Consider the following 142,934-nt stretch of genomic DNA (forward strand, 5'->3'; position numbering starts at 1 on the left):
TTACCTTAACAGTCCTGTGAAATATCACATGTAAAGTGGTTTAACATAAATATTCATGCTAAGATAAATAATCTCCTCATCTGTGATCTGAGCTACAGATATAATGTGAGCCGTCTCCTCCTCTTCCTCCTCCTCCTCCTCCTCCTCGCTGGTTCACGTTTTCCGAGCCGCCGTCGTCCGCATGACAAATAATATAAAGTTTATTGTAAAAACATCCTAATGGCTGTATCCAGTGCGTGAAATCGCAGCGTTGCCAGTGGCCAGTCACACAGTGAGATGGATGTTGGTGAGTTATTATTCATGGCTGCGGTCTGAGGACAGTGCACTAATCCAGGGGCGGGGAGATGCACATAGTTCTTATCATGATGAGGCTGCAGCATTAGATAAGGAAAAGGATAAATATAGTGCTCGTGCTTTGTTTTCCTAATCCACCCACAGGGCTAAGAAACTAACCTTTTAAATAGGTCACCTTCTCTGCTTTTAGAAACCAACGAACGCACTCAGGCTCTCTGTGTCCACTGGCTCCCAGTGAGTGTGTGTGTGTGTGTGTGTGTGTGTGTGTGTGTGTGTTTTGTCCTTTGCATGAGCCAGTTTGAGTTTTGGATGTTCACAGCGGCTGCATGCTGGATGCTCCTCAGATAAAAGGGTCAGATCACTCAAATCACACCAAAAAGAGACAGAATTAAATCAAATCAAATCAAATATTTGATATAGAAAATATTAGTTCAACCTGATTATATATTTATATCATTTTGTTTTTGTATGACTGTTTGCCCAGAGAAAATGAAACAGGACCCAGGAATGAGCCTTGAGGAACTCCAAACATGACTGTCAACAGCAACCGGGGCAGTTTTCTAGTTGTCACAGTTAGAATTATTTATTATTTATTTATGGATAGTATGTATTATTTTTCACAATTCAGTGTATTAACCCCTTTAAGCTCTGCCGACATGCCCACTTTATGTTGATAACGTGCCCACTTTATGCTGATAACGTGCCCACTTTATGTTGATAACGTGCCCACTTTATGCAGATAACATGCCCACTTTATGCAGATAACATGCCCACTTTATGTTGATAAACATGCCCACTTTATGCAGATAACATGCCCACTTTATGCAGATAACATGCCCACTTTATGTTGATAAACATGCCCACTTTATGCAGATAACATGCCCACTTTATGCAGATAACATGCCCACTTTATGTTGATAAACATGCCCACTTTATGCAGATAACATGCCCACTTTATGCAGATAACATGCCCACTTTATGTTGATAAACATGCCCACTTTATGCTGATAACAGTCAGTGTTTCTCCTGCAGTAAAATGTGTTATTGTGTCCTCTTGTGTGTGAGTCTTTGTGCATCCTGGGGTCCCTAAACAGTCTGAGAGCTGCATAAATGGGGTCTGAGTGTAAAGCTGAGACTCTTGTGGATTCAATGAGCCCAAAGTTCTTCATGTTGATGATGTTAGTGAGTGAAACTTGAGCTCACAGTATAAAATGAGCTGCTGGGACCTCCAACCAGAGACCTGGAGCATCCAGACTAGAGACCTGGAGCATCCAGACTAGAGACCTGGAGCATCCAGACTAGAGACCTGGAGCATTCAGACTAGAGACCTGGAGCATTCAGAGACTAGAGACCTGGAGCATCCAGAGACTAGAGACCTGTAGCATCCAGACTAGAGACCTGGAGCATTCAGACTAGGGACCTGGAGCATTCAGACTAGAGACCTGGAGCATCCAGAGACTAGAGACCTGGAGCATTCAGACTAGAGACCTGGAGCATTCAGACTAGAGACCTGGAGCATCCAGACTAGAAACCTGGAGCATATCCAGGCTGGACAAACTAATAAGGCGAGCCAGCTCTGTGGTTGGCGTGAAGCTGGACTCTCTGGTGACAGTGGCAGAGAAGAGAACTCTGGACAAACTGCTGGGCATTATGGATGATGCCAGTCACCCTCTGCACACCGTCATCAGCAACCAGAGGAGCCTGTTCAGCCAAAGACTGCTCCTTCCCAAATGCAGGACCAATAGACTAAAAAACTCCTTTGTCCCTCAGGCCATCAGACTCTACAACTCCTCAAGTTGGGGGAGGAGGAGTAACAGGAAGACAGAGGACTGAGGACAGGAAGGAGCAGTAACAGCAACAGTAACAGTAACAATAACAATAACAATATTTATATCATATTTATTTATTTAGTGTATATAATTTGTTCTTTTTCTTTTTTCTCTTATGTGTGCTTTTTAACTCTCTTATGTTTGCTGCTGGAAACTCAATTTCCCTGAGGGAGCAATCCCAAGGGATCAATAAAGTTTTATCTTATCTTATCTTATCTTAGCATTCAGACTAGAGACCTGGAGCATCCAGACTAGAGACCTGGAGCATTTAGACTAGAGACCTGGAGCATCCAGAGACTAGAGACCTGGAGCATCCAGACTAGAGACTGTGAAGGAAATTTGGTGTTTCCTGCATGGTGGGACATGAAGTAGGCGGCGACCTACTTGATATTCAAGACACAAGGCATTGTGGGAACTGACTCTGTGGATTTAGCTCTGATAACACCATGAGAGAGGGGAACATGTAGACCAGTGGGCTCTGTCCTGATGTGATGGAAGATAGGACCACGTTGAGACTTGCTGAAGAATCAATGCTGGGAAATACAACAGATATAAGTCGAGCGGTGTATGGGGCTTTGTTGTACTGTAAAAGAGCTATTCGGGATTGTGCGGTGTATGGAACACGAATGTGCTAATAAAACTTGCTGAACAGAGTATTGAGTGCTTTGTGTTTGGCCAGCTCACCCATTAACTTAGTGCAGTTGTCAAAATTGCCACGACAAGACCTGGAGCATTCAGACTAGAGACCTGGAGCATTCAGACTAGAGACCTGGAGCATTCAGACTAGAGACCTGGAGCATCCAGACTAGAGACCTGGAGCATCCAGACTAGAGACCTGGAGCATTCAGACTAGAGACCTGGAGCATCCAGACTAGAGACCTGGAGCATCCAGACTAGAGACCTGGAAGATCCAGACTAGAGACCTGGAAGATCCAGACCAGAGACCTGGAGCATCCAGACTAGAGACCTGGAGCATCCAGACTAGAGACCTGGAGCATCCAGACTAGAGACCTGGAGCATCCAGACTAGAGACCTGGAGCATCCAGACTAGAGACCTGGAGCATCCAGACTAGAGACCTGGAGCATTCAGACTAGAGACCTGGAGCATTCAGACTAGAGACCTGGAGCATCCAGACTAGAGACCTGGAGCATCCAGACTAGAGACCTGGAAGATCCAGACTAGAGACCTGGAGCATTCAGACTAGAGACCTGGAGCATCCAGAGGATGGATGGCTGACACACTAGATTCACTATAAGCAGCAACACAACACAAGTGCTCTAAAAAATGTGTCTCAGAGGGTTAAAAAGGTCTTTGTTTACTCTGTAAATTCAAATTTTCACTGTGGTTATGACTTTTTAGGGAGAGAATTGTCAATTTGTGCAGCTTCACTTCTGATCGATCAAAATGCAAACTGATTATTATCTTCTTCTAATAAGAAATCCTGCAAAACATAGAGTTTTCATGCAAAACAACAACAGCAGCTCCACTCAACTCAGACGATTCAACGTGACTTCAGTCAAAAAATCAATAATTTCTTTGTGTTTTACGTTGTAAGAAAAAACACCAAGACAACCTTCACTTTCCAGAGGTTTAATGTGTTGAGAACAGGGAACACACACTCCTGTTCCTGTGTGTGTGTAAAGAAAGGATCCGTCCATCATCTCCTTGAAAGGCGGCAGGACGAGGAGACATCCGGAGAGCAGAGTGCGGCCCCGGGGCCCGGACGGCCCTCCACACAGGAGAAGAAGAGGAACGGTGGGACACAAAGACAACAAAAAGAGGAGCGATGAAAGAGGAGCGTCCATGGACGTCGTCATGTGGAAGCAGCTCTTTGTGGACATGGATTTATGTGCATTAAGGACGCAGAGACGCTCGGACGTTATATAAGAATATGAAACATAAAAACACCATCAAACTGTGGAAGAGGAGTTAAAGTACAGTTAAAGAATATGGGGCCGCCTCAGTGTTACAGCTGCAGGAAGTATAGAAATATAACAAATATGGAGACAAACTGCTTCAGTTTTAATACAGTGGGCATTTCTATATGTTGCACTATTTAACTTTGGTCTTCAATAACATCTAAAATGCACATTTAGATCTTTTTTTTTTGGTGCATTTTGTCAATTTGTGTGCGTAGATTTATCATAAATCTACAATTTGGGAAATGCCTCTTTTGCAGATTTATACATAGAATTTAAGAAAACTTTTAATAAATATAATCTGTCTTTATGCACTGTAAAAAAAACAAAAATAAAAGAATGTAAAAAAAAACCCTTGTCTGACAGTAAATGTAAACATATATTAACTTTTATAAATAACAATAAAAAAAACAGATAATTGCTTAAAATGTTTTTACAGTTATTTTTTTAACTTTTGATTTCATGTACAAAGAATTCGTAAAAAAAACAAACATTAAAAAAATGCCAGCAAAAGTTGCTTCTCTTCATTTTAAAGTAAACAAACTCTTTATTCTACAGATATAGTATATATTCTTGAATACAGATATTTACTGAATATTATACAGTTTTAAAAAAAATATATTATCTTTAAAATAACTCACAGTTGTTTACGGTTATTTTATGGTAGGTGAAAAAGTTGTCAGTAATGTTCAATTTTTTTTTTTTACATTTTGTTTTACATTAAATTTAAAGTTTTACTTTGAGAAAACAGAAAGGTTCCTTAATCTTACATTCAGTAATAGATTTATATAATATATTATTTATATAATAGATTATTTATTGTATTTTTACATAGAATTTAGTGTAATTTAACATTCAAGACCATGAAACAATTAAACAATACTGTAAAATCTATTAAATCGATTATGTCCCATTATATTCATTTACAAATTTCAACTTTTATTTTGTGGATTTCCTTTTTATGCCATTTGCGCTTAATGTAAAAAAAAAAAAAAAAAACTGAAAGAATTTTACTGTAAATGATGCTTTGTACAAAGTAAAAATAATCCACCTCCAAACACTAAAAATCTATAATGTTTCGTTATATTAATTTACAGATATCAGCTTTTATTGCATGGTTAATATTCGTTATAATAATAATAATTTAAATGTAGAAAAAACAAAAAACCTGTAAAATAACACAGTAAATTTCTAGAAATTCACAATCACTGTTGTTATAAGGACAAACGTTTGACCAATAAAATGTTTATATTTGTAATTAATTTTTTTTTTTTTAAATACATTAAATTTCTTGAAAATATTTTTTATTCTGTGTACAAAAAATACAATAAAAACCCACAAAAAGTGTAGAATGTCTCATTATATTAATTTACAGATATCAGCTTTTATTGCATGGTTAATATTCGTAATAAAAATAATTTATTTTAAGTGCACATTCCATTTAGATGTTTAAAAATATGTAACAATATGAATTTCTTGAATTCACTTAGTCATTGAGAGCTTGGTACTTAGTTCTTGAGTGTTATTATAAGGATAAAGTTGCACCAATTAAATATTTATTTTGGCTTTTTTTCTGTTCTTATAATAAAATAACCAGAATTAGGAAGATCTCTCGCTGAAGCACTTTGTTTCCATAAACCCAGAAAACGAACAGAGCGTCCCGCCCCCAGAGAGAGAGAGAGAGAGAGAGAGAGAGAGAGAGAGAGAGAGAGAGAGAGAGAGGGAGAGACACAGAGAGAGAGAGAGAGAGAGACAGAGAGATAGAGAGAGTTAGAGAGTTAGAGAGGTAGAGAGAGAGAGAGAGAGAGAGAGAGAGAGAGAGAGAGAGTTAGAGAGGTAGAGAGAGAGAGAGAGAGAGAGAGAGGGAGAAAGAGAGAGAGAGAGAGAGTTAGAGAGAGAGAGAGAGCGAGAGAGAGTGAGAGAGAGAGAGAGAGGTTGACAGACATGTTCAGAGGCAGCTAAACGGTCTGAGCAGCACTTTTGACGTCAGGAATAATCATTCCAGCCTACTCTCTCATCCGGGTCTTCTCGCTCTCCTCCTCTTGTGCTTTTAATATTTACTTCATCCACACAGTGTACAGCAGCAGCAGGAGCAGGAGCAGCAGGAGGAGCAGCAGCAGGAGGAGCAGCGACACATATGCACAGATGTGAGGAGGAGCAGCGGCTGCAGGAGCCGTGATCCAAACATCTCCATCTCCACACAGCTTGGTGGTTTTTTTCTGACTTGTTTCTCGCTGAGCTCAGCGGAGAGGATGCTCGCGTTCCGGCTCAACAAGTCCCCTTCCTCATTTCTCACACAGTAACTGTGGATGGCTGCGGAATGGAGATAGCCTTGGTGAGTTTTGAGAACGGCGGCGCCAAAGGGAGCGGTGGAGGTGGTGGAGGAGGTGGAGGAGGAGGCAACAATGCCGAGGAGAGCTGCCGGAACGCGCTGGATGTCCCTCAGCCGGGCTTCGTCCAAACTGGACTCGGGGAGGACTTCGGTAAGGAGCTGAACACCCGGGGGAGCCCCCAGCCGCTCCACCACCTCCCCCCCCCACCACCACCACCACCACCACCCCCTGCCCCCCCAGCAGCAGCAGAGCTCCTGGAAGATCAACGACATGAACAACACTTTCAGCTGCAGCGAGAACGCCATGGATGCGCTTTTACGCGCGGACCACAGTCCCCATCTGTTCGACGAGGACATGCTGGACATGGACATGGACACGGAGAGCAACGAGAGGGTCCTCATCAACATCGCCGGGCTCAGGTACGAGACCCAGCTGGGCACCCTGAACCAGTTCCCGGACACGCTGCTCGGGGACCCCGCCAAGAGGATTAAATACTTCGACCCGCTCCGGAACGAGTACTTCTTCGATCGCAACAGACCGAGTTTCGACGGGATTTTGTACTTCTACCAGTCCGGCGGGAAGATCCGGAGACCCGTCAACGTGTCCATCGACGTGTTCGCGGACGAGATCCGGTTCTACCAGCTGGGGGAGGAGGCCATGGAGCGGTTCCGGGAGGACGAGGGCTTCATCAAGGAGGAGGAGAAGCCGCTGCCCCAGAACGAGTTCCAGAAGCAGGTCTGGCTCATCTTCGAGTACCCGGAGAGCTCCAGTCCGGCTCGGGGCATCGCCATCGTGTCCGTGATCGTCATCACCATATCCATCATCACCTTCTGCCTGGAGACGCTGCCGGAGTTCAGGGACGAGAGGGAGCTTCCGGTGACCAGCCGGCTGGACAACAGCACGGCGCCGAGACCCTCCCTCACCTTCACAGACCCCTTCTTCATCATCGAGACCACGTGCGTCATCTGGTTCACCTTCGAGCTCTTCGTGCGCTTCTTCGCGTGTCCCAGTAAGTCCGAGTTCTCCAAGACGGTGATGAACATCATCGACATCATGTCCATCATGCCTTACTTCATCACAGTGGGCACGGAGCTGGCGGAGCAGCAGGGCCAGGAGCACCAGAACGGCCAGCAGGCCATGAGCCTGGCCATCCTGCGGGTCATCCGCCTGGTGCGGGTCTTCCGCATCTTCAAGCTCTCCAGACACTCCAAGGGGCTCCAGATCCTCGGACAGACGCTCAAGGCGAGCATGCGCGAGCTGGGGCTGCTGATCTTCTTCCTCTTCATCGGAGTCATCCTCTTCTCCAGCGCCGTCTACTTCGCCGAGGCGGACGAGCCGGAGTCGCACTTCACCAGCATCCCGGACGCCTTCTGGTGGGCCGTGGTGACCATGACCACGGTGGGCTACGGGGACATGAGGCCGGTGACGGTCGGGGGGAAGATCGTGGGTTCTCTGTGCGCCATCGCCGGCGTGTTGACCATCGCGCTGCCGGTTCCCGTCATCGTGTCCAACTTCAACTACTTCTACCACCGGGAGACGGACCAGGACCAGTCCTCGCTGAAGGACGAGCCCAACAGCGGCCGGGCCAGCCCCGAGCTGAAGCGGAAGGGCAGCAAGTCGTCCAACAAGTCGCAGGACGCGGAGAAGGAGGACGCGGGCGCCTCGGTGGAGAAGGCGAACATCAAGGCGAACAGCAGCATGGACTTCAAGAGATCCCTTTACGCGTTCTGCCTGGACACCCGGGAGACGGACCTGTAGTCCTGCAGCCTGCTGCACACTTCTCTCAAAAACATTCATAGTTGTTTAGAATAAACCCCCATTAATGGGCTCTTAAGTCTTTGCACATAGAGGATCAACACATCGCAATCCTGAAAAGTTTTAAGAGCGACGGGGTTGATTTATAAAAAGCACATTTTAATCCCCCTCATCTGCTCCGTCAGCGGGACGGAGCGGCGAGATGCAACTCAGAGGCCCTTTAACGCACCGAAACAGCCAAGAGGAAACATTAAACCTGCACAAACACACACAGAAACACACACAGAGCGGGAAAACTACTTGAGTTGAGAGGATTAAACAGGAGACAGACTCTTGTACATAAAGAGAAGTGTTCAGTCGTGCAACAGCGTTAAAAAACAACATAAAAAAAGCCAAATTTTATTTATTTTTCGTACCTTCCTGTCATTTAGTCATTATGTTTACGCTGAAAAGCTGCAGCACGTGTGTACAGAGCTGCTGCTGCTGTCTGCTGGTCTAAAGACTCCTGGTTTCTGTGTCCACTCAGGGTCTGTCAGCAGGAGAAACCTTCTCACAGGACCTAGAGATGTTTCAGCCTTGTTTCATCATTTCACCTTGAACTAAAGAAGAACTTTTTAGAGTTTTTTGCTTGTGTTTTTTTTAAGAAAAAGGACATCATTTGGAAGTAACGTGAGGGAATGACAGCCAAGAAACGAGGACAGAGCAGAGACCGTCTGGAGAGATCAGCACCACGGACACCAGGTGAGAGTTCAGGTTTAACATGTGGTTCTGTCTCTGAGGTTCCTCTGTAGAGAAGAGCTGGTGCTGAAAGAACAGCTCCTCTTGTACGGAGGAACTTTACTGTCAAACTAGATTATTGTGCTGCAAAATTTCATAGTTTTTACAACACATAAGGCCTCTAACTTTATTTCTTTTCACAAACACATGAAGCAATCCACTATCTTTTTGATACTGGAGGATTTCTTTGATGATATGTTGCGTTTTTCATGAAATAATGAACTTTTTTGTTAAGTTTTGAAGATTTCTTTCATTGCTTTTTTCATGAGAATTGCAACTAAAAGCGTCCAGAGTTGCTCTTTGACACAGATGTGTGTCAGATATGTTCAAACTCATTGGAAATACTCCGGCTGGTTTCGTTGAGGAGGTGGAGCCTGAGCCTGTGTAGGTGGTGCTGAAAGAACAGCTCCTCATGTATGGAGGAACTTTACTGTCAAATTATACTCTTGTGCTGCAAAATGTCAGAGTTTTAACAACACAAAAGTCTATATAACTTTATTTCTTTGCACAAACACATGAAATAATTCTAATTTTTTCAGTTTTTTGTTTTTTGTTGTTGTTGTTTTTTTTTTTTGAAGGAATTGAAACTAAAACCATGCAGAGTTGCCCTTTGACACGAACATGTCATGGCATATTTTTTGGTTTAGTTGAGGAGGTGGAGCCTGATCAGAGCGTGCATGCAGCAGGATGTGATGCAAAGAAAGAACGCTGCAGAAATCAGTGTTTTTATGATGTAGGTGGTGCTGAAAGAACAGCTCCTCACGTACGGAGGAACTTTACTGTCAAATTATATTCTTGTGCTGCAAAATTTACAGCACAAACAGCCTCTAACTTTATTTCTTTGCCCATGAAACACATAAAATAATCCACATTTTTCTATTTTGAAATGTATTGTTTTTTTGAAGGAATCGTGACGAAAACTGTCCAGAGTCACTCTTTGACACGGTGGATCCTTTAGCAGAGCCTGCAGGAGATGGGATGTGATGCAAAAAAGGCAAGAATGCAAAAATGCAATGCCTCTTACTTTATTTCTCTGCACAAACACATGCAATTATCAACTTTTTGGAAGGATTTATTTGATTGATTTTTGAAAGAATTGCAACTAAAACTATCCAGAGTTGCTGTTCTCAGATACTGGAAATGTTTTTTGGTTTAGTTGAGGAGGTGGAGCCTGAACAGAACGTGCACGCTGCAGGACGTGATGCAGAAGTTGTGGTGTTTTGTTGACTTGGGTGGTGCTGAAAGAACAGCTCCTCATGTACAGAGGAACATCAGTGTCAAATTACACTTTTTTTTCCAGCACAAAAGGCTTCCAACTTTGTTTCTTTACACAAACACATGAAATAATGTATGTTTTTTATTTTTTATTTTTTTACATTTTTTGAAGATTTCTTTCACCTTCGTTCTCAGTTACTGGAAATGTTTTTTGGTTTAGTTGAGGAGGTGGAGCCTGAGCAGAGCCTGCACGCAGCAGAAAGAACGCTGCAGAAATCATAGTTTTCTTGTCGTAGGTGGTGCTGAAAGAACAGCTCCTCATGTACGGAGGAACTTTAGTGTCAAATTCAATTCTTGTCTATTCTGATGTTTATTTTTGAAGGTTTCTTTGATTGTTTTTATGAAGGAATGGTGACTAAAAACACCCAGAGTTGCCCTTTGACGCGTGAAGGAGATTGTGCATGTCATGTTGTGCACTAACTGGAAGTACTGGAGGCGAGGAGGCGGAGCCTGAGCAGAGCGAGCATGAGGCGGGATGTGATGCAAAGAAAAAACGCTGCAGAAATCACAGTGTTTTGTTGACGTAGTTGGTGCTGAAAGAACAGCTCCTCATGTACGGAGGAACATCAGGGACAAAATTCTATCTTCATGTGTTTAGAGTACATAAGTTGATCATTATATTTATTTACACAAACACATGAAATACTGCAACATTTGAAGATTTCTTCGATTGTTTTCTTTTGAAAGAATTGCAACTGAAACCGTCCAGAGTTGCCGTTTGACACAGACACAGGAGCCTGAGTAGAGCATGCAAAACATGCAAATATGCAATGCCAAAAGATCAGTGTTTCTTAACGTAGCTGGTGCTGAAAGAACAGCTCCACGATTATGGAGGAACATTAGTGTCAAAATTCAGTCTTTGTGTGCACAAACACAGGAAATACTGATATGAGCGTTTTACAAGATATTTATTTACACAAACACACAAAGTAATCCACTATTTCTTTATTTTGGAAGATTTTTTTTATTGTTTTTTTCTTCTAAGAATTGCAATTAAAACTGTCCAGAGTTGCCCTTTGACACAGATGTGTTCTCAGTTACTGGAGATATTTTTTGGTTCGGTTGAGCAGGTGGAGCCTGAGCAGAGTTGATACCTAAGATTTTCATAAATAATTTTTTGAAGTTTTGAAGATTTCTTTCAATGTTTATTTAAGAAGAATTGCAACTAAAACCGTCCAGAGGTGCTCTTCGACTTGGACACATGTGAGACGTGTTCTCACTCACTGGAAATACTGTTTGGTTTAGTTGAGGAGGTGGAATCTGAGTAGAGCCTGCAGGAGGAGGGATTTGATGCAACGAAAGAACGCTGCAGAAATTGTGCAGTTTTGTTGACGTAGGTGGTGCTGAAAGAACAGCTCCTCATGTACGGAGGAACTATAGTGTCAGATCTCAATCTTTATGCTGCAATCAAATCCTGATATTTGAGAGTTTTTACAACACAAGTTGATACCTATGTTTTTCATAAATAATTTTTTGAAGTTTTGAAGATTTCTTTCCATTTTTATTTAATGAAAATTGCAACTAAAACCGTCCAGAGTTGCTCTTTGACACAGATGTGTGTCAGATATCTTTTCACTCACTGGAAATACTGTTTGGTTTAGTTGAGGAGGTGGAATCTGAGCAGAGCGTGCAGCAGCAGGATATGATGCAAAGAAAGAACGCTGCAGAAATCGTGGTGTTTTGTTGATTTCATAATTTGCTCATAAATAACAGAAATCTTGTAGATGGTTGAATTTTTCTGACAACTTCAGCAAGTTTCTGAATCTTGTCTTCATTGACATTGACATTTATGTTGGTGTCTTAGTATAAGTGACCCTTCTTCTTCTTCACTTTGTATTTTAATATTCTTGTGTGTGTGTGTGTGTGTGTGTGCGTGTGTTAACTTGGCTTCATACATGTTCAGAGACATTTTACAGTGTTAGAACACAGTGAGTGCTCTCTGGTGGACAGTATGTGTCATTTTACTGGAAATCACAATTAAAAGCATCAAATTTAACTTCATTTTAAGAAGTTCTGCAGACTGAAATAATAATTTTTCAACATAAAGACTAAATGTTTCCTACAACATCAGCTTGTAGCAACTGCAGCTATAAAAATTAAGTATTTTATGATTTTATTTAACGCACAAGATGTACATTTCTGCAGCTCGATCAAAACAATAACAAATCGTTTGTGCTGTTGTGAAGCAGTGAGGCATCATGGGAGTTGTAGTCAGTTTGTCCTGTCAGGATTCATTCAGTGTTGATGGTTCAGCAGCAGAATTCTCCTCAGAGACGGGCCAATATTTCACTAAATATTGTTTTATAATCTTATATTCTAACTGAAACAACACAAACGTCATAATTTTCGTCAGGGAATTTTATAATTTAGTGAAATTGATTTTTTGTTTTATTTTGTTTAAATAGAAGTTCCTGACAAAGTCAAAAAGCCTTGATGAAATAAACAAAAGTTGAGTGGTATTTTTATGCATTTAAAACCTAAAACAGGTCGGACAAGAGCACAAGAGGAAGGTTAAAGCAGAAATGTGACATATTAAACCTTTCCAGGCTTGTTGTTAAGGGTTTTTTTGGTTGAAAATAGAAGCACAGAACAACAATCTGTCTTTGACCTGAACAAACAACCATTTCTCCTTGTAATAATGTTCATATATGGAACTGATTTGCAGGATTTAGTGTGTTTTTTGAGCCGGATGCTGCAGGACATCTTGCTGATCATCTGTCCTGAAAGACTTCTGACTTGTTGTCTTGCAGCTGAAACACTCTGATGGATTCATTTACAGTCATCAGGCTGAATATTAATCTTCCACATGGTGGGTTTCTGTTGGTAACAAACAGTTTTGTGCAGCCGGAGCGAGCAGCCGGCCGCCGAGTTTGTGTTTGACCCGTTTGACTGGATGACAAGTTGGAAATCTTTCAAAAGCAGATTATATTGGGCTTTCCTGCATGCCATTACAGACGCATGTGTGTGTTTATTTGTGTGTGTGTGTGTGTGTGTGTGTGTGTGTGTGTGTGTGTGTGTAGAACAGGAGTCTTTTTTTCCTCTGCTGCACAAACAATCATGTTCTAAATTCACCTGGCCGAGCAGGACTCGTTTAGTAAACAAATCCACCAAGTAAAAGGAAAAATACACTGAAATCAGGCAGAATAAAACAAATAAAACTGCACTTAAACATTCAGTGACTGACTTTGCACCATTCACTGTATAATAATAGTGGACATAGTCACGTTTGAAGCCTTGAATTTGGTATTTTCACTGTTGACATATTTTTTTTTTTTTTTACAACTGGTACCTTAGTGAGAGACAAATGTTCTTCCAAAATTACTTACTGACTCCTCAGAGTGTCTTTTAGTCAAACTGAACACTAAACAAGATGTTTTAAGGCCAAAATGTTCCAGTTAAAGTGAAAATGCACTTTAGTAGCAACCTGTCAATCATGCTGTAGCCCCGCCCTGATTCCTCCCCTGCATCCCGCTCTATTTGACTCCAATTTGGACCAAAATTTACCAAAACAACATCTTGTTGTGTTGAAGAAGTTAAACTAAATATTGAGATCATAAACTCATTATGAGAATGTTTACTGAGCTCACAAATCAAGTCAGAAGTAGAGTCATATTTCTGTTGATTTACATGCAAACTGAGTTCTTTCTGCAGCTGGTAGAGTCGCCCCCTGGTGGACATTAGAGAGAATGCAGGTTAAAGACTCTTCTACTGGTTTCACTTGGCACCAGTTTGGCCGATTATAGCTTGTTCATCACTTGTATTTATTACAAGCTGTAACAAGTCTTCAAAGTATAAAATATATTCTTATGAACAGGTAGAATAAAACTAAAATAGCTATAATTTTGATACGTAAGACTGTTTAAGTTACAATAATACTGCACCTAAACAAAAATATGAACATTCAGTCAGAATCTTGACTCACTCCTCACCATTTACTGTATAATAATAGTGGATATAGTCACGTTTAAAGCCTTGAATTTGGTATTTTCACTGTTGACATATTGTTTTTTTTGCAACCGGTATATTAGTGAGACAAACGTTCTTCTAAATTAACTTATTGACTATTTAAAGATCAAAATGTTCCAGTTAAAGTGAAAATGCACTTTAGTAGCAGCCTGTCATCATGCTGCAGCCCTGGCCCGAATCCCCTCCTGCTTCCCGCTCTATTTGACTCAAATCCACTGGTGGATCTGAAAATTTATATTCTGCAGATGTTTGATCTTGTGTTTTATGGAAAAAAATATTTTGCATGTTTGAGGAAATTGTTAAAAAGAAATTTCAAGTCTTAATGGGTTAAAAATGTTGGGTTTTATAAGTTTTTTTTAGTTGGAAAAAAACAAACTGAGCAACAAACTGAACAAAAAGACCTGATGTATCAAATATGACACAAGTTAGAATTCATATATGCCTATTGAGATTGGATTTTTTTTTAATTGTCAGCAAGTTCAATCAACACTCCATTTTAAAAGAAAAATATAATTTTCTGGCAATTATTTCATGGTTCAGGCTTTATAGGGTTTACCATATGGGTAACACTTTCTATGAAGACTACATCTATAGTGCATTATGAACGCATTCATAGTGAATTATAATGCTCATTATAATCAATCATAATGCATTATGACTGCACTCATAAACACATATAAAGCTTCATGATGCACTATATCAACAGTTATAAATATAGCTTATAATGACTTATAAATCCAAGTGTCTTATGAGTGCTCTTGACTGGTTATAAACTACAGGCTGACTGATGAGGCTTATAATACATTACAACTACTCATACCCCTCTATACACACACCTCAACAATCAATTGTTATAAGGACTCATAGGATGCCATAAGTATAAATAAATGATCAATGTATGCTTTAAGTAAAGTGAGGTTCATATAGACGCATCTATAATGCAGTATAGCTAAACATGATGTTTCATTGTTGGCGTTAAGTAATCGCTCATAATGCACTATAGATGTAGTCTTCATAGAAAGTGTTACCAAAATATGTTTTCCAGGCTGCTCCCCCTCTTGTCTACAGTGTTTGTGCTAAGCTAGCTAGGCTAACCGTCTATTGGCCTGAATGTGAATTGTCTATAATCTGTATTTTCTGCACATTTGAGCCTTTTAGCAGCAGTGGATCAGTGTGAGTTAGTAACTGACTGAGTTCAGCCAGAGTCAAAGGCTGCAGAGACGTTTCCAACAGGAGATCAGTTCTGACTTTCTGGATTAACACTATGGAGTCTTATAGGGCTATTTTATCCATTTTTTAATCCTTTTCATGTCTTTGTGTTTTTTTTTTTCGGTCATTTTTGTGTCTTTTTTTGTAATTTTGCATCTGTTGTGTCTTTTTTACTTATTTTGTGTCTTTATTTTTGGTAGTTTTGTCTCTTTTTTAGTTATTTTGTGTCTTTTTTGGTCTGCCTTGTTTTTACATCTGGATGATGGTGAAGAAGCCATGCTTTGGCCCTTTTTGGAGACCCAGAGGGTTAAAATCAGATAAAGATAATAACACTAGAGGACCAACAGTCTGTGGACTGAAGGAGACCAACCAGTCTTCTGTCCTCCTGAACCTTTTATACTCCGTCACCTGCAGCCAATCAGAGAGCAGCTCAGGACTCAGGTGGTCAGTTTCTCCTCATTAGGAGCCAAATGATCCTCAGCTGTGATCTGACTGACATGTTGCTCAAGAGTTAAATAAAACCCACATGTTAAAAGATGATGGTCAGACTGTCAGTGCATTAAAACAATTGAACTGTGGTGACTGTTGTGTCTTTGTTATGTAATCAAACATAGATTTGTTAGTAAAACCAACACTGACTCCACTGACTGATACTCAATCTGAATGAGATATGTGCAGGTTAGGATCATAAATCCTGCTGCTGAGGTGACAGAAGACTGATTTCTAGAAGATTTTAATGAGAAAAGTTTGATGGAAAAACCAAAATTTGAAAAACTTATCAAAAATCAAAAATATGCACAAAAGATTTTACGCTCTCTTGAGGTGTTTTTGTCTTTTTATGAAAATAGTTCATGAAAAGAAAAAAGTAGAAACGACCAAAAAAAGTCTAAATTACAACAGAAAAAGTCAAAATGACCAGAAAGACAGCTGCCAGAGCATCAAAAAAGGGAACTGTGGTGACTTTTGTGTCTTTTGTGAGTAAAACCAACACTGACTCCCTGATCCTGATCCAGAATTTTAAAAAATTATCAAAAATGTTTTTCCACTCTCTTGAGGTGTTTTTGTCTTTTTATAAATGTAGTAAATGCTCTAAACAGGAGATGGAAACACTTTTTCTGAATAAGTTCTGACGTGGCGAACATTTAAGTCTGATTAGCTGTTTCCTCTGACATGAAACAACAATTAGAAGTTGAATCTGATTCCTGATGACACATTTTCTCTCATGAGGCCAAAGTTGTCCAATCAGCATTTTTTTCTCATGCTCCATCTCTTCTCCTGTTTACTGACGGAGTTTCCTGCAGCAACACATCACACTGCCCCCTGCTGGACGAAGAACGTTACTGCAGCTTACTTTATTCACTAATTTACATTTTCTTTAAAGCCACATTTCAAAAGTTCACTTCAACTTCGATTAGACTTTAATGGAAACACAGTTAGTGTTGCTTCAACAGGAATATTCACGTTAATTATCCATGTCAACAGTTAGCAGGAACACCGGGTGTGACCACATGTTCTGACAAATGAACGCCGGTCGCCATTAATCAACCTGATTTCACAAAATGACATGAAATGACCACAACTTCTTCACACCAAGTGAAAGTTACGGACCACCAGCACTCGCAGCTCAGAGCGGTTCTAGAAACAGAACACTCGTTATTAAACATCACGTACGGTCCTCTGCTGTAAAAAAGACGCAGTTTCTGTGGATTTAGGCTAGAAAAACCACTCAAAAAGTTTAAACAGTTACCATTTGGGATCCTATTATTTGAGAATTGGTGGTTGTGGGCAGTGGATGTTTAGGGGGAGATAGCAGGTCAACAATAAATGTCATAGAAGAGGTTGACATCTTCTGAAAGCTGTGAACCTGAAGATTAATCTGAGATGAAGCTCAGCACTGTGTGTCAAGTTGTGTTGGTCAAAAATATCAAATTAAAATGACTTATTTATTTATTTATTTACTTTTAAACAGGAAATAAATGCTGGAAGTAAAGTAGTTACAAGGACGACGTGACAAGAAGTTACATTTTTTAAATAAATTCATGCTGACCATGAAGGTGTTCTCCTGGTGGAAGTCTGTTGAGCTGCTAAGAATCAAAATGTTTGAACCTTCGTCAGCATGGACAGCTCTGATTTTGTCTGTGGGTTCGGGTTAAAATGGCAATAATATCGTTTCGTGACTCAAGAATCAGGATAAAAAAATCATCTTCTATTACTTTATACTCTGAGTTGTTTTCTTTTGTTTGGAGCTGACTTTGGGCTGTCACAATTTATTTTTTCAAGGACTTAAATTATTAAATCTGGAAGCTTTTTATTATATTTGTATAGTGCCAATGTTGTTTTGGCATGAACATGTGCAATTTCAATCTTAAAAAAGAGAACTAGGGACATTTACCTGAGTTATATATATATATATATATATGTATTGGGGCCATGTGTGAGTGTTTGTTTCAGCTCTGTGACCCAGTTGATCCTCGTTGAGATAATTTTTGTTTTTGAAGGACGGCAGAGAACCGTGAACACAAACAGAAACATTATCTGACTTTCATGTTCAGATTCGAGGCCTCGAAAAGGAGAAATAGCTTTTTTTTGTGCTAAATCATGTCTGCTCGACTTGTGCCGACCTCATCATCCCCCGGCTCTCCTCCTCCTCCTCCTCCTGCTGCTCTTTTGTCTCCCCCTCCTCCTCTTCCTCCCTTGTCTCCTTGTTACCTTTCCTTGTTTCTTCTCCTCTCCTCCTTTGTCTCCTTGTTTCCTCTCCTCTTGTTTCTTCTCCTCTCATCCTTTGTCTCCTTGTTTCCTCTCCTCTCCTCCTTTGTCTCCTTGTTTCCTCTCCTCTTGTTTCTTCTCCTCCTCCTCCTCCTCCTCTTTTCTCTCCCCCTCCTCCTCTCCATCCTCCTTTGTCTCCTTGTTACCTTTCCTTGTTTCTTCTCCTCTCCTCCTTTGTCTCCTTGTTTCCTCTCCTCTTGTTTCCTCTCCTCTCCTCCTTTGTCTCCTTGTTTCCTCTCCTCTTGTTTCTTCTCCTCTCCTCTTTTGTCTCCTTGTTTCCTCTCCTCCTTTGTTTCCTTGTTTCCTCTCCTCTCCTCCTTTGTCTCCTTGTTTCCTCTCCTCTTGTTTCCTCTCCTGCTCCTCCTCTCCTCTCCTCCTCTCCTCTCTGGTCAGATCCGGTTAGATTACATAAGTCTTTGTTTACCTCCTGTCCCTCTACAGTAAGTTGACTCTGTAACCATGACAACAGTAGCTGTTTCCCTCCTGTGCATGGAGGAAACAGTGGTTGTGTGCAGCTTGTGTCAGTAGAGCTGCAGGACTAAAATCTGCCGTGTGATCCACGTGGCTCACCTCGCCGCTCGCCGCCAGCGGAGCAGCATCTGGACGCGGCCGACCGGAAGCCAATGTACACGTTAGCCTGCATCTTTTATTACTCTCATCTGGTTTCACTCGGTAATTACAGCCTCCATCACCCTCTCCTCGGGTCTGTGTCGCTCCTCCAGGACGCTCTTTGTGTCAGAAACCAAATAAACCAGCGAGCTGCTGCCATGTCTGTAAACAGCGTCCAATTATTAGTATTTTTATACATTTTACGTTCCAGTTTCCATCCCTGACGGAGCAGCAGATGTGATGAATGTATGTTAATAATGGCCCGCAGCCAAGATGGAGTCAACAAAGCCAAATGTTCACTTATTATATATATATATTTATATCCATAAAGACAAGGTGACTTCACTTCATCTGCTACATAATCAGAAAGCTGAAGAGCTTTTTAAACATTCACAAACCTCTAAGCAACAACAAATACATCCTTTCTTAACCCTTTATGACCGACTATACAACAAGTCTGCCAGAGCAGAAATTTACATTTTTACATTTTTACATTTATATGCAATACACCAATACAACCCTTACATCCCAAATTGTAATAATATATATTAACTTATGTCCATGCAAATGAAATAAATTGCTTAAAAATGAAAAAAAAAAAAAAAAATACAAAAAAAAGAAAATCGTCTTTTTTTCGCGTGGAGGTCTGGGACAGTGCCAGTGGAGTGGCAGACCGGGGTGGTGGTTCCCATTTTCAAAAAGGGACCGGAGGGTGTGTTCCAATTACCGTGGAGTCAAACTGCTCAGCCTCCTGGGAAAGTCTACTCCAGGGTGCTGGAAAGGAGGCTCCGGCCGATTGTGGAACCTCGGATTCAGGAGGAACAATGCGGCTTCCGTCCTGGCCGTGGAACAATGGACCAGCTCTTTACCCCCGGAGACTCCTGGAGGGGTCATGGGAGTTTGCCCATCCAGTCTACATGTGTTTTGTGGACTTGGAGAAGGCTTACGACCGTGTCCCTCGGGGAGTCTTGTGGGGGGTACTGCAGGAATATGGGGTACCGGGCTCGTTGCGACCAGCTATCCGGTCCCTATATAACCAAAGTGAGAGCTGTGTCCGCATACTCGGCACAACGTCAAACACGTTCCCAGTGGGTGTTGGCCTCCACCAGGGTTGCCCCTTGTCTCCGATTCTGTTTGTGGTCTTCATGGACAGGATCTCAAGGCACAGCCGGGGGGAGGAAGGGATCCGGTTTGGTGACCTTAGAATTGCATCTCTGCTTTTTGCAGATGATGTGGTTCTTTTGGCTTCATCAAGCCGGGACCTCCAGCACTCGTTGGGGCGGTTTGTAGCCGAGTGCGAATCGGTTGGGATGAGAGTCAGCACCTCCAAGTCTGAGGCCATGGTTCTCTGGGTGAAAACGGTGGACTGCCCCCTCTGGGTGGGGAGAGGTACTGCCTCAAGCGAAGGAGTTCAAGTATCTCGGGGTCTTGTTCAGCAGTGAGGGTAGAGCGGAGCGTGAGATGGACCGTCGTGGTGAAGAAGGAGCTGAGCCTGAAGGCAAAGCTCTCGATTTACCGGTCCATCTACGTTCCAACCCTCACCTATGGTCCTGAACTTTGGGTAGTGACCGAAAGAGCAAGATCGTGGATACAAGCGACTGAAATGAGCTTCCTCCGTAGGGTGGCTGGGCTCAGCCTTAGAGATAGGGGGAGGAGCTCAGACATCCGGAGGGAGCTCGGAGTAGAGCCGCTGCTCCTTCTCCTCTAAAGGAGTCAGCTGAGGTGGTTTGGGCATCTGGTAAGGATCCTCCCGGGCGCCTCCCGTTAGAGGAGTTCCAGGTCCAACTGGTAGGAGGCCCCGGGGAAGACCCAGAACACGGTGGAGGGATTATATCTCTCTACTGGCCTGGGAACGCCTCGGGGTCCAGGAGGAGGTGGACGTTGTGGCTGGGGAGAGGGACGTCTGGAATGCCCTGCTTAGCCTGCTGCCCCCGCAACCCGGCCCCGGATAAGCAGACGAGAATGGAGGGATGGATGGATGGATGGATTGATAGAGTGAAAGTGCAGGTTTAGTTGCTGCAAAAGCTGCACAATCCTGTTGTGAATTTGCTCGTCAGACTCTTTCTAAAACTGAGGAAACAGTCTCACATCAAGGTCTGTTTTTAAGGCGAGCATGGACAAGAAGTCCTCAGAAATAAATGGAAATGTGAACATCTGTGTTTGCAGGACAGCTGCTCAAACTCGACCCGATGAACATCAGGTGATTTCATTAACTTTCGTGTCAAATTTGACCCAGTTTCAAATGTTTATATATCAGACATTTGAATGTCTAAATAACATAAAATACCGGAATAAACTCCAAGAAAGAAGTGTCAAACTTTTGCTTATGAGTTGGAATTAACTTGGATGGAAGATATAATATATAATTGCGTGATTTATACTTTATAAACAAACAAAATTGGGTAAATTTGGACCCAGGTGGACAAAAGTTGATAGAGAAATGAAGGTTTAAAGCTTCAGGACAGCTTTAAATCTGTACAGATTATAGGTCTTCTCTCAGACTTTCCTTGTCTGCTTTATATGTAGTTTTTACCTCTTTAAATCATCTCTGTTTACTTTTGGCCGTGCAGATCAGCAGTTAAAGCTCCGTCAGCTCCACCTGCTGCTGCTGTTGTCTGTTCATCAGACTAAACTGCTGCCCAGCCCTCGTTATCTGCTGGACGCATCAATTAGCCGGATTTATCAGGACTAACCACCAGCTCCGGGACGCCGTCCAACACACACACACAGTGAATTCTGGCAGAGCCGGAGCGCCGCCGTGTAATCTGGTGGAGCCAATCAGGGGAAGCCGTCTGCTGATCACTATCATCCTCAGATACACGACAACAACCTGCAGATTTACTGGCTTTATTATCCACTGAGAGGCTGTAAATCACCACACAGAGGCCAGATTAATGTTCACAGAACTGCACATCAGGTGGAAATAAACACAACATCTTCCATTAACTCCGCTCTCCTTCAGCTTTCTGGTGAATTCCTCTTGTTGTAGTTTTATAACTGAACTTTTCGGTAACTTCCCGTTAGCTTCTTCAGATGAAAGTGGTGCTGACATGCTGAGAGGTAAACGTCCGTCAGGTGATTCTCTGAGGCGACTTCAGTCCACAACAACTCAAATAATTGGCTTCGACTGTCAGATTGGTACAGAAACAAACAGCGTGTTTGTGGTGGTCGACCAGAACCAGCAGGCCTTTAGAGCAGCTCATCGCCTGCACAAACGAGGTGAAGTTACAGAAAAACTACCGGCACAGTTCTCTTGAAACTTGGTGGCAGAATGCAGCCTGAACCGACGATACAGGACACGTTGTTCACTTTCTTAAACATTGGCAATCATGCTGCATTCACGTGTTTTCTGAATCAACCAAACTAATGAGTTATCGCTCAGAAAAATTCATGTGAATGCATCTTTAACCCTCTGGAGTCCATCTATTTATTGAAAATACAATTTGTTTGTATTTTTGGTCCCTGGTAGCTTTGTTAATTAAAATAAAATGAAAAATCTGACTGATAGCCAAGTTTGTGTGGAGAAAAATGGGCCATGCATGTGATGTAAGGACAGACTGAAAGATGCTGAACAGACAGAAATGAATGCAGAGGAAGTTGATAAATTTGAACCAAAAGTCTCCTGGACTTCAGAGGTTTAATTAGGAACATTTGTTTGTTTTTGCCACATCTTGCAATGTTAAACATTGCATCTACAGTCCTCTGCAACGTTTTTTTTCATCCGTTTTTCTCTTTTCGGTGTAGTGCTCTTCAGCAATAACAAGAGGCATCTATAAGAAAGTCAAGATATAAATCAGTGCAAGAAGCTAATAAGAAAACAAAACAAATGCAGTAAAACAGACACGAGAAAAACAAATCAGTAAAGAACCAATTAAAGGTCTTTCAGACCGTTAGCACAATTAGTTGCACCTAAATGTAAAAATTAGAGCCTGTCGAGTCTGACTCGAAACTTTCATATTTCACAGCATGTTTTTTTTTTTCTCTTGGAAGCTGATAAAAACAAGCTAACCAATAAAATATTGATTTTTGATGAATATTCATGTTGGATTTTGTGTAAAAAAGGTTTGAATACGAGAAATCGTCAATGAATATCTCGCAATTTCACTTTTTTGTGTCGTCTGATGCAGATGTGAAAAGATCTTTAGAAAGGTAATAAAGCAGTAAAACCCTGAAAACAGCAGCAGATAATGCAAAGCAAAATGTAATTTATAAGCAGACTTTACACTAGCTTATGCAAAAGACAAATATTACACCTTACAACAAATCCAGAGTTGTCTTTGTTACGTGATGCCTAACATTTGTAATTGCAAAACTTCGTATGAGAAGATTTTGGTGTCAGAAACATTGAGGTTTCCTTGTGTAGTTCAGGTTCTGTTACAGGTTGACAGTTTATGTGGAGAGCAAAAGATGCAGAATGTATCAGACAGCATCTGATGAAGTTTTCAAACAAAATATATCTGCGTTCATATGCAGAGAAACAATCGGGGCGTAGATGTGTCTCTTAACTCCAACTTCATTTCAATTTATTTCAACTTTTTTGGCTGATGTGTTGCCAGACTTTGGTTCTTGGGACGCTGATGTTGGTTAAGACCTTCTGCATGATCTCAGTTTAAAGGTGGCATCAAGTCAGAATAAGAGTTAAATCATCGGTTTGTCAACAAATTATCAGATTTAATGTCATTTATTTTCATTAAGGACTGTATGTGAGTTTATCTCTGGCATGTGAAGATGTCACAATCCCACCTAGAGATCTCTGATTGGCTTTAGCTTAGCTTAGCTTAGCACAGGACTGGTGAGATGATGAGTTTTTCTAGATTCATCTCTCATGCAGCAGAATTAATACAAGTAGGACGTTGAGGCGATTTATACAGTCGTGGCTCAGTGCCGATATATTTTGGTTATATGGAAAGTTGCTTCAAATTGCGCTCACATGGTAACGTTGCCAACACACATAATATATGGTCAGCTTAGAACATGGGTCTCAAACTCGCGGCCCACAGGCCAATTGTGGCCCTCGTGACATTATTTTGTGGCACTTGAATGGCACTTTACTGTGTTGTGTGTGGAAGTTCCCTTTAATACCTTTATTGTGTCTTTTTTTAATAATTTTGTGTCTTTTTAAAATAATTTTGTGTCTTTTTTGTATGATTTTGTGTCTTTTTTGGTCATTTTGTGTCTTTTTTTTTTAGTAATTTTGTGTCTTTTTTTGGTCATTTTGTGTCTTTTTTAGTCATTTTGTGTCTTTTTTTGGTCATTTTGATACTGCCTCCAGCGGCCCCCCAAGTAATTTGAGTTTGAGACCCCCGGCTTATAAGGTGTTTTCAATTTCGTTGTATAGTTGACTATATAATGACAATAAAGGCTATTTGATTTGTTTTTTGGGGATTTTTGAGGTCAACCTATCATCCCACTCCAGTGGTCAGCAGTGACACAAGTCTTGCTCCTCAAATAAACATGAATGTGACATAATCCCACCTACAGAGCTCTGATTGGCTGTTTCCCACCTGAGAACCAGCCGCACATCGTCTCTGTGTGAGTTATGAAACATAAGTGCCAGGTGGAGTCGGAGGTTTCTGGTTCAGAGTGACGTTTCCATCGTTGGTTGTCCGTCCTCGAACGCCTCGTGTTAATATGTTGGCGGTGGGATTTAAAGCCTGAACTTTGAAGCCTCTTTGTGTCCTCAAAAACTTGGCGGAGATTATAAAAAAAGTTTGGAGGATCCCGTCACAGCTGTCAGATTGATGGACATCTCATTCCAGAGACGGAGGAAAAATGTCTCCGTGACTAATCCGAAGCTGCTCTGCGGCCGCACAAATAAACACATAAGAAGAAGTACAGTATTTACATGCGATGCATTATCATGTTTCTATTTTTACCCTCATAAATGCAGTTAATCCGGGGGCGTCTAATGCTTCGCGTGACACACAAGAAGTATTACTGAGGAGCCGCTGTAGCACGACTAATTACACTGCTGCTACCACACAAACCCCTCAGCCGTGATTAGTGCTATTAAAACCTGAAATATTAATGTGTGACACCGGAGCTCAGCCGGAGACGGAGAGCTGAGGCTTTGGTAGCGGCCGTGGTGGCGGCGGCGGCGCAGCGTGCAGCAGAGCCGGGCCTGTCGAGCTGCCTGTGATTTCTGAGGCCGAGGTGATTAGCGTGAGCTCCTTTCTGCAGCCAGAACCCGCTCGGCTCGGCCGGGGGAGCGCTGGGAGCGGGAGAGACAATGCAATGAGGAAGTTACATAACACACACACACACACACACACACACACACAGTGGCAGTCCTCAGCTGCAACCTCCACTGCTGCTCAAAAAAAGTGGGAGAGCAGTGAGAGAGCAAAGATGGGGCTGAGCTCGTCGTAGTGACGGGAGGCGGCTCCAGAGGAAACACAGGATCCAACACAACCTGACGCCTTTTAACCCTTAATCACAACATATTGACCCCTTCTAATGCACAACATGGTCAAAAATCACCTGCATGCATTCCCATGTTATTTAATGCTTACTGTGTGTTTCTGTGCTCTATCTTTTGATATCAACTTATTTTATGATTGAAAATTCCAAGTATCCTTTAAATATCTTGTTTTTGATAAGAACAGATCATTATTTCCATTTTGCCTCTCATACTTTATGAAGAAAAAAAGTTTTTGTGTTGTTACATAGCTAACTACTTAGCTAACTACTTGGCTAAGTATCTTGCTAAGCTAAGTACTTAGCTAACTACTTGGCTAAGTATCTTGCTAAGCTAACTACTTAGCTAAGTACTTGGCTAATTATCTTGCTAAGCTAACTACTTAGCTAACTACTTGGCTAAGTATCTTGCTAAGCTAACTACTTAGCTAAGTACTTGGCTAATTATCTTGCTAAGCTAACTACTTAGCTAACTACTTGGCTAAGTAGCTTGCTAAGCTCAATCAAAATCAAAATAAATAAAAATCAATTATTATTAGGTCATATAGGTGAAAAAAATATATACCAACATGGCATTTAAAGATGTTTTAAGTGGTGAATACAGACGGGATGGAAAGGAGTCAGAAATGGACAAAACAGCCCAGAACTCCATAGAGTTAAAGGTCAGAGATGGATGGTGATCGTGGTTAAAAGAAGCCAGTGTTGACTGAAGCTCCATGGTTTGTAAAGTTTGTAACTTTTAGTTTGGAGGACTAGTTGGAGGCCAGATTTCAAACAGAAGAGACTTGGAAAGCTCAGACATCTGCCGAGGTCATGTCTTCTCTTGTATTGTTCACAAAAGTGAAAAACAGTTTGTTTACACAGCTCTAAACTTGGATTTTCTCCAAAATTGAATGTTTTCTTCCTCAGTCAATGCTGCGTCCTTCCACCAAGCTTCATGAAAATCCAGCCAGTAGTTTTTCTGTAATCCTGCTGAGAGAAACACAAACTAACCAACTGAAGAGGTTCTAAGTAGTTTGACATTGACTTTAATCAGCAGCAACATCCTCCACTTACTCTACTCTGCTTTAGCTTTGTTGTTGAAGTGTCTGTTTGTAGTTGTATAGAGGTCACACATTGCTTATGTTACAGAGAAACTAGTGCCACACTTTTCTTGACATTGCTGTGTTCAAGTGGTGTCAGAATAAATTGATGTATTGAGTTTCAGACGGGTGAATTAATGTGAATTCACCTTCAGTTAGGAATGGTAACAGTGAAAGACTTAGAGGATCCAAACAAAACTGTGCATCTTCAGTCTCTACACCTCAACCTGACTGACTCATGTTAGCATTAACTGGATTTTAGTTTTGGCAAAAAACAAAAACAAAATGTTTGTTACTGACCTCAGAAAACTGAGCAGCGACTCCTTGGAGTGTCTGTTAGTCCAACCAAACACTGAACAAGACATTTAATGAACAAAACCTTCAAATAATACGTTATTAAGTGAAAAACGTCCTTTTTTATATCTATACAATGTTATATATAACTTTATTGACACGTTGCCGTGGATACGCGTTGTTCTGCTTTTCTCCTGATGATGGCTCACCTTGTTAGTGACCTGTCAATCAAATGTAGCCCCGCCCCAAATCATACCATTCTTTATCTTCTATTTTCTTCTAAATGGGGCCATTATTAGAACTATTAACATCAGATTGTCTTGAAGAAGATTTTTTACTAGTGATTGAGACCATAGTGTTGTCCTGAAAAACATTTCTGAGCTAATAAATCAAATGAGAAGTTTTCTCATTTTGTATTGAAATGAACGGACCAAAATGCTTCTGCAGCCGTCAGCGCTCCCTGCTGGAACTTTTGGTAGAATGCAGCTTAAGACACTTCCTGGTTTGCCTCCCTGCTCAGACCCGGAGGTTGCCGCCTGGGGCAGATACAGGATTTTATGACTTTTGTTAACATTGCAAGATATCGTGTTGGTCTTAAGCAAGGATCCAAAAAAACTCTTTGCTCTGCAGCAGCTTCTTTCATCCATTTACTTTACTCTTCTCAGTGTCTTTACTGTCCATAGTGAGTCTCTAGATCAGCTGACTGGGTAGACTGGGAACTGTACAAGGTTATAATAGTTTTGGATTTTTCATCATTTTTAGTTTTAATTTCATTGTGATTTTTTATTTTTAGATTCAGTTAGTTTTAATTAGTTTTTAGAGTGAGTTTGTTAGTTTTAATGAGTTTTTATTTTTGGGGAAATGCTTAGTTTTAGTTTAGTTTTAGTAGTTTTGTGTTTTTGTAATGGAGTATTTGTTGGGTCCAGATTCAATAAGGTCACAATAAATGTTTCCTTTATTTCCTTTGTCTGATCCATCTCAGCCCCAATAAGTTTATTAAGTCATAAAACCAAATAGATGAAATAGATTTGATATCAACCAAAAAGGTTTACGGATGAAAAAAGTTGACCAAGACGAAAAACGAAGGACATTTTCACTATAATTTTAGTTAGTTTTCTAAACACAAAATACAGTTTCAGTTAGTTATCGTTTTATAAAAACTGTAGTTTATATTTTTATTTCAGTTAACCCTTTATCAGGCAAAGAACTATATTTGGTAACTTCAGGTAATATTTCGAGAAAAAAGCTGCAAAATTACTAGATTCAAGTTGCAAATCTACAAGAAAAAAAGTCGCAGATTTAAGAGATTTAAAGTGGCAAATCTGTGCGTAAAAAGTCGGAGATTTATGAGAAAAAAAGTGAAAAAAAAGCAACTTTTTTCTCTCCATAAATCTGCGCAGTTTGTTCTCGTAGATTTGCCACTTTAATCTGGTAAACTTTTTTCTCAAAATATTATTTTTCGTATGTTTTTTCACACATTCAAAGTTGAAATTTGGATTTTGCAAGTAGTTCAATGAGTGCCCTATTAAGGGTTAACAAAAATGTTTTTTCAATTCTAGTTGTCGTTATTCCGTTAGTTTTCTGTAGTTCTGGTTCTGACTGGAGATTTTGTGTTTTTGGAACCAAACAGTTCGGAGGAACTTTGTCTTTGAACAATCCTTCAAAGGCCGTTTTTCAGTTTTTTTCAGTCTGACCACAAACTGTAGTGAAGTCACAATCATGTTGCATTCCCCCTCTTTGTGTTTATATTGTCAGTAAAGCCTGGACGTCACTGTATTCCTCCATATGTTTGTTAGGAGCTGCAGTCTGTGTGGTGTTTTTGGCTCTGTCCGACCAATCAATGTACACCGGGTCACACAGGGTTCTCTTCTGCTGAGTTCTTATATAAAACAGGGTTCAGGTCCACCAGTCAGACCAGCTGAAGGTTGTCTGGTGAAGATTATAATCTATACTGTGGAAAAAAACACTTTCAAATTGGTTAATGTGCAGAAAAAAACTCAAAATCTAGCAATAATCACAATCAGGGATGTAGATGGGATTTGATTTGATTTGAGCAAATGATTTCAACTTAGTTATTTTTCCACTCCATGCCTTAACCCAAATTTGTTTTATTTAAATATTTTAAATGAACTGTAGTGTAAACAACAACCAAGAAGTTTGTGCATGGAATTCCCAGTGCAGCCAAACAAATTTACTGACAGATGAGAATTTTTTGCCCTAAAAGCCTAAATTTGGTGCCTCTCACACATTCTAATGCTTCTATTCCATCTTTATCGTTGCATATTTTAATGAATTATTGTAAAGGATAATAAGGGTTCTTTTATGTTTTATTTCAGGCGTCTTATTTTGACATTCTTCTTGTAAATTCCGTGGTGGATTCTGTTAACACATCCACACTGCAAAAAAGTTGTGTTTAAAAACCAGATAAAAACACTAAATCTGAGGGAAATTATATTGCTGCATAGACAGATAATTTCTAAAAATAAGCATGTTGAACACTTAAAACAAGAAATTAACTCTTAAAACAAGATAAATTATGTAAAACTTCTAAATCTAAAGTTTGTTTTAAGAGTTAATTTCTTATTTTGAGCGTTCATTTCTAGATTTAACAATCTTAATTTAAGAAATCTCGTCAAGGTAAATTATCTGTCCATGCAGCAAGATCATTTCCCTCAGATTTACTATTTTTTTTACTGTTACTATTACTATATTTTTATCTGGTTTTTAGACACACCTTTTTTTTTTTTTTTTGCAGTGCATGTGCTCTTATTTTGACAGCTACATGTGTTTGCTTTTATTTTGAAGGCAGGTCTAACACGTTCCTACCGTAATGCTTTATGGTGTGTTTAATTTACTCTGAAAGTTGGAACTTGGAGCTCGGAGCAACGCTGAAAATTGTGACATTCGTGTAGACCTTGAACGCACCATTAGCTGCCGGACTCTCTATGTGCTGCAATGTGAATTAGTCTAATTAACGGAACATTAATCCTCTGTTTTTACCTTCTGTGTTTTTCCTTCTGTAGGGACAGGGGGGGGGGGGGGCATCGTAGGCATAAACCGTCACTGATATTAACTTAAAATGCATAATACAACATGCAACTTTCTCTGAGCTGCAGAAAACACAGAACTGCTCCCAATAATGTGCATATCTGACTTGTAATATTGAAATAAGCTGATAAAACCTAGTGTTGTGACTCACAGAGTGACACATTCAGGTGTTTCTCTGGAGGAAATCAACAGCAGCTGAGTCTGAGAACAAACACCGTTTAACTTGTAACTGAGCAGGAAGAGTGTGAGAGCTGCAGCTGAAACATCAGTGGAACATATTTAACGTAGAGTTCAGAGATCTTCCTCCTCCACGCTTTAATCTGCCGCTGACGGCTGGAGGACTTAAGCTGCCGTTGCATAAGAACCAATCCTCCGTATGGAGGAGAGCAGGTAGCACGCTGCACTTTAATTCACCTGGAAACACTCGGCAGCATCCGCAACCACACGGGCTGTTGGTTTATCATTCACAGGGTGAGGAAACAACAAATAATAAAGGACAGATCACAGGTCACATACAGTTAATGTGGATTCTTTGTTGTGATGTTTGAGAGTTTAAAAGAGATTTTACTTTCAAGTTAAACACTCGAGGTCAGATTAGGAGAAAAACACGCTACGATGGGCCTTGAACACATCACAAACCTTGAAATTAGGCCGTGAACACAACACTACAGTAGACCCTGAACACATCACAATAGGCCCTGAACACATCACAAACCTTGAAATTAGGCCGTGAACACAACACGAAGCTTACAATAGACCCTGAACACATCACAAACTGCACACTAGACCCTGAACGCATCACAATAGTCCGCGTACACATCACAAACTTTAAAATAGACCCTGAACACATCACAAACATCAAAATAGGCCCTGAACACATCACAAACTCCACAATGGGCCCTGAACGCATCACAAACCTCGAAATACGACCTGAACACACCACATTAGGCCCTGTACACATCATGAAACTTACAATGGGCCCTGAACACATCACAAACCTCACAATAGACCCTGAACACATCACAAACTGAACACTGGGCCCTGAACACACCACGATAGGCCCTGAACACATCACAATAGTCCCGTACACATCACAAACTTTAAAAGAGACCCTGAACACATCACAATAGGCCCTGAACACATCACAAACATCACAATAGGCCCTGAACACATCATGAACCTCACAATGGGCCCTGAACACATCACAAACTCCACTATAGACCCTGAACACATCACAAACTTAACAGACCTTGAACACATCACGAACTCCACAACAGGCCCTGAACACATCACAGACTTAACAATAGACTCTGAACTCATTACAATAGACCTTAAATACATCACAAACTTAACAATAGACCATGAAGACATCACAATAGGCCCCGAACTCATTACAATAGACCCTGAACACATCACAGACTTAACAATAGACCCTGAACTCATTACAATAGACCTTGAACACATCACGAACTTAACAATAGAGCTTGAACACATTAAGAACTCCATAATTATGTGTATGGAAACAGCGGCGTGGCGTTCACTGCCCCCTCACGCAGGTTTATTTTCGACCTGGGCTGCAGCGGGTCATTAGCGGCGCCGAGAGCGCACGAGCAGAGAAATGATTGCCTCATCGCAGCGATAATGAAGGGTTGGAGCCGAGCTGCTCAGCTGCTCGAGGTCTGTGACATGGAAATGAAGACTCAGAGGAGCTTACGTAACCTAATTGTTTGGCCTCGGAGAACAGAGTTATCTTTAAAACGGAAAGCATTGTGGGCAACTGAATTAATCAAATATATATAAACGCTGCTGAGAATGCTAATTAATGCCTCTCGCTGCCACACACACACACACACACACACACACGCCTCACCTCCACTCTGACTCCAACGTCTCTGTGATTAACGAAACGCTGCAGATGCAAATAAACTGGTGAAGAAAACTGGATCTTTAGCAGCTTTAATGGACAAAATATGTCAACAAAATACAATTAAATTAGACTTTTAACTTCTTAGTGCGTTTGAGACTGAAACAAATTATATTTTACACATGTAGGAACATACATAGGTAGAAAAAAAAGGTGGATATGTAATTATATAGAAAAAGCAACATATAATGTCTACAAGTCAAGTGTTTAAATAGTGTAAAGTAATAAATGTGTAACGGGATAAGTAATAGATTACTTTATAAAAAGGGAGTATGTGCAGTATATGCATGTTTATAAACACTGAAAAAACTGTAAAATAACAGATATTGTGTTTAAAAACACATATATTCTACTGATATATATATTTTTACAGATATTTACTGTATATCGACTTATTATTTTTTTACAGTTTTTAAAAAAATGTTTACATTAAATTTACTGTAAGAAAACAGAACGTTTTATTTTTTCAATTTTATATTCAGCAATTATTTTGTAATTTTTATTCAGCAATTTTACATGTAATTCACATTCAAGACCATTAAGAAATTGAATAATACTGTAAAAAAATAAAATAATAATAATAATAATAATATATAATGTCCCATTATATTAATTTACAGATTTCAACTTTTATTTTATGGTTAATATTTGTAATAAAATAATTTTTTTATTGCATTTGCAAAAACCCTGTAAAATAACGCAGTAAATGTCTGAATAAATAAATACAATTTTTTTTATTTTTTTTACAGTGTAGTTTAAAAACGGCCCTCTGTACATTTAGTATCAGATGTGTTTCTGTTGTGTCTGTAAGCAGAAAAGAAATAAAATCAAATGAGCAAAAAACAAGCAAACAGAGAGAGAGAGAGAGAGAGAGAGAGTAAAAAGAGAGAGAGAGAGAGAGAGAGTAAAAAGAGAGAGAGTAAATAGAGAGAGAGAGAGTAAAAAGAGAAAGAGAGAGAGAGAGAGAGTAAAAAGAGAAAGAGAGAGAGTAAAAAAAAGAGAGAGAGAGAGAGAGAGAGAGAGAGTAAAAAAAGAGAGAGAGAGAGAGAGAGAGAGAGTAAAAAGAGAGAGTGAGAGAGAGAGAGAGAGAGAGAGTAAAAAGAGAGAGAGACAGAGAGAGAGAGAGAGAGAGAGAGTAAAAAAAGAGAGAGAGAGAGAGAGAGTAAAAAGAGAGAGTGAGAGAGAGAGAGTAAAAAGAGAAAGAGAGAGAGAGAGAGAGAGAGAGAGAGTAAAAAGAGAGAGAGACAGAGAGAGAGAGAGAGAGAGAGGGAGGGTTATCTAACCAGACGACTGAATGAAAGTTTCCACATGAACGACGACAAGAACATCACTTCTGCTTCAGCTGATCAGAGCAGGAGCTGTCTGCTGCAGGCAGCACCTCCTCAGGAGGAGGAGGAGCTGGAGGAGGAGGAGGAGAGGGAGGAAGAGGAGGAGGAGGAGGAGGAGGAGAGGAGGAAGGGAGAGACCTGTAGAATCATTTAGACGATCCTCGTAGTTGTTTTGTTATCTTTTTTTGTTGTGCTGATATCAGATTACATATTTATCAGAGATTTATTCTGATGTCAGAGGTGATGGTTGTTCAGATTATTGTTGAAGGTTTTTGGTCCAATCCCTGTGAAGTATTCTACTTTATGCACTGCAGGATATTTATCTCTGAGGATAAATGGGAACACGCATTATTCTGCAAAAATACACCTGGTTGTGTTGCACCTTTTAATGGTTTTGTGTCTTAATGTTGCAGCTGTATTGGAGCTGATTTTGACGAGCATCACATTAGCTTTAGCTTGTAGCATTAGCTCGCACTTTAGCTCAAACCTTTAATTTTGGTACAATTATTTTTAATCTCTTTTTCATTTTGCATTTTTTTCTCGGATTTGTGTGTTTCTGTGTCCTTTTTTGGTCTTTTCGAATTTCTCCCACATCATTTTTGGTCTTTTCTGGGTGGTGTTATGTCCCGCTGTAGGTATTTGTTGACTATTTATACACTGTAAAAAATAATCTGTTTCATTTACGGTAAAATGCCGGCAGCTGTGGTTGCCAGAACTTCACCTTAAAAAATACAGTGAGTGGGGTTTCTACTGGAAATATCTGCAAAAACCTGTAATTTAGACTGAACATTCCTGTTATTTTTAGGATAATTGTGTCATTCATTCACACATCATGGTATTTCTCCATTCATTTTGCATGAAAATGTTATATTTTTACAGCAAAACTGTGCGTTTCTTCCAGCTCATGACAGAAAAAAGTAAAAGTTTTGTGCTATTTCTTGATTTTCGGTAATTAAAAGTATCTACAAAAATGTTACGCCCTATTTTATGTAATTTGACAGTTTTACTGTTATTTCTGCAAACATTTTTTACAGTGTGTAGTTGAGATTCTCCTACTTTACACTTGTACTCTGCCTCATCTCAGAGGGAAATATTATATGTTACACTGCTCTAAATGTATCTGAGGATATTGGAGGATAAATGATTGAACCCTCAGACCTGCTGGAGGTTCTGACAGGCGTTAGTTCAGCTGGCAGCATCAGCTCATATTTCCACATACTGTACATATATTATTCTGCAAAAAGAAAACCTTTAACTTGGTAGTTTAAGTATAATTTGATACCAAAATCTTTGCCATTTCTGTGTTCGCTTTTCAAAATCTTCCAAAGTAAAAGTATCAAGGCCTCAGTTCCTTTCATACAGGACCAACAGACACCGTTTTGTTTTAATTTCACATTTTTTGTTGCCTTTATGCATCTTTCTGTGGTTTTGGTGTCTCTTTTTGGTCAACTTAATCTCTTTGACGTCATTTTATGTCATTTCTGGCCTCTTTTTTTTGCCATTATTTTTCGCCTTTTTTTGCTTGTTTTTTGTCTCTTTTTTGAGACTTTTTTTTTTCTCTTTTTGGGGTCGTTTTTGTCTGTTTTTTGGGTCATTTTTGTCTGTTTTTTGGATCGTTTTGTCTCTTTTTTGGGTCGTTTTTGTCTCTTTTTTGGGTCGTTTTTGTCTCTTTTTTGGGCCGTTTTGTCTCTTTTTTGGGCCGTTTTGTCTCTTTTTTGGGTCGTTTTGTGCCTCTCTGTTGTTTTAAGTCTCCCTGACAGTCAGTTTAAATCTCTTTGAGGTCATTTTGTGTCATTTTTTGGGTCGTTTTTGTCTCTTTGTCATCATTTTTGTCTCTCTCTGGCTGTTCTGCATCTCCTGGATGGTTCGTGTCTCCTCCAGTGACAATTTGCAGATAAACATTTTATTCAGTAATCCATTTATTTATGTCAAATATTTACTTGTAACACATAGATAGATAATTATTTAGCCTGGTTGTTGACTTTTAGCATCACATGTTATCTAAACATGATTTTGATGCCATTTAATTAATCTTTTATCTTTTAATGTAGAATCTGGAATCATTTATATCTCTGAAAAGATTCATGCGACTAGTCCTTCATTATAAAACAACTAAATATATTATTTGTCCTTTAAAGAGACACAGAAACATGTGAGGCGTCTAAAAATGACAAATCTCAGCTGAAAACTGTCACATCATAAATAAAGATCAGATCAGATCCTCCATGATGGAAACGCTGCTCCTCCTCCTCTCAGCGCCGCTCACACGGACAAACTGTCTCAGTGCTGAAAGCGACACGTAAACATGTCGTGTTTACATAATGCAGCAGCAGCAGCAGCAGCAGCAGGACTGACTGGGCAGCAACGACGGAGGCGGCGAGGCCGAGCATCGCTGCAGACGCTCCGTCTGACGGAGCAGAGGTCAGCCTGGACGCTGCTATAATACCAGGCCACGCAGAGGAAATACAGAGAGACAGACAGAGGAAATAAAGAGAGAGAGCGGTGGGCTGACAGGCTGAACAAGCACATTCACCCTAAACATGCAACTTCCTTTCATGAAAATGACCAAAAACTGTGTGAAAAACACACTTAAAGCTAATTAATTATATATAAAAAAAGAGTCATTTAAAATTTTGGCCTTTGGAAGATTTTGAAAAGCGGAAACAGAAATGGCAGACACCTTTTTGTTGTAATTTCACATTTTTTGTTGTCTTTTTGCATCTTTCTGTGGTTGTTTTGTGTCTTTTTGGTCAACTTAATCTCTTTGATGTTATTTTATGCCATTGCTGGGCTTTTTGGGTAATTTTCGTCTCTTTTCTGGGTCGTTTTTGTCGCTTTTTTGAGTCGTTTTGTCTCTTTTTTGGGTCGTTTTGGTCTCTTTTTTGGGTTGTTTTTCTCTCTTTTTTGTCGTTTTTTTCTCTTTTTTGGGTCGTTTTTTGTATCTTTTTTGGGTCATTTTGGTCTCTTTTTTGGGTTGTTTTTGTCTCTTTTTTGGGTCGTTTTTGTTGCTTTTTTGGGTTGTTTTTTTGTCTCTTTTTTTGGGTCGTTTTTGTTGCTTTTTTTGGTCGTTTTTTGTCTCTATTTTGGGTCTTTTTTGTCTCTATTTTGAGTCGTTTTTGTCTCTTTTCTGTTACATTTTTGTCTCTTTTGTGGGTCGTTTTGTCGCTTTTTTGATTTGTTTTTGTCTCTATTTTGGGGTCTTTTTCATTTGGGTCGTTAAAAATGACCAAAATCTGTGGAAAAACGCACACTGAAAGCTGATTAATTATATGAAAAAGGGGCATTTTTGATGCAAGAGCTGCAACAAACTAAATATTTTTGCTAAATGAATCATTTTCCTGCAGGTTTTTTAAAGTGAGAATTATTTTTCTGGCAGCGTTTCTCAGTGATGATCTGTTAGTCCTGTAACAACTTTCCTCTGTGGGCTGTTCAACATGAAGTAAATTACACTTTAACACCCCAAACAACCTGAACACCTACAGAATATGTTCATACGAGGCTCGCCTTCATCAGAAAATATGTTTTGTAGAAACTAATGAAAGACGTTTCGTTTGTTGTGAGGAACTCACAGCTTTAAAGGATAACTTTAATAATGTTCTGTGTTTCATATATTCACAAAATCCTTTGAGAAAGACTCAAATCAACAGTGAAATTTCAGTATTTTTAGTGAATCCTACATGTTCAGTCCTGCTAGACAAGATAGTCCTAAACAAATGCTCTTTTTTTCTGACTTTTCTTTAAGCTCTCTATTATAAAGTGTACACTGACAGAATACTGCAATACTAAGGAGTTAATCTGTAGTAAAACAGGATTTTTATAATCATAATATAAATTGACCTTTCAGATTATTAATAGAAAATATAAAGCCGTCATTAAAAGCACTAAAATGTGAGTTTAAAAGTTAAAGCTGTCATTATTCTGAATTAATCTGTAGAAACCCATGCAGCAATGTATTAGTCTGTCAACACCTTCTGCTTTTCTGTTGACAGAGAGAATTTATTGAATTCTGATTTTCAAGTGAGAATGTTTGATATCTTGTCTGGAACTGGGTGAAATATCGCTCCAAATTTAAATTTTGGCGAGCCATTTTCAAGGTGGTCCCTTTGGCTCTGATTTGTGGGGACACACAGAACTCATTTTCATTCAGATATCTTGCGCTCAGAGGTCGAGTTGGTTTAACCCTCTGAAGTCCAGGAGATTTTGGTTCAAATTTGTCAACTTCCTCTGCATTAATTTCTGTCTCTGTCCAGCATCTTTCAGTCTGTCCTTACATCACATGCATGGCTCCTTTTTCTCCACAAACACTTGGCTATCAGTCAGATTTTTCTTTATTAAGTATTACATTAGTATAAAGCTGCCAGGAACCCAAAATACAAACAAAAGACACAGGTTTTTATGGAAATGTACCATTTTTAAAATTATTTATACACACAAAAACAGCAGTAAAAAATAATAAATATTAAAACTACAAAACAGTCTATTGCATTTAAATTAAAAACAGTAATAGTTGTCATTGTAGAAAGAAAATTCACATTTTAAAAATGTTCTAGAAACATAAATGTGACACTGTGAAAGCTCCTATGATTGAACTTTAACTGGCTTTCTCATCTTGTCTACATATCAGATATAAATAAAGTTATTACTGTAAATAAAACGTGTGTATTCTCAATAAATAGATGGACTCAAGAGGGTTAAACTAAAACTATAAAATCTAAATTTCTCCCTCCAGAGACAGAACATGTATGTAATAATGTGTCTGCAGCAGATTAAACAGCAGCAGCTCGTCGCTACCAGCTGATTGGACGCCGCGATGTGACACGAGACACAGGAAGACGAGGCGCTTCACGTCCGATCGGAGACGTTTGAGGCTCATGAGGACGGACGGCGAGCTGGAAAAGATCCGCCTCAGTTTGACCTTTGGACAGAGACGATTCACTGCTGCCGTCCGTCCAGCCGGCCCTATCTATCACTCTCTATCACTCTCTCTCTCTCTCTCTCTCTCTCTCTCTCTCTATCACTCTCTATCACTCTCTCTATCACTCTCTCTCTATCACTCTCTCTATCTCTCTCTCTCTATGAGGGCGGACGGCGAGGCCCGGTGGCGGTGGCGGCGGGCGGCGCTCTGCGGGCCCCGGGGCGCCTCGTCATGTGTCCGTCATCTCTGCAGCGTCTTCACGGCTGAAGGGGACAAAGTTCTCATGGAGACGTGACGTTTGTCTCTTTATTTAGAACGTCGGGACGCCTCGTTCTGTCTGACGCTCTCATCTCAAATCTGGTTCTAATAAACATTCAACCTTTAAACCATGGGTCTCAAACTGGCGGCCCGCGGGCCAATTGTGGCCCTCGTGACGATATTTTGTGTCTTTTTTAAATAATTTCGTATTTTTTGGTAATTTTGTTTCTTCAAGTAATTTAGTGGGCTTTTTTTATATATAATTTTGTGTCTTTTTTGATAATTTTGTGTCTTTTTCTGTCATTTTGTGGCATTTATATGCACGGTAATAATCCCAGAATGTGACAATAATCTGAATAATATCAGTCACATAAACAACATATCATTATGAGATAGATAGATGACTATAAGATGTGGAATATGTGGATAATATGTTTACATTTGTTCTTCATACTTTTAACATTCCTGCAAATGTATATGAAGTTAGAATAAAGTCAGAATAACAATAAGGTAAAATAAGAAGGTTGTTAAAAAAAAGGGGTGAATAAAATAATTGAATCAGTGTGATGGAGTCACATTTATACACTATTAGATATATCAAATATACATTTATTTACATATTTTACAGGATTTAGGCGCTTTGTTTGCACATTCAGAGCTTAATTTAATAGTCTTGTGTTTCTGGTCAGCAGCTCTGTGTATCGGACACAAAACAACCAATGCAAAGTTTTAAAATGTTGCTTAAAATTTGCTTCAAATGTGATTGAAATACAGCGTGTGGCATCATGACTGAGCCTTCTGCACCTCTGAAAGACAGAAAGTCGGTGTTGCATGCCATCCTCAAGGAGCTGAAGAGAAAATAAGGATGAAAAAAAAAAGATTTTTCATTATTTGCATGTTTGTTTTAGTAAATTAGCAGCATGTTGAGCTCTCAGAGGCTCCTCCTGCACCATATTTCCTGCGTAATGACAGATATGACGTGATATAATGTGACGGTTCGATGGCAGACAGGATGGAAAGTAGTGGACCTCCTCCTCCTCCTCCTCCTCCTCCTCCTCCACACACAAAATTACTAAAAAAGACACAAAATTATTAAAAAAAGACACAAAATTACTTAAAAAAGACACAAAATTATAAAAATAAAGACACAAAATTATTAAAAAAGACTCAAAATTACCAAAAAGAGTAATTAAAGGTCCTCCTCCTCCTCCTCCTCCTGTCTCTCTCTCTCTGAATTTAGGAGCTATTTTTAGGGGCTTAAAGAGGGAAAATCCTGTTTCATTATCCACAGACGAGGTGGCACAAGTGCGTCATGTAACTCTGGTTTTATTTATTTATTTATTTGTTGTTGTTTTTTCGGGTGACGGGCTCCAGCGGCACGTTCGGCTCCATGTGCCTCATCAGAGACGCATGAACACACAGATCTGATTGCTCAGTGGTAATATTCACCAACACACACAGATATAAATAGACAGAATATAACCAGAGTGTGTGTGTGTGTTTGTAGTAATCAGAGCGGAGCTGCTGTTGGTGTCACACACACACACACACACACACACACAGAGAGGCGGGTCACGTGGCTCCAGCGGGCCAATCACAGCGCTGCTCGCCTGATTGAGTTTCATCAGTCGGCCCGTTAACGACACGACTCCCAATAAGGCCTCGGGGCGATCTGCTGCTGGTCTCAGATGTGTGTCAGCTCTGACGCCGTGTGGGTCGCTGCGTGCTGCTCAATGGAACAGAGTACGTTCACTCAAGTACTGAGATATAGTACGACTCAGAGGGAAACTATGGGATTTTAACCCTTTATACCAGGGGTAACAAACTGTAATTACCTGGGGGCCGCTGGAGGCAGAGTCACAATGACCAAAAAAAGACACAAAATTACTAAAAAGAGAAACAAAATGACAGAAAAAAACTAACTTACTTTTTAAAAGACACAAAATGACCAAAAAAGGACACAAAATTATTGAAAAAAGACACAAAATGACCAAACCCCCCCCCCCCCACAAAAGTATTGAAAAAAGGCACAAAAATACTTTAAAAAGACACAAGATTACAAAAAAAGGCAAAATTATCAAAAAAAAGACACATTATTAAAAAAAGACAAATGACCAAAAAAGACACAAAATGATAAAAAAAGACAAAATGACAGAAAAAAAGTAAATTACTTTAAAAAAAAGACAAAATTACTAAAAAAAGACACAAAATGACTAAAAAAAGACACAAAATGACAAAGACACAAATTATTGAAAAAAGACAAAATGACAGAAAAAAAAAATTACTTAAAAAAAAGAACCCAAAATGACAAAAAAAGACAAAATGACAAAAAAATACACAGAATTACCAAAAAAAGACACAAAATTATTGAAAAAGACAAAATTATTTTAAAAAGTCACAAAATTACCAAAGCAGTAATTAAAGGGACCTTCCACACACAACACGGTAAAGTGCCATTCATATAAAACTCACATTAAACTTTCATATCAAGGTGGGGGCCACAAAATATCGTCAGGAGAGCTGTGATCTGTCTTTACGATGTATTTGGAGGGATTTTTGACCATTTTTAACCATTTTTGACCAAAAAAATAGCAAAATTTAGCTCCAAATGTGTCGAACAAATGGTATCAGCCAAAATTTCAAAAGTTTATCTGTTGGGATCCTTGAGGGATTTTTATACAAATCTTTAACCCTTTGATGCACAACATGGTCTAAAGTGACCCAACAGAGTTTTTATGTTCTATATCTTTGCAATAAATTATTTTTTATCATTCAGTATTCCAGGTTTTCCTCAATTAGTTTGTTTTTGATCATCATACATCCTAATTTTATTTTTTCCTTTATTAATTTTTGATAAAATCCCTTTTTTTGTCACTACTTCTAATGCACAACATGGGTCAAAAATGACCCATATCCATTAACTAACTACTTAGCTAACTTCTTGGCTAAGTATTTAGCTAAGTAGCGTGCTAAGCTAACTACTTAGCTAACTTCTTGGCTAAGTATTTAGCTAAGTAGCGTGCTAAGCTAACTACTTAGCTTACTTCTTGGCTAAGTAGCTTGCTAACCTAACTACTTAGCTAACTTCTTAGCTAACTACATGGCTAAGTAGCTTGCTAAGCTAACTTCTTAGCTAACTACTTAGCCAAGTAGTTAGCTATGTAAAAATACAAAAACTTTTTTTCTTCATAAAGTATGAGAGGCAAAATGTAAATAATGATCTGTTGTTATCAAAAACAAGATATTTAAAGAATACTTGAAATATTCAATCATAAAATAAGTTGATATCAAAAGATAGAGCACAGAAACACACAGCAGCATTAAATAACATGAAGGAAATGAATGCAGGTCATATGTTATACATCAAAAGGGTTAATCAATTCTTGAGCAACAAGAATCTTTTTTCAGACCTGGAGGTTGAGACTAAAACCACATACGAAACAGGCCACAAAACCAAAATGAGCTGAAAGAGTTCAGTAGAGACAGAAACACTTCTTTGTGGATCTAATAACTCCAAACAGTCCAGTGTTTGTGTATTAAAACACAGTGTTTATGAATTAAAACACTGTGTTTATGAATTAAAACACTGTGTTTATGTATTAAAACATTGTGTTTATGTATTAAAACACTGTGTTTGTGTATTAAAACATTGTGTTTATGTATTAAAACACTGTGTTTGTGTATTAAAACACTGTGTTTGTGTATTAAAACATTGTGTTTATGTATTAAAACACTGTGTTTGTGTATTAAAACACTGTGTTTGTGTATTAAAACACTGTGTTTATGTATTGAAGCCACTCATCAAACCGTCTCGTCTCATGCTGCATGCTCTGTTACCTAACTCAGATACAGTAACTGGAGGCAGGACTCTGGTTTGGTCGTTTGTGTGACGTAACTGCTGCACAAACTCTCCATCATCATCATCATCATCATCATCATCATCATCATCATCATCATCGTCATCATCATCGTGTGTCGTCGTTGTTGGAGGATAAAACCCTGTTTCTCGTCTCTGTGACTCTGAAGGTCTGAGGAGCCGACAGTCTCTCCATCACACCTCCTCCTCCTCCTCCTCCTCCTCCTCCTCCTCCTCCTCCTCCTCCTCTGAGGACTGGGAGGAGGAGGTGTGAAGTCGTGGGCTGCTGTCGGCGGCGAGCGGCGCCCAACGTTCCTCCATTCATCTCAGAGGCTTTTAACCAGCCAGAGAAGCAGACAGGGGAATGTTTGTTTTTATAAGTTTAGGGAGAAATATTAATATTATGAAGGATTCTTTATTCAACACTTTGCTTTGGTTCCTGCAGTCACATATAGAGTGAATTATTTGTTTTGGAGCTTATTTTACTTCTTTTTGTTTGATTGTTTGCTTTGGATACCATGATTTTATTGTGTTACCTCATAACAAGTGAGACCAGACACAAATATACAAAGTAGATTGTTTCACAATTTTCCATTTTCACCACCACAGGGCCACATATAGGAGCGTGCACTTAACCAGATATGATGAAACTGCAATTTTAAATATGTTTACAGTGCAGTAACTTAACATATTTCATGCTCAAATGCATGTTTAACAGTATAAATAGGAATACAAAAATGCATTTTTATACAGCACTTTCAAGGTTTCATGTTTTTGGTCATTTTGTGTCTTTTTATGTTCATTTTGTGTCTTTTTGTGCCTTTTTTGTTCATTTCGGGTTTTTTTTGTTCATTTTGTGTGTTTTTGTCATTTTGTGTCGTTTTTGGTCATTTTGTGTCTATTTGTTTATTGTGTTCACAGTGCAGTAACTTAACATATTTCATGCTCAAATGCATGTTTAACAGTATAAATAGGAATACAAAAGGTTTGAAGTAAATAAAAAATAACCACTTACTGTGATTTATTTTGTTTTCAGTGTAAGAACAGCAGACCAACATTAATTGCAAGAAGTAATTTTGTGCATTTTTACACTGCACTTTTAAGATTTCATGCTCAAATGCATGTAGTTGTATGAGGGCCACTTCAAGTGAGGGTGCGGGCCGTATGCGGCCCCCGGGCCTCCAGTTGCCCATCCCTGTCTTATACACCTTAAAGCGTCCCTGCAGTGGTTTGTAATCTGAGGTCTCAGGTTGTCCAGCTTGGCGAGCCAGTCAGCAGGTTATGAGCCTGGCTCGCCTAGATTACTGCCTTGTTGCTCGCTGCTGTTTTTTTTTGCACTTTGCTGAGTGAGGTTGTGGGTTTTCTGACTGTCATCAACATAATAATAAAAATAATACATTTTATTTGGAGGCGCCTTTCTTGGCACTCAAGGACACCGTACAAAAAAGATAGAAAAGAAACAGCAATAAAATACACAAAATACACAGAATTAATAACAATACAATACAATAGATTGGACAGAGTAATCAGTCATCAGAGGGAATAGGCAGCTTTAAACAGATGTGTTTTAGTTGTGATTTGAAATGCCAATTAACCAACATGTTGGTTAACGGTCTCCAACAGTTACTAAATGAGGCTTCTGAAAACATTTGAGGGGAGAACTTTGCAACACAGTAACAGACTGCTCAGTTTGTCAGTTTGATCCCATTTTGGCGAGCCAGGTGCACCGGGGCGAACACATCAACATGAAGTTGAATCAGAGCGTCTTCATGCAGTTTCAGATACAGCGAGCGGTCAGTTACCTTGCCGTGTCATACCCATCATGCAATGGGACACCAGATGTTAGTCTTTCACATATAGGATCCTTTTACTCTGCAAACCTCAACAGACTTGGTGGAACTCCACCTTTATTTACACCTTCGCTCTCATAGAATGGAAGTAAACGGGAGGTCAATGTTAGATTCATGGATGTGTGACTGTAGCTTCAAGAAACACTCAACTCAACTCAACTTTATTTGTAAAGCACTTTAAAACAACAACAGCCGCAACAAAGTGCTGTACATAAACAAACAGAACAAGAGACAATAAAATAAATAAAACAGGAAATAAACACTAAAATAAATAGATTTATTGCTTTTTAAAAGACAATTTAAAAAACAATAAATAAAAGCAAACCATAAAACACTAAAACAAGAGCAGAGTCTCATGCGTGGTTAAAAGCCAAGGAATAAAAATAGGTTTTAAGATGACTTTTAAAAATGGACAGTGAGGAGGCTTGTCTGATGTGTAAAGGTAGCTCATTCCAAAGTCTGGGGGCTGCAACAGAAAAAGCTCTGTCCCCTCTGAGCTTCCGTTTAGACCTCGGTACCTCCAGGAGCAGCAGATCAGCTGACCTGAGGCACCGAGCAGGAGAGTAGGGGTGGAGGAGCTCAGAGAGGTACAGTGGGGCGAGACCATTTAAAGATTTAAAAACAAATAAAAGAATCTTAAAATGGACTCTAAAATGCACAGGCAGCCAGTGGAGGGAGGCCAGGATGGGAGTTATGTGCTCCCTCTTACGAACTCCAGTTAGGAGGCGAGCAGCCGCGTTTTGCACTAACTGGAGCCGTGCGAGGGAGGACTGGCTGACTCCAAGGTAAAGTGAGTTGCAGTAATCCAGCCGAGATGTAACGAAGGCGTGGATTACCGTTTCAAAGTGCTTGTGCTTAAGGAAAGGCTTCACCTTAGCCAGCTGCCTGATATGAAAAAAGCTTGACCTCACAGCAGCGCTAATCTGACGATCTAATTTAAAATCACTGTCCATCTTAAAACCTAAATTTGACACAGTTGGTCTTATAAAATCTGCCAGAGGGCCCAAGTCAAAAGGAGGGGTCACACAAGAGCCACTAGGGCCAAACACTATCACTTCTGTTTTCTTCTCATTAAAATTTAAAAAGTTCAAGGCCATCCAGGCCTTGATGTCTTTGAGACATGACAGGAGCGGTGTGAGGGAGAAAGCATCTTTTTTCTTCAGTGGCACATAGATCTGACTGTCATCAGCGTAGCAATGGAAAGGGATGCCGTGCTTTCTCAAGATGGAGCCCAAAGGCAGTAAATACAAAGAAAAAAGCAGGGGGCCTAAAATCGACCCCTGTGGAACCCCATACAGCAGTGGAGGGGGGCTGGACTCCGAGGTACCAAGGCTTACAGTTAAACTTCTGTCGGTCAGATATGACTTGAACCACTCTAGCGCAGTACCAGAGATGCCCACTAGGTGGCGTAACCGAGCCACTAGGATGCTGTGGTCCACGGTGTCAAACGCTGCAGTCAGGTCCAACAGAACAAGAATTACATGGTCACCGGAGTCATTAGCCAGGAGGATGTCGTTAAAAACTCTGAGTAGAGCTGACTCTGTGCTATGCATAGTTTTAAAACCAGATTGAAACACCTCCAGGACACCATGTACATCAAGAAAAGACTGTAACTGACCGTATACAACCTTCTCCAAGACCTTAGAGATAAAGGGCAGCTTGGAGATAGGCCTAAAATTGGCCAGCACGCTGCGATCTAGGCCAGGTTTCTTAAGTAGGGGCTGCACCACTGCATGTTTAAAACCTCGAGGAACACGACCAGTAGACAGACTACTGTTGATTACATTTAATACAGACTGCCCTATACTGGGGAAAACCTCTTTGAAGAAACGTGGGGAGACAGCATCACAGGGAGAACCTGATGGCTTAATATGGCCAACCAGGTCCTCTAGAAAAGACAGAGACACTGGCTCAAAACCATCAAAAGCTGCAGAACAAGGAGCAGTGACTGAGGGGTCAGATGCAGGAGCAGAGATGAGGGCCCTAGCAGTAGCAACCTTGTCAATAAAAAAGTGCAGGAAGTTATTACACATTTCAGGAGATGTCTCCAAGCTGACAGGCTGTGGAGCATTTAGAACAGAGTCAATGGTTTTGAATAAGACACGTGGGTTGTGGTGGTTGGTCTCAATGATGTTTGCCAGGTATTCTCTTTTAGTCTTTTTAACGGTTGTCTGGTAGCGGCGCCAACAGTCTTTAAGGATATGGAAGGAAACCTGCAGCTTGTCCTTCTTCCACTTCCGTTCAGCTCTGCGGCACTCCCGCCTAGCTTCACGGGTTCTGTCGTTAAACCAGGGCTCAGGTTTAGCTTTAGGCTGCACAGTTTTTAATGGAGCCACAGAGTCCAGTATGGTCCTGCAGGAGGAGTGAAACCAGGAGCTGAGCTCCTCAGTGTCAGCAGAGACAGGAGGCACACAGAGCTGGTCAAAAGCCACAGAGAAATGACCGGCAGTGCAAGAGTTAAAAATCCGACGTTTCTGAACAAGAGCGCCGGATTTAAATTCAGCACAGCAAAAAGCGACTTCAAACAGTACAGGCAAATGGTCAGAAAACACATCGTCACAGATCTCCAGGTTAGACACAGATAAACCATGAGAAAGGACGAGGTCTAAAGTGTGTCCATGCTCATGTGTGGGACCAGACACACACTGCACCAAATTAAAAGAGTCAATAAGGCTCAGGAAGTCCTTCACCAGCGGCTTTTCAGGACAGCACACGTGAATATTAAAATCCCCAAGGAAAAGGGCACAGTCATATTTCGGCATAATCTCAGCCAGGAAACCAGAAAAGTCATTCACAAAGTCCTTGTTGTATTTGGGGGGCCGGTAGATGACGGCGCACAGCACCGGATCGGAACGACCCACCTCAAATAAAGACACCTCAAAGCTGGAATATGAGGTTGAGATGGTGCGCTGTTTACATTTAAAGGTATTTTTGTAAACAGTCGCCGTTCCTCCTCCACGACCTGATGTCCGCGGGGAGTTAAAGAATGAACAGCCAGCAGGTAAAAGTTCAACAAGAGCGCTGCACTCACCGGTACCGATCCAGGTCTCCGTTACACAGAGGAAATCTAGGCCACGGGAGCTAAAGAAATCCCTCAGGATGAAAGTTTTGTTCGCCAGAGATCTGGCGTTCACCAAGCCGATCCTGGTGGGAGCCGGCGGGGCTTGTGGCCCGGTGGATCGGGGAGCCCGAGGCAGCGTCCTCAGGAGCCGGTGGTTTATCCCGCGCTGAGAGAGCCGGAGGGGGCAGAGGCGGTGGGGCCAGGGCCCCTCAGATGAGCCGATGACAGGTACCAGGCAGGCGTCAACGGGATCCAAGAAGCGCCGGGGCACAGCAAAAGGAGAGAATAATCCAAGTCCTGTCCGGGAAATGGACGAAGAGTGCGTCAGCTGGAGCCTCAGCTTCACCAGCCGACCTCCGCGTCTGCCGCGGCGACGGCGACGCTTACGCCGTATAGGTAAGGCCGAAACCCGGAACAGGTGAGGCGGAATCCCCGCCAGGAGCGGGGGCAAAGTATTTTGTCCATCGCGAACAAACACAACAAGATCTTTGACATTTTGCCGGAGAGACAAAATGGCATAACGATCATACACCAGCAGAGACTCAATCTGTTTAGTGCCGATGGTTAAAAACAACAGAAACACCAAACATTGCAGGAGCAGCAGACGGGCAGCCACACACACTGGCGCCATCTTTTCTCCCCTGTATGTTGCTTTGCTCGCTTCCTTCTCCAATCTCTGAAGATCGCAATTCACTTATTAATGTATATAAATACTCGGGTTGTCAACGATAAACTGATGCGACCGGATGTTCGGTTAACAAGTGAGAGAAACGGCTCTGAGGTAGCAGCTCCTCCATCGATACAAATCAGCCATGAACTCCTGGATTAATCGGTTCTAGAGTCATGGATCGGTTCTAGAGTCATGGATCAGTTCTAGAGTCATGGATCGGTTCTAGAGTCATTGATCGGTTCTAGAGTCATGGATCGGTTGTAGAGTCATTGATCGGTTGTAGAGTCATTGATCGGTTCTAGAGTCATGGATCGGTTCTAGAGTCATTGATCGGTTCTAGAGTCATGGATCGGTTCAAGAGTCATGGATCGGTTCTAGAGTCATTGATCGGTTCTAGAGTCATTGATCGGTTCTAGAGTCATGGATCGGTTGTAGAGTCATTGATCGGTTGTAGAGTCATTGATCGGTTCTAGAGTCATGGATCAGTTCTATAGTCATTGATCGGTTGTAGAGTCATTGATTGGTTCTAGAGTCATTAATCGGTTCTAGAATCATGGATCGGTTCTAGAGTCATTGATCGGTTCTAGAGTCATGGATCGGTTGTAGAGTCATTGATCGGTTGTAGAGTCATTGATCGGTTCTAGAGTCATGGATCGGTTCTAGAGTCATTGATCGGTTCTAGAGTCATGGATCGGTTCAAGAGTCATGGATCGGTTCTAGAGTCATTGATCGGTTCTAGAGTCATTGATCGGTTCTAGAGTCATGGATCGGTTGTAGAGTCATTGATCGGTTGTAGAGTCATTGATCGGTTCTAGAGTCATGGATCAGTTCTAGAGTCATGGATTTGTTCTAGAGTCATTGATTGGTTCTAGAGTCATTAATCGGTTCTAGAATCATGGATCGGTTCTAGAATCATGGATCGGTTCTAGAGTCATTGATTGGTTCTAGAGTCATTGATCGGTTCTAGAATCATGGATCGGTTCTAGAGTCATTGATCGGTTCTAGAATCATGGATCGGTTCTAGAGTCATGGATCGGTTCTAGAGTCATTGATTGGTTCTAGAGTCATGGATCGGTTCTAGAGTCATGGATTGGGTATCGCCACACTTGGAATCGGTTGGCGACAGTGGATCAGCTGTCAGTCACTTTAACAGCTGTAGACATGCACTAATAATAATAATAACATAATAATAATCAGTGTTTTATCTGTTTAACAAACAGCTGCACATGAATAACAAGCTGCATTCTGTAATAATGCCGTAAACTGTGTCCTGTTCGGGGCACGGTGATGCCTTTATATTATTCTTTTTATTGTTATATGCGTCTGATCATGAAAAGGGAAAAAGCTACTAGAACGATTTTTCTTTACATTATTATAAATGTAGAAAGATGTTTGTGGTCTTTTTGTTGTTCCGACCCAAAATAAAGCAGAATTTTAGCTCCATGGTGAATCAGAAGATAAATAAAATCTAAAACTTGTGAGTGACACTATAAAATATCTACAACAAATATTGATCAATAATAATAATCAAATCAAATCTTATCATTCTTACACTGTCCGTGATGAAAGTATATAGTTTTTTAATCGTAACCTGTGTATCCAGATGTGAATCGAATCATTAATCACAGAGATGTGCAACACTAATAAAGATCTGTATGCAGAATGTTAATTTGCTTTGCCACCTGGAGTGAATATTTCCTTCACACCTTCCATCTGATCACCAATGAAACATTCATGGATGTGTCACTGTGGCTTCAGATGATGACGTTTGCATGTACGGAGGCTCAGAGCGGCCAAAAAATGAGATCACAGCTGGGAGAAATCAAACCTGTTCTGCAAACCAAAGTTCCTCAGTCAATAAGAAGACGTGAGGTCGTTTTTACCTTCAACATGTACAACCATTTTGCCCGTTTTTTGCTTTGTGGCTGCAGGTTTTATTAATAATTTTAATGCATAAATCTGCTAATTAGATGAGAAGTTTGTCATGTGTGTGGAGGGCTTAACGTTTCATAACTCTGCTAATGGAGCATTTATGCAACAGTGACACTCAGTCGATGTTTTGTTTCTCTGTCATTTTCCAGGAAGAGACGCTGCCAGTTTGACCCACTAAAGTTGATCATTTTAGGAATAATTCTGCTCTTTTATTGCTGCTTTTATACAAGTTTAGGTAGAAATATTAACATTATGAAGGCTTCTCTATTCATGCATGCTTTGGTTCCTGCAGTTTTGTGAATTCAGTTAGAATTTGTACTCTCACATAAAGAGTGAATTCTTTGTTTTGGAGCTTATTTTGCAGGACATACCTCTTTTTGTTTGCTTTGGATACCATGATTTTATTGTGTTACCTCATAACGAGTGAGACCAGACACAAATAAACAAAGTAGATTGTTTATAACAGGGATGGGCAACCTAAATGCTGCAGGGGGCCACAGTTTTCCATCAACACTACCACAGGGCCACATATAGGAGAGTGCACTTCACCAGATATGATGAAAGTGACATTTTAAATATGATTACAGTGCAGTAACTTAACATATTTCATATCAACACTATCCTTCAGTTCCTGCAGTTTTGTGAATTCAGATAGAGTTTGTACACTCACATATAGAGTGAATTCCTTGTTTTTGAGCTTATTTTGTAGGATACACTAAATTGATCATTTTTTGGGAATAATTCTGCTCTTTTATTGCCGTTTTATCTGCAGAAAATAGTTGTTTTGCCTCCTCCAACATGCATCTTTATCTGTTTCTTTCTGCATGTGAGTGGAGTTTACAGTGGGAGCTGCAGGCCTGTCACTGTCACATTTCCAATAATTCCCGTCCATGCAAAAACAGCGCCAGGCCGTGCACAGATTATGTAGGTTGGGTGTGAAAACAGATTTGGATACGGTCAATTTATGCATCCAGATTTTAGACTTCTGTGTGTGTGTGTGTGTGTGTGTGTGCTCCTCGTCCCTGCTGAGGTCTGAAATGTGTGCAGATCCTTTTAAAACTGCACTCGTATTTGTGTAATGGTTGCAAAAACACTTTGGCTCAAGTTAAGTCCTGCAGGCTGCGGCGGCGCCGTGGACCCGTCCTGCCGGGATTTGCAGTGTCTGTTATTAAGTACATAATGCCGAGCGCGCTCCGTGATCCGCCGCCATCTTCACAGCCGGAGGTCAGGGAGCAGCACACCTCCGCAGCCTGCAGCACCATCCTACACGGTTTAATGCCAAGACTGGCAGCTCTGCATTACAGCTGCAGAGAGAAGGATTATGTTCAATATCTTTAAAATATTTGTTTTTCTGACCCCGGATACATTAAAGTAAAAATCATTTGCAGAGTTATTTCCTGACCAAAGCTGCAGAAAAGCAGAAGTTTTTAATTTTTATGAAATCTGAAACATTAAAGACACTGAATGTTAAGACTAAAATAAATAAACAGAGTAGAATAAAGCTGCTGATATATTTCTGTTGATTATATTAAATATCTAATTAAATGTTTCATATATTTTCCCGCAGGATACATTAAAGTAAAAATCGTTTGCAGAGTTATTTTCTGACCAAAGCTGCAGAAAGGCAGAAGTTTTTCGTCTTTAATTTTTCTGGAATCTGAAATCAAAAGCAAAGAGTTTGAACATTAAAAACACTGAATGTTGAGACTCAAAAGCAATAAAATAAATGAACACAGAGTAGAATAAAGCTGCTGATATTTTGCATTTCATTATATTCAATATCTTAAATGTTTTATATATTTTGTTGTTTCCGTTTCTGCAGAATACATTAAAGTAAAAATCACTGCAGTTATTTTCTGACCACAGCTGCAGAAAAGCAAAAGTTTTTAATTTTGAAATCTGAAATCAAAAGCAAAAAAGAGTTTGAACATTAAAAACACTGAATGTTGAGACTAAAATGAATAAACAGAGTAGAATAAAGCTGCTGATATTTTTCTGTTGATTATATTCAATATCTAATTAAATGTTTTATATATTTTGTTGTTTCCATTCCTGCAGGACACATAACAAATAATTATTTACTAGATTGTCCAATGCAACCAAATAAATTAGTTTTTTATTAGTGTGCTATCAGAATTATTCAGACTTGAACAGTGGTTTGTTAGCATCAACTATGAAGCAATTATCCCCCAAACATATTTTAATATTTTAATTTAATATTTCTATTAAATTATGCATTTCAAAACTGCCCAAAATAATACAATATTTAAAAAGTATTGATTTAATCTGTCTGGAATGAATAATCACTAATTCAATAAAAATAATAATTGTGAATTAGTTTCAATTAAAAGAAATTTCTTGATTAATTAATTCAATTAAACATGATATATATATTTACTTTTAGCCTATGTGTTTGCATATTATAGTCAATTTCATATTTCTAACAATTTAATAAAAATATAAAAATAAAACATAATAAAATAAATATATTATATTCATTATTATTATTATTATTATTATATATTATATAAATCTTTTTATCAATTAAAAAAGTATTGATTGCCAAAACTACATTATTTTTTAAGGCACCTTTTAACAAAATATTTTTTTTTTATCTCCAAAGAATTGAAGGTAAAATAAGCTGAAATAGAATGAAACTGGGAAAACAAGCATGCAATATAAATAAAATATTAAAAAGGAATAAAGAGTTGAGTGGATTAAAAGATGACTGATTTATTATTATTCTTTTTGTATTATTTTGTAATTTCATTATAATAATTTTTATTATTATTTGATGTTATTTTGTATTATTTTTTATGGAATTCATTATTATTGTTATTTCTTATATTATTTAATTATTTTTATTATTAATTCATTATTATTTATATAGTTATCATAGTTGAAAGAGAGACTCAAGGTCAGAAAAGATTATCAGAAATTCAGCTTTTTTTCTGTCTGAAACATGTTAATGTTACTGTGGCGTCCACGAATAAATCCAAATTAGTGCTGCAACCAAAAAAATAAAAAAAATAAAAAAGCCCCATAAAACCATAAAACCTCTCCTACTCTCTAAGCTGACAGCAGAAAAAAAAAAAAAGAAAAAGAAAAAGACAAACACCCTCCAGGTTAGTGTGATGTTTCACAACCCGAGCAGTGAATCATCAGCACACACACACACACACACACACACACACACACACACACACACACACTGAGTGAGTTCTCGGTGCATATATTCCCACTGTGGATCGTCAGACATGCAGCTCTGACTGTCCACTGAACCAACAAGAAGAAATACATACATGCAGAGATCTGTGCATTTAATCTGCTTTGCATCGTCACACACACACACACACACACACACACACACACACACACACACACACACACACACACTCGAGCTTTAAATAGTCCGGGGGGGAATCAGAGCGCTGGAGCGAGAGAGAGCGCCCAAATGTCACCGTTTTCATTTTAATGTAGCATTACATGTGCAGAGGTCAAACAGGGAAACAAACAACAACAACAACAACAAACATCACAGCTCCGGTCCAAATGTTTCCCTCACGGAAACAAAATGATCATAAAGAGGAAACAACAACAACACATGAAGTAAACAAACAGCAGCATCTCTTCTGAAATATAAAATAATTAATAAAAACCTCCAACAGGACGAAATGTGCAGAAATGCTGCAGCGCCCCCCAGTGGACGGACAGCAGACTGCAGCAGATATCTGAGGAGATTAACCACACAGCTAAATTATTTAGATTTTATTTACGAAGGGGCCACGTAGAATTATGGACAAGTCATCATAGAATCTTTTTATTTTATTTTAACTGTCTTATTTTATTATTCAATTCTATTGTTTTATCATCATTTTATTATTATTATTATTAATATTAATAATAATTATTATTTTATTATTTAATTATTATTATATTTTTATTATAATTATTATTTCAATTGTATTATTCAATTCTATTGTTTTTTGATATAATAGACATTCGTAGCGTCCAATAAACGGCTCTGGAGGATCGTAAACCACGCCTCCTCCAAGGTTATTATAGTTAATAACGAAAACTAGAATTGAAAAAACATTTCCGTTAACTGAAATTAAAATAAAAAAGTGCGCTTTTTTCCTAAAAAAACACGAATTAACTGAAACTGTATTTTGTGGTTACAAAACTAACTAAAATTATAGTGAAAATGTCCTTTGTTTTTGTCTTTGTCAACTTTTTTCATCCGTAAACCTTTTTGGTTGATATGAAATCTATTTCATCTATCTGGTTTTATGACTTAATAAACTTATTGGGGCTGAGATGGATCAGACAAAGGAAATAAAGGAAACATTTATTGTGACCTTATTGAATCTGGACCCAACAAATACCCCATTACAAAAAACTAAAACTAATTAAAACTAAACTAAAACTGAGCATTTTCACACAAAAAACTAATTAAAACTAACTGAATTTGAAAGCAAAAAATAACGAAATTAAAACTAAAACTAATGAAAAATCCAAAACTATTATAACCTCTATGGAGAAATGAAGAGGTGGTCTCCAGACTAGATCTCATTTGTAAGCAAATGTTGCATTTTTGTGCCTTTACAGAATCAAATTGAATTAATATTGCCATCATTTATTACAAAGTTTATTTCTGCATCCTCAAAACTAAGTTTACATGCATGGATTATGTTATTCTGTATTTAATTCTTAAGATCAGATATGTACTTTGTCTTCTCTAAATTGTTTTTATTACAGGATGATTTCTTGCTTTTTTTTGCTCCACTTTCTTCCTGTAATCATGTTTACGAGCCTCTAACTCGTCACTCTGACATGTGAAGCTCTTTGAGTTTCTGAACATGTTTTATCATAAAATAAGTTTCTAACGTTTGTCTGAGAAACTGAAATCTTCCAATTTAATGTTGTGCAACTAAACAGATTTCTTCCTTTGTTTCTTTTTATTTTTTTATCTGAATCAGGAGCTCAGCATGTTGGAGTGTTTCCTCCTCAGAGGTCCAACCAGAATGTGTCCTTACAAAACACTTTTATAGGTTTTCGAGGCATCTGATTGGCTGATCAGTAATCAATCATCATGAGTTTCAGCTGCAGCAAAACACCTGCTGCCCTGATCACCTCAGAGTCTGGAGGCTAATAATCCATAAAAAAAAGTAAAATAAAAAAATAAATAAAATAATAAAAAATACATCCAGCAAAAAATAAACTACAAAACAACTAAAATATAATTATGAAAAATACATGAATAAATGAAAAAAATAAAATAAAATAAAAATAACAATAAAAATATGATAATACAATGTTGAGCTCTTCAGTTTGTTTATTAAACTGCTTTTATTTAAATTCAAATAATTAAATCCACGCAGCCAAAAGATTAACAAAAAAGAGTAAAAATATAAATATTAAAATGTAAAATAATTAAAGATAATCAACTATGAATAAAAAATAAATACAATTTAAATGAGAAATAAATAAGTATGATTAAAAATAAATTAATATTGATTAATTCATTTGCTTTTTGTTAGCTGACAAGTTTATATTTAACTGTTATTTATTGCGAAAATATATGAATGTGTCTGTTAATTATTTTTGCTTGTCTGCTTAAATTGTTCATGTTATTATCTATATATATATTTATATATATATTTGATTTAATTAGATTTTTTTTGGGAAGAAAAAAAAAAGAAAAGTGAAAGAAATCAAATATCTTGAATTTTAAACTTCTTGTGATCTCTTTCTCAAGAATAAACTGTGTATAAAATAATAACATAAACAATTTAAACAGACAAACACAAATTATTAACAGACACAGTCATATATTTTCACAGTAAATAAAAACAGTTAAAATATAAATTTGTCAGTTAACAAAAAGCAAAAATCATTCATTCATATTTATTTTTAAATATTTATATTTTAAAATTATATTTATTAATTTATTAATCATACTTATTTATTTGTATTGCTATTTATTTATTTATTAATCATACATATTTATTTTTTATTCATATTCATTTATCTTTATTTATTTTATTTTTTATATTTATATTTTTACTCTTTATCCACGGTTACAGAAACAAAATGACAAGTGTTTTTAACAACAATGAAGCTCTGGGAGAAGATAAATGAGGCCGTTTATATTTGTTGGTTTGAGTCTGAACATAAAGGGAAAGCCAGGATAGGAATTTGGTGGAATACAATGAAAATGTCAAATATCACACATTTTCTCCAAAATGAAATGCTGACATTAAATAATGCATGCTTTTATATCATAATGGCAGTGAGATTAAAAAATGTGTTTTGAATGGAAGTCAATGAGGCATTTTTGGCCGTGAGGGTCACCAGAGGGAGTAATCTATTACTACATAAAAAATACTAATGCAATCTAATCAATTCTGTTGCTAATCTTTGACGTATCCAAGACTCTAATCAAAACCAAAACCCCAGCTCCATACTATTTATTATATGGGAAATAATTCATCTTTTGTGTTTTTGTGGAAGAAATGATGGAATAATTCAAAAATATAAAATGGCATATAAAGGGTTAAAGTTCTGAAAACAATTTAATGTTTGGTAGTTTTGAACAAGTCTGAAGTTGTTTAAGAGATTTATGAGAAAAATCTGAAAAAAATATTGATGTGCGGTGAATTAATAGCAGTTGTTGTGTGTGTGGCCTTTTTTGGTCACCAGAGGGTCGTAAATGCACCAATGGAGTATAAAAGACATGTAACGGTTAATCACAATGGATTTTAAGAAATTTGTAAAGAAATTTCCTGCAAAAATTCATGCCTCAAGCTAGCCTGGCTGACTCCAGACTATATCACACATGAGTGGTTTACGATCCTCCAGAGCCGTTTATTGGGCGCCATTAGCTTAGCCGCTAACGGGGCTAGTTGGTAGATTCGGCTTTTGCCAAATCCTGTTTCCCAGCAACAAACATCCTTTTTGGTGATTAAGGAGTGTAAAGCCAAACGTTGTTCTTCTTTTAAAATAAACTTTTTGATCTCGCTGTAGACAGTGTTCTAGATAGTTGAAAGCATGGGTCTCAAACTGGTGGCCCGCAGGCCAATTGTGGCCCTCGTAACGATATTTTGTGGCCCCCACCTTGATATGAAAGTTTAATGTGAGTTTTATATGAATGGCACTTTACCGTGTTGTGTGTGAAAGGTCCCTTTAATTACTATTTTTGGTAATTTTGTGTCCTTTTTAAGTAATTTAGTTTATCTGTCATTTTGTATAATTTTTTAGTCATTTTGTGTCTTTTTTTGGTCATTTTGTGTCTTTTTTAAGTAATTTAGTTAGTTTTTCTGTCATTTTGTGTCTTTTTTGGTCATTTTGTTTCTTTTTTTGGCCATTTTGTGTCTTTTTTTGGCCATTTTGATACTGCCTCCAGAGTTTGAGACCCCTGGTTTAGAGCAAGAGAGCTCGGCGTCTGCAGCAGCCATGTTGGATCCGTAAGAAAACAACAAACTTCCGTCTGTCCAGTAGTACGCGTCATCGTCTCGCCGTCCCTCCCCGTTCTCTGGTTGGATACCAGAAGCAGGGCTGAGAAACGCCCATGGACACCATGCCGCCTTGAAGTTCGAAACAAAATCGAGTGTGCAAGGCATCATGGGTAAACCAGGCTAGCCTCAAGCAAAATGATCAACAATAGAAAATAAAGAAGAGAGAAATGTACAAAAACACCCCGAGGAAGTCATAGGGGTTAAAAAAATGTCTTCATCTGAATATTTTCCTGAATTGCAGCGATAAATCTCCTGAATGTGATGAAATCCAACCTGAGTTGTTTGGTTTGACTTCAGTCTGAGGTCACGATCTCAATAATCTTCATGTGTCGGTGATTAAAGTGATTCGAGGATCATCGATGATTGAGTCATTCAGAAACCTCCAGCAGGTCACCGGGAGGTCACAGCCGTTATTATGAATGAAACGTTTCTACTTTAATCAGAATCAGACAAATCTGAAGCCACTTTTTATCTTTTTACATCAAATCAGAAATTAGCAACTTTTATCTTTAAGTGAATGAAATTAAGTATTTCATTTTAGAATAATAAACATTTGTACTTTTATGACTTTGCATGTTTTATTTCATAGTACATTTTATGTTTTTGTGGAGAATTTGAGTCGTATTTTATGTATGAAAGGTGCAATATAAATACATTTTTGCACTATAAGTATTTTTGATGCTCCCTTCACATAAGTATTTTAACATTATATCTTTAAATCTTAAAGTTTTGTATATATGGTAACTTTTAATTTTTTTAATGATTTTATGGAACATTTTTGCACTTTAAAATTTGTTTTTTTAAACATTTTTACAGATTTTATCTTTAAAGTAAAAACCCAACTGTTTTAAGTATTAAACAATAATAATAACATACATAGTTACAAGTTACTGTTTTTATATATTGTATTTCTGTTTTACATAAATAATATTGAGCAACACATTTAAGGATAACTATTGTAATTTACTTTACATTTTATTGAGGGTATTATTGAGGGTAAACAATTACATGTTCTTTGTAATTTAATGTTAAATCAGTTAAATATTTGTGTGCTTTTCAATTTAAATATAATTTTGCCAAAATAAATTAATTTTATCATTAACTCAAACTCAATAAGTATCGTTAATTTTAAAAAGCAAACTGTTATTTAATTATAATGTAAGTAAGAGAATATTCTAAAGATGCTGCAGGACACTTTTGTACTTTTACTTTTCTTAAAAAAAAACCATCATGAATGCAGGAGTTTTACTATCTGCATGTTTGTTTGTTTGTTTGTTTTTGTGATTAAAGTGATCACCACTATTTTCATACTTTAAGTGTTTTGGATGCTCAAAGTTTTGTAGTTTATTTTCAAAAAGAAAACTTTTTGTCTACCAAGTACTTTAAGTAAAGACTGAAAATTTCTTTCTACTGCAGAGATTTGATTAGAAAATATTTGCAGATTGTTATTTTTAAACCTGAAGACTGGTGGCAGATTTATAAGAATTGTGCATTTTGTAATTCAAACATTGAGGTTTAAATGTCTGTTTGAGTTGTTTTTTCTCTCTGCAGCTGTAATCAAGCTGCTGATGACAAACAGCTGCTGTCTCTTCAGACTGAAAGCTGCAACAAGCTGCAGGAGGAGAAACTATCGGACTCTAGAGCTCAACAACCTTTGGAGCATGCAAGCTTTAATAACTTATGCAGCACTATTTTAAAATAAAAATTAAGAGACAAAATGTTTTTACAGGAGAAAGAAATGGGGAGAGAAGCATAAAAACCTGGAAACAAAGTTTTCAAAACAACAAAATATAGATGTGAAAATGGAGAAATGTCAGAAAATCTGTAGCTTTTTGTATTTTTTGCAGCTTTCTGTGCTTTTTTCCACTTTCTGTGCTTTCAAGTACTGATTTATCTCGTGTGTCAGCACCACCCAGAGCAACACGTGTACGTAACGCGGCTCGCAGTCACGAGAGGAGTGTTCAATAAAACAGCACAGATTTAGGCGCCAAAACCACTGGGCTGGTTTAGGACAGAAACCACCCTGGTTCGGCTCTAAAAGACAGTTTAAAGAGGAAATAAATGATGGAAATGATGTAGTTAGGAGGATGACTTGAGACACGCAAGTTACGTGAAAGTCTCTTATTTTTTATGTTAAGTTATGTTTTCACATGGACACGAACCCCTTTCTACTGGTGAAAATCCTCTCTTTGTTACCATCATTTCCATTAAGAAGGTATAAAAACCTTTAAAGGCCGTTTTCTCAATTAGCTTTTTCTCATAAATGTCAACTTCAGCTCCACTTACAGAGCCAAACTGACCTGTTTTATTCCTGACTAGATTCAATCAAGTTATGTTAAAAAAAATGATTTACATTAAAAACGGTTTACTTTGGTTTTCACATGGGACATGAACCCCGCTCTCCTGGGTGAAATTTGGCGTATTTGGCTGCCTGAACATAAAACCTACACTGAAAAAAATTGGAGTGACATTTACTTTAAAAAAGCTAGGCAAGTTTTTCCACACAGAAAGTGTTTGAAATCTTTACTCAGGCTGTTTCTAAGTAATTATTTAATAGAACCACTTATTTTTCTATGAAAATACACAAGTAAATTACCCAAAAAAGACACAAAATTACCAAAAAAGACACAAAATGACTAAAAAAGACAATGACTGAAGAAAACACTAAATTACTTTAAAAAGACACAAAATGACCAAAAAAAAGACAAAATTACTAAATTTTGTCTCGACTCTGGTGTGAATTTTGGGCGAGCCAGTTGAGATTAAAGTGTTTGGCTGCTGGCGGCATGTTGCTGGCGGCGTGTTGACACCTCGCCGCCTCCTCGGAGATCATTTGGCGAGGAGGAAGAAGAGGGGGGAGAAGAAGAGGAGGAGGTGGTGAAGGAAGTGAAGGAGGGAAAGTTCTCCTGCTGCTGGATTTGGCCCTGCAGGCTGCTGCATATGCTGCGGTGGATTACACTGATCCAACTTAAAGCCTAAGACCGTGCAATCATTCATAACTACAGGAGCTGCCGGGGCGAGCCGCGACGCTGCCGCCACCATCTGCCATCTGCTGCTGCGGCGGATTAACTTCCAGGAAGATGTTTGGAAGGTGGGGGTGGGCGGCTGTAGACCACCCTGCAGAGCCTCGCTGCCACCAGCCGCCGCACGCTTTACTGACACGTCTCACGGCTCAACTGGCCCACAAACATCTGATTCAAACTCTAAACCAGAGGTCTCAAACTCTGATTACCTGGAGGGGCTGGAGGCAGAATCAATGACCAAAAAAGACACAAAATTACTAAAAAAAAGACAAAATGACAGAAAAAAAGACACAATGACCCAAAAAAAGACAAAATGACTAAAAAATTATAAATTAGTTAAAAAAGAAACAAAATGACCAAAAGACACAAAATTGCAAAAAAAAGAGAGACAAAATGACAGAAAAAAAGACAAAATGACTGAAAAAACAAAAAAAGAGACAAAATGACCCCAAAAAAGGACACAAACATATGAAGGTGGGGGCCAATAAATATCGTCACAAGGGCCTCAATTGGCCCGCGGGCCGCAAGTTTGAGACCCATGGTCTATCTCATTTAAGTATATTAGGAAGATAAAAATACATTGATTGAAACAATGAGACTTACTAACAATAACTATTATTTTTGTACGACAATGACATTTCTCATTTTTGTGCAGAATTACTTTATTTTATTTTGAAAGTGAATTTGAATTTGAATTGCTTAACTTGAATAATTGCATTAAAAACTGAATTTGAATCACATGATTTGAATCTGTATTCAATTTGAATCATTGCATTGAAAAACTGAATCTGAATTGTAACTTATATATATATATAAATAAATAAATAAAATATATAAGCATTTATTGCACAATTAAATTATTAGACATTGTACACATTCTGGGTTCCTTTTGTGTACACATATTGTTTTATTTATGGCATCATTTTAGATACACTTATTATTTATTGCTGATTGGCATATGGAATTGTTTGTTTTATTGTTGATTTTATGTACAGCACTTTGGAGACATTTGTGTTGTTTAAATGTGCTATACAAATAAAGGGGATTGGATTGAATGAGAAAAAATAATAGTTAAGAATTGTTCCGTCATTCATCAATATAAATTGATCATGTTATTATTAATTTGACACAGGGGCCGAGGGCTTCTTCACAGTGGCCCCTGTAGGCCCCTGTGAAGAAGCGCCACTGGTTACATCCCACCACTGGTTGGGTGTCTGACTGGGAAATGGTTGCTTTTAACTGTTGTCATGCTCATAGGAGTCTATGGGTGGTGCCGTTATCACCTCTGAAACACGAAAAAAACTAAAAAATGTTTTGTTTGTGTCTCTGCAGAGAGTTGACGCCCTGCCCTCCGATCATCAGGAGAGTCGATCCGCCCGCCGGACCCTCCGCCAGGACACACACACACACACACACACACACACACACACACACACACACACACACTGCTGCCACCCTTTTTTGGAACTCTGTGCCTTCAACCAAAATTCACCAGTGATACTTCTGAAGCTTTTAGCTTTTCGTTTCTTGTTTTTTGTTTCTGGAAGCAGCACTGGGAGGATTTACCTGCCTGATGTCCGAGGGCCTGGGATCATCGTGCTGCTGCTCTCACACTTTCTCTCTGGAGTAAAAAAAAAAAAATCAAGACATGCAAATTTTGATCATTTTAACGTCCTAACGTGTTCTTTTATTTATTTTTTTGTTTGTTTTTCTACAAATTGTGTCCGTGATTTACTTCATATCGAGAAGAGAAGAAATCCCTCGCTGTGCAATATCAGTCCTGTGAAGTTGTCATGTGGATGTAGAACTTTGGACGAACTTTTTGGTTTATTTTTGTAAACGATGTTTTCCTGATTTCTATTTTTCTAAAAATGAGAGGACGGTGTGGAGACAGATGAGCGAGCAGAAGAGGAGGAATTTAAAAAAAAAATCATCTGAACACATTTAACGGGAGAGAAGACGTTCTGGTTGTTGCTGAATTTGTCCAAGTTTAGTTTTCCTCGACGCCCCCCCCCCCCCCTCCTGCTCGGACCAGAGCCAAAGCCATAGCCTATCTCAGATAACAACACAGCAGTGTCCCAAACAGCAAGAAGATGCATTCAGGGTCTCCCGGTCCGGGGCCGACACCACGGCCTCCTTTAGCTCATCTTAGCTGTTGGGTTTTTACGAGCGACGTTGTGGTTTCTACTGTACGTTCAGGGGCTTGAATCTGAAGTATTTAGTATTTCTCTACCTTTGTGTGGCCTGTTCTTGCTGTTATTTTGTACTTCCTCCTACATATCAATCAAGAAACTATAAGTGGCATGAGTATGTGCGTCGGTGAGAAGAAATGAATGAGTGTGTTCGTCAGAATGGGAGGTGAAATACTGTAAGTTCTCAAATAAAAGCACAATAATGGCGAGTTCTCCTGTGAGAGTCGGGTCGGAAATTAAAGAAGAACTAGAAAGAAGCTCGGACCGCCAACAAAGCCATCTCTCGAGGAGAAAAATGGTTTTAGTCCATTCTTAAATCCAACAGGTTCTTCATTGGTCAATATTACAACTTTCAACCAAGTCTCAAGGAAATTTGGTCCTTTGTTTTTTGTCCGTCTGTCTGCAAGATTACAGAAAAACTAACTTCCTTACAGGTAAATAACTGTTAGAAATGCCAGTTTGATAAGTTGGTTAAAAGTTCCGTATATCCGGGTGAAAACACCAAACCACTGAACACCAAAGTTGTTTTTTCTGCCTCTGAAGGTCAAAAAAGTTCTTCTAAAACTTTAATTATCTGACAAGTCGAAGCTCCCTCAAGCTCTTAAACATCTAAGACATAATAAGGCACGTTTCCATTTGGTACTTTTCCCTCTAGTGAGCCACTATGGGTGGGACTTGAGAGAGAGGATCCGCCCAACCTTACCGGAAAGTACCGACCCGAGGCAGATAACCTCTGCAAATGAATCACACATGTGCAAAATTTCCGCTGAGTAGCGGCTCAGAAAGTAAGAGTAGGAAGGAGTCTCCAAAAGTCTCCAATAACACCAGAAAAAGTCGCTAGATTTTTCGCTAGTTGCTTTTTTGAAAAAGAGTCTCTACAGTGGTCTAAAAAAAGTCGCTAAACATATTGACAAAGTCGTTAAATTGGCAAAACTGCTTGCCGCGTTGTTCTGTTGTCACATTCGGACTCCGTTGGTTAGCCGTTACAAAAGTACCTGTATGGAAATAGAGGCCGAGGGGAACGAACTAGTGGGCGGAGCCAAAACACTCTCCAAAAAGTACTCAAAGTACTCTGTAAAGACAAGACTAGAGACTGTAGGCGGTTTTGACTAAGCAAAACCGTATCGAGTTTAAGTGTTTACTCCCAAGTCGAGGCTCATTTTCTAAACTGTTCCTTATTCCCATACTTAATGAAAATATGGGCGAGGATATTAAGTTCCTAGTATAGTTTAAGTTCAGCTGACATTAGTAGACCAGTTTTTGTTTTTCCAAAAGAAAGAATTACACAATTCAGTCGATTTAAGCCGTTTTTCTTGCATATGAACCCTGAACACGGTGGTGTAGATACATCATTTCTTATTTGTAAAAGAAGAAAAGTCATCAACACGCCCGTTTGCTGGCGGTGAATTGGTGGAGACTTACCTGCTCCACTCACACATCAATCAGACATATATATATATATAGGATGATGGATGATGTCCAGTCCAACTGATTCGGACTGTGGCGTTCTCACATACTGCTCCATTGGGTAATGTCTAGATAAGTTCAGTGTTGGGGCTAAAAGTTCCTTCACTGACCTTCTGCTAATAAATGAAGTGGGTGAATGTGGTCTGAAAGACTACAACATTGATGGAAGATTCATAAAAGATCAAATTTGTCTGCCAAAGATCCAAGTTGGAAACATCAGAACTTTTTCAATCAGACGGGTTCTTCATCTTGAAAGATCTCGTGGATGTTCAGATCAAACATCTGTCCCTTTTCTACCATCTGTAAGGAAAAGGATGCAGCATTAGCCCCTCTAAAATATTATAATTTGAGATTCGTGCCTTGTAAGCTGATGTTAGGGCGCTAGTAGTTCGGCTGCCAGGAGATCTGCTCTACTGATGTTAGCAGTTGTTCACAAACTGGTGAGAAAATAATGAAAATGTGAGATTTGTTGTTTTTCGGAAATAAGATCATGTGAAGAAAATGCCTCAATGAAGATTGACCCAAAAGTTAAAAGAACACAAGTATTTTCACTGCTTTTATCTAATGAATATGCTAGAAAGACCATTTAATTCAGGCAAGTATTTCACAATAAAAGCCTTTCAAGGGAAGGGAAAGGAAGTTTGGTCGCCAAACTAATACAGGACTTTTAATGTGAAACGGCAAAGGAAAAAGGCATGCTTCTGACCAAAATATGATGAAATGTACAAAGAAAACAAGATTTTGTTTAAAATATTGCCCTAAAGATTTGTCCAAGACCAGGTCCAGTCAAGACCGAATCTAGAGCCAATCAATTCCAAATTAAGACCATAAGAGGCAATAGTGTCTTTACAATCCTAATACAGTGGTTAAGGAGTTGGAATGGACAGAAATGAATCAAACCTCAAACTGATATATCTTGTTTATAGATTGATTGATTGATCAAACGTGTCATGTTGGTAGAATCAGCCAATCAGGCAACTTTCTGTACAACTAATCCCGAATCAGCACCAAGAACAACCTCATCGATAACTGAGAACAAGAAAATACGCAATCCAACAAGGTCCGGGACCAAGACAAGTGCAAGAATAAAAAAAAAAAAAAAAAAAAAAAGTTCTTTAGACGGAGAGTGGACCGGAGCCTCCGTTTGAGAATTTACAGTACTTCCTGTTTTATTGTTTCTATCCTGTTTTTTCTGCAGTTGTGAAATGTGTTCTGTGTCTCCTTGAAGCTGCTATCCCTGTACTGTGTAGACCGGAGATGTCCAGCCTTATCCCTCAACCCCACAAACATCCTCCATACCTCGCACACACACTCACACACTTTTATTAATACTATTATGATTATTATTATGAACTGAATTAAATGCATCAGTGGATTTCAGTTTGTGCCTTTCAGGGAATCAAAATGTTCACATTTGGGATTTGTGTTTTCATCCATAAAGACTCCTTCAGAACAGTTTAGTCTTGTTTTTGATGAGTTCGGAGACAGGAGGACATCGGAGTGCTGCAGGAACGAGTCCTGGAACCAGGGAAAGTGGAAAATTAACATGGTGGCAAAACAACTTCCACCGTTAAAGAAGCGTCTGTAAATCAGAATGTCGCAACCCGCCAGTCAGCTTGATCTGTTCAGTCTGATAACTTCTGGAAAGTCTAGAAGAGCCGTAAGATTAAATTGTTTTCACGTTTCAGTTAGCAGAGCGCTAAACGGGGAGAAGTCTTTGGTGAGCAGCAGATGAAGTTGACCTTTTTCTGGCTTCCTGCGCCACTGAGCAGCATTCATAGGAATGAACAGAGCCCTGTCTCCAACTTTTTATACATCCACAACATTCTTGCACTTCCTGTTCTCTCGTCTCAAAGTCAGGTTGTTTTATTTCTGGTTCGCTGCATTAAAACAAGGTCTGTGAAGAGTTTTCTATGGTTTGTTCTGACGTAAAATAAGTCAGTAAATATCTCACTCTGAATTCTGAAAAAGAAACAAAACACACTGTTGCTAACAATTAGCTTAATAAAACTCCAGAGGTTGTCAAAGTTTCAACATCACCAGGTAGCTGCTCCTCAAATTGAAACTTAATCTCCTCTAAAGTGGAAATACTTTTCACATACATTGGTGCTGCGTATGTGTTTAAAAAATGTAATGTATAAACACTGAAATAAAGTTTTAGATCAATCAATATATGTTTATGAGAGTTACATCAAACTGTTTATGAGTAAAGTTGTCGTGGTGCAGTTTGTGTATAGCTTCAGTATTTCTCTTCTGCTAAAATCAACCAGATCTGCAACCTAAACGGCAGAACAGACCGTTTGTCAGCACCACCCATAGACTCCTATGAGCGTTTGGCAGGTCACGGTTAAGAGCGCAGCTGCAGTTTCTGTTGATTTAGACTCCAAAACCACTGAGCTGGGTTTAGGATAGAAATATTCCTGGTTAGGCTCCAAAAGAGAGTTTAAAGAGGAAATAAATGATGGAAATGCTGCAAGTGAAGTAGTAACGAAGACGACTTGAGCCACGGAAGTTACGTAAAAGTAACAGAAGTTACGTGAAATAACGTAAGTTACGCCAAAATAACGGAAGTTACACAAAAATAACGGAAGTTATGTACGAGTCGTATTCTGCTGCCTGTACAAACACCCTATAATGTTGTTTTTGAGGGGAGATGAGTCACGCAAAAATAATGAAAAGGGTTATTTATTAAGCTTATCTTGTTAAAAGAAAAACATGAGTATTCATGAACTTTTGTTTATGTTTTGGTTTTTGGCTTTTTATTGAGGGAAACCCTCATGTTGGCCTACAAAAATGTAATTTCTGCAGCACTCACTCTAAAAACTGCTATCATCTGGACTAAGCTATCAATTTGCTCACTATTATCACCCATTATTAATATATTAAATTAAAAGATGGAGGGAAAAATCCTGCCCGACTTTATGGGAACCTGTTGGTTTAATTTTTGATGGAAACACTCATCAGAGGCACAAACTGAAGCTCCACAAATTAGTTTTTGTTTGAATTAAATCCACATTTTGCAGCATTTTCTAACATTTCTTGAGAAGCGACCATTTGTAGGTGAACCTGCAAAGTGTAACGTCTTTTTTTCTTTTTTTTCTCAATGCATGGTTTTGATTGAGCGCAGCCCTGCATCCATATCCACCAACAGTAGTGGAGGTTAGTTCCCTTTCTGTGTGGAGTCCGTAGACTTTGCTGCCTGTGAGTGTGAGTCTCTGCCTCCATCGAGTTCCTTTCTACTGACACCAACCTCCCAAAACAAACGCTGCCAAATTGGTCTGAATAAGCCAAAAGTTTCTGACGTTCTCTGTGTTTTAAGTGGTTTAAGTGTATCACATGTTAAACCTCATCCCGTTAATGTTACATTGTGTTTTTAACAAAAAAGAATCCTGTTTGTTAAATTGTTGATAATATATGCAGAAGAGTTATCAAAATAAACTGAAACTAACTTAAAATGTGGTTTGTGGCTGGTTGCATTTCTTTGTTTGTCCACAAGATGGAGACATTTTCACATTTATATCCAACTCAGTGTCCACATACACACACACACACACACACACACACACACACACACACACACTCAATTTATCATTTAATTAAAGTGTATCAGGGTTTTTAACATTATGATATCATGATATGAAGTCTGTTCTCAGGCTCGTTTATGTCTCATAGGTTATTGAAGCAACTTAATACTAAATGTTTCCATTTTTTTTAATATCAATAACTGATAAAAAATGGTGAAAAATTCCTCCAGAATCCAACCTCATATCACAACAAAGTCATAGTATATTATGCTATAAAATGTCGGAGTCATCATTGTGTTGCACGCCATAAAATGTAAGAAAAAAGCTGATTTTTGCTTCAAAGAATGAAATAAAAACATTTAAATCCAAATTAAGGGAGCCACAGATTAATATATATGTCTTTACGAACATATTCTCAAACATTTTACAGTTACGAAGTATTATTCTAACCAGTATTTATTTATATTTTGGTGTTTTTCAAGAACAAAATACATTAAATGGTTTATATCAGTGCACCCCCTGCACCACACCACCCCCGTCACCTCCGCCCACCCCCCCACTGACTTTGACCACAGACCTTTTCACACCTCCAGTCCCCAGGACATCCACACATCCCCCACAGCCCCCCACCACCTCCAGCAGCAGACACCTCTCTGCACCATCACCGTCGACACCCCCCACCCCCCAGTCTGGACTACACATCACTTCCAGCCAAGTGAGGAGAGAGCTGGAGAGGCTCAAGCAGAGGAAAGCTGCTGGACCGGACCGCATCAGCCCTCATGTGTTGAAGGCGTGTTCCAGCCAGCTCTGTGGAGTTCTCCAGCACCTCTTCAACCTGAGCCTTCACCTTCAGAGAGTGCCAGTGCTCTGGAAAACATCCTGCCTGGTCCCAGTGCCCAAAAAAGGACGTCCTGCTGCACTGGAGGACTACAGGCCAGTAGCACTGACCTCCCACATCATGAAGGTCATGGAGAGACTGGTCCTGGCACACCTCAGACAGCTGGTGTGCCCACTACAAGACCCCCTGCAGTTTGCATATCAGCCCCGTGTTGGGGTTGATGATGCAATCATCTACCTGCTGCAGAGGGCTCACTCCTCCCTGGACAGACCCAACACCTCAGTCCGAATCATGTTCTTCGACTTCTCCAGCGCCTTCAACACCATCCAGCCTAGACTGCTGAAGGCCAAACTGGAGAGCACACAGGTGGGCGCTCCCCTCATCACTTGGGTCGATGACTATCTGACGAGCAGGCCGCAGTTTGTGAGATTACAGAACTGCGTGTCTGATCGACTGATCAGTAACATCGGCGCCCCCCAGGGGACTGTACTGTCCCCCTTCCTCTTCACCACATACACTGCTGACTTTCAGTACTGCACTGAGTCGTGTCATCTGCAGAAGTTCTCTGATGACACGGCCATTGTGGGGTGTGTTGAGGGCGGAGGGGAGGCTGAGTACAGGGACCTGGTGGACCGATTTGTGAAGTGGTGTGGGGAGAACCACCTGCAGCTGAACGTGAGGAAGACGAAGGAGATGGTGTTGGACTTCAGGAGGAATAAGCCCCCGCCCTCTCCTGTCAGCATCGGTGGGACAGATGTGGAGATGGTACCATCATACAAGTACCTGGGGGTCACTCTGGACAATAAACTGGACTGGTCCACCAACACTGAGGCCGTCTACAAGAAGAGCCTGAGCCGGCTTTACTTCCTGAGGAGGCTCAGGTCCTTCAATGTCTGCAACAAAATGCTGCAGATGTTCTATCAGTCTGTTGTGGCGAGCACCATCTTCTTTGCTGTGGTGTCCTGGGGGGGGCATCAAAGCAAAGGACGCCAACAGACTGACCAAACTGATCAGGAAGGCGGAGTCTGTTGTTGGCTCCAAGCTTGTCACCCTGGAGGAGGTGGTGGAGGAGGTGGTGGAGGACAGGATGCTGGCAAAACTGCTGGCTGTCATGGACAATCCCTCCCACCCCTCCACAAAACACTGGACAAGCTAAAGAGCAGCTTCAGCCACAGACTCATACAACCTGCTGCTCCAAGGAACGATACAGGAAGTCCTTCCTTCCTTCTGCAATAAGACTATACAACTCATCTACCTCTGCCAGAACCAACATTACTAAGATGCACTAAACCTTTGCACTAAATCTATGCACGACACTTTGCTATGTTATTAATATTATTACTATTATTATTATTATATATACTGTTGCTGCCATTATTACTATTATTACTATATACTGTAATATACTACTATTATTATTATACCGGCCTTACAGGCCTTATTTATTATTATTATTATTATTATATATTATATTACTTTACTTGTAATTACTCTATTTATATTTTTTCATTTTACTTTTATATTGTTTATTATCTACTATTACATATTATATTATATTATATATATATATATATTATATACTGTACTATTATTATTATTATATACCGTCTAGTCACTATAGCATTGTTGCCATCATATCACCAGTTTAATTATTACCATCATCTTGCCAACCATCCTACCAACTGATGATGTTCTTTTCTTAACTTCTTAAGTGTCCTTGTTCTTGTTCTGTTCTGTGTTTTTTTCTACTGTTGTTTTTATTTATGCTACCTCAGTATTTTATTCTATTGTATTTTATTGTACTTGAATACCGGACTGCTGTGACAACCGAATTTCCCTTCGGGGATGAATAAAGTAATCTATCTATCTATCTATCTATCTATCTATCTATCTATCTATCTATCTATCTATCTATCTATCTATCTATCTATCTATCTATCTATCTATCTATCTATCTATCTATCTATCTATCTATCTATCTATCTATCTATCTATCTATCTATCTATCTATCTATCTATCTATCTATCTATCTATCTATCTATCTATCGATACAGAAAAAATGGATGTAAATATTTACCATTTCAGATCATTTCCACTAGATGGTGGCATTGGTTGGTTCTAGTTGGAGCCTAAAATATGATTCAGACAGACTGTTTGTCATATCCGCAATAAGTATACTTTGTTACAGCATGTTGAAGCAAAATATACAAATATAATAATCAGCACATTCTGGAAATCTGCAGGGTTATTCAATAAAGTACACATTTGATTATTTGTTTTAACAACATAAAAGAGAAGAAAAAAAAGAGTCATACATAACTGTTAAAGCAAATACTTGATTGATTGTGAACAAAAACAAAAGGCAAATATATAAAAATATAGGTGCAAAACAATATGTAGAATAACATTCAACAATAACAAAAGTTTGTTTAATTATGAGGAAATTGATGATCTTTTGTTTTGTATAAAAGATGCAACACAACAATGAGAACATGTGCAAATTGTGAAAAAATGAGTGTTTAGTAGCACAAGAATGTACAATATTTAATTTTAAATACAAGAATATGGTTAATTCACAATGTCCATGTAAGATGAAGCAAAGTGCAGCAGCGCTTCATTAAACAAACAGCACAAAATGAATGAAGAAAAAATAAATACATTTGTTACTCAAGGTCTGAAAACGAAAAATGACTGAAATAGCTGTGGGTGAACAGTTAAAAAGCAATTACCCACTACAAAGAACATGGCAATAGTTTGAACTCTTAAAGTTTTGTTGGATTAAATAGTTTTCAAAGTTGCATTTTGAGTAAACAGACATGAACCATATTAATTAAAACACAAATTACCAGCTATGGTGTTGAATATTAAACAATTATATTTTGGTGCTCATGTTAGAACTTAATGTTTTGCTTTATTTTGAAGGTTTTCTTAACCGGAAATATGGCTTTGTACGATCTCTGGGTTATAATTAATGTCTGATTAGACTACTAACAGCCGTTTGGTACCATAATAAGATAAAATAATAATAAAATAAACATAAAATAAATGTTGGTTCGTTTAGGTTAAGTTTCCAGTGAGGGTGATCTATATAAACTGCATCGTCATGGTTTGCTTTTATTTTGAAGGCGAGTTGTATAGCGGAAATGCAGTGGTTAACAGCCGCGAGCTTGAGCAGAAAAAAAGGCGGGCTGAGCTGAGGCTGCCTGTTCTCTTCTACGTCCGCAGTTCATGAATAAATCCTCAGAGCCTTCCGACCAGCAGCACATTTCTTTGTGTTCATCTCGACTGAAGACTTGAAAACATGTCTGGACGCGGCAAGGGAGGCAAAGGACTCGGTAAAGGAGGCGCCAAGCGGCACCGTAAAGTGCTCCGTGATAACATCCAGGGCATCACCAAACCCGCCATCCGCCGTCTGGCTCGCCGCGGCGGAGTCAAGCGTATCTCCGGTCTGATCTACGAGGAGACCCGCGGTGTGCTCAAGGTCTTCCTGGAGAACGTCATCCGTGATGCCGTCACCTACACCGAGCACGCCAAGAGGAAGACTGTGACCGCCATGGATGTGGTGTACGCTCTCAAGAGGCAGGGCCGCACCCTGTACGGCTTCGGAGGCTAAACACCACGAGGCTGCTCCAACAACACAACGGCTCTTTTAAGAGCCACCCACACACCTCAAAGAGACGCTTTCTGTTCATTAGTAACATTTTATTTTTTAAATTGGATCAATTTTTATAATCGTAGTGATCATGCACTACTGATCCATGGCATTATAGATAGATAGATTACTTTATTCATCCCCGAAGGGAAATTCGGTTGTCACAGCAGTCCGATATTCAAGTACAATAGAATAAAATACTGAGGTAGCATAAATAAAAACAATCGAAAAAAACACAGAATAGAACATCAGTTGGTAGGATGGTTGACAAGATGAATGTAATTAAACTGGTGATATGATGATGGAAACAATGCTATGGTGACCAGACGGTATATAATAATAGTACAGTATATAATATGTAATGATAGATAATAATAGTATATAGTAATAATAGTAATGGCAGCAACAGTATATATAATAATAGTAATTATGCTTGTCATAGTAATGTACAGAAGAGAAGACTTAATATATATAATTAAACTCCAGCTTATGCGTGTGTACAGTCATTTAAAATGAATAGACTTTTTTTTTTTTTCTTCAGGTTCGGTACATTCGTTTGGACAAATGTAGAACAAAAATGTTAATGACACCTGCATGGATCAGACTATTTAGGCAAAATACTTTAATACATTAGTAGATATAATAGCGTCTGCTAAGACTCAAAATAGAATACTGTAAACAATACACCATATATTATAGTTCTTAGTATAGTGTATAATAATCTTGCATCCTGTATCCATGAGTGCTAAACATGGTGGGGAGATGTTTAACGTATAATTTTGAACTTGCGATTTGCGAAATCATTACATGAATTTACCACAAATTTGTTAACCATATGTTTTAGTAGTGTTTTCACTATTATATAAGTGGGACCTATAATATAGTTTCTTGACGCTCAATGTAAAACGTTTTTTTTCATTGAAGTACGGAAGGAGCACTCTTTCAGAAGAGGTGGGTGGCTCTTAAAAGAGCCTTTTTGTTGTTTTCTCCAGCAGTCAGAGAGGTGTTTACTTCTTGCCGGCGGCCTTCTCGGTCTTCTTGGGCAGCAGGACAGCCTGGATGTTGGGCAGCACACCACCCTGAGCGATGGTGACTCCTCCCAGCAGCTTGTTGAGCTCCTCGTCGTTGCGGACGGCGAGCTGCAGGTGTCGGGGGATGATCCTGGTCTTCTTGTTGTCCCGGGCGGCGTTTCCAGCCAGCTCCAGGATCTCAGCGGTCAGGTACTCCAGCACCGCCGCCAGGTAGACCGGAGCTCCGGCGCCGACACGCTGAGCGTAGTTGCCCTTCCTCAGATGTCTGTGGACACGACCCACGGGGAACTGGAGCCCGGCACGGGAGGAGCGGGACTTGGCCTTCGCTCTGGTCTTTCCGGATTTGCCTCTTCCAGACATGATTGTTTTGTTTTTCTTCTAACGAGTCAAAAGAATGTAACACTCAGCGTCCACACACACAATATATAACAACACATCTGCTCTCTCATTGGTCCGCTTGAGCGTAACTGCGATCGACCAATCAGAAACGAGCTCACGTCAGCTTCGTAGTTTCAGTACAAAATAGGTTGTAAATAAAAGATACTCGCATCGTATCTTATCTTCAGCATTTTCCTGTAAAATGAAATCATGATAAGAAGAAAAGGAATGTATAAAATACACCAGACAGTCGTTATTATTTGAATAAAACAAATGTTCACTTTCCACTTCTGAAAAACAGGAAGTTTTCAGTTTGGCCCAGCCCACCGAAACACACCACATGTTCTCTATTACGTCCGCAGACTTCAACTGTCATATTGTATGAAGCCATATCTTATCCTCTCTTATTAACCTTATTGAACTTTTAAAACATGTAAATATACAGTTAAACACATCAAGGCAGTTCAGTCCATGACAACAAAAAAGTGCATGAATATACATGTACATATTGTTAAGTCCGCACTTTAAAATGATAAGGAGAGAAACACAACAACCAAAAGATATGCAGGAGTCAAAGTGAGTTGTAAAGTAAATTAGTATTATTTTTAACAGTGCTTCAACAAATGTGCAACAAAGGCTCACAAACAGGTGGTAGGAATGGGAAGAGGTGGTGGTGCCAAATAACTGAAATTAAGAGAACAAAACAAAGACCTTACTTACTCATCTATAAACAGCGTTTAGAATAATCCTAGTTTGTCTAACAATAGAAATTACCTACTCAAAGCACAATGTAGGGTGCCCAACCTTAATTAAAAAAAAAAAAAAACTTTATTGAAATTTTCACATAAATTAAATCTAAATCTAATCTAAATATATTTAGCAAATTTAAATACAAACTTATATATTTTTTTCTCTCACAAATATGATTACTCAGTTATAAGAAGAAGAAAAAATAATAACAACGCAGATGCAAATCCTGGTTTTTGTGTGTGTTTATGTAGGTAAGTTAAATGTCCAGTGTTTGCCAGGGTGGACATTGGGTTCTATCCAAGGTTTTTCTTCTACAGAGTTCTGTGACGATCGGTTTGATCACAGTGCCACCACAGATATCAGTTTGTTGGAGTACCATCATACAACTGGAATTTCAGATTTCAAATCAGGATGCATTGTGTCTTGACAGGGTTCAGTTTGATTCTCCACATGTTGGTCCAGGTTTGGTCCACGATTTTCTGTTTATACTGCATTTTGTGCGTTAAGCAGCCTGATGGCATACAGGTTTGTCTTCCAAATCCTTTTTTTGGTCACTATAGTTCTTTTTGATCTATCTGGTCGATCGTACGATTGTACCCAGCTGCAGCCATCTCCTGCTGTTCAGTTTTTCTTGGATCTCGTCGGAGGAGGCAGTATGTCTCCTCCACTGTTTGGATTTTGCGTCCATTCTTCAGCTCTGTTTTTAAAATAGTGTATTTAGTGTTTTTCTTTGGTCTTGATGGTCAGGATAACCGCGCCCCCAGCCCCTGACGAGGCGGTTCACGGATCAAGACCAGCAGAGAGTTGGTGCCGCTGTGGAACCCGTTTTCCTGGCCAGGAGCTGGCTCCTTGGCGGTGGATACCAAAGAACTGTTAGCAATTGGGCACTGGCTGGGAAAAACCCTGTCTGAAGAATAAAAATGGGCTCAGAACTGCACCCTGTGGAACTCCTGCTTGGGGGATGAAAGGTGTTAAGATAGTGGAAGCAACTTTGACTTTGATTTGTCGGTTATCCAGAAAGCATGAGAGGGTGGATTGGGTGAGTTTTGGCAGTTTGAGGTTGGTGTCCAGTAATCTGTATTTGAGTCCGTTGCGTCATACTTTTTCGAATGCTTTTTCAGTGTCGACGAATATTGCCAGGGTTACTTATTTTGTTGTTGAAGTTTCCGTGGATGTCTTCTGATAGTCGGAGGATGTTGTCTGTGGTGGCTCTCATCTTCCTGAAACCGGCTTGATGTATTCCCAGGAGGCCCATTGATTCGATGTGGCTGGTGAGGCGTGAGGTGAAGATTCTTTCAAAGAGTTTTCCTATGTGGCTGAGAAGGCTTACCGGGCGGTAACTTGTGGTGTTGTGTGGATCATTTCCAGGTTTGTGTGCCAGTCTCAGGCACACCTGGTCAATAATCCTGCTGTCTAATCAGCATCTTGATATGCCACACCTGTGAGGTGGGGTGGATTATCTATCACAGATTTAGACAGATTTGTGAACAATATTTGAGAGAAATGGCTATTTTGAGTATGTAGAAAGAGTTTTAGATCTTTGAGTTCTTCTCATGAAAAATGGGAGCAAAAACAAAAGTGTTGCGTTTATATTTTTGTTCAGTGTATATACAGCTCTGGAAAAATAAAAATAAGAGACATCTTTAAAATGATCAGTTCTGCTGGTATTACTATTTGTAGGTATGCGTTTGAGTAAAATAAACATTTTTTGTGCTGACAACTTTTCTTTCAAATTTGAAATTAAAATATTGCCATTGAGAGCATTTATTGGCAGAAAATGACAACTGGTCAAAATAACAAAAAAAGATGCTTTGTGTTTTCAGACCTTGAATAATGCAAAGAAAACATGTTGATATTCATAACAACACAACACTAATATTTTAACTTAGGAAGAGTTTAGAAATCATTATTGGTGGGATAATCTCAATCTTTAGAAAAACTACTACTGTGATTCATCTTCCTCATAAAATAAGATTAAAATAAAAATTTTGTTCAAAAGACCAGAATAGTTGGTCACTTCTCTTGTAGTGGCCCAGATTAAATTAACACACTGATCATTGACTGATCATTTTTACTCATTAGTTACCACATCTAGCCACATCTCACCCATTTAAAGTTTATGAAAAAGCTCCAGTGACTTCTAGGCTTTTTTATTTTTTATTATAGTATTATAAGTAGTATTTGATCTACTTTGCTAACTTATTTCAGTACAGCATGATTGCGATCAGTTAAGAGTCAAAAATAACTTATAGTTGAAGGCTTTTATATTCGGTGTATTTAATGCAGACAGTCATTAATACTGCTCTACATTACATGCAGTGGTTAAATGTAAGTACTTTTAATCCAATACTGTACATACGTACAATTTTGAGATACTTGTACTTTAAGCTACTTACATGAATGTATCAATAATAAAATTATATATTTAGAATATATATAAATAACCTGAGTATTTATACTTTTGGTATTTAGATCCCTTACTTCAGTTAAAAGTACTGATTCCATACACCTGGAGCACAACAGTAGTGTTTTATACCAGTTTTAGAAATGCATCTAATGTAAATTTAGTAGTATAGCAAGTTACACATTACACTTCAGTTAATCAGGATCAGGATCTTGAAAACCAGGTGTGGCTGTTAGTTGGTTTCAATTACTAACAGCTTGATCAGTAATAAACTTTAACACAGTTAATGACAAATACGCTGCAGGTTTGCAATCCTTATTCACAGAAATATTATATATCACACTTTGAACCACTACCTGATACTTTGCATTATTAAAATATATTCTGTTGTATATATTCAGCTTTTAAAATGTACCTTTTTGAACATATTGAATAAATGTTTCCTAATTTTATATACAAAAATAAAAACATCAACAACTTTTTGGGAGATAATTCTGTGTATCCCCAAAAAATATTTTTTTAATAATTATTTTTCCCTAATGTGCAATCACAAAATACTTGCAACATTAATGCCATGTAAGTATTTATGTATTCTTTTTTGCATCTTGCCTAGTATCTTGTTTATAATTTTGTAAACAGTGTGACAACTAAATTTCCCACTGTAGGAAATGTAAAAGTACCAAGTATTTCTAACTACTAACATCGACTAAAAATGTAAAGTTAAGTTAACCCTCTAGAGTCCATGAAAGCACCGGCACATTACTTCATGATGTGAAGACATAAAAATGCAGCAACATTGAGCTTTGCCATCAACTTCCCTCTAACGTCCAACTCCATACCAGATCTTTTTGGATTATATTCGGCCAAATAAAACTGTAGATAATGTCAAATATATTTAGTATAAATTACTGAACTAGATTCTCATTTTACCCGATATGTTATATATGCAACCTGTATTCATATTTGCAACATTTAACATTCTGTGTATTGAAGTATAATTTTCAAGATCAGATGTTATGTTTCCTTTGGGTTCACCATTATATCAAGTCTAAACTGAAAAATCAATTATCAGGACATATGGTGAAGTAATGCTGAAAAAAAAAAAAAAAAAAAAAGATAACATGGCATGGTAAAGATTTTTAGAGGACATAATAGCCCAAGATTTCAGAGGGTTAATATCGCTTTATTTACCCTCCATGTTCGGTAAAAAAGAAAGTATACAAAGTATATATGTACAGCTTGTATTAGTAGTACGGCCTACAGTAAACACTGTCAACAACGTGTCTGTATAGTATTGTCATATATAGTTAGTATATATTTAATAACTTGTAAGCCTAAAAATGTTTGTAATGTAGACCCACATATGTCTGTCAGATACAGTTTGCAATCCATTATAAATCCACATAATGCAACCTTAATAGTTAAAACTTCTAGTAATATTTATGTCAATTATATCACATATGTAATAAAATGGAGAATCGCAGCTTTTCAGTTGAGGGAAGTGGCTCTTAAAAGAGCCTTTGTGTTATTGAGTAGAGGTTGGTTAGTTTAAGCTCTCTCTCCACGGATCCTGCGGGCCAGCTGTATGTCTTTGGGCATGATGGTGACCCTCTTGGCGTGGATGGCGCAGAGGTTGGTGTCCTCGAAGAGTCCGACCAGGTAGGCCTCGCTGGACTCCTGCAGAGCCATGACGGCGGAGCTCTGGAAGCGCAGGTCGGTCTTGAAGTCCTGAGCGATCTCCCTGACCAGGCGCTGGAAGGGCAGCTTGCGGATGAGCAGCTCGGTGGACTTCTGGTAGCGGCGGATCTCTCGGAGAGCCACGGTACCGGGCCTGTAACGGTGGGGCTTCTTGACGCCGCCGGTGGCCGGGGCGCTCTTGCGGGCTGCCTTGGTGGCCAGCTGCTTCCTGGGAGCCTTTCCTCCGGTGGATTTACGGGCGGTCTGCTTGGTTCTTGCCATCGCTTCTTCTTGTTTCTATCAACAGTAGAAATGTGAAGTCGGAGCAGAGACTCGCGGCTCTTAAAGTGTGGGACCGGCTGTGTCACGTGACGCTGCTTCAGACCTCCGGCTGCTGATTGGTTAGCGGCTCCTCGTGGAGCTCAGCGCCGCCTCGAGGAGGGCCAACCGCCCGGATCTCCGCCGCTGATTGGTGGAAACTCTTTTGAAAATAAGCGCCAACTTTCAGCGCGAGCTCCCGCTCGCGAGTGGTTCCGCGGACAAATAAAGGAGGGCTCCGCCGGTTGGAACTTCAGTTTCTTTGAGTTCAAGCTACAGAAAACATATCTTAACATGTCTGGAAGAGGTAAAGGCGTCGCAAAAGCCAGAGCGAAGGCCAAGAGCCGTTCCTCCCGTGCCGGGCTCCAGTTCCCCGTGGGTCGTGTCCACAGACATCTGAGGAAGGGCAACTACGCTCAGCGTGTCGGCGCCGGAGCTCCGGTCTACCTGGCGGCGGTGCTGGAGTACCTGACCGCTGAGATCCTGGAGCTGGCTGGAAACGCCGCCCGGGACAACAAGAAGACCAGGATCATCCCCCGACACCTGCAGCTCGCCGTCCGCAACGACGAGGAGCTCAACAAGCTGCTGGGAGGAGTCACCATCGCTCAGGGTGGTGTGCTGCCCAACATCCAGGCTGTCCTGCTGCCCAAGAAGACCGAGAAGGCCGCCGGCAAGAAGTAAACATCTCTCCGACTGCTGGAGAAAACCTCAAAAGGCTCTTTTAAGAGCCACACACTTCTTCGAAAAGAGTCGTTTTCTCCTAAACAATTTAAACAGCTTGACTTATAATAATTGACTAAGTGCTCCATATTAAATGTACTATTTAATACTATAACAGCAGTGTTCTTTATGTCAGAATGGAGGCCTGGTGTACCAATATGGAGTCAAACTAATTTACCTTAGCTACACAAACTAAAATGCCAAACAGAATAAGTTAAACTTATTGTTTTGTTATCTGTGTCAATGGTGCAAAACTGTTCCACAAACTACTTCTTTGAAATGTCACATTCTGAAAACTATTTTAAGTGCAGACTATGGCTTTTATTTATTGAACTCATTTTTCATTTGTGTAATTGTGATCCTGAAGTTATTTTATCTTATTTTGTATTGCTTACCTTCCAAAAATAAACTACAATTTCCATTGAGAACATTTTCAGGCAGAGACGGGCGTTCTTTAGGAGCAAACTTTATTAGATGAAAGCTTATCATGTAAAATATAGAACTCTTACAGGTCTGTACTGTTAGATTAAATTGTTTATGAAGTTGTCTTCCAATTTAAAAATAATCAAATATTAAAATAAACATTAATAAAGACTTTTTTAATGGCACCACCCAAAAATGCAAATATTATAATATTTGTATTACTTTGGGGCAGCTTTGGACTGCAGCAATCAATTTAACTCTCATTTAACATTTTTATTTATATTTATTCCTATTAAATTTTTGCCCTGCCAGGCTCATTGAATTACTGTACATAGAAAACACAATGAAGAACAAGCAGAACAGTTAAAAAACATTATAAACAGTTACAGGGGGAGATTGGTTATCATAGTTTAAAACTGGTCAATAATTATAATTGTGTTGTAATGATCCAGGTAGATGCAGCAGAAACACAGAAAGCAGTTTTTTTCCAAATTCAGAATTATTCCGGGGAACATTGAGCTTTAAACCACTTGAGCCTGTTGGATATTTACTGTTACATCTCAATAAATTAAAATATAATGTAAACATTTCCAGTAGTTCAAGTCAAACAGCCCCAACCAAGTATTGAGTCATATAGATGGACATATTAAACACTTTTTAAAATTGGTCTTTTGTGATATTCAAATTTTTTATAGACACAAAATTTTGGTCTTCATTAAATGTAAGCCATAATCATTATAATTAGAAAACAAAAAAAAAAATAAATGAAGACATGAAATGTTTCATTCTGTGTGTAATGGATCTATACAATGTGTTATTTCCACTTTTTCAATTGAATTATGCTACATATCCATCAGAAGACTTTAAAAAGATTTGGAAAAGTCTCCTGGAAAACTATCAGCTCACATCTAAAGACAAATGTTTAGAGTTTCTAGTCTCACACTGAGATTTTAGACAGACTGTCAATCTAGCAGGGGAACTATTTATTTACAAGACTACAACTAGATTCTTTCAGCATTTTTTTCCTACCATGCAATTTTTTCCCATCATGCTCTTGATAAAAACTGACTTAAATGGAGGAGAAGCAGCTTTTGGCTCCAGCTGCTCTAGTGTGTGACTCAGTGGTTTGTGTTGAAAAAAACAACAACAACAACAAAAAGAAGAGAAGACGCCACAAAATGCCCCTCACAAAGCTGAAAAAGGGTTTCTGTTTTCATCACATGAAAAGTTGACTATTTTACAGTAAAATAGATATGAGGAAGAATAAATGAAAGGAACATTTAGAAATGGATTCATGATATACATTTATGTCCTATTTAATTATGATTTGTTCGACTGAATAATTATATTTATCAGCTCTATCAACTTTCATTTAGTTAATCAAACATTAATCATTGATTATTCATGACTTATTTATGTATACATTTATTGATACACTTTAACTGGGTCTCCTTACTGTTCTCTTTACTAAGAAACATTTAAATATATGACATCACTACATTTTTTTTGAGGCATTATTGTGATGTTCCTTTTTCCTGTGGAAGTGGTTTTACTGGCCGGTCTGGAACCGGGGACCTTTCCCCCGCTCATCTATTGGTTGGTGCAGGCCCGGCTCTAGGCATAGCCGACATAGGCGGTCGCCTAGAGCGCCATCTGCTGGAGGGGCACCGCCAGTCATCCTCAAGGGAGAAAAAAAAATAAAAATAATAATTTTCGATGCCCATTGTCGCCCTACCTTCGTGTTCTGTCTTGAAAATAATAAATATTAACAAAATAAAGAAACAGATAAACAATTACATTTTCTCACTTGTTTTGCTGAGTCACGTGACGTGTGGTCATTGCCTTGCCCCCCTTTAGACGGTCAGATCGCTGTCACGGAGGTCAGGTCACGTCAAGTGACAGACACGTTATGTTTTCATATATCTTGCAAGATCAAACGGCCGTCAAAGCTCTCCGGTGCGCATCGAAAGAGAAGAAAAGAGGAGGAGAAGAAGTCCCAGTCTTTTTTTAACTGCCGTTTTGTGTGAAGACGTTTCATTTGTATTAGCTTGCTAGCTAGGTTGAAATAAAGCAACGCTAGCTTAACACAGTTAAGCACATTTTTCGCATGGTTTGCACTTTCATTGTCTCTCTTGTCTCTAACTTTGTTAGTGTTCTCCAGCTGAGCTTCTTTGCAAATTTACTTGTAAGTGAATAATTATATAGACAGACAGTTGTATTATCTAGCCTGGTTGGCACCATGGGTAAACAAAAACATGAGTTCCACCCTCTGTAACACAGCAAGCGGAGCTGTTCAGCACGAATGGATCTCGCCTAGGGCACCAAACGGGCTAGAGCCGGCCCTGGGTTGGTGATTGTGTTACATCACTGAGACTTGAGATAATATCAAACACGTTTGATATGATCCAAACCCAAGACGAGGAAAATGAATATGAATATGAAACAGAGCAGATTACTATCTTAAACGTAACCATGGAGATGACGGGAGCGCCATGACTCCAGTAAAACTCCAAGATTTACTAAAGACTTTCAGTTTTTAGTCTGGGACTGGGGAATCGTTTGGTGTAAACCCAGTATAAGTGACGTAAATAAACTGTTCTATTATATTCTAATGTATTGAGATGCTCATGCTCATGTGTCCAGTTTAATAAAGTGCTGAGGTTTGGTAGCATGTTGCCTATCAAGATTTAATAAATACAAATAAACCAGTGCATGATTAGTCTCACAGATCACTATTTTTATTGATATTTATTAGTTATTTTAACAATATACAGACGTAAATTCCATTTCAAGCAGTCCAGACTGCTGAGTAACTATCTGGTTGACGTTACTGAAAAGTAAAATCATTGTCATTGATGAGGCAACATCAACTTTTTCTTCTTATTTTCTTTCTTGTTTAATAGGAAAACTATATTAACTAAGATTTGTGTTGGACCATTCAGAGCCCACAGACACACGTTAAAACACATTTAAACACATTTTACACTACAAATCCAACAATCAGTGTATAACTGGTTAGAGTTTGAACATAAATGGCAATAGTGTTAGTCTGCATGACTTTATTTATAAATGTTTCCATGAGGTTATATAAGAGCAAAAATAACCCAGAAGTAGCTAGAGTTACACTTGTTTTTTTAAAACATTTTTTTAATTGACCCTCTGTCTCAGTCTGAGCAGGTTTTATAATACTTGTGTTGAAACGCCTTGGCTAATCAACATCACTGCTGCTAAATGAGAGGCACATAACAACAAACAATCTACTACAAGAAATAAAACATTGAAGGCAAATGAACAGATTAAATGGATGTAAAGAAAAAATACAATAACGCTCACAGCTTATAAAATAAAAATGATTAGTTTGCTGTTTTTCATATGAATACATGATAAACCCGGTAGTGCTGGTTTACCATTTTTAGTATTACTAGGAATATTATAAAAAACAGTTTATGACTCCATGTTTGTTGCTGAATATGTCCATGTATCCTCACTTTAAAAAATACTAAAATTAAACCAAATGAACAGAAAGAGAAACTGCCTCATACAACACAGTGATACTGTAGGTTGGTATTCTATTATAAAAATCAAACAAAAATGTATAAATTAATATTACAGAGACTTTATGTATGAATTTAATGTGTCTTTAAACTTTGTATTTAGTCTTTAAGGACTACATATAAATAACAGGTAATAATTCCCCATATTTCTATTAATGTGTGTATATTTATGTATCATAATCAGAATAAAAATATATGTTGGTGTTTGAGGATTTAAATAAATAATGTATTTGATTATCAGAGTAAAACGTTTCACAGAATACAATGAATCTGCTGACTTGGAGGAAGGGTTCTGCCGCGCATGCTCAGTCGCACAAAAACAGACGACCAATCCTGTGAGAGCAACAGCACAGTAACATTTGCATGAGGTGGGTAGATAAACTCGCTCTGCAGGAAGGAAAGTTATTCGATTCTTTTGTGAACTCGAGACCTAAACATGCCTGAGACAGCACCCAAAGCAGGGAAGAAAGGCTCCAAGAAAGCCGTGACTAAGGCCGGGCCCAAGGGCGGCAAGAAGAGGAGGTCCAAGAGGAGGGAGAGCTACGCCATCTACGTGTACAAGGTGCTGAAGCAGGTCCACCCCGACACCGGCATCTCCTCCAAGGCCATGGGCATCATGAACTCGTTTGTCAGCGACATCTTTGAGCGCATCGCCGGTGAGGCCTCCCGTCTGGCTCACTACAACAAGCGCTCCACCATCACTTCCAGGGAGATCCAGACCGCCGTCCGCCTGCTGCTGCCCGGGGAGCTGGCCAAGCACGCCGTGTCTGAGGGCACCAAGGCCGTCACCAAGTACACCAGCTCCAAGTAAACAGGGACTGCTGCTCCAACAACAACAACAACACAACGGCTCTTTTAAGAGCCACCCACCTCCTCTGGAGAGACTTTCCTCTTAGTGAAACTTCATTAATGTGTTTATTACATGTTTACACAGACGCCATATTGTATTTGTAGATCAGTGAGTTAAATTATGACACTACATTAGGACTCCACATGTTTTTGCATATATATATATATATATATATATAATATATGCTTATTAGATGTAATGATGCCTTCCATCCCATTTGTACCCACTACATATGGCAGATTGTAAAAGGAGTGAAAATATTTGAAAATAGATTCCTGTCATCTTAATACACCTTTCACTAGAATTACTTACTTGTAAATCCATTTCTCATACGCACAGCAACACAATACTTTAGAAAATACAATTTTGAATGATGAGTGTTGCTTTATTTTAAGTATATTGAAGTGATATATAATCATCAGACTAATTGAGATTACACACCATCTCAAAGAGCAGAGTTTAAATTTTATTACAATATCTTTATTGTATGTTCATCAAAACATCAAACATTCACCTTGACATAATTACATAAACATGTTGGCCCTTTATTTAACATGTAGTGTATATTTGAAACTGCTTTCTGAATGTTCAAAGGAATATTATGAGATAACTTTTAATTACGATTGACTTGTCCTGTAGTACTTCAGCTGTTAAAATTACTTATTTCACAATGTATATATTTATACATGCTTAGGTATTTAGATGTAATGATGCTTTCCAACCCATTTGTTCTTACTATAAAAGGCAGATTGTGAAAGGAATAAAAATATTATATATTTCTGTCATCTCTAAAAAAACTATTACTAGAATTACACACTATTTTAATCAGCACAGCAACACGATATGCCAGATTAAGAAAATAAATTCTGAATAATGCAATATTGTTCCTTTAGTTCAGTATATTGATGTGAAATATAGTTATTGTTTAGCTGAGACTAAGGTGGTAATACTTCCTCTAAAAACAATATCTATACAAATTATTTATTTTATTACATTTTAATTAATATTTCTATACATAAAGAATCTAAACACGACAATCCCTTATAGTGAAAATAACAAGACCTGTTTTTTTTTTTCCACAAAAACATTTCAACAGCATTTATTTATAGTCAGATGCCTTTTTAGACATAATGCATACATATTTTGTATTTTTTTTTTTTTATAAAAAAAACATTTCAAAATGTCAAATGAAAAAAGGTTTTAGGAAAACGCTTGATATTTTTACCAAGATTACTTAATTTGAGAGCAGATAAATGCAACGGTATATGAAATAAAAAAAAATTAAACCATACACAAATACAATGAATATAAAAGGCTTTACCACTAACAATAATATTTTATTAAAATAGTAAAGCTGTAGCCCATCTGTACAATAAGATATTTTGTCATATATATATATATAAATATAAATATATATATATATATATATATATATATATATATATATATATATATATATATATATATATATATATATATATATATATATATTCATATATATTCATTTTGCTCCAAATTACTTTCTCTTTCATCTTCTGATAAACAGGAAATGCTTGGTCCCGCCCACTGAAACGCCTGAGGCTGCCTGTTCTCTTCTACGTCCGCAGTTCATGAATAAATCCTCAGAGCCTTCCGACCAGCAGCACATTTCTTTGTGTTCATCTCGACTGAAGACTTGAAAACATGTCTGGACGCGGCAAGGGAGGCAAAGGACTCGGTAAAGGAGGCGCCAAGCGGCACCGTAAAGTGCTCCGTGATAACATCCAGGGCATCACCAAACCCGCCATCCGCCGTCTGGCTCGCCGCGGCGGAGTCAAGCGTATCTCCGGTCTGATCTACGAGGAGACCCGCGGTGTGCTCAAGGTCTTCCTGGAGAACGTCATCCGTGATGCCGTCACCTACACCGAGCACGCCAAGAGGAAGACTGTGACCGCCATGGATGTGGTGTACGCTCTCAAGAGGCAGGGCCGCACCCTGTACGGCTTCGGAGGCTAAACACCACGAGGCTGCTCCAACAACACAACGGCTCTTTTAAGAGCCACCCACACACCTCAAAGAGACGCTTTCTCTTCATTAGTAACATTTTATTTTTTAAATTGGATCAATTTTCATAATCCTAATAATTATGTACTACTGATCCATGGCATTATAGTTGTCATACTATGGAAATGTACAGTATATTATCTGTTCATTTACATGACTAGGTACATTTGTTTGGACAAATATATAATGACTCCTCCATCTATGCATGACAGACTGAATTATTTTGGAAGTCTTTTGCCTAAATGTATAGAGAAACAACAAAGAAACATAATACTTTTTCATTTTATGTATTTGTACTATATCAGTATCATTGATACAGGATGGTGCTTCTACTCAATTTTGAAATCCTCTAAATTTAATTTATCACTGGCCAATAATATATATTAATTCTCATTAATAGAAAATCAAGGCTTGCTTTGCTAAATCATATTACATGAATGTTTGTTTTTCCATTTGAAAAGAAATGAATTAACATTGTTTCTCTAAAAACTTTAATTAGAACATGACTAAAATATATGGTAATGTAAATACTGTGCTTACTGTTAGAGCGTCAAGTAATCAGGACATTTTTATAGGTCCCACTTTATGTAAAAGTTTTTCTTTTTGTCAGTGAAATACGAAAGGACTCTTTTAGGAGCCACCCACACACTCAAGAGATGCTTCCTGTTCATTATTAACATTTTATTTAAGTTGGATCAACTTTTATAATGATTATCCAGTACTGATCCATGTATTATACTTGTCATATTATAGAAAATGCACAGATGAGAACTACTTAAAAATAAAAAATATATTTAATATATCCAGCATATGTGTAGTCATTTAAAATGATTAGACCTTTGTTTTCTTCCTGTTTGGTTCAGATGCAGGCGTCACTAACATTTTTGCTATATCTGTCCAGGCTGTTTCTCTTTTTATTTAGGCAAAAAAACTTCTATAAACAGTCCAATAATTGTATTTCCACTCTATTGCAGCAGATACTGGCGATAATAATAATGATGCATGCATAGTAATATGACAATAATATGAATAATTGGTCACATAAAGAATTTATATAATTTGGTTATTTTTAATTTTATTCTGAATGCAGCATTTTCTGATTAAGTCATGTGATATATATAATCATTTTTTAATACATATTTTATTGCATTTAGCATTTGTTCTTCCTACTTTTAGCATTCCTGCAAATGTACAGTCATAGAAAAAAAATATTTCTATAAGTTCTTGTTCATTTTAATGCATGGTACAACTAAAGGTTTGGACAAATATGATATCATCTCTCAAATTAAACTCTTTAACTGAACTATTTTTGTTATATATGTCCAAACAAATCTGCCTTATTTAGCAGTTATTAAAATGAACAAGAAAAGAAGGGTCTAATAATTTTTCCACAACTGTATATCCTCGGCGTATCTTATTGGATATACTGTAATAACTGAACTCAAGTATAGTTTATATAATGACAAAAACACGTTTTAGTTTGAAGATTAAATGTGGAGTTTTCAAATGTATTTGTCAAAATGCAACTATTTAGATGCCATGGCACAATTTTGTCCTTATATATTGTTATTATAATTATTATATAATATGTAGTTGCCTGTAGAGGACACATTTTGCAACTGTTTTATTTCTTAGTTTGTCAAATGTATTTTTATTCTTGTTATCTTTGCTCATAATTACTATTATATGTGTGTTCCTGTTTTTATTTTCCCATATTGGTACTTTAGAGAACATTTAAACAGTCACTAGTCTGATGTGTATAACACAATGTTAGCACAAAGTAAATACAAATAGTTTCTCGCCTTACAATATGTACAGTATGACACTTATTAAAGGTTTTAATCAGTTAATTATTAAATGTGTGTGTGTGTGTGTGTGTGTGTGTGTGTGTGTGTGTGTGTGTGTGTGTATATATATATATATATATATATATATATCATATTGCCTTTGATTGAAAGTAAAAAGTAAAAAATGTATACAAAATGTGTAACTGAACATACATTTTAGAATATCAAATCTAAATGTTTATTTTTTATTTTTTATAATAGAACATTGTTTATTCTGTAAATATTTGTTTATCCTGCCAAAAGGAAAATGTTTTTTTTTCCTTTGCTTTGCTTTTATTTTTATTTTCGACTTTACTGGCACTTTCTTTTATAATTACATTGAAATGGTCTTTAATAGAAGTAAATTTAATCTGTTCAGCATATTATACACTAAATAAAGGAGTTCATCAGTTTGATATTTTCAATTAAAAGTATTAGACCTTTGATAAGAAAGATTCATCCAAAACTCTTTCATTTTAAGAATCAAACAAAGAGTTAATCATTCTGCCAACAGGACGTTGCTTTTTTCTTTCTTTTTTTCTCTTCGCGCCACACTGAGCAGCTTCTGTCACGTGCGTACAATGGACCAATCAGAGCGTTCGGCGCTCCGGCTCTGGCTATATAAAGCAGCCGCTGGCTGCGCTACAGCACAACCTCTTTTCTTGACTAAAGAGAAGCAGAGACTCGCTAACGATGGCAAGAACCAAGCAGACCGCCCGTAAATCCACCGGAGGAAAGGCTCCCAGGAAGCAGCTGGCCACCAAGGCAGCCCGCAAGAGCGCCCCGGCCACCGGCGGCGTCAAGAAGCCCCACCGTTACAGGCCCGGTACCGTGGCTCTCCGAGAGATCCGCCGCTACCAGAAGTCCACCGAGCTGCTCATCCGCAAGCTGCCCTTCCAGCGCCTGGTCAGGGAGATCGCTCAGGACTTCAAGACCGACCTGCGCTTCCAGAGCTCCGCCGTCATGGCTCTGCAGGAGTCCAGCGAGGCCTACCTGGTCGGACTCTTCGAGGACACCAACCTCTGCGCCATCCACGCCAAGAGGGTCACCATCATGCCCAAAGACATACAGCTGGCCCGCAGGATCCGTGGAGAGAGAGCTTAAACTCTATAACAGACACTCAATAACACAAAGGCTCTTTTAAGAGCCACTTCACTCTCAACTAATGAGCTCATTTATGACTAAAGTAACATATATTATCGCTACTCAAATTAAGGTCAATGTCTCTAGTTATAACATGAATATACAATTTATTCACACATTGTATTTAATATGTACCATGTCTGTGTCAGATGAATATAACTTAGTTATATCTCACATACATTTAATATTACCTCCATTATATTAAGTAGTCAAATCAGTCCTACCTTGACTACAGTAAATCACTGCTAATTTAAATGCACAAATAACATTTACTATTATTATTCATTTACAAATAACAATCTGAGTGGGCTTATTTTGCATCAAGTGGTGTGATATTAGTACTTTAACTGAAGTAAAGAGTCTGAATACTTCTTCCATCACTGTCTATAAGCCACATGCTGTCTGTAATCACTAACATTAGTGTTGGTTTTCTGAAGTCCATTTTTAATTATGATTATTTTTACTATTTCATAGTTACTTGTTTTTAATTTAACTTGTGAATTGTAATATAGGTAGAGGCCTGTAGAAGCCCTTTTGGGATTCTTGACAATACCTTGCACCTTCCTTTTGTTGTTATTTCTTTATTATTATTATTATTATTATTATTTTGTCTTATTATTGTCCAAAATGAAAAAAAAAAAATCAACTTAATTTCCATGTTCAACTCTGTCCAATAAATGGTTGCAGCATGAATGGATAAAAATGGCCAAAAAACTCTCCAGAATATGACATCAATATATTTAGACCTTTGGAACGTCAGAGAATAATCCAGTTTATGTCATTCAGCCTGTTTAGGGACCTCAGTGTGTACAAATATCCACATACAGTAGGTGGAATTGGACTTTTTCCTCCCAAAGAACCAAAGATATATTGAACAAAAGTAAAACTGACAGACGCTTGGTGCTTATATAATGTTTTTCTTACGAGTATTTTTACATTGCACTGTTTGTACGTAACATTTCTAAATATTTCTTCATATATTTTAAGGTAAAGACTTTCTATGTGACCTCTTACAGCTTTTCATTGTATTTGTGTGACGATAATGAATATTTTCATCTTTAATGAAACACTCAGACACATTATGACTGCAAAGTTTAAAAAAAAAAAAAAAAAAAAAAAAAAAACCCCAACGTTATTAACACGTTGCCATGGATACACATTGATTTTCTTCTCTCCTGATGACGGCTCGCCTTGTTAGTGACCTGTCAATCAAAGGTAGCCCCGCCCCAAATCATACGATTCTTTATCTTCTATTTTCTTCTAAATGGGGCCATTATTTACACTATTAACATCAGATTGTTTTGAAGAAGATTTTTTACTAGTGATTGAGACCATAGTGTTGTCTTGAAAAAATTCTGAGGTAATAAATCAAGTAAGAAATTTTCTCATTTTAGACTACTATTATTAATTATTATTATTATTATTATTATTGTTATTATTATTATTATTAGCCGCCGTCAGAGCCCCCTGCTGGAATCTTTAGATATAATTCAGGTTTAAGGCACTTCCTGGTTGTATTGGGTTTGAATCACTGCTCAGAACTATATTAGTATGTGTCTGCAGACCTGGGGCTCCTTGTTTAGCGCATGCTCAGTGACGCTCAAAAGACAGCCAATCCCGTGAGAGCAACAGCACAGTAATATTTGCATGAGGTGGATATATGAACCCGCTCTGCAGGGAAGGAAGTTATTCGATTCTTTTGTGAACTCGAGACTCCACCATGCCTGAGACAGTACCCAAAGCAGCGAAGAAAGGCTCCAAGAAAGCCGTGACTAAGGCCGGGCCCAAGGGCGGCAAGAAGAGGAGGTCCAAGAGGAGGGAGAGCTACGCCATCTACGTGTACAAGGTGCTGAAGCAGGTCCACCCCGACACCGGCATCTCCTCCAAGGCCATGGGCATCATGAACTCGTTCGTCAGCGACATCTTTGAGCGCATCGCCGGTGAGGCCTCCCGTCTGGCTCACTACAACAAGCGCTCCACCATCACTTCCAGGGAGATCCAGACCGCCGTCCGCCTGCTGCTGCCCGGGGAGCTGGCCAAGCACGCCGTGTCTGAGGGCACCAAGGCCGTCACCAAGTACACCAGCTCCAAGTAAACAGGGACTGCTGCTCCAACAACAACAACAACACAACGGCTCTTTTAAGAGCCACCCACCTCCTCTGGAGAGACTTTCCTCTTAGGGAAACTTCATTAATGTGTTTATTACATGTTCTACCACACGCCATATTGTATTTGTAGATCAGTGAGCTAAATTACGACACTACATTAGGACTCCACGTTTTCGTGTGTGTGTATATATATATATATATATATATATATATATATATATATATAGCTTATTAGATATAATAATTCCTTCCATCCCATTTGTACCCACTACATATGACAGATTGTAAAAGGAGTAATATTTAAACTATAGATTACTGTCATCTTAATAAACCTTTCAATAGAATTTCATACTTGTAAATCCATTTCTCATAACAGAATATTAGTATACTTTAGAAAATACAATTTTGAATGTGATCCTATTTTATTTTAAGCATATTGAAGTGACATAATCATCTAGACTAATTGAGATTAAGGTGACAATACTACCCCTTAATGACTATCAAATACAAACCGTCTATTGCTTTCATTATATTACATAACCCTAAACACGAGAATCAGTGATAGTGAGCATAAGACTTTTTATCAATGTATCAAATTAATAATTAATCAATTATATTATACCCACACATATGAAGTCCTGATGTGGAGTAAAGCTACATTCTAACCAATAAATCACCAGGTCAATTTGAAGTTTATGAAAGCATAACCATACTTTAATAACTTAAATATGCCTTTCAAGAAAGCCAAGCACATACTACCATAATACTATACAGAAGGATGGCTAAAAAAAAGGAAGGAAGATGAGCACTACACATTATCCTTATCTAGAATGCAATTTAGTTTGCAGAAATATTGCAAGTCTTGGTCAAATGCTGAAACCGCCATGAAATCAGTGTCCTGCATAATATAAATACGTGTTGATTTGGAAGTGAATAAAAGACAATCCCATCTCATTTCCTTCCAATCTCAGTTTCCCTCCAAAAAAATCAAGACAACGCCTGAAGTGTTGTGAAAGTTGTGATTTTAAAGTGAAATCCTTTATTTATATCCTGCAGTTTGAAAATACATAGAGACCGTTGAAGCGAATTTTAAATCTAAAAATATATACATACTTACAGCTAGTAAAACAAATATACAGTGTATACTGCCCTGAGCCTGTTATCAGGTTATTTTCCACATGTAATATTGATATCAGCCTCAATACGACAGTTAAAGTAATTAAGGAATAATTTATTACCGCTATTCTGTAACTTGTGTTTTTTAGTGAGCTGTGTTTTTTTTTTATTATCATTATATACATATCTTGATTGCAGCCGTATGAATGAATAGGAAAGAAGTCTTTAAAGTTGATGTGTGTGGCTCTTAAAAGAGCCTTTGTGTAGATGAGTGATGTGGAGCTTCACTTCTTCTTGGGTGCTGCTTTCTTGGATTTGCCGGCAGAAGTAGTCTTCTTCTTCGGGGCGGGTTTCTTTCCTGTAGTCTTTTTGGGGGGCTGCTTGGGGCTCCTTGAGGACTTGGCCTTGGTGGGTTTCTTTGGCGTGCCTTTAGGCTTCTTGGCCGATGTGGGTTTCTTCGTCTTCTTGGGAGACTTCTTTTCGGTTGCTGCCTTCTTTGCTGCCTTTTGGGACTTCTTGGGTTCGGCGGCCTTCTTCTTCTTGGGTTCGGCGGCCTTCTTCTTCTTGGGTTCGGCGGCCTTCTTCTTCTTGGGTTCGGCGGCCTTCTTCTTCTTGGGCTCGGCGGCCTTCTTGGCGAGCTTGAAGGACCCGGAGGCGCCGGAGCCTTTGGGCTGTGTCAGGGTCCCGTTGGCGACCAAAGCCTTGATAGCGGTCTTGACGCGGACCTTGTTCTTGTCCACATCGTATCCTTTGGAGAGCAGATACTTCTTGATGGCGGCCAGGGACGTGCCGCCGCGCTCCTTGGACAGCGACACCGCTTCGATGACGAGGTCCCTGAGGCTGGGGCCGGCCTTCTTCGGCTTGGCCGCCGCCTTCTTCTTCTTGGCGGGTACTGCCTTGCCCTGGGCCGGGGCGGCGGGAGCGACTTCTGTTTCTGTTGCCATGATTTCTTCTGAGCTTTGTTCCTCGCAGAGTGACCAGAGAGAGACTGAGTTGTAGAGCTCGGAGCAGCGGGCTGTACTTAAACACACCATGAGAACCGTGGAGACTCAAGCAGGCCGCAGCTCCTCTGTGCTGTGTGAAAGTCGGGACACTTTGTGTTTTCTCTGCACTGATAAAACTCCAAAAACTAAATGTAGGAGAAGTGCTGAAGGCTGAAAGTTACAGAGCTTTTAGCGGACACTTTTCTCTTCATATTAAAGTCACTTTGAGCTCTGGTGCTCTCTGCATTTAGTCTGTGGAGCCTCCAAACCTCACCTCTTCACCGCCGCGGACAGCACTTGTCACACTTATTTCTCTCCTAAAATGATTTAAAATGCGCCAGAGCTCCGATAAAAAACGTTTCCACACTGCTCAACATGTTTGTGCAGAGACTGAATCAAAAAACAAACCTCTGCTGCTGAGCAATTAATAATAAAATCAACTTCTTCTGGTCGCAGCAAACACACTGATGAGGCTGATGGAGTTTCTCCAGACTTCCTGTCACAGCTGCTGGCTGTCAACATGTCCTCTGTCAAACATCACTTTTAATATAAATACTTAATTTTTCTACTATTAATGATGTGAAACAAGATTTCTATGTGGTGAAGCACAATGAGTGGCTTCAAATGTTACAGTTACTGTGTTTCACTGATGCCTTAGTATTAGTTATTGATTATTATCAAGTGTCATACAAAAGTTATTTTCTGTTTTCTGATGAGGATGACGGAAACTTAGATTTGGACTCAAAAGGGCGAATATAAAATATCTGTCTTGTTCTTACAGCTCATTAAAATCAGTCTGAAAGGGAGACATGACATGCCACTCATCAATTTACTCAAAATAAATGTAACTGAACCCTGCAGAACTACAGTGTAAAATGAAAACTTACTGTATTATTTCTTGTTTTTATACATGTGCAAATGTCATATATAAAAATAAAGGTAAATTACTTTATGTTATAAACAATGACCGTAAATTGGAGTCTGTTAATTGGTATTATTAACATTTTTATTATTATTCAAGTGCTTAGTGGTAGTATGAAACATTACATTTAGCTGCTTCTTGATGTCTTTGCAGGGTGGAGAGAGATCTGCGGACATTTCTGCTCTGAAATTATAATTGTATTTATTCCTTTTTACCCTCTTATGGAGATAAAGCACTCTGCAGCAGCAATTGGATGAATACTAATTGACCATGCTGCATATTTTTCCTCAACATATGTAGAAATTTGATCCACTCACATGTTATATTTGAATAATTCTAAGAATGTGTTTTGCTGCACTGACGCGTTTCTCTTTCTGACGGCCTGAGACAGCAGTTAGTGTTCTCACACAGTACGTCTACATGACACTTGAAAAAACGAATTATTGCCTTAATCTGACTATAACTGGACAACTGATGTTGGAGTTCTCCAACTCCAATTAGGACACCCAGATAATGGGATTGGAATAGGATTTTAGCCGGCATGTATGACAACACAACACATTTGTTGCACATTACCCGGTCACACTAGCCAGTCGGACATTAGCCGGTCACATTAGCCGGTCACACATTAGCCGGTCGGACATTAGCTGGTCACATTAGCCGGTCTCATTAGCAGGTCACATTAGCCGGTAGGACATTAGCCGGTCACATTAGCCGGTAGGACATTAGCCGGTCACATTAGCCGGTAGGACATTGGCTGGTCTCATTAGCCGGTCACATTAGCCGGTCTCATTTGCCGGTCACATTAGCTGTTCAGTATATATAGGATATATAGGATTTTAGCCGGTATGTATGACAACACAACACATTTGTTGCACAGTAGCCGGTCACATTAGCTGGTCGCACATTAGCCGGTCACATTAGCTGGTCACATTAGCCGGTCACACTAGCCAGTCGGACATTAGCTGGTCACATTAGCCGGTCACACTAGCCAGTCGGACATTAGCTGGTCACATTAGCCGGTCACATTAGCCGGTAGGACATTAGCTGGTCACATTAGCTGGTCGCACATTAGCCGGTTGCTCATTAGCCGGTCACATTAGCTGTTCAGTATATATAGGATATATAGGATTTTAGCCGGTATGTATGACAACACAACACATTTGTTGCACAGTAGCCGGTCACATTAGCTGGTCGCACATTAGCCGGTCACATTAGCTGGTCACATTAGCCGGTCACACTAGCCAGTCGGACATTAGCTGGTCACATTAGCCGGTCACACTAGCCAGTCGGACATTAGCTGGTCACATTAGCCGGTCACATTAGCCGGTAGGACATTAGCTGGTCACATTAGCTGGTCGCACATTAGCCGGTTGCTCATTAGCCGGTCACATTAGCTGTTCAGTATATATAGGATATATAGGATTTTAGCCGGTATGTATGACAACACAACACATTTGTTGCACAGTAGCCGGTCACATTAGCTGGTCGCACATTAGCCGGTCACATTAGCTGGTCACATTAGCCGGTCACACTAGCCAGTCGGACATTAGCTGGTCACATTAGCCGGTCACACTAGCCAGTCGGACATTAGCTGGTCACATTAGCCGGTCACATTAGCCGGTAGGACATTAGCTGGTCACATTAGCTGGTCGCACATTAGCCGGTTGCTCATTAGCCGGTCACATTAGCTGTTCAGTATATATAGGATATATAGGATTTTAGCCGGTATGTATGACAACACAACACATTTGTTGCACAGTAGCCGGTCACATTAGCTGGTCGCACATTAGCCGGTCACATTAGCTGGTCACATTAGCCGGTCACACTAGCCAGTCGGACATTAGCTGGTCACATTAGCCGGTCACACTAGCCAGTCGGACATTAGCTGGTCACATTAGCCGGTCACATTAGCCGGTAGGACATTAGCTGGTCACATTAGCTGGTCGCACATTAGCCGGTTGCTCATTAGCCGGTCACATTAGCTGTTCAGTATATATAGGATATATAGGATTTTAGCCGGTATGTATGACAACACAACACATTTGTTGCACAGTAGCCGGTCACATTAGCTGGTCGCACATTAGCCGGTCACATTAGCTGGTCACATTAGCCGGTCACACTAGCCAGTCGGACATTAGCTGGTCACATTAGCCGGTCACACTAGCCAGTCGGACATTAGCTGGTCACATTAGCCGGTCACATTAGCCGGTAGGACATTAGCTGGTCACATTAGCTGGTCGCACATTAGCCGGTTGCTCATTAGCCGGTCACATTAGCTGTTCAGTATATATAGGATATATAGGATTTTAGCCGGTATGTATGACAACACAACACATTTGTTGCACAGTAGCCGGTCACATTAGCTGGTCGCACATTAGCCGGTCACATTAGCCGGTCACACTAGCCAGTCGGACATTAGCTGGTCACATTAGCCGGTCTCATTAGCCGGTCACATTAGCCGGTCTCATTAGCCGGTCACATTAGCCGGTAGGACATTAGCCGGTCACATTAGCTGGTCACATTAGCCGGTCACACTAGCCAGTCGGACATTAGCTGGTCACATTAGCCGGTCACATTAGCCAGTCACACAATAGCTGGTCAGTAGCGACGGCACAAAGTGTTGAACTGAGGTCAACAGAAAGGGCGCCCTATTAACCTGCTGAAAGTACGTGACAAGTATAATGCCATATGTTCATCTCTTATGTAAGAGCTGTTATGTTTTGTGTTTGTTTTGTTGTTTGTCTAGTTTTGTAGACAATTTTGTTTTGATTTGTTTTGTTGAATGGTAACAAAAACTGCAATAAAAACAATGAAGAAAAAAAAATATAGAGATGTAATATATTTACGGCCACAAGGGGGATTTTGGGGGCGCTGTTTCATAGTAAAGAGAACAGTAAGGAGACCCAGATAAATAAATGTAGGCCTATACATAAATAAGTAATAAATGATCAATGATTAATGTATGATTAACTACATGTTGATAGAGCTGATGAATATGATTATTCAATGAAACACATAATTAAAAATGATATAAATGTACATCATTAATGTATTTCTAACTTCCTTGTTTCTATTTTTACTGTAAAATAGTCAACTTTTGATGTGATAAAAACCGAAACCCTTCAAGCGTCTTCTCTTTGTTGTTTTTTTCAACACAAACCACTGAGTCAAATATACTTTACTGTGTATATCCCTGCATATATTTAAATATATTTATTATTTGATGTTCATACCACTACATGCAACAACCTATTTAACATGCTAAAATATGTTTTTTCCAATGTGCAAGATCTGTAAAATGCAATCAGGAAAACAAAGAATACACACACACACAATAATGCTACATAGCAGAAAATATCATTATGTATGTATGTCTTTATATATTGTTCTGTTTGAGTGACTTCATCTTACACTAAATAGGCTAATGCCTTCTCATAGTAGACAGCAGTGGAGGAAGTTGTCTGCAGCCAAAATGCTGTAAAACGACTGTTTATATTATATAAATCCTATTTTTTTTTTATGCATCAAATTGTTTAGACGTGGAAAGAGAGCTTCTTCAGTAAAGTGTGTGGCTCTTAAAAGAGCCTTTTTGTTGTTTTCTCCAGCAGTCAGAGAGGTGTTTACTTCTTGCCGGCGGCCTTCTCGGTCTTCTTGGGCAGCAGGACAGCCTGGATGTTGGGCAGCACACCACCCTGAGCGATGGTGACTCCTCCCAGCAGCTTGTTGAGCTCCTCGTCGTTGCGGACGGCGAGCTGCAGGTGTCGGGGGATGATCCTGGTCTTCTTGTTGTCCCGGGCGGCGTTTCCAGCCAGCTCCAGGATCTCAGCGGTCAGGTACTCCAGCACCGCCGCCAGGTAGACCGGAGCTCCGGCGCCGACACGCTGAGCGTAGTTGCCCTTCCTCAGATGTCTGTGGACACGACCCACGGGGAACTGGAGCCCGGCACGGGAGGAGCGGGACTTGGCCTTTGCTCTGGTCTTCGCGGATTTGCCTCTTCCAGACATGTTTAGTTATGTTTCTTGAGTATGTAGTGAGAGAATAATAATTTATTAAGCTGAAATTCTCTTTTATAAGTAATGATTGCGCCTTTTCTTGCGCGCCTTTTCCTTCAGACCAATCAGGAGAGACGCTGCCAGCAGGGCGGCACGAGGCGGCCACACAGCCAATCAGCGGCGGAGATCCGGGCGGTTGGCCCTCCTCGAGGCGGCGCTGAGCTCCACGAGGAGCCGCCAACCAATCAGCAGCCGGAGGTCTGAAGCAGCGTCACGTGACACAGCAGGTCCCACACTTTAAGAGCCGCGAGTCTCTACTCCGACTTCACATTTCTACTGTTGATAGAAACAAGAAGAAGCGATGGCAAGAACCAAGCAGACCGCCCGTAAATCCACCGGAGGAAAGGCTCCCAGGAAGCAGCTGGCCACCAAGGCAGCCCGCAAGAGCGCCCCGGCCACCGGCGGCGTCAAGAAGCCCCACCGTTACAGGCCCGGTACCGTGGCTCTCCGAGAGATCCGCCGCTACCAGAAGTCCACCGAGCTGCTCATCCGCAAGCTGCCCTTCCAGCGCCTGGTCAGGGAGATCGCTCAGGACTTCAAGACCGACCTGCGCTTCCAGAGCTCCGCCGTCATGGCTCTGCAGGAGTCCAGCGAGGCCTACCTGGTCGGACTCTTCGAGGACACCAACCTCTGCGCCATCCACGCCAAGAGGGTCACCATCATGCCCAAAGACATACAGCTGGCCCGCAGGATCCGTGGAGAGAGAGCTTAAACTAACCAACCTCTACTCAATAACACAAAGGCTCTTTTAAGAGCCACACATCTGCCCAAAGAGCTGTGCTCCCCAATGTCTCACATGGCAATGTCAATTTATGTTTTATTAAGTATAATTTAATGATAGTCTCATTACTCATTGTACAGATACACTTATTTGGTATTAAGTATTGGTATTTAATTATAAAATAGTTAGAATTGGTATTTGTAAGTTGATACTTCTTCAGTGGGTAGAAATGCAGACTGTCTATAAACTACATGTTATCTGTAATCACTACTGTTGATCAGCAGGGGGCGCTAAAGGACCAACAGTTCAGATCAACAAGTTCAGAGCAGAATCAGTTTTGAACTGAGCCCTGAATTATGAAACTGGAGGCCGACTAGAAAAACCTGTTAGAAACCCAGAAGAATATTTATATGTGAAAATAAGATTCTCAGCTGGGAAAATAAGATACATGTAAACGTTGAGTCGTACATTACATTCATGACACCAAACAGCCATGGAGTTACAGTAGATACTGTATGCGACAGTTAGTTACAGTACAGTTACTCTATGTGACAGTTACAGTTACAGTAGAGTTACTATATCTAACAGTTAGTTACAGTAGAGTTACTATATGTAACATAGTTACAGTTACAGTAGAGTTACTGTGTGTAACATAGCTGTATTTACAGTATAGTTACTATATGTAACACAGTCACAGTAGAGTTACTGTGTGTAACATAACTTTATTTACAGTAGAGTTACTTTATCTAACAGTTAGTTAGTTACTATATGTAACATAGTTACAGTTACAGTAGATTTACTTTATCTAACAGTTATTTACAGTAGAGTTACTATGTGTAACATAACTTAATTTACAGTAGAGTTACTTTATCTAACAGTTAGTTACAGTAGAGTTACTATATGTAACATAGTTAGTTACAGTAGAGTTACTGTGTGTAACATAGCTGTATTTACAGTAGAGTTACTTTATCTAACAGTTAGTTACTATATGTAACATAGTTACAGTTACAGTAGAGTTACTTTATCTAACAGTTATTTACAGTAGAGTTACTATGTGTAACATAACTTTATTTACAGTAGAGTTACTTTATCTAACAGTTAGTTACAGTAGAGTTACTATATGTAACATAGTTACAGTCACAGTACAGTTACTGTGTGAAACATAACTTTATTTACAGTAGAGTTACTGTTTGTAACATAATAACAGTGACAGTAGAGTTACTGTATGTAAGTGTAGTTCTCTGGACATCTAACTACACAGTCTCTGAAATGACTCTCCTGTAAAATAAAATAGCATACATTAATAATTCACGATATTATTAATCCGTATGACGTTTACTCACATATTAAATATTGTATCAATCTGTTACATAACGTTAACATTATATAATGTTGCTTTCTATTGATTTGCTGATGTTTGTTTTAAACTGCCGTATATGTTACCATTAAACACTTGAATAATACAATGAACTAATCTATAATGTTCCACTATAGTAATTAACAGACTTCAACTTTTATTTTATACATGACGTTTGCACATCATGTAGAAAAAAAAGAAACACCCTGTATTAACCTTAATACAACCTAATATTTTGACTTTTTTATATTTCTACTACTTGCTAATATGTTTCACTACCAACACTTTGTTTACTTGTTTATTTGCTAATACCTTTCTTAGATATCAAGTGTATACTGCTGTTTACTATTAGTTGTTATTTTCCTATCCACTCTGCTGCTGTAACTGTGGAAGTTTCCCCGTTGTGGGATTAAGAAAGGAAATCTTAACCTCAATGTATTTTTTCTACATGAGAAAAATTGATGAGTGGCATGTTATGTCTCCCTTTTACTGTGTGGGAGAAGGCACACTGGCTTTAATGAGCTGTAAAAAAATATATACAAATGTACAATTGCTCTTTTTAATCCAATTCTAACTTTCAGTCATTCTCACTTTCATCCTCAGCAGAAAACAGAAACTAACTTGTGTGACTTGAAGTTTACTAATATTCAGGCCTCAGTGAGAAAGTAACTAACATTTGAAGCCACTCATTGCGCTTCACCACACAGAAGTCCTGTTTTTGATCATTAATCGTAGAATAATTAAGTATTTATATTGTATGTACATTGTATATTTATATCAGTGATGTTTGACAGAGGACATGTAATGACATGTTGACAGCCAGCAGCTCTGACAGGAAGTCTGGAGAAACTCCATCAGTGTGTTTGCTGCGACTAGAATAAGTTGATTTTATTATAAATTCCTCAGCAGCAAATGTTTGTTTTTTCACTCAGTCTCTAAAAAAACATGTGGAACAACTGGAAAATGTTCTTTTATCGGAGCTCTGGCGCATTTTAAATCATTTTAGGAGAGAAATAAGTGTGACAAGTGCTGTCCGCGGCGGTGAAGAGGTGAGGTTTGGAGGCTCCACAGACTAAATGCAGAGAGCACCAGAGCTCAAAGTGACTTTAATATGAAGAGAAAAGTGTCCGCTAAAAGCTCTGTAACTTTCAGCCTTCAGCACTTCTCCTAAGTTTAGTTATTAGAGTTTTATCAGTGCAGAGAAAACACAAAGTGTCCCGACTTTCACACAGCACAGAGGGGGCGCGGCCTGGTTGAGTCTCCACGGTTCTCATGGTGTGTTTAAGTACAGCCCGCTGCTCCGAGCTCTACAACTCAGTCTCTCTCTAGTTAGTCTGCGAGGAACAAAGCTCAGAAGAAATCATGGCAGAAATAGAAGTCGCTCCCGCCGCCCCGGCCCCGGACAAGGCAGTACCCGCCAAGAAGAAGAAGGCGGCGGCCAAAGCCAAACCGGCCGGCCCCAGCCTGAAGGACCTCATCGTTAAAGTTCTGTCCGAGTCCAAGGAACGCGGCGGGACGTCCCTGGCCGCCATCAAGAAGGGTCTGGCCGCCGCCGGATACGATGTGGACAAGAACAAGTCCCGCATCAAGGTCGCCATCAGGACTCTGGTTGCCAACGGGACCCTGAACCAGACCAAGGGCACCGGCGCTTCCGGGTCCTTCAAGCTCGCCAAGAAGGCCGCCGAGCCCAAGAAGAAGAAGGCCGCCGAACCCAAGAAATCTCCCGCCAAAGTCACAAAATCCCCAGTTCAGAGACCTGCTGCGGCCAAGAAGCCCAAAGGGCCGGCAACAAAGAAGCCAGCAACCCCAAAGAAGTCTTCCAAGTCGGTGAAGGCAGCAGCGAAACCCGCCAAGAAGCCAAAGAAGAACACAACGACCCCCAAGAAGGCCACCAAAAAGCCTGCAGCAAAGAAATCCGCCCCGAAGAGGGCTACTGGTGCCAGAAAACCCAAGAAAGCAGCACCCAAGAAGAAGTGAAGCTCCACATAATTAATTTACACAAAGGCTCTTTTAAGAGCCACACACATTAATTATAAAGAGTTGTTTCCTATCTCCTATCTCTATCGTTACATCATTAATATATCATAACGACTGAAGGAGAACGGGTAAGTAAACAAGTATTAATTATCATAAACTGAGGGGGAAAACTATTTTTAGTCATGCATTAAGAGAGCTATCAAGTATTCCTAAATCTCCAATAACTCCAACCAATTGTCTGTTGTAAAGAGTCTTATCAATATAATATGATCAATATAATATGTGGAAAATAGATTAACAGGGGACTTTTAGTAAACATATATGCCGACTATAAATAACGATATGCAAAATACTGCAATATTAATAACATCCATCAGCTGCTTGTGTAAGTCCATGTATATAGTTTTATTTTTACAAAGAGTAAAGTGGGTAGAGTGCTGATGATGTGACAGAATGTAATAAATACAGATATATTGCACATGATAAAGACCTGGTACTTTCTTAGATAAAATGCATCTTTACACCAAGATGAGTTCATTAAGCTAGATTGTGATGGGTGTATCGCTCTAAAATATTGATAGTATTGATACCTACGTTGGTATTGATTGATACTTAAGTCTCAGTTTTTTCTTCTCTACCTTCAGTACACAACTCCTGTCCAGCAGAGTGTTGCACATGTGCAAACAGCGTCGCTCCCTCTCATAGACCTATACAGGTATAGACATGTATCTATGCTCCCTCCTCCCTGTGCTGGGAGGAGGAGGAGGAGGAGGAGGAGGAGGAGGACTGTGTTTGGAGTTACTCTAAACTGCAAGTTGCCACATTTGCAGGAAACATATCCTTTACTGTAGCAACACCACACATTTCTAAACATACACTCTCACACTCTCTCACACAAAAAAATGACACTGGCTCAACTTTAAAAAAAAAAAAAAGGCATTTATCTTTTTAAGTAATTCCAACTAAGACATTATTGAGTATTTCCCATGAGACTTTTATAGCTGAAATAGTCTCGTACAACCAACATGATTTGTTTTATCATTTACAAGCTTCATTATGTTGAACCAACTCAATTTTTATTTCAACGTTTTAGTGTTAATAAGTGGTCAAATGACTCTATTGAAGTTGCTATAACTCCTTTATTTTACTTTCTTTCTACTCAGCAAAGTCCAAGCAAATTGTTACCTCAATTTTATTGAGTTTTATTAACTTATTTCACTTGAGTCAGACATATTGTAATACAATATGAAGTTTCATTACCTTAATACTTTTCCTTGTTAAGTGAAGGCAGAAATAGTTATCCTAAATCAATACATTTCTGAGTTAAGACGTCTTTCTTCATTTATAATTTTGATCAACTTCTCGAAATAATAATCAAACTTAATAAAACAATGGACATGGAACACATTTGATATTTTATGCTGTAAAAGCTCATGTTTTTAAGTCATACTAACTAACCTCCTGAATCTGTTCTTAGAGTGTAGAAACACTCAAAAGAGAGATTCCCTTTCCCTTTTCATTCTTCAAGAGATTCTGATTTGATTTGATTTTCATCATGGTCAAGAATATCCAGGGAGCAAATATTTTTATTTAAATATTTAAATAATTTATTTACTCATCTCCAGCATTAGTTGTTCATTTTCAACGTGAAATTGGTCATCGTAGTTGTAGGAGACTGATTAAAAATAGAATATTCAGACAGTCATACATTCAGCCAGTTTAAATAAATCTGAATTAAGGATTTTGCTGGAACTGAAAAATATATACTTTAGTAAATATATATACCTGAAGTATAAATATGGTTGAATTTAGTAACTTTGTCTTAACAGTCAAATGAACATTTGTATTCCTATGTTCCTTTGCTGAGTATAAATATCTGTATTTACAATACTGTCCCTGCATTTACTTGGTATCAGATCAATACCAAATTGTGCAGTATCACCCACCACTACAGTGTCTAGGTTAAAATGTAGCTTTACACCAAGGTAAAGCTTCGGCAACCCTTAAAATAATATGAAAGGGAAAAAAACAATTGAGTTTTGTTCTGATGTATCAATTCAACTTGTTACGGCACACTTATTGACAAGTTAAAGTCAGCGTAGTTTTGAAATGTATAGAAAATTGAATACATCTGTGATGTTTCAATGACAACAGGGAAATCTCAATCTTTACTGATTGTACAGATGAACTAATACTTTATTATTTAAATACAAATTATTATTGTTAGTGATGAAGCCTACAACACAACACTTTATTTTTTTGTTTTTATTTATGCATAGTTTTATTTATCTGCTTTTAAATTATGTAACATATAACACTGTTAAAAAAATAAATAAAATAAAGCAGTGTACATAGTTTTATGTAAACAGACTATACAAATACTGGAACACACTTTTTTGGTGATCATTTTATTTTGAAATGTGTTCTCTCATAGAAATAATAGAAATATGTATGCAGCATGTCTAACAAGCATCACTTATATAATGAAGACTTCATTTTTGATTAAGATTAATAAATGCTTTGGAAATTATTGGGTGAAAAAGGTCTTGTTTTATTTTATTTTTATTTTTATTCTGTTTAGAAATATTAAAACGTAATATAATTAAAGAAACAGAGTTTGCATTTGATATCAATGTTTTTAGGAAGAGGAACAATAGGATCACATTCTGAATTTTATTTCTAAATCTAGTATTGTGTTGTTGTGCTTATGAGGACAAGTCAGTGATAATTAAACAACTTTGATACACTACAAATGTTAAATAATGGGCCAACATATACTATCCGGTAAAAAAGGTAATGTCAAGAAACCCAAAAGGGCTTCTACAGGCCTCTACCTATGTTACAATGTTATTTGTGCATTTAAGTTGGCAGTGATTTACTGTAGTCAAGGTAGGACTGATTTGACTACTTAATATAATGGAGGTAATATTAAATGTATGTGAGATATAACTAAGTTATATTCATCTGACACAGACATGGTACATATTAAATACAATGTGTGAATAAATTGTATATTCATGTTATAACATGACATTGACCTTAATTTGAGTAGCGATAATATATGTTGCTTTAGTCATAAATGAGCTCATTAGTTGAGAGTGAAGTGGCTCTTAAAAGAGCCTTTGGTGTTATTGAGTGTCTGTTATAGAGTTTAAGCTCTCTCTCCACGGATCCTGCGGGCCAGCTGTATGTCTTTGGGCATGATGGTGACCCTCTTGGCGTGGATGGCGCAGAGGTTGGTGTCCTCGAAGAGTCCGACCAGGTAGGCCTCGCTGGACTCCTGCAGAGCCATGACGGCGGAGCTCTGGAAGCGCAGGTCGGTCTTGAAGTCCTGAGCGATCTCCCTGACCAGGCGCTGGAAGGGCAGCTTGCGGATGAGCAGCTCGGTGGACTTCTGGTAGCGGCGGATCTCTCGGAGAGCCACGGTACCGGGCCTGTAACGGTGGGGCTTCTTGACGCCGCCGGTGGCCGGGGCGCTCTTGCGGGCTGCCTTGGTGGCCAGCTGCTTCCTGGGAGCCTTTCCTCCGGTGGATTTACGGGCGGTCTGCTTGGTTCTTGCCATCGCTTCTTCTTGTTTCTATCAACAGTAGAAATGTGAAGTCGGAGCAGAGACTCGCGGCTCTTAAAGTGTGGGACCGGCTGTGTCACGTGACGCTGCTTCAGACCTCCGGCTGCTGATTGGTTGGCGGCTCCTCGTGGCGCTCAGCGCCGCCTCGAGGAGGGCCAACCGCCCGGATCTCCGCCGCTGATTGGTGGAAACTCTTTTGAAAATAAGCGCCAACTTTCAGCGCGAGCTCCCGCTCGCGAGTGGTTCCGCGGACATATAAAGGAGGGCTCCGCCGGTTGGAACTTCAGTTTCTCTGAGTTCAAGCTACAGAAAACATATCTTAACATGTCTGGAAGAGGTAAAGGTGCCGGAAAAGCCAGAGCAAAGGCCAAGTCCCGCTCCTCCCGTGCCGGGCTCCAGTTCCCCGTGGGTCGTGTCCACAGACATCTGAGGAAGGGCAACTACGCTCAGCGTGTCGGCGCCGGAGCTCCGGTCTACCTGGCGGCGGTGCTGGAGTACCTGACCGCTGAGATCCTGGAGCTGGCTGGAAACGCCGCCCGGGACAACAAGAAGACCAGGATCATCCCCCGACACCTGCAGCTCGCCGTCCGCAACGACGAGGAGCTCAACAAGCTGCTGGGAGGAGTCACCATCGCTCAGGGTGGTGTGCTGCCCAACATCCAGGCTGTCCTGCTGCCCAAGAAGACCGAGAAGGCCGCCGGCAAGAAGTAAACACCTCTCTGACTGCTGGAGAAAACAACAAAAAGGCTCTTTTAAGAGCCACCCACTTTACTGAAGAAGCTCTCTTTCCACGTCAAAACAATTTGATGCATAAAAAAAAATATAGGATTTATATAATATAAACAGTCGTTTTACAGCATTTTGGCTGCAGACAACTTCCTCCACTGCTGTCTACTATGAGAAGGCATTAGCCTATTTAGTGTAAGATGAAGTCACTCAAACAGAACAATATATAAAGACATACATACATAATGATATTTTCTGCTATGTAGCATTATTGTGTGTGTGTGTATTCTTTGTTTTCCTGATTGCATTTTACAGATCTTGCACATTGGAAAAAACATATTTTAGCATGTTAAATAGGTTGTTGCATGTAGTGGTATGAACATCAAATAATAAATATATATTTAATTTATGCAGGGATATACACAGTAAAATATATTTGACTCAGTGGTTTGTGTTGAAAAAAACAACAAAGAGAAGATGCTTGAAGGGTTTCTGTTTTTATCACATCAAAAGTTGACTATTTTACAGTAAAAATAGAAACAAGGAAGTTAGAAATACATTAATGATGTACATTTATATCATTTTTAATTATAATGTGTTTCATTGAATAATCATATTCATCAGCTCTATCAACATGTAGTTAATCATACATTAATCATTGATCATTTATTACTTATTTATGTATAGGCCTACATTTATTTATCTGGGTCTCCTTACTGTTCTCTTTACTATGAAACAGCGCCCCCAAAATCCCCCTTGTGGCCGTAAATATATTACATCTCTATATTTTTTTTTCTTCATTGTTTTTATTGCAGTTTTTGTTACCATTCAACAAAACTACAAAACTAGACAAACAACAAAACAAACACAAAACATAACAGCTCTTACATAAGAGATGAACATATGGCATTATACACAAAGTGGTGATTAGTGTTACATTACACGAATGTCGTTCAGGTGCACATCAGACCTTTTAATAGAGTAATAGAGCAAAGGCCCGGTCCCATATAGTCCAAAAATGGGCGCCACACTCTGTAGAACTGATCTACACTGTGATGTATGACGTTGGTAAGATATCCTAAAGGGATCAGATCAAAAATGATTTTGCGCCAAATACAGACAGACAGAAGGAACCTTTTCACTGACCCGCTGCAAAAGGATATTTTTCCCAGCTGCAAACGTTAGAATATTATACAATCTTTTGTTGACTGCTGTCTTCAAATAGTCACTTGGAAGACCTAGAATCAGGGAAATGGGGTCCATTTCTATATCAATATGAAAAATCATCTCCATTTCACTTATAATTTCAGCCCAATGTATTTGAAGTTTATGACAAGACCAGAAACAATGAGTTAAAGTTCCCACTTCAGTTTTACATTTGAGACACAGAGGGGAGAGAGGGCGGTTGAAGAAACGTCTGCGGTGAGGAGATATATGTAATCTGTGTAAAATCATAAGGTGTGTTGTTCTTGTCCGAGTGCAAATTGAAATCTTTTTAGTAAGAGACCAAATGGTATCCCACTTTTCTTCGTCTATGGTCGCAGACACCTCTGACCCCCTGTGCATCAGTAGTAGAAAAGCCAATAAGTACATGGTAGAATGAGCTCAAAGACACTTTCAGTTGTTGTTGAAACAGAATTTTCTCAACAGCAGATATTTCAGGGTGATCAATAAGGGTTGTGCTATGCATGATATAATGCCTTATTTGCAAAAAGCGAAAGAAATCTTGTTTGACCAATTTGTAGCTGTTAGTAAGATGTTCAAATGACATGAAGTGTGTCATCTGAGAAAAGCTCACCGAGTGATTTAATATTCTTATTGGACCAAAACCTCCAGAACCTGGAGGAAAAGCCGGATTATTTATTATTGGGGTCAAGATGGATGTTATGTTTCATCTTCCTTCAATGCTTTTAGAGTGTTGATTGTTACAGGATTTTCACAAAAAGCTTGAATTTCTTTAAATTGATTAAAAATAGGAGGTCACTTAATCTGCACTGTGATAAGACTGTATCAATATCCATCCAGATTGAAGTTTTAGTCTCCAGTCTTTTACAAATCTTAAATGGGCACAAATTTGATACATTTTAATATTAGTTAAGTCCAAGCCGCCCATTGAACTTGGTAGATGTAATACTGTCATCTTAGCATTATTGTGATGTTCCTTTTTCCTGTGGAAGTGGTTTTACTGGCCGGTCTGGAACCGGGGACCTTTCCCCCGCTCATCTATTGGTTGTTGGTTGTCTTACATCACTGCGAATTGTGATAATATCAAACAATTTGATATGATCCAAACCCAAGACGAGGAAAAGACTGATATGAAACAGAGCAGATTACTGCCTTACACCTAACGGTGGAGATGACGGGAGCGCTGTGACTCCAGTAAAACTCCTAGATTTACTAAAGACTTTCAGTTTTTAGTCTGGGACTGTGGAAATCGTTTGGTGGAAGCCCAGCACCACATCAGCTTCTGAACGCAACGCAGTCCGAGACAGACAGAAAGGTTGATCCAGTTTAAACAAGTTCAAAGAAGTTTAAAACAATCAATCAGGGTAACAGGACGACAGAAGTGAGAGCAGCGTGGTGAGTTCAAGGTTTGCTGGAGAACAGAAACACATAGTGGAGCTGTCCGAGGTGCTTGTGATCACTGACAGGTAGAAACCTTTGCAGGATGTGGCCCCAGGTGTTTTTGGCTGGCTCTCTGCACAGTTGGCAGCGTGCACCTGACCGCACCTGAGAGCAACAATTAAACCTGCAGAGTCAGAAAGATGGAGAGCAAAAACAAGATCACATGTTTGCTCGCTGCAGCTCTCCTCACATCATGTGATTTATGTCTGTAAAGGTCTCAGATTGGAGGCCAACAGTAAACACACACCAGAGAGAGACTCGTCTCAATAGCAGATAAACAAGCCAGTTGTACATTTTATGACTAAAGTATGAAAGTTTCATCATATAATCTACAGACCCAAAGGTTGTATTTTAGACGTTTGTATTTGACCTCTGGTGACCTCAGTATTGCATTTTTCCATTTTTTACCCCATCACTCTACATTATAACCATGAATATCTTTGTTCTAATAAAGATACGTTTGCTGCCTCAGCTATAGTCCTGTAACAATATTTAGTTTAAAGCCTCAATTTGGCTGGCGGGGCTCTGTACTATACAAGTATATGGGCTTTTTTTCAGGTATGAAGGTAGAGACTTGGACTTGTTATATGGAATTTTATGACTTTCAAATCTGAAATGCTTCCAGGTCTGAAATTAAACTTCATGGTCTTTAGAAACCATGGAGAAAGTTTCATGCTTTAGTAATAAAATGCACAAAACCTTCCATATATGTGCTTATCCACTCAGGATCCCAGTCAGAATGAGCCCCGATTTCTGTAATAATTCACATTAAATCCTCTACAGAAGTTGGATTTACACGCATCTTAATTCTATTAGCAGTTATCTATGACATGGACAGGCCAACAGCTGTTCAAGTCTCGTTAGATGAATGTGATACACAATGTGTGAGTTGTTCTGACAGTCGTGTATCTATGAGCTACGAAGCCTAAACAGGATAAGATACTGTCAGTGCGTTTACATGCACAGTTTAATAGAGCTATGCTTCAAAATCTATATTGGCGTCTCATAGACTTCTGTTCTTGTCCCAGTGTACATGCAGCTGAGAAAATCAAATAACTGACGGGAACGTGTCTTCCTCCTCAACACTGTGTGGAGATATGTGTCGTTTCAGCAGGTTAATAGGGCGCCCTTTCTGTTGACCTCAGTTCAACACTTTGTGCCGTCGCTACTGACCAGCTATTGTGTGACTGGCTAATGTGACCGGCTAATGTGACCAGCTAATGTCCGACTGGCTAGTGTGACCGGCTAATGTGACCAGCTAATGTCCGACTGGCTAGTGTGACCGGCTAATGTGACCAGCTAATGTGACCGGCTAATGTGACCGGCTAATGTGCGACCAGCTAATGTGACCGGCTACTGTGCAACAAATGTGTTGTGTTGTCATACATACCGGCTAAAATCCTATATATCCTATATATACTGAACAGCTAATGTGACCGGCTAATGAGCAACCGGCTAATGTGCGACCAGCTAATGTGACCAGCTAATGTCCTACCGGCTAATGTGACCGGCTAATGAGACCGGCTAATGTGACCGGCTAATGTGACCAGCTAATGTCCGACTGGCTAGTGTGACCGGCTAATGTGACCAGCTAATGTGACCGGCTAATGTGACCGGCTAATGTGCGACCAGCTAATGTGACCGGCTACTGTGCAACAAATGTGTTGTGTTGTCATACATACCGGCTAAAATCCTATATATCCTATATATACTGAACAGCTAATGTGACCGGCTAATGAGCAACCGGCTAATGTGCGACCAGCTAATGTGACCAGCTAATGTCCTACCGGCTAATGTGACCGGCTAATGAGACCGGCTAATGTGACCGGCTAATGTGACCAGCTAATGTCCGACTGGCTAGTGTGACCGGCTAATGTGACCAGCTAATGTGACCGGCTAATGTGACCGGCTAATGTGCGACCAGCTAATGTGACCGGCTACTGTGCAACAAATGTGTTGTGTTGTCATACATACCGGCTAAAATCCTATATATCCTATATATACTGAACAGCTAATGTGACCGGCTAATGAGCAACCGGCTAATGTGCGACCAGCTAATGTGACCAGCTAATGTCCTACCGGCTAATGTGACCGGCTAATGAGACCGGCTAATGTGACCGGCTAATGTGACCAGCTAATGTCCGACTGGCTAGTGTGACCGGCTAATGTGACCAGCTAATGTGACCGGCTAATGTGACCGGCTAATGTGCGACCAGCTAATGTGACCGGCTACTGTGCAACAAATGTGTTGTGTTGTCATACATACCGGCTAAAATCCTATATATCCTATATATACTGAACAGCTAATGTGACCGGCTAATGAGCAACCGGCTAATGTGCGACCAGCTAATGTGACCAGCTAATGTCCTACCGGCTAATGTGACCGGCTAATGAGACCGGCTAATGTGACCAGCTAATGTCCTACCGGCTAATGTGACCGGCTAATGAGCAACCGGCTAATGTGCGACCAGCTAATGTGACCAGCTAATGTCCTACCGGCTAATGTGACCGGCTAATGAGACCGGCTAATGTGACCAGCTAATGTCCTACCGGCTAATGAGACCGGCTAATGTGACCGGCTAATGTGACCAGCTAATGTCCTACCGGCTAATGTGACCGGCAAATGAGACCGGCTAATGTGACCGGCTAATGAGACCAGCCAATGTCCTACCGGCTAATGTGACCGGCTAATGTCCTACCGGCTAATGTGACCGGCTAATGTCCTACCGGCTAATGTGACCGGCTAATGAGACCGGCTAATGTGACCGGCTAATGAGACCGGCTAATGTGACCAGCTAATGTCCTACCGGCTAATGTGACCGGCTAATGAGCAACCGGCTAATGTGCGACCAGCTAATGTGACCAGCTAATGTCCTACCGGCTAATGTTACCGGCTAATGAGACCGGCTAATGTGACCAGCTAATGTCCTACCGGCTAATGAGACCGGCTAATGTGACCGGCTAATGTGACCAGCTAATGTCCTACCGGCTAATGTGACCGGCAAATGAGACCGGCTAATGTGACCGGCTAATGAGACCAGCCAATGTCCTACCGGCTAATGTGACCGGCTAATGTCCTACCGGCTAATGTGACCGGCTAATGTCCTACCGGCTAATGTCCTACCGGCTAATGTGACCTGCTAATGAGACCGGCTAATGTGACCAGCTAATGTCCTACCGGCTAATGTGACCGGCTAATGAGCAACCGGCTAATGTGCGACCAGCTAATGTGACCAGCTAATGTCCTACCGGCTAATGTGACCGGCTAATGAGACCGGCTAATGTGACCAGCTAATGTCCTACCGGCTAATGAGACCGGCTAATGTGACCGGCTAATGTGACCAGCTAATGTCCTACCGGCTAATGTGACCGGCAAATGAGACCGGCTAATGTGACCGGCTAATGAGACCAGCCAATGTCCTACCGGCTAATGTGACCGGCTAATGTCCTACCGGCTAATGTGACCGGCTAATGTCCTACCGGCTAATGTGACCGGCTAATGTCCTACCGGCTAATGTCCTACCGGCTAATGTGACCTGCTAATGAGACCGGCTAATGTGACCAGCTAATGTCCGACCGGCTAATGTGTGACCGGCTAATGTGACCGGCTAATGTCCGACTGGCTAGTGTGACCGGGTAATGTGCAACAAATGTGTTGTGTTGTCATACATGCCGGCTAAAATCCTATTCCAATCCCATTATCTGGGTGTCCTAATTGGAGTTGGAGAACTCCAACATCAGTTGTCCAGTTATAGTCAGATTAAGGCAATAATTCGTTTTTTCAAGTGTCATGTAGACGTACTGTGTGAGAACACTAACTGCTGTCTCAGGCCGTCAGAAAGAGAAACGCGTCAGTGCAGCAAAACACATTCTTAGAATTATTCAAATATAACATGTGAGTGGATCAAATTTCTACATATGTTGAGGAAAAATATGCAGCATGGTCAATTAGTATTCATCCAATTGCTGCTGCAGAGTGCTTTATCTCCATAAGAGGGTAAAAAGGAATAAATACAATTATAATTTCAGAGCAGAAATGTCCGCAGATCTCTCTCCACCCTGCAAAGACATCAAGAAGCAGCTAAATGTAATGTTTCATACTACCACTAAGCACTTGAATAATAATAAAAATGTTAATAATACCAATTAACAGACTCCAATTTACGGTCATTGTTTATAACATAAAGTAATTTACCTTTATTTTTATATATGACATTTGCACATGTATAAAAACAAGAAATAATACAGTAAGTTTTCATTTTACACTGTAGTTCTGCAGGGTTCAGTTACATTTATTTTGAGTAAATTGATGAGTGGCATGTCATGTCTCCCTTTCAGACTGATTTTAATGAGCTGTAAGAACAAGACAGATATTTTATATTCGCCCTTTTGAGTCCAAATCTAAGTTTCCGTCATCCTCATCAGAAAACAGAAAATAACTTTTGTATGACACTTGATAATAATCAATAACTAATACTAAGGCATCAGTGAAACACAGTAACTGTAACATTTGAAGCCACTCATTGTGCTTCACCACATAGAAATCTTGTTTCACATCATTAATAGTAGAAAAATTAAGTATTTATATTAAAAGTGATGTTTGACAGAGGACATGTTGACAGCCAGCAGCTGTGACAGGAAGTCTGGAGAAACTCCATCAGCCTCATCAGTGTGTTTGCTGCGACCAGAAGAAGTTGATTTTATTATTAATTGCTCAGCAGCAGAGGTTTGTTTTTTGATTCAGTCTCTGCACAAACATGTTGAGCAGTGTGGAAACGTTTTTTATCGGAGCTCTGGCGCATTTTAAATCATTTTAGGAGAGAAATAAGTGTGACAAGTGCTGTCCGCGGCGGTGAAGAGGTGAGGTTTGGAGGCTCCACAGACTAAATGCAGAGAGCACCAGAGCTCAAAGTGACTTTAATATGAAGAGAAAAGTGTCCGCTAAAAGCTCTGTAACTTTCAGCCTTCAGCACTTCTCCTACATTTAGTTTTTGGAGTTTTATCAGTGCAGAGAAAACACAAAGTGTCCCGACTTTCACACAGCACAGAGGAGCTGCGGCCTGCTTGAGTCTCCACGGTTCTCATGGTGTGTTTAAGTACAGCCCGCTGCTCCGAGCTCTACAACTCAGTCTCTCTCTGGTCACTCTGCGAGGAACAAAGCTCAGAAGAAATCATGGCAACAGAAACAGAAGTCGCTCCCGCCGCCCCGGCCCAGGGCAAGGCAGTACCCGCCAAGAAGAAGAAGGCGGCGGCCAAGCCGAAGAAGGCCGGCCCCAGCCTCAGGGACCTCGTCATCGAAGCGGTGTCGCTGTCCAAGGAGCGCGGCGGCACGTCCCTGGCCGCCATCAAGAAGTATCTGCTCTCCAAAGGATACGATGTGGACAAGAACAAGGTCCGCGTCAAGACCGCTATCAAGGCTTTGGTCGCCAACGGGACCCTGACACAGCCCAAAGGCTCCGGCGCCTCCGGGTCCTTCAAGCTCGCCAAGAAGGCCGCCGAGCCCAAGAAGAAGAAGGCCGCCGAACCCAAGAAGAAGAAGGCCGCCGAACCCAAGAAGAAGAAGGCCGCCGAACCCAAGAAGTCCCAAAAGGCAGCAAAGAAGGCAGCAACCGAAAAGAAGTCTCCCAAGAAGACGAAGAAACCCACATCGGCCAAGAAGCCTAAAGGCACGCCAAAGAAACCCACCAAGGCCAAGTCCTCAAGGAGCCCCAAGCAGCCCCCCAAAAAGACTACAGGAAAGAAACCCGCCCCGAAGAAGAAGACTACTTCTGCCGGCAAATCCAAGAAAGCAGCACCCAAGAAGAAGTGAAGCTCCACATCACTCATCTACACAAAGGCTCTTTTAAGAGCCACACACATCAACTTTAAAGACTTCTTTCCTATTCATTCATACGGCTGCAATCAAGATATGTATATAATGATAATAAAAAAAAAACACAGCTCACTAAAAAACACAAGTTACAGAATAGCGGTAATAAATTATTCCTTAATTACTTTAACTGTCGTATTGAGGCTGATATCAATATTACATGTGGAAAATAACCTGATAACAGGCTCAGGGCAGTATACACTGTATATTTGTTTTACTAGCTGTAAGTATGTATATATTTTTAGATTTAAAATTCGCTTCAACGGTCTCTATGTATTTTCAAACTGCAGGATATAAATAAAGGATTTCACTTTAAAATCACAACTTTCACAACACTTCAGGCGTTGTCTTGATTTTTTTGGAGGGAAACTGAGATTGGAAGGAAATGAGATGGGATTGTCTTTTATTCACTTCCAAATCAACACGTATTTATATTATGCAGGACACTGATTTCATGGCGGTTTCAGCATTTGACCAAGACTTGCAATATTTCTGCAAACTAAATTGCATTCTAGATAAGGATAATGTGTAGTGCTCATCTTCCTTCCTTTTTTTTAGCCATCCTTCTGTATAGTATTATGGTAGTATGTGCTTGGCTTTCTTGAAAGGCATATTTAAGTTATTAAAGTATGGTTATGCTTTCATAAACTTCAAATTGACCTGGTGATTTATTGGTTAGAATGTAGCTTTACTCCACATCAGGACTTCATATGTGTGGGTATAATATAATTGATTAATTATTAATTTGATACATTGATAAAAAGTCTTATGCTCACTATCACTGATTCTCGTGTTTAGGGTTATGTAATATAATGAAAGCAATAGACGGTTTGTATTTGATAGTCATTAAGGGGTAGTATTGTCACCTTAATCTCAATTAGTCTAGATGATTATGTCACTTCAATATGCTTAAAATAAAATAGGATCACATTCAAAATTGTATTTTCTAAAGTATACTAATATTCTGTTATGAGAAATGGATTTACAAGTATGAAATTCTATTGAAAGGTTTATTAAGATGACAGTAATCTATAGTTTAAATATTACTCCTTTTACAATCTGTCATATGTAGTGGGTACAAATGGGATGGAAGGCATCATTATATCTAATAAGCTATATATATATATATATATATATATATATATATTTAGCTCACTGATCTACAAATACAATATGGCGTGTGGTAGAACATGTAATAAACACATTAATGAAGTTTCACTAAGAGGAAAGTCTCTCCAGAGGAGGTGGGTGGCTCTTAAAAGAGCCGTTGTGTTGTTGTTGTTGGAGCAGCAGTCCCTGTTTACTTGGAGCTGGTGTACTTGGTGACGGCCTTGGTGCCCTCAGACACGGCGTGCTTGGCCAGCTCCCCGGGCAGCAGCAGGCGGACGGCGGTCTGGATCTCCCTGGAAGTGATGGTGGAGCGCTTGTTGTAGTGAGCCAGACGGGAGGCCTCACCGGCGATGCGCTCAAAGATGTCGCTGACAAACGAGTTCATGATGCCCATGGCCTTGGAGGAGATGCCGGTGTCGGGGTGGACCTGCTTCAGCACCTTGTACACGTAGATGGCGTAGCTCTCCCTCCTCTTGGACCTCCTCTTCTTGCCGCCCTTGGGCCCGGCCTTAGTCACGGCTTTCTTGGAGCCTTTCTTCGCTGCTTTGGGTACTGTCTCAGGCATGGTGGAGTCTCGAGTTCACAAAAGAATCGAATAACTTCCTTCCCTGCAGAGCGGGTTCATATATCCACCTCATGCAAATATTACTGTGCTGTTGCTCTCACAGGATTGGAGGCCTTCTTTGGTGCGAATGAGCATGCGCAGTAGACCCTTCCCTCTAGGTCAGCAGATTCATTGTATTGTGTAAAAAGTTATAGTAGTTTAATAGCCAAATACATCTCTCTCTCTCTCTCTCTCTCTCTCTCTCTCTCTCTCTCTCTCTCTCTCTCTCTCTCTCTCTCTCTCTATCTATATATATATATACTTCTGGAATATTTTTGCTTTACTCTTACAACATGTAAACATTTCTGTTTCATGTATGACATATAAATAATGTGCAATGCCATTATAAACAAACCATTATAAAATATGATGAAACTCTTATTACATAGCTAGTATAGTTTGTCCTTTACAGTTTCTGGCAGGAATAAACTATAAACTGGAGGAAGTGGATGTCTCCAAAATTGGTGAAAACAGAAACAGGATCATGTAGGTTATTCCTGTCAATGGAGCAAAACTGCATAAACTACTCAAATATTAAAACCGGTTTATATTGTAGACAAAGGTATTTTTTTATATTTATTTATATTTTATATTTTATATATTTTTTTATATTTTATTATATTTATTGAACTACAACTTACAAAAACTATATAATAATTAAAAACAGTTATTTTTTAATGAATATTTTATTTATATATATATATATATATATATATATATATATATATATATATATATATATATTTTTATATTTTTTTTTCCTAATGCTTGCCTTCCAAAAAAAAAAAAAAAAAACACAAAAATTTCCATTGCGACCATTTAGAGGCAGAGGTTTTCTCTTTTAGAGAAAACTTTATAAGATTAAAGCATAGTGTAATATAAAGGACTCTTAAAGTTCTGTGTTATTAGATGAAATTGTCAAAGTTGCAGTCCAATTAAACAAATAAATGACAATTAAAAAAATACAACATTTAATTAAACTGAGGCAAAGATGGGACAGAAGAGGTTTGGAGTGTCTTTACCTGGAGTACAGGGTGACGTCGCATTGCATCTGAGCTCATTGGCCTCATTTATCAAACGAGCATAGAAACGAGCGCAGATCTGAGTGTATATTTAAAAAAATGTGTGTTAAGTTTAAAAAAAAACCTAAACACACAGAGTTTTATCAGCTACAGGCATTGATACAATCGTCTAAGATCAATTCTCAGACTCAGACGTGTGGACTTCACGCAGACTCAGATTTGCGTACACGAGCTGAGAGCAGACTGAGATCTGATCGTACCCTCCGCTCACGTCCAAATGGATAAACGCCTTGCTTAGAAATGATCTTACGCTCACTTTCTGTCGTATGCTCGTTTGATAAATGAGGGCCATTGTGTTTCTTAACAGGTTTGACCAAACCCCCACCCCGGTGTGCTCAGACAGTGAGGCGAGGTCACCGCTCAGCACCTCCGCTCCCATTCACACCTCTGCTACTCCCCTTAGACTTTACACTGAGTACTTTTTTGGAAAGCCAACGACTTAAGCCGTGTTACCTTTAGGGGAAAGAGTGGCCACAGAGAAAATCTCAGGCCGCACCCTTTCAAATGTCCAATCACTCTGCATGTCTCGCTGGAGACTATTTTTCAAAAAAGCGACTAGCAACAAATCTAGCAACTTTTTATGGTGTTATTTGAGATTTTGGGAGACTCGTTCCAACTCTTCTTTACGATTAGCAGGCACCATCCTAAAGCACTCACAAGCGGCCCAGTCCTCCTGCAGCGGTATCTCCCAGCTGCAGTCAGAGCAGGAGATGGTAACCCCTCAGCATCCAGTCCGCATCAGTCTGCTAATAGCCGTGTTTCGTCTAGGGGGAAAAGTGACCATCGGGAAAGTCTCAGGCCACACCCTCTCAAAAGTCTGCTCACTCTGCGTGTCTATTGAAAGTTAGTCCCCAGAGGGATTTAGAGACTCCGGAGGTGATGTATGGTTTTCACCGTCGCTAACTGTGCACAACGTCAGCAGCATGGTTAATTATCAGTCTCCCTGATCATACACATAGTGATTGTGAATTAACCAGCATCGCTAACTGTGTACAGAGTGTCCAGTGCGGGAGGCCGGCTCATTAAGAAGAGTAAGAAGGAGTCTCTGGATTTGTCTCCACCCGCTTTCTTGAAAAATAGTCGCTAAGGGGGTCTGAAAAGTCCCTAAATTTAGCAACAAAATCGTTAAGTTGGGAACACTGCTTCACCGGCTTTTACAAATGGTGCGTGTGGTTGTCGTGTACTACGTCACATCCTGCTTAGCGATCTATCCAATCAGTAACCAGGCTGTTTTCAGGGGAGAAAAAAGACCCTGCTCTTCCACAGGGATGAAAAAAGTCCGACAAAAGCCCGCTCTGGACTGCTCGTAATCAAATTAGGGGCGTTTCAGCGGGTGATGTGCAAATTTGCCACCTCAACCGCATCCAATCAGCGTCAACTAGTCAGTAGCGGCTCAGAAAAGTTCCTTTCCCTAGGCAGGTACTTTCTGAGCCATTACCTGAGAAGTTGGGTGGATCATCTCTCCCAAACCAAAACAATAGCTGCTCACTAGAGGGAAAAGTACCTGATGGAAACGTGCCAAATGACTACAGACTGGTGGCTCTGACGTCACACGTCATGAAGACCTTTGAGTCTTATTCTGCGGCACCAGAGGACCCAACTTACAGCTCTCCTGGTTGTCTACCTGACACATAAGGCCCTCTCTTATCTGGAGAGGCACGGAAGCACTGTGAGAGTCATGTTCCTTGACTTCTCCAGTGCTTTCAACACCATCCGGCCGTACCTGCTGAGAGATAAGCTGCTGGAGATGCACCTGCACCCAAACATCACTTCCTGGATCATAGACTACCTCACAGGCCGACCTCAGTACGTCAGGGTGGATGACTGTGCCTCTTAAATTTTGAACACTGGCGCACCCCAAGGAACTGTACTGGGACTGTTCCTCTTCACTGTCTACACCTCTGATTTCTGCTTCAACTCTGGTTCCTGCCACCTCCAGAAGTTCTCTGATGACTCCTCCATTGTTGGATACATCACCAGGGACTGAGGAGGAGTACAGAGGACTGATTTAAGTTTTGCCCTGCACCCCAGTAGCTCATTAACATTACCGTAAAAAAAAAAAACATCTGTTTATGAAACTGATGTTATCAAGTATGTACTAATTCACCACCAGATCAGAAGTACTTATATAGAAGTATATACAATATACAATAAATATTATATAAAATAAGTATTCAGCTTCAAATTTGATAACAGGAAAACAGCAAATATACTAATTGCATTTGGTGTAAAGAGACTTGAACCATATAATTTAAAACACAAATTACCAGCTATAATGTTGAATATTAAACAATTATATTTTGGTGCCCATGCTAGAACTTAAGAGGCCTGTAGGATTGATAATGTTTTGCCTTATTTTGAAGGTTTTGTTAACCGGAAGTATGGCTCTTTGTATGATCTCTGGGTTATAATTAATGTCTGATTAGACTACTAACAGCCGTTTGGTACCATAATAAGATAAAATAAATGTCAATATAGTTGGTTAGTTTAGTTTAAGTTTCCAGTGAGGGTGATCTATATAAACTGCATCGTCATGGTTTGCTTTTATTTTGAAGGCGAGATGTCTAGCAGAAATGCAGCGGTTAACAGCCGCGAGCTTGTAAAGAAAAAAAGGCGGGCTGAGCTGAGACTGACTGTTCTCTTCTACGTCCGCAGTTCCTAAATAAATCCTCAGAGCCTTCCGACCAACAGCACATTTCTTTGTGTTCATCTCGACTGAAGACTTGAAAACATGTCTGGACGCGGCAAGGGAGGCAAAGGACTCGGTAAAGGAGGCGCCAAGCGGCACCGTAAAGTGCTCCGTGATAACATCCAGGGCATCACCAAACCCGCCATCCGCCGTCTGGCTCGCCGCGGCGGAGTCAAGCGTATCTCCGGTCTGATCTACGAGGAGACCCGCGGTGTGCTCAAGGTCTTCCTGGAGAACGTCATCCGTGATGCCGTCACCTACACCGAGCACGCCAAGAGGAAGACTGTGACCGCCATGGATGTGGTGTACGCTCTCAAGAGGCAGGGCCGCACCCTGTACGGCTTCGGAGGCTAAACACCACGAGGCTGCTCCAACAACACAACGGCTCTTTTAAGAGCCACCCACACACCACAAAGAGACGGTTCCTGATCATTATCAGTACTTTCCATAATCTATGAATAACATGGTAATAAAAACCATTGCATTAATACTAGGCCCTACTATCTTAAATAATATCACCTATATGAAGGGGAAACTTTCTTTTTATTAATTTAAACAATATAAATCACAAATAGACAAAGTAAATAGACAACCAACCTAAATAAAGCTAATAACATTTAAACTAAACTGGACACAAACATCAAACATAATTACCACATGAAACATACAGAATACCAGCAAACTTAATAACCTAATAAGAGAAAATAATAAAGGGTTAGGTTAAATGCCAGTCTTCCAAATACCGTCCAACATCACCATTCGTCTTAGCAAGAAAACCTTCCAAAATAAAATGTTTAATAAGCATCCTAAATTGATTAATGCAGGGAAACCTTTAGAGATATAACTAACATTTTATAGGCAAGTCTTGCAGATAGTTACAAAGATATTTAATGATAGTTTCACAGTTGCTATCCACTTCGACCTTTCCATTGTCTATGAATATGTAATTTGAAATTATAAATTATATATCCTAACATCTTAATACTTTAAACCATCTTTATCTGCTGACGACTTTTCAACCTTATTGTTTTATCTAGAATGCCATCATGTCATCTTTTGTCAGAGCACCAATATTTTAATAACTATAGGCCTAGAGTACTAAGCCTGCTGAAAAATAGTATTCTTAAATAAAATATTTAAAGATGTTTATATCTTAACAAAAAATATTCACAATGAAAATGTGTATATTCAGTACCTCCATGGGAACAGTAAGTTTATGGTTTATAGTATGTTGAAAATGACGAAACACGAGTCTACAATTTAAACATTTTTTGTAAATATTTGACATGTAAAGTAAAATATGAAGTACTGGGTGGAGACAAAGTTTCAACTGCATCAACAAAAACAAAAAGCTTGGTGCCTTCTGATTATTAGGATTGTGAAGCAAAATGCATATTATAGTCTTTAATGTCTATATTGATATACCAGGAAGTCACAATTACAGCTATAAATATGATAGTAACCACTACGGTAATATTTTGTATTATTTTTTGGTACATATGCTTTTAAGACACGTTAGTTATATTCATTAGGTTAATTGTGATCGTTTAAAAAAGGAATAAACTCTCAGAATAGGTGGGTGGCTCTTAAAAGAGCCTTTTTGTTGTTTTCTCCAGCAGTCAGAGAGGTGTTTACTTCTTGCCGGCAGCCTTCTCGGTCTTCTTGGGCAGCAGGACAGCCTGGATGTTGGGCAGCACACCACCCTGAGCGATGGTGACTCCTCCCAGCAGCTTGTTGAGCTCCTCGTCGTTGCGGACGGCGAGCTGCAGGTGTCGGGGGATGATCCTGGTCTTCTTGTTGTCCCGGGCGGCGTTTCCAGCCAGCTCCAGGATCTCAGCGGTCAGGTACTCCAGCACCGCCGCCAGGTAGACCGGAGCTCCGGCGCCGACACGCTGAGCGTAGTTGCCCTTCCTCAGATGTCTGTGGACACGACCCACGGGGAACTGGAGCCCGGCACGGGAGGAACGGCTCTTGGCCTTTGCTCTGGCTTTTCCGGCACCTTTACCTCTTCCAGACATGTTTTGATATGTTTTCTGTAGCTTGAACTCAGAGAAACTGAAGTTCCAACCGGCGGAGCCCTCCTTTATATGTCCGCGGAACCACTCGCGAGCGGGAGCTCGCGCTGAAAGTTGGCGCTTATTTTCAAAAGAGTTTCCACCAATCAGCGGCGGAGATCCGGGCGGTTGGCCCTCCTCGAGGCGGCGCTGAGCTCCACGAGGAGCCGCCAACCAATCAGCAGCCGGAGGTCTGAAGCAGCGTCACGTGACACAGCCGGTCCCACACTTTAAGAGCCGCGAGTCTCTGTTCCGACCTCACATTTCTACTGTTGATAGAAACAAGAAGAAGCGATGGCAAGAACCAAGCAGACCGCCCGTAAATCCACCGGAGGAAAGGCTCCTAGGAAGCAGCTGGCCACCAAGGCAGCCCGCAAGAGCGCCCCGGCCACCGGCGGCGTCAAGAAGCCCCACCGTTACAGGCCCGGTACCGTGGCTCTCCGAGAGATCCGCCGCTACCAGAAGTCCACCGAGCTGCTCATCCGCAAGCTGCCCTTCCAGCGCCTGGTCAGGGAGATCGCTCAGGACTTCAAGACCGACCTGCGCTTCCAGAGCTCCGCCGTCATGGCTCTGCAGGAGTCCAGCGAGGCCTACCTGGTCGGACTCTTCGAGGACACCAACCTCTGCGCCATCCACGCCAAGAGGGTCACCATCATGCCCAAAGACATACAGCTGGCCCGCAGGATCCGTGGAGAGAGAGCTTAAACTCAACAACCTCTACTCAACAACACAAAGGCTCTTTTAAGAGCCACACATCTCATCTCAGAGAGCCGAGTTCAATTTTTAAGATTAACATTTGCTTTATTATTCCCATAATAGGGACATTTCAAGTGTTGCAGCAACATTTGAGTACTGAAAAAACGGCCAGATTATGAGCTGTACAGTAAATAATTAAAATATTTGGATTATCTAGAGGAAAAAAGTACTGTTTCATTTATAAATTAGTTATGTGCAAAAACTGCTCCTAAATGTCTGACAAGTGGTTTAAATGTCAAATCACCTTTTATAAACCATTATTAATTGAATATCTCATTATTGATTGTTCAGATGAACAAATGTGGTGTTAAGTAGATATTTAATTTTTAATCATTGTTAGTGGTAAGATAAATACTTTATTTATCCCTCAGTTGGGAAATTTAGCTGTCAGACTTTTGAGTTTACAAAGATATAAAAATAAGGATAATATGCAACATGCAAAATAGATTATATACTTTCTATACCTACGTAGCATTTATTAAAATTGTCACACAATATTTCACTCATATTGCACATTAGGGAAAACAATATATATATATATATATATATAATAGTGAAATTATAGTGAAATTGTAAGATTTGAATGTAAATATTTAATATCAAGAAAAATATTGTTAGTATAAAAATCAAACTGCTCAATTAATAATGATTGATTTAATCTTGTTGAAAATCAAGCTTTAAGAAAAGTAAAATAATGTTTAATGTTTATAAAGTTTTGTCTTCACATAATTATCATAAAAATGTTTACTTTTTAAAATCAATGACATTTTTTAAAATTAAGATACCAAATATTTATTCAATATGTTTAAAAAACTTCACTTTTACATTAACGAGTTAGTAATGAAAAATAAATAAAATATATTTTGTTTAGGGAAAAAAAGTTAAGAATTGTTACTGATGATAATTATCGTTTGTTCAGCTATAAAGTATTTTTGCTACTTCACAAGTATTTGCTCAGCCAGACTGTAACTCTGTGTACTTCAGTATTAAAAAGATTAAATCTGCAGTTTCTTTTAAACGTTTTGAGTTGTTAACCGCGTGTGTAAGATGATTAATTATTTCTTATAATTAATGTGGTTTTATAAAATATAAGCATATTTACCATGAGCATGTATGATTTCACAGACAGATCCAGGTCTGATTCAATAATAATAATAATAATAATAATAATATGCTGTATTCATTTACAACAGTTTTATTTAAAATATTTGTGACTGAACTTAAGGATTATCCTCCTAGTTTAAGCATCAAAACACTTTTTAATCACAGATATTGAGCATTATCAAGCAATTTAAAAGCTTATTAAATTTGAGAGAAAATTGGATTCAAAACTTTGAATATTTTCTACAATTTTGTTAACAATTATCAACACAACTCTTCAATATTTAAATGATGGACCCATACACAAAAGATCAATTCTTAGATAAAAATAGTGTTACTGTATATTAAAACGGGTTAGACATGCTGCTGCCATCAAATTCACAATGAGCTATAATGTTGTCCACGAAATGGTAAAATGTCTGTTTCTACATCTGATATGTTGTTTATGTTCGATTAGGAATAAAATATGTTTGTTTTTATTGACGTTTAACACATCGTCCCAACTTTTTTGGAATTAGGGTTGTAGTAGAAGCTGAAGGGATTTAAATGCTCAACAAAGAAGATAAAGATTCACTTAATGTGGACTTTACTTTTCATATTACAACTTACAGAAATCTATTTTTCACTGATGTTCAATATACAGTCATGGAAAAAAAATATTAGACCATTGTTGATTCAGTGTCTGGTACAACTAAAGATATATTTGTCTGGATAAATATATTTATAACAAAAAATATTGCTGATAATTTTCTTGATAATACCTAAAATCATTAATCAATCAATAAAACCATGTTAAATGTCTAGATATCAGCTCTTAAATTAAACTCTTATCAGCTATTTTTGTTGTTATCATTATATTTGTCCAAACAAATGAACCTTTAGTTGTAACAGGCATTAAAATGAACAAGAAATTGAAGAAAACAAGGTGGTCTAATCATTTTTTCCATGACTGTATGTACAATATAAAATACTCAGAAACTAATGTTGAGTGTTTTTACTGACTCTTGGACAGAATTTTTTTTTTTAACTCTTTATCGGGCGAAGAACTATATTTGGTAACTTCTGTGGATATCAAAATGAGGTCCCCATGTCTCTCTGTGAGGTCGTACAACCACATGGATTTGTAATATTTAGAGAAAAAAGTTGCAAATTTACTAGATTAAAGTGGCAAATCTGTGTGAAAAAAAGTCGTAGATTTACGAGGAAAAAGTGAAAAAAAAAAACTTTTTTTCTCGCAGATTCACCACATTAAATCTCATATATCTGCACTTTTATTTCACGTAGATTTGCCACTTTAATCTCGTAAACTTTTTTCTCAAAATATGACCCCCCTCCCCCGGGTCTGTATGTTTTTGTTTTTTTTACACATTCTGGCTGTATGTAATATCCTCCAATATTCTCGAGGGTTGAAGTTTGCAAGTATTTCAATGAGTGCCCTATTAAGGGTTAACCCTCTGGGCTCTGAGCCTATTTTGGCCGTTTTTGAATACTTTTGACAGTTATTTTCTCACTTTAACCCCCTTTATCAACATATTGAGCCCAAAAATCATGAAATCCGAGTTGAAAAATTATACTATTCACTACAATAAAAACCACAAATATGCTCAATGAACTGTTTTGGAACTTGAAAATATAAACATAGGATACAAATATGAAAATATAAAAAAGTAAAAGTAAAAATTTAAATATAATAAAACTATATACAAAAAAAGCCCCATAAAAACATGCATATTTATAGGCAACTCTTCAAAACAAACTATGTGTGAAATGACACAGAGAGCTACACCAACGCTCTAATATTTCTGTTCTATCAAATTAAAACGATCATATCTTTGGTTTTACATGAGCTAGGAATGTCAAACAAAAACTGGGAGAAAGTTTCAAGTCTGAACTTTGGAGTGAAGTTGATAGCAGCGCTCCATGTGAGCTGGTTTTTATGTTAAACGTCACATGATCTGATCAGGACGCCACCATCACAGACCCCAGAGGGTTAAAGGAGTTTTTTTTTTTTATTCTAACTAGTACGGGGCATGTTGATGGAAGAAAAGAGGTTGATTCTCAAACACAGAAGGCGGATTGGTTTGCTTCAGTTGACAAAGTATAATACACAAATGTCACAAACAATTTAAACCATGTGGAGACCAAGGAGGTGCAGGGACTCACCACAGTACTGGGACCACTGGGACCACTGGGACGCTGATCAGAGCAGCTTCGTTAAGGAGTAGAGTTGTGGTGTGGTCGAGGAGAGAAGGTCCTCTCTGAAGGCCTTCAGGGGGGTTTTAAAGGTCCTGCTCTGGTAGGAACTACAGAGTCACTATAGAGGAGCTTAATGTTTTTTTTAAGGAATCCTCACTAGCACTGTTCAAGATAATAGCAGTCCAATGTGACTAACCAGATTAATCCAGGTTTTTAGTATATTTTTTTCTGTTTTTTTACAAAATTGATGACCTCACTGATTGAACACACCCCTTTCAACTAATTGCCCAATGTCACAGCCTTAAGAGCTGCATATCACCGATGCTGGTCTGGTTGGTTTTCTGAGAATCTACTGCACCTACTGGTACCTTGTGTGCCATGTAGTAATAAAAATATACTAAAAACCTGAATTAATCTGGTAAGTCACATTGGACTGCTATTATTTTGAACACTACTGTATTGCTGCACTAACGCCTCTTATCACACTATACCTTCATTGTTTCCCTTTTTCTGTAAGTCTCTTTAAAACGCCGTGATCTAACCACTGAGCTTACAGCTGCCTGTTATGTGACAAATAAAAAAAGAGACTCAAACTTTGTTTAGTTAAGATACAAACTAATCATTTCAGTTTCCTGTTGTGACTGAGCTGATGACATGACATGTGACAAGAACGTACTGCATGAACATGAACGAATCACTCCCTGAGATACATCATTACTCCCTATATATATATATATATATATATATATATATGTTTAGTTTATTGGTTAATTTAAAACATGGACCATGTACAAGGTTCATTAATTACATGGAGTAAAAAAATGGCTTGTACCAGATTATAGCTAAAAGCTAATTTCCATCTGCAGTCCCTGGGCAGGTAAGAATAAAATAGGATAAAATAAAACAACAATAAGCATGCACACACACTCATTTATAAAAACATATCTGCAGAGTACAGAATAAAAAATAGTGCTGACAAGACTGAGTACTTAAAATCCATGTTTTCACTTCACCTGACAAAAAAATTAAAAAAAAAGTGATTGAACCCCATTGAACAATACAGCATCACAAACTAACAGCCATAGAAAGCATATAAAATATATTTGCAACCATCTGCAAGACTTTTGTATAAAACCTTAATGTAACTTTCCCTCTAGATCTGCCAACTAAAAAAAACTAAGACAGTATTGTTGGTTTGTTTATTATAGTGTTAAATTATGTTCTCTTCCACAACCGAGGCCTACATAATATCTTATTCAAACCCAACTGGGTCATGATTAAACACAATTAAATCAAAAGACCGGCAGTCATGTTCACAACATTACAGCAACTCTGTTACTCTCAGGTGCTTTACTCAAAACGGTCCGTGTTGCAACAAACACTTTAGCTTTGCTGCGCCATAAACAATGGTTCCTAGGGAAAATAACTATTCCTGCTGTTACAGGTTATTCATCCAACAAAGTAATGATATTGATAATGAACAGAAAGCGTCTCTTTGAGGTGTGTGGGTGGCTCTTAAAAGAGCCGTTGTGTTGTTGGAGCAGCCTCGTGGTGTTTAGCCTCCGAAGCCGTACAGGGTGCGGCCCTGCCTCTTGAGAGCGTACACCACATCCATGGCGGTCACAGTCTTCCTCTTGGCGTGCTCGGTGTAGGTGACGGCATCACGGATGACGTTCTCCAGGAAGACCTTGAGCACACCGCGGGTCTCCTCGTAGATCAGACCGGAGATACGCTTGACTCCGCCGCGGCGAGCCAGACGGCGGATGGCGGGTTTGGTGATGCCCTGGATGTTATCACGGAGCACTTTACGGTGCCGCTTGGCGCCTCCTTTACCGAGTCCTTTGCCTCCCTTGCCGCGTCCAGACATGTTTTCAAGTCTTCAGTCGAGATGAACAGACAGAAATGTGCTGCTGGTCGGAAGGCTCTGAGGTTTTATTTATGAGCTGCGGACGTAGAAGAGAACAGGCAGCCTCAGCTCAGCCCGCCTTTTTTTCTGTTCAAGCTCGCGGCTGTTAACCGCTGCATTTCCGCTGAAAAACTCGCCTTCAAAATAAAAGCAAACCATGACGATGCCGTTTGTAACAGGTCACTCTCACTGGAAACTTAAACTAAACTAACCAACTATACTGACATTTATTTTATCTTATCACGATACCATGAGTAGTAGCTGTAATTAGTCTCATCAGTCATTAATTACAACCCAGAGAGCCTACCAGCCATACTCCCGGTTAAAACCCCTTCAAAATAAAGCAAAACATTATATACTCATGCGTTTCAGTGGGCGGGACGAAGTCTTTCATATTTATCAGAAGATGAAAGAGAAAGTAATTTGGAGCAAACTAAATCTATATATGACAAAATATCTTATTGTACAGATTAACTAATGCTTTATTATTTTAATAAAAATGATTATCATACTGGTAAAGCCTATAACACGACACTTTTTATACACTGTATTTGTGTATTATTTAATGTTTTATTAGTACACTGTTGCATTTATCTGCTTTCAAATTATGTAACCTTGTAAAAAAATATCAAGGATTTTCCTAAAAAAAATTAATAAATAAAAACCTTTTCTTTTTATTTGACATTTTGAAATGTTTTCTTTTATAAAAATAATACACAACATGCAGACTGTCTAAATGGCTATTGATATGACTTAATCTTTAATGAAAGATAAATAAATGCTGCTTAAATGTTAGTGAAAAACAGGTCTCTTGTTATTTTCACTATCAGGGATTCTCATGTTTAGATTCTTTATGTATAGAAATATTATTAAACTAATAAAATAATCAAGACTTGATATTGTTTTTAGGTGAAGTATTACCACCTAGTCTCAGCTAAACTATGATGATTATATTTCGCTTCAATATACTGAAATAAAGGTATAATTCAGAATGTATGTAATTCTAGTAAAAGTTTTATTAAGATGACAGAAATCCAATATTTTTATTCCTTTCACAATCTGCTTTTATAGTAAGTACAAATGGGGTGGAAAGCATCATTACATCTAAATACCTAAGCATGTATAAATATATACATTGTACAATAAATTGAAGTACTACAGGACACGTCAATCATAATGGGCCAACATGTTTATGTATTTAAATCAAGGTTTTTACTTTAGGACAGTTTGTATTTGATGTAAATGTTTTTAGGAAGAGGAACAATAGCATCACATTCAGAATTTTATTTCTAAATCTAGTATTGTGTTTCTGTGCTTATGAGGACAAGTCAATCATAATTAAACTTTAATTTGCATGTTACAAGAGCAGTTTTAATACATATGGTATGTTAAATAATGGGCCAACATGATTAATTATGTCACAATATGTTTGATGTTCTGATAAACATACAATAAAGATATTGTAATAAAATTCAAACTCTGCTCTTTGAGATGGTGTGTAATCTCAATTAGTCTGATGATTATATATCACTTCAATATACTTAAAATAAAACAATAACAATATGATCACATTCAAAATTGTATTGAAATTGTTGCTGTGCATATGAGAAATGGACATACAAGTATGTAATTCGAGTATAAGATTTACTAAGACCACAGGAATCTATTGTTTTAATATATTTTTACTCCTTTCATAATCTGCCATATATAGTGGGTACAAATGGGATGGAAGGCATCATTACGGCGTCTGGTAAAACATGTAATAAACACATTTGAGGTTTCAATAACAAGAAATTCGCTTGAACAGTCTCTGTATTATCCCACTGCTGGATAAAGAATTTTACTTCAAAATGATGGTGTTCTTTTCCTGATTTTTTTTTTTATTTATTTACTTGCAAATCAAGATATAATTTATATCATGCAGGACACTGACTTTATGGCAGCTTAAGCAATTAACCTAGACTTGCAATATTTGTGCAAACTAAACTACATTTTGGATAAGGATATACTGCATAGTGCTCATATGTTACTTATGTGCTAGGGTTTCTTGAAATGCATAGACGGATAATATCAGCTCTGATGTGCTTACATAAACTCCAAACTGAAATAAAATTGACTAATTACCTGGTGATTTCTTGGTAAGAATACAGCTTTACAGCAAAATTTTGTGAACCACTAGACGACCAATGTGTATAGTGCAAACATGTTACGTCCTGATGTAGTCATAACAGATTAACGAAGACATTATAGCATCTGGTAGAACATGCATTAAACACATTTATGAGGTTTCAAGAAGAGGAAAGTCTCTCCAGAGGAGGTGGGTGGCTCTTAAAAGAGCCGTTGTGTTGTTGTTGGAGCAGCAGTCCCTGTTTACTTGGAGCTGGTGTACTTGGTGACGGCCTTGGTGCCCTCAGACACGGCGTGCTTGGCCAGCTCCCCGGGCAGCAGCAGGCGGACGGCGGTCTGGATCTCCCTGGAAGTGATGGTGGAGCGCTTGTTGTAGTGAGCCAGACGGGAGGCCTCACCGGCGATGCGCTCGAAGATGTCGCTGACAAACGAGTTCATGATGCCCATGGCCTTGGAGGAGATGCCGGTGTCGGGGTGGACCTGCTTCAGCACCTTGTACACGTAGATGGCGTAGCTCTCCCTCCTCTTGGACCTCCTCTTCTTGCCGCCCTTGGGCCCGGCCTTAGTCACGGCTTTCTTGGAGCCTTTCTTCGCTACTTTGGGTACTGTCTCAGGCATGGTGGAGTCTCGAGTTCACGAAAGAATCGAATAACTTTCCTTCCTGTAGAGCGGGTTTATCTACCCACCTCATGCAAATATCACTGTGCTGTTGCTCTCACGTGATTGGCTGTCTCTTTTAGTGAGACTGAGCATGCGCGGGCACATCTAACCCTCCAAGTCAGTAGATTCATTGGAATCATGTATGGAATTTTAGTTTAATAATAAATACATTATTTATTTAAATCCCAATTTTAAATGTATATACTTATGGATTATTTTTGCTTTAATATAAATCCATGGAAACATTAAATGTCATGCAGAGTAACACTATTTTTGTTTGTGGTCAAACTCAGTTGAAGCTATTATAAACAAACTGTTTATGAAACATGAAACAAAATCTCAACAGATGAAAGATACAGAGCAGATGTTTAAATGTTTTAATGTATGGCTGGGAGCTCTGAGATGTCAAACACCATGTTATGAATTTCTTAAAAATAAGTCGGAACAAAACTAACCTTTTTTTCGTATTATCTCAGGGAATGTATAAGTGTCAGGATTATGGTTGATTTTACTTTGGAGAAATTACAAGATAGGGGGCTGATACTTTCAACAACACATTTACAAGTCTGGAGAAACTAATATTTAAGTATTTTATGTTCTCTAGATATGTTGTAAATACATCTTTACTTCAAAGTGATATAATGGCAAATGTAGTGGAAAATGAGTTGTTGAGGCATCATCATAAATTAGTAGTTAGGTTATCCATAGAAAAGGAGGTATGAGGTATTTTCTTTTATTATATATATATATATATATATATATATATATATATAGTTTGTTAGTGATTTCTTAATCTTCCAATGTAATTTTTAACCATTTTTTGTAAATTGTATATACATTATACAGAAATGTAATAATTTATTGGCAGTATTTTCACTCCATTAACAGGAACAATCCACATTTTCACATCCATCCTACTAGCAGACCTCCACCACTGTAGTAATATAAACAAACATATCCCTATAAACACTGAACTCAATTCTAGTAATAAGTCAATGCTTATTCATATTCACTAGCCTGAATTAAATGAGTTATTATTGTTTAGGATTAAACTCGATTAGCTGAAGTGGGTGGCCCTTAAAAGAGCCTTTTTGTGGTGTTCACAGCAGTCAGGTGTTTACTTCTTAGCGGCCTTCTCGGTCTTCTTGGGCAGCAGGACAGCCTGGATGTTGGGCAGCACACCACCCTGAGCGATGGTGACTCCTCCCAGCAGCTTGTTGAGCTCCTCGTCGTTGCGGACGGCGAGCTGCAGGTGTCGGGGGATGATCCTGGTCTTCTTGTTGTCCCGGGCGGCGTTTCCAGCCAGCTCCAGGATCTCAGCGGTCAGGTACTCCAGCACCGCCGCCAGGTAGACCGGAGCTCCGGCGCCGACACGCTCCGCATAGTGGCCCTTCCTGAGCAGTCTGTGGACACGACCCACGGGGAACTGGAGCCCGGCACGGGAGGAGCGGGTCTTGGCCTTCGCTCTGGCTTTGCCGCCGGTTTTGCCTCTTCCAGACATGTTCAGTCAAGTCTATCTACTCGCGTCGAAGCAGACAAAGATCGTGATTTCTGACGTCAGCTTATATAGTTCTCATCTGATCTCTCATTGGTCCGGCACAGTAGAATATCATCGTCCAATCAGAAAAGACCACGTCACTAACTGTACACTTCAGCGGTAAAATATGTGGCGCCTTCAAAATAAGACGTCAACCGTTAAGATACACATCTGTATAGTTGTTGAAATACTATACACACGCTTCTAAAGTATAATGTTGTAAAATGCAGTAAAACACAATTTAATTTAATAAATGCAAATGAAAGAAAATATTACATTGAAACAAATGTGAATGTATTGTTTCTACCATTAATATAGTTTTTATGCTGACTTTTCTATTCATATTTCTATTCAAGCTGCTGTTTTAACTGAAAATACTCATAAATCTTTAAGAAAATGCAATTTCAACGTAAGTTTTTAAAAAATATCAAAAGACAGAGTTGTTCTTATAAACTCATCAATATCAAAATACATTAATCCCTAAAATAGAAATGTATATAATTCACTCTGTCTGAGTCAAAGCAGATGTGAGGGACCTGAATGATGAAGATAAAGCAAACACCCAGGGATGATTCAATCACCGACATCATCCAGAGCAGATTAAAGTATTGTATGTAGATATGATTTTCAGTTACTTTTAACCAAATAGGACAATGTCTATTTAGGGGGGAAAAAATATATTAAAAATACTGATATTTAAGTAAAAGTCCTGCACAATCTAATAAGAAAAATGTAGTAAAAGTAATAAAAAAATCTCCCTATTTGGCTGTTACGTTATGATATTAGATGATTAGAGCTCATGCATCGATGGAAAACTTAATTTAGTCTGTCGATTATATCATGTATTAATCAAATGGTGCATGGATTGTAAAAAAAAAAAAAAAATCTGGAAAAAATGTGCCATCACAGGTTGAGGGAAAAAAATGTAAAATTGTTTTAACAGCGAGTGTACAAGTATAACCTTTATATCCATACATTAATGAGTTAACCTCACTGAAAAACAATTTAAACTGAAACACTTACCTTACATGTATACTTACCTTTGACAGCTTTACATTTATCCTCATTCAGCACATACATTCACTACATCTCTACACTAAAATGTATATTATCTGACACTGCTTCGGATTGTAATAATGCAAAAAATAACATCATGAACAACCACACTTTACCTTAACATGCGCATAAAACCATGTAGGGGGGAAATAAAAGCTCTTTTTAAGATTTGGGTGGCTCTTAAAAGAGCCTTTTGGGTGGTGAAGTAAATTAGTAGGTTTACTTCTTGGCGGGTTTCTTCGCTGCCTTCTTCGATGCGGGCTTTGCAGCCCTCTTGGCCGGGCCCTTCTTACTGGGGGTCTTGCCTGCTTTCTTCGCTGTGGGCTTCTTTGCTGGCTTCTTCGCCGACGATGGCTTGGGATTTTTGGGCTTCGTTGCCTTCTTGGGGGTCCCCTTTGCCTTGGCGGCGGCTGCTGCTGTCTTCTTGCCGCCTGTTGCTGTCTTCTTGCCGCCTGTTGGTGCCGACTTCTTCTTGGCGGCTGTTGTCTTCTTCTTGGGGGCTGTGGCGGATCTTTTCTTCGTCTCTGCCGGCTTCTTGGCCTTGGTGACGGTGTTCTTCGCCGGTGCCGACTTCTTGGGCTTCTCTGCGGGCTTCACTGCCTTGAAAGACCCGGAGGCGCCTGATCCGGAGGTCTGCTTCAGGACCTGTTTCTGCACCAGGGTCTTGACGGCGCGTCTGATCTGAGCGTTGTTGTCGAAGCCTTGAGCGGCCAACGCCTTCTTCAGGCCCTGGAGAGAGGTGCCTTTGCGGTCCTTGGACTGCTGGATGATGCTCAGGATGGCCTCGGTGACGGTGGGACCGGACTTCTTGACCGTCTTGGTGGTGGTCTTCTTCTTTGCCGGCTTGGCCGGGACCTTTGCCGGTGCAGTTTCGGGTGCGGCGACTGGAAGTGTCTCTGCCATTGTGTTGTCAGGTGAGATCGTCAGGACGAGTCTGAAGTGACTGATGGAAAAGTCCCAGCACGGAGAGGAACTTAAACACAACATGAGAACCGTGGAGAGTCAACCCGCCCTGCCGCTCAGCGGGGCTGCAGGAAAACTGCGTCACTTGTGTTTTCTCCTCGCCAAAAAACACACAAAATACACATCTGGAGGACGTATTAAAGTGTGAGATTAACTCGAACTGATAGCGAAGAAGCTTTTCTTCACATTTAAGTCAAATAAAGCTGAGAAGTTTTTGTTTTTTTGTCTTTGGAGCGCTTAAACCTGTCCCATATGGCGCCGTGTGAGGCTCCGCTGGGTGATTTTTCTTCACCATTTCTCTCCTAAAAGCTTTAAAATACACCTGAAGTCCGCTGAAAAGAGTTTGACAGTGAGAAGAGATGTTAGTTCACACATCCAATGCGAAAACTGTCATTTGTTGTGGATATTTTTTTAATAAAAAGACATTATGTTGGTGTCTGCAAACACAGTCAGGTTGGGACATGCCACGGGCTGCCTCTTACACTTCCTGGCAAAGTTTGTGTGCTTCATTTAGCAAAGTTTATCTTTTTAAATTCATATTACGATCATATTTGGACCAAAGTTATTGACAACTGTTGAAATGTGTTGACAGATATTTTCTATCAGTTTAACATCACAGAATCCTCGACAGCCCCCCAACATCAAAGAGCTCTCACACACTGTCACACAGTGGAAGTCATTTATGGAGCTTTTTCTTGTTTTTTGTCAGTCAAATAAGGGAAAATAAATCATTTAAATTAATAAAGAAATCTATGAATATCACAATAACTGCAGTAAAAGCATACTATTTAATTTTAAAACATATTAATGCTGTAAATAAAATCAATTTAGGATCAACATGCAGCTAAAAGTCTGAAATTGTTCATAGAAATGAGAAGGAAATTATATTAATATCTAAAACAATAAAGTTGTGGGCAATAATTTGACATCATAGGTTTAAGCACAGAAAAATGTACAAGTTGCTTCTATTGCAGGGCAGCAAGTTTTATTTTTTTTAATTTACTCAGTGAAAGAGTACATATTATGAATTGTCACTTTACTGTGAACGTTTGTACCCTAACTCTTGAGTTAGGGTATATTAAAATAATATATATTTCACAACTCATTTTTTTAACTGTATAGATAATGACTGTAATAGTTGAATTATTACATACACATGTAACTCTATGTGATTTTAGTTAACACACCATAATCATTAACAAAAATAATAAAAATCGAAATTATCACACATAAATCTGCTTCAAATGCTGCATGTTTGCTCTTTATATATTATTTTCTCTAATGTATCATTGAATCTATTCATTATTTTTGGCATTTGGGGATTTTTTTCCTGAATAAAATATTTACAGTCTGCACTGATTTCTCTTTTTTGCACATTGTCTTTTAATGTCATATAAGTGCTTTTAGATCATTAATATTAAATATCTCGTTATAACGGTGCAGTTTCAACTGTGTGTCTAACTGTCTATATTGTTCCTAATTTTTCTATTTCTTATTGTTTGAATTGTTAATACTTTTAAATTGTTTGTTAATATTGCTTGTTTACTATTTATTGATGCTTCTTTCTATTTTTGAAGCTGTACCACTGAAAATGTCCCTGTTGTGGGACTAATAAAATCTTAAATATTTGTGTGGTTTTTTTTGTTTTGTTTTTTTTGCAAAATGTGTTAAAGCTGCCTTTTTCTGTTGGGTCTTAATTTTCTTTAACAAAAAAACAACAATAACTTCAGTCACTCAGAATGAAACCTTATCTAAACATAAAATATTATAGTCCAGAGTATTTTTTAATATCAATCAACTTTTATTGGTATAATTCAAACGTACAAACAATATATACAGTTAAAGCTATTATTCTTGAACAGACCATACTGACTAAAATAAATCTAATCACTTTGGTTTAAACATAAAATCAAAATGAACTTTACTATTTATTCTAAGTCACAGAGAATAAACTGCAGCTCAACTGCTGTCAGAATAAAGGAGTCTGTGGTCAACAGCGCCGCCTGGTGGACAAATGACGAAACCGCAGCAGTGAAAACTTAGACAAAGAAACAAAGACATTAAGTATTTAACTCTATGGAGTTCTGAATCCTTTTCGTGTCTTTTCATGTCTTTTTTGTGTGTTTTTTGGTCATTTTGTGTCTGTTCTTGTGTCTTTTTTTAGTTATTTTGTGTTTTTTTTTGTTATTTTTGTGTATTTTTTTGTCATTTTGTGTCTGTTGTTGTGTCTTTTTTTTGTTATTTTTCCGTCTTTTTTTGTCATTTTGTGTCTGTTGTTGTGTCTTTTTTTGTTATTTTGTGCCTTTTTTGTCGTTTTGTGTCTGTTATTTTGTCTTTTTTTGTCATTTTTGTGCCTTTTTTGTCATTTTGTGTCTTTTTTCCATCTTTTTTTGTCATTTTGTGTCTGTTGTTGTGTCTTTTTTTGTTATTTTGTGTTTTTTTTGTCATTTTGTCATTTTTTTGTATTTTTTGTCATGTTGTGTCTGTTGTGTCTTTTTTTGTTACTTTGTGCCTTTTTTGTCATTTTGTGTCTTTTTTGGTAATTTTGTGTCTTTTTTCCATCTTTTTTGTCATTTTCTGTCTGTTGTTGTGTCTTTTTTTTTGTTATTTTGTATTTTTTTGTCATTTTGTGTCTGTTGTTGTGTCTTTTTTGTTATTTTGTGTTTTTTTTTGTCATTTTGTCATATTTTGTATTTTTTGTCATTTTGTGTCTTTTTTCCGTCTTTTTTGGTCATTTTGTGTCTGTTGTGTCTTTTTTCAGTTATTTTGTGTTTTTTTGTCATTTTTGTGTATTTTTTTGTCGTTTTGTGTCTGTTGTGTCTTTTTTTAGTTATTTTGTGCCTTTTTTTGTCATTTTGTGTCTTTTTTGGTCATTTTGTGTCTTTTTTCCGTCTTTTTTGGTCATTTTGTGTCTTTTTTCCGTCTTTTTTGGTCATTTTGTGTCTGTTGTTGTGTCTTTTTTCTTACTTTGTGCCTTTTTTGTCATTTTGTGTCTTTTTTGGTCATTTTGTGTCTTTTTTTCGTCTTTTTTTGTCATTTTGTTCCTTTTTTGTCATTATGTGTCTTTTGGTAGTCCTTCTGTGTCTTTTTTGCGTCTTTTTTGGTAATTTTGTCTCTTTTTCCGTCTTTTTTGGTCATTTTGTGTCTGTTGTTGTGTCTTTTTTTTAGTTATTTAGTGTTTTTTTGTCATTTTTGTGTATTTTTTTGTCATTTTGTGTCTGTTGTGTCTTTTTGTAGTCATTTTGTGACTGAGATCTGCAAATAGTGTTTTACTAGATGAAGATAGTTTATGGTTTTGTCAAAAGGATGTTTGATTCGGGGAATAAGTTTAGACATCTGAGCAACTGATTCACACAACAGGAATAATTAGTGTTTCAGCAATTGAGAAAAACTGTAATCAATGACATGTGATCTTTAATGTATTTGATTGTTGCCACTCGTGTTTACCAGTATGGGTGACATGTGCATTAGAGTGCAGAATGTGTTTAGAGTTCTGCTGAAAAGGCAAAGTGAGTTCTGCAAATTGAGTTTTACCTTGTGAAATTTAAGGTATTGACAACAGACTTCACAATTAGCTAAATGAGCAACTGCAAACTTTGTTCATCCAGTGGGTTTTAGTGTTTTAGCAATTGGGAAAAACTTTCACATGCAGACCAAAATATATGTTCTTAAGTGGGTTACAGTTTTTCTCAATTGCTGAAACACTAATTATTCCTGTTGTGTGAATCAGTTGCCCAGATGTCTAAACTTATTCCCCGAATCAAACATCCTTTTGACAAAACCATAAACTATCTTCATCTAGTAAAATAATAATAATAATAATAATAATAATAATACATTTTATTTGTAATGCACTTTACATTACAGGAAATCTCAAAGTGCTACGGGTTAAAAGCATAACATTCTAATTATAAAGATAATTAAAAAAAACAACAAAAAAAACCAGCTAAAAACAGAAAACATACATCCATAATCTAAAAACCATCTAGATGGGAGGAACCAAAGGTTTTGCTAAAAAGGAATGTTTTTAGTCCTTTTTTAAAAGTCTCTATGGACTGTGGTGCCCTCAGGGTGTCAGGAAGGGCACTATTTCCAGATCTCACTCATTCATTTTGCAAAACTCTAAGTGTCATGCAATAAGACACTGTGGTGCACTTGTGATACATAATGGAAACAATAAGAGACAAAACATGAACACAAATGAAACACAACGATTCAAAATTGATCACACTTGTTTCTCTTCATGTCAAGACAACATGACAACCAGTATAAACCAGTTCAGAGAGCAGCAGGTTGGTCCTATCCCATCAACTGTGTAAAGTGGTTTGAGTGGTTTTATTTTATTTATTTTTTTCCTTTTACAGAACATTGTAGGCTGTACACTTTCATTTGTCAATTTCTAGTTTCAATGCAGAGCAAATGCTGAATGAGTTTTGCAATCTTTTTGAAAATGCAAAAAATGCATGAGCTATACTTTAATGTGACCAATAAACATTTCTCCATGAGCTCCATGCCTTGAACACTGTGTTTTTAATGTTTTGGTGTAGTGTGTAATGATGCTCAGCAGTTTTTTTCTATTTTGACCAGTTAGTTCAAGATGTGACAACATTGTTTGGTTTTGAGAACAGGTCAAACTATTTTGAGGCGATCGGTTGGTTTTGTTAAAAGAATCAAAGATTTTGTGAATCTAGTGTGAGAAAAGAGTTTTGTGTTTAGAATTCTGAGAAAAGGACAGGAGGTTTGGAAAAATGTGTTTTAGCAATTGAGAAAAACTGTAATACCAGGTGGCAACCGCCTGGTCTGAGCTGTTAGAAAACTTGAAGTGTCTTTATCCTGCAATCTGTAAATCCTCCACCAGGGGGTGACACCGTCCCGTCATCTCTACCTCAATACAAACTGAGACCACTTTAAACCTGATTTATTACCTCAGAAAACATTCTGGTGGCAACCTTATGATCCCAAACTCTAGTTTCAAGTCTTCTTCAAGACAACCTGATGTTTAATGTGTAAATAATGGTCCCATTTAGAAGAAAACAGATGATAAAGCAGGGTGTGATTTGATTGACAGGTGGCTGTCATCAGGAGAGAAGCAGAACAATGCGTATCCATGGCAACGTGGACATCTAAACACAACTTTGACACTTCCACGTGTTTTCACTTCATCAAAGTTTATTTAAAAATGTCTTGTTCAGCGTTTGGTTGGACTGAAAGACTTCAAGGAGTCGCTGTTCATTTTCTCCGGTCAGTAACATGTTAACAGTAACATTTCATTTCAGAGTTCACAGTTTATTTTCAGACACACCCGTCCTCCCTCCTCTAGTCCAGGCCTGGAGTCACAAAAGTGTTCTTAAGATAAAACTTAAGAAAATTCTTAAGAAAAAAAAAAAAGAGAGATGTTCCTTAGAACATTCTGAAATGCTTTTCACCATTTTTTTCCTTAAGAATTATCATATGTCTTAGGAACTTCTTAGTGTTTTCATTTACGACATTCTTAGATTTTTACAGTTTTTCTCAGTCGCTTTGGTACATTTCTCAGATCAGAACTGAAATTCTCAAAACTACCTGTTCAATCTTCACATCATTGTGTCACTTGTGCACATCAAAAAAGCAGTTTCTCATTTCTTTGAGCAAGTTGCAAATGCTTTGGTACATCCATGCAAATGATTATGTACAATTCTCTTCTGTTTCCTACATTATCAATTGCTTATGTCATGTTGATCAAAATGTATTATCATGGGTCTCTGTTGAATAGTCTCACCACCCACAACATTTAGGCATTAGTTCATAGCATAAGTCTTTACATGCAAAATGGTTGAACACGTTGTCATAACATGTCAAGCATATTTCTATACATTTCCATGAGACTTTTTTTCTAAGTCTGTCCTGAATTGGTAAATTGCTCCTAGGTGAATCTTGACTTTCTCAAACGAATCAATCAACTGGCAAGTATATACGTATATAGCCGGAGCACAACACAGTGTTACAATTTCTGAAAATGGACGGACAAGGAATTGGACGGGGTAAACAGCCAGCGAGAAGAAGAAGAAGAGGAGTGAGGCTGCGTGGCGGAGGACTTGAGAGGCAAAATAGAGGCACATGTACAGTTTTCCCTAAGGAGATTGTCCTATGTTTACATTTCTACTTTTGTTTTTGTTTTTTCTTTGTGCTATGCAGTGCTGTCTTTTCTTTTCTTTATCAGGAAAAAAATAAAAGCGTAAATGTGAATCTTGTCCAGTCTCTTTCAAACTCCACATACACTAAGGTGTAACCTACAATTTACAATAATTGTCATCAAAACTTTAGCCATAGTTTACATCAGAACATCCCTCCAGAGTACACTGTTATATTGACAACATGACTAAGCAATTTGACTGTCTTGTCCGTACACAATGACACAAGGACTTGTCATTCTGATGCACTGACATGTTCATTGACACGGATATTTAGTTTTGAGAGATGAACTAAGGATTTTGAGCAAGAGAGTGGCTTTTGCAGGTCATCCATGGTGTTTTGCTATTTGTACAAATTGTTTTGAGAAATGCACTTACTGTTTTGCAAATGTCGAGCATGATTTGAGAATTGTACCAAAGCGACTGAGAAAAACTGTAACTTAAGATCATCCGCCAAGTTATCAGCCAGAAAAACAATTGTGGGCCCAGAGAGCCTATATTGTCTAATTAAGACGTGATCAGGGAGTGAGAGGATCCATTCTGTCTCTCAGAGGCCTGTTGGTGGATTTTGTTCCCTAGCTGTTCACCAAAAACTTCCATCTAAAAGTAATAATAGTAAGGACATGGTTTCAGTAACTTGGCCTACTTAAAGGTTCATCTCAATAAATTAGAATATGATAGAAAAGTTTATTTATGTTAGTAATTAAATTCAAAAAGTGGAAATAACACATTATATAGATCCATTACACACAGAATGAAACATTTGATGTCTTCATTTATTTAATTTATTCTAATTATAATGATTATGGATTACATTTAACGAAGACCTAAAATTCAGTGTCTCAAAACATTTTTAATATTAGATAGATAGATAGATAGATAGATAGATAGATAGATAGATAGATATATAGATAGATAGATAGATAGATAGATAGATAGATAGATAGATAGATAGATAGATAGATAGATAGATAGATAGATAGATAGATAGATAGATAGATAGATAGATAGATAGATAGATAGATAGATAGATAGATAGATAGATAGATAGATCTACTTTATTTATCCCAAGCTAGGAAATTACAGTAATCACAAAAGACCAACTTTGAAAAGTATGTTTAATATAGAAATGTTTTCCATTTTCCAAGACCATTTTGATGGTGTTCAGATTTTTCATTGTCATGCATTTTGCAAGAGAACCATTGAAACTGTATGTGATTTATCTCTGCTGCCCCTGGTGGTTTGAGGGGGTCATCACACCTAAAACCTATTGTCCATGTATTTTGAAGGGAGAGACTTATATGTATTAGGTATTCATGGGAAAAGCATTATATTATGTCAGGATTACAGTGTTGAAAAAAATATGTGTTTATAATGGGAGTCAATGGGACCAAAATGGGCCTTAAGGGTGAAGTGGAAGTGTGAGTGGAATTTTGGATTTTTTTAAAATTATAATAAAAAACAAACCCTTCCCAAGTTTCATACAATCAGCCTTTAAACTGACTGATATATTGAGAATCAAAAACATAAAATTAGCTGAATGTATACGTTTGGTCCCTAAGGAGCCTCGAGGGTTAAAACAAGGCTAAAGACTGTTTACAGCTGCCTTTAACAATTTTAATGCATTTATTTTACATGCTTTTTAACCAAATAACTCTGAACTGTAACTTTTATTATTTTTTAGCTTCTATTCTATTTCTACATCTATTTTCATCGATTTGATTTTGTTTGAAATATCTTTAAATATCCTCTTTTAATGAGTTTTTCTGCCCTTTGTTGTGATATTTTTGATGTATTATGCTGAATAAATAAACGTGCCTTGCCTTTTCTTTATGATGTTCAAGACAAAACAGTTACTAAAACGACTAAGAATTAAACTGTATCCAAACAAAAAATATTCATGAATAATATATAATATCAATCAACTTTTATTTAAATAAATACATATTGTTTACTACATATATTTATGATGTATTTCTATGAGTCCTGTACAGAAAAGACTGATTAAAATACATCTAATAATTTTGGTTTATACATAAAAAAACAAACATAAACAGTTTATTCTAGGTCAGTGAGAATAAACTGCAGCTCAGAATAAACAAGTATGTGGTCAACATCGTCACCCGGTGGACAAATGATGGAACTGCAGCACTGAAAACTTGCACAAAGAAACATGTTTTAATAAAAACATTCAGCA

At 38.8% G+C, this 142,934-nt stretch overlaps 21 protein-coding genes across 21 annotated transcripts in view; 10 read left to right on the forward strand and 11 right to left on the reverse strand.

The window, feature by feature from the left end:
• The first annotated feature begins 6,257 nt into the window (after positions 1–6,257).
• Positions 6,258–61,313, forward strand: LOC131960895 (potassium voltage-gated channel subfamily A member 1). Its single transcript, XM_059326161.1, is given in 3 exon segments — positions 6,258–6,558; positions 6,560–8,872; positions 61,241–61,313. Coding segments are annotated over 2 exon segments (1,770 nt in total). The 5' UTR covers positions 6,258–6,363; the 3' UTR covers positions 8,135–8,872; positions 61,241–61,313.
• A 9,820-nt stretch (positions 61,314–71,133) lies between these two features.
• Positions 71,134–71,635, forward strand: LOC131961169 (histone H4). Its single transcript, XM_059326439.1, has one exon. The coding sequence runs from the start codon at positions 71,232–71,234 to the stop codon at positions 71,541–71,543; it is 312 nt and encodes a 103-aa protein (XP_059182422.1). The 5' UTR covers positions 71,134–71,231; the 3' UTR covers positions 71,544–71,635.
• Positions 71,636–72,246: 611 nt separating this feature from the next.
• LOC131961171 (late histone H2A.2.2-like) lies at positions 72,247–72,982 on the reverse strand. The gene has a single exon (XM_059326441.1). The coding sequence runs from the start codon at positions 72,971–72,973 to the stop codon at positions 72,590–72,592; it is 384 nt and encodes a 127-aa protein (XP_059182424.1). The 5' UTR covers positions 72,974–72,982; the 3' UTR covers positions 72,247–72,589.
• A 4,396-nt stretch (positions 72,983–77,378) lies between these two features.
• On the reverse strand, positions 77,379–78,366 carry LOC131961157 (histone H3). Its single transcript, XM_059326428.1, has one exon. It carries the CDS (start codon positions 78,102–78,104, stop codon positions 77,694–77,696), a length of 411 nt encoding a protein of 136 aa, XP_059182411.1. The 5' UTR covers positions 78,105–78,366; the 3' UTR covers positions 77,379–77,693.
• Positions 78,367–78,419: 53 nt separating this feature from the next.
• LOC131961160 (late histone H2A.L3-like) lies at positions 78,420–79,290 on the forward strand. The gene has a single exon (XM_059326431.1). The coding sequence runs from the start codon at positions 78,435–78,437 to the stop codon at positions 78,819–78,821; it is 387 nt and encodes a 128-aa protein (XP_059182414.1). The 5' UTR covers positions 78,420–78,434; the 3' UTR covers positions 78,822–79,290.
• A 3,928-nt stretch (positions 79,291–83,218) lies between these two features.
• LOC131961167 (histone H2B 1/2-like) lies at positions 83,219–83,719 on the forward strand. The gene has a single exon (XM_059326437.1). It carries the CDS (start codon positions 83,274–83,276, stop codon positions 83,646–83,648), a length of 375 nt encoding a protein of 124 aa, XP_059182420.1. The 5' UTR covers positions 83,219–83,273; the 3' UTR covers positions 83,649–83,719.
• A 4,479-nt stretch (positions 83,720–88,198) lies between these two features.
• On the forward strand, positions 88,199–88,707 carry LOC131961153 (histone H3). Its single transcript, XM_059326425.1, has one exon. The coding sequence runs from the start codon at positions 88,250–88,252 to the stop codon at positions 88,658–88,660; it is 411 nt and encodes a 136-aa protein (XP_059182408.1). The 5' UTR covers positions 88,199–88,249; the 3' UTR covers positions 88,661–88,707.
• Positions 88,708–90,372: 1,665 nt separating this feature from the next.
• On the forward strand, positions 90,373–90,950 carry LOC131961166 (histone H2B 1/2-like). Its single transcript, XM_059326436.1, has one exon. It carries the CDS (start codon positions 90,420–90,422, stop codon positions 90,792–90,794), a length of 375 nt encoding a protein of 124 aa, XP_059182419.1. The 5' UTR covers positions 90,373–90,419; the 3' UTR covers positions 90,795–90,950.
• Positions 90,951–91,812: 862 nt separating this feature from the next.
• Positions 91,813–92,899, reverse strand: LOC131961148 (histone H1-like). Its single transcript, XM_059326421.1, has one exon. The coding sequence runs from the start codon at positions 92,865–92,867 to the stop codon at positions 92,208–92,210; it is 660 nt and encodes a 219-aa protein (XP_059182404.1). The 5' UTR covers positions 92,868–92,899; the 3' UTR covers positions 91,813–92,207.
• Positions 92,900–97,405: 4,506 nt separating this feature from the next.
• Positions 97,406–97,835, reverse strand: LOC131961162 (late histone H2A.2.2). The gene has a single exon (XM_059326433.1). It carries the CDS (start codon positions 97,833–97,835, stop codon positions 97,452–97,454), a length of 384 nt encoding a protein of 127 aa, XP_059182416.1. The 3' UTR covers positions 97,406–97,451.
• Positions 97,836–101,304: 3,469 nt separating this feature from the next.
• LOC131961151 (histone H1-like) lies at positions 101,305–102,061 on the forward strand. Its single transcript, XM_059326423.1, has one exon. The coding sequence runs from the start codon at positions 101,324–101,326 to the stop codon at positions 101,936–101,938; it is 615 nt and encodes a 204-aa protein (XP_059182406.1). The 5' UTR covers positions 101,305–101,323; the 3' UTR covers positions 101,939–102,061.
• Positions 102,062–104,351: 2,290 nt separating this feature from the next.
• LOC131961152 (histone H3) lies at positions 104,352–105,533 on the reverse strand. Its single transcript, XM_059326424.1, has one exon. It carries the CDS (start codon positions 105,498–105,500, stop codon positions 105,090–105,092), a length of 411 nt encoding a protein of 136 aa, XP_059182407.1. The 5' UTR covers positions 105,501–105,533; the 3' UTR covers positions 104,352–105,089.
• Positions 105,534–105,830: 297 nt separating this feature from the next.
• Positions 105,831–106,264, forward strand: LOC131961158 (late histone H2A.L3-like). Its single transcript, XM_059326429.1, has one exon. The coding sequence runs from the start codon at positions 105,831–105,833 to the stop codon at positions 106,215–106,217; it is 387 nt and encodes a 128-aa protein (XP_059182412.1). The 3' UTR covers positions 106,218–106,264.
• A 7,734-nt stretch (positions 106,265–113,998) lies between these two features.
• On the forward strand, positions 113,999–115,061 carry LOC131961150 (histone H1-like). The gene has a single exon (XM_059326422.1). The coding sequence runs from the start codon at positions 114,031–114,033 to the stop codon at positions 114,664–114,666; it is 636 nt and encodes a 211-aa protein (XP_059182405.1). The 5' UTR covers positions 113,999–114,030; the 3' UTR covers positions 114,667–115,061.
• An 818-nt stretch (positions 115,062–115,879) lies between these two features.
• On the reverse strand, positions 115,880–116,420 carry LOC131961165 (histone H2B 1/2-like). Its single transcript, XM_059326435.1, has one exon. The coding sequence runs from the start codon at positions 116,399–116,401 to the stop codon at positions 116,027–116,029; it is 375 nt and encodes a 124-aa protein (XP_059182418.1). The 5' UTR covers positions 116,402–116,420; the 3' UTR covers positions 115,880–116,026.
• A 5,376-nt stretch (positions 116,421–121,796) lies between these two features.
• LOC131961161 (late histone H2A.L3-like) lies at positions 121,797–122,229 on the reverse strand. Its single transcript, XM_059326432.1, has one exon. The coding sequence runs from the start codon at positions 122,227–122,229 to the stop codon at positions 121,843–121,845; it is 387 nt and encodes a 128-aa protein (XP_059182415.1). The 3' UTR covers positions 121,797–121,842.
• A 330-nt stretch (positions 122,230–122,559) lies between these two features.
• LOC131961154 (histone H3) lies at positions 122,560–123,016 on the forward strand. The gene has a single exon (XM_059326426.1). It carries the CDS (start codon positions 122,560–122,562, stop codon positions 122,968–122,970), a length of 411 nt encoding a protein of 136 aa, XP_059182409.1. The 3' UTR covers positions 122,971–123,016.
• A 4,218-nt stretch (positions 123,017–127,234) lies between these two features.
• LOC131961168 (histone H4) lies at positions 127,235–128,215 on the reverse strand. Its single transcript, XM_059326438.1, has one exon. It carries the CDS (start codon positions 128,183–128,185, stop codon positions 127,874–127,876), a length of 312 nt encoding a protein of 103 aa, XP_059182421.1. The 5' UTR covers positions 128,186–128,215; the 3' UTR covers positions 127,235–127,873.
• A 1,032-nt stretch (positions 128,216–129,247) lies between these two features.
• LOC131961163 (histone H2B 1/2-like) lies at positions 129,248–131,013 on the reverse strand. The gene has a single exon (XM_059326434.1). The coding sequence runs from the start codon at positions 130,967–130,969 to the stop codon at positions 130,595–130,597; it is 375 nt and encodes a 124-aa protein (XP_059182417.1). The 5' UTR covers positions 130,970–131,013; the 3' UTR covers positions 129,248–130,594.
• A 651-nt stretch (positions 131,014–131,664) lies between these two features.
• Positions 131,665–142,934, reverse strand: part of LOC131961173 (histone H2AX-like) — a 21,723-nt gene continuing 10,453 nt past the window's right edge. Inside the window, exon 3 of the mRNA XM_059326442.1 lies at positions 131,665–132,512. Within this exon, the coding sequence (XP_059182425.1) occupies positions 132,129–132,512 (384 nt within the window). The 3' untranslated portion in view covers positions 131,665–132,128. The remainder of the gene's footprint in view (positions 132,513–142,934) is intronic.
• On the reverse strand, positions 133,490–134,664 carry LOC131961147 (histone H1-like). The gene has a single exon (XM_059326420.1). The coding sequence runs from the start codon at positions 134,589–134,591 to the stop codon at positions 133,824–133,826; it is 768 nt and encodes a 255-aa protein (XP_059182403.1). The 5' UTR covers positions 134,592–134,664; the 3' UTR covers positions 133,490–133,823.

This window comes from Centropristis striata, chromosome 22 (genome assembly GCF_030273125.1).
Source record: "Centropristis striata isolate RG_2023a ecotype Rhode Island chromosome 22, C.striata_1.0, whole genome shotgun sequence".
Classification (NCBI taxonomy): domain Eukaryota; kingdom Metazoa; phylum Chordata; class Actinopteri; order Perciformes; family Serranidae; genus Centropristis; species Centropristis striata.

What these genes read in the sequence shown, in the direction of transcription:
- LOC131961168 (XM_059326438.1), bottom strand. Translation starts at nt 128,185, where the DNA reads ATGTCTGGACGCGGCAAGGGAGGCAAAGGACTCGGTAAAGGAGGCGCC.
- LOC131961163 (XM_059326434.1), bottom strand. Translation starts at nt 130,969, where the DNA reads ATGCCTGAGACAGTACCCAAAGTAGCGAAGAAAGGCTCCAAGAAAGCC.
- LOC131961153 (XM_059326425.1), top strand. Translation starts at nt 88,250, where the DNA reads ATGGCAAGAACCAAGCAGACCGCCCGTAAATCCACCGGAGGAAAGGCT.
- LOC131961166 (XM_059326436.1), top strand. Translation starts at nt 90,420, where the DNA reads ATGCCTGAGACAGTACCCAAAGCAGCGAAGAAAGGCTCCAAGAAAGCC.
- LOC131961157 (XM_059326428.1), bottom strand. Translation starts at nt 78,104, where the DNA reads ATGGCAAGAACCAAGCAGACCGCCCGTAAATCCACCGGAGGAAAGGCT.
- LOC131961158 (XM_059326429.1), top strand. Translation starts at nt 105,831, where the DNA reads ATGTCTGGAAGAGGTAAAGGTGCCGGAAAAGCCAGAGCAAAGGCCAAG.
- LOC131961160 (XM_059326431.1), top strand. Translation starts at nt 78,435, where the DNA reads ATGTCTGGAAGAGGTAAAGGCGTCGCAAAAGCCAGAGCGAAGGCCAAG.
- LOC131961169 (XM_059326439.1), top strand. Translation starts at nt 71,232, where the DNA reads ATGTCTGGACGCGGCAAGGGAGGCAAAGGACTCGGTAAAGGAGGCGCC.
- LOC131961150 (XM_059326422.1), top strand. Translation starts at nt 114,031, where the DNA reads ATGGCAACAGAAACAGAAGTCGCTCCCGCCGCCCCGGCCCAGGGCAAG.
- LOC131961151 (XM_059326423.1), top strand. Translation starts at nt 101,324, where the DNA reads ATGGCAGAAATAGAAGTCGCTCCCGCCGCCCCGGCCCCGGACAAGGCA.
- LOC131961161 (XM_059326432.1), bottom strand. Translation starts at nt 122,229, where the DNA reads ATGTCTGGAAGAGGTAAAGGTGCCGGAAAAGCCAGAGCAAAGGCCAAG.
- LOC131961165 (XM_059326435.1), bottom strand. Translation starts at nt 116,401, where the DNA reads ATGCCTGAGACAGTACCCAAAGCAGCGAAGAAAGGCTCCAAGAAAGCC.
- LOC131961162 (XM_059326433.1), bottom strand. Translation starts at nt 97,835, where the DNA reads ATGTCTGGAAGAGGCAAATCCGCGAAGACCAGAGCAAAGGCCAAGTCC.
- LOC131961154 (XM_059326426.1), top strand. Translation starts at nt 122,560, where the DNA reads ATGGCAAGAACCAAGCAGACCGCCCGTAAATCCACCGGAGGAAAGGCT.
- LOC131961148 (XM_059326421.1), bottom strand. Translation starts at nt 92,867, where the DNA reads ATGGCAACAGAAACAGAAGTCGCTCCCGCCGCCCCGGCCCAGGGCAAG.
- LOC131961147 (XM_059326420.1), bottom strand. Translation starts at nt 134,591, where the DNA reads ATGTTGTGTTTAAGTTCCTCTCCGTGCTGGGACTTTTCCATCAGTCAC.
- LOC131961152 (XM_059326424.1), bottom strand. Translation starts at nt 105,500, where the DNA reads ATGGCAAGAACCAAGCAGACCGCCCGTAAATCCACCGGAGGAAAGGCT.
- LOC131961171 (XM_059326441.1), bottom strand. Translation starts at nt 72,973, where the DNA reads ATGTCTGGAAGAGGCAAATCCGGAAAGACCAGAGCGAAGGCCAAGTCC.
- LOC131961167 (XM_059326437.1), top strand. Translation starts at nt 83,274, where the DNA reads ATGCCTGAGACAGCACCCAAAGCAGGGAAGAAAGGCTCCAAGAAAGCC.